We start from the raw sequence: 121,893 nt of genomic DNA, 5'->3' as shown, positions 1-121,893 counted from the left end.
AAATCCGTTAGTATGCTTAATGTTTGCGACATTTTTTCCTGCTTCACGGTGCCGATGTGGCCTTACGTAGTTGCCAAGGCTTCTTTGCTTGATTAATTTTTTTTTGTTATACCGTCGCCCAGTGGAGAAATTGCAACGATGCAAGTAGTACGGGAACCGTCACAGTGAATGTCAGGTTATTTTATCTTCAAAAATAAGAAGAAAGAGGGGAGAAACAAAAACCTAAGCGCTTTGTCTTGTCATTTTAATTATTTAAAGAACAAAAGCCATGAAACCGAATTCACGAATGACTAACTAGTCGAGGTCCTTCTCCAGCCCTGCCATCCTAACTCGGACTCAAAGTTTGACTTTACACGGAAAGGAATTGTACTCTATTTCACGCTTAAGAATCCCTATTTTAAAATCGAATGCTCATCTTAATCACGACATGTAAATTTATTAGGCCTAAAAAAAAAAGAAAGAAAAAAACTGAAAGGCTGTACAGCAGATTTAGGTTGTGCTGTAACCACTAGAGAGCAGCATTGGCCTGTAAACAATTTGGTTCCTCATTTGCTGGAATGCACAGTATATGCCTAAACCATACCTGTACATATACCGAAAGGTAACATAATTAAACAATGACATGTATTTTCTTGATCCCTTTGAGCTTGAAAATGCATTTTTGTTAGTTTCTGTATGTGTAAATATGATTTATTTTGACCACTATACCCTGATATTTTACAAGCCATTTGAGGCCTTACAATAAACCTCAAAGAGACAGCTTAATGTGAGTTTTAGGTTTTCTGTAAATAGTCAAATTTTCACCTCCCTCAAGGACTTTCACTTTTAAATAGAAGTTACTGCTCCCAAGACACAACAATAACACCAGATGATGGCCATCCACGTAAAAAACGGCATTTAGCCTACTTTTCCATAAACAGAAAAAAGAAGAAGTTGATGGCTGGTCAGGGGAGCAGAGGACACATCTGTTTAAAGAACACTGCAGAGAGAAACCCTTGAAGTCAAGTAAAGCTAACTACACCCTAGCACACCATGAAGAAGAACATGACAAAGAAGATAAAAACAAAAGCGAAGTCCTCTCTTATGTAATATAATCTGGCATTTAACAGTAGTTTTATCCTGGTGAGCCTGTGAAGACATGACATATTGTCTCATTGTATTAAGGGAAAACTTGCCGGGCAAGTTGGTTGCATTTTAGCCCTAACACTGTTTATGAAAACGTTGTTGGCTCCTGCTTTGGCCCTCTTTGAATAATGTATCTGTCCCAAGTATAAAGGGAGTTCTACTATGTCCTTACAACATATTCATCATGACTGATCATTCATTAAAATTAGAGGATTATCTGGATTGCCTCTTGACTTCTTTTTCTTTTATTTATTTTCACAGGTCTGTCTGACTTTCAAAGTGTGTTATCTTTCACTTTTGTTACTAAGACGCCACTATCTCATAATGCCATCACACAGCTCACTTACGTTCATCATCATCATTTACTCCCTATTCTTCTATCCTCTGTGAGGAGAAATGGGGGAAAACATTGAATCAAGTTTTAAACGTGGCAGTGTGCAGGACATGAATATTAAAAGCTAATTGCCACAAAGTGTAAGAAACCACCACAGGAAGAAGTACTTTACTTCCTGTGTATCCAACATTATGGGTGCAGTATGGACACGTGTGGCATCCTTCTTTTTATTGGCAAAGAGAAGTTATGAAAGACAGGATGGGTGGTGAGGTTGAAATCTGTTCATCTGTTTCTGGGGAGCTAGCCAAGTTTCCCTTGTGGTCAGGTGACTAAAAGTCTTATTGAAATGTTTTGTTTTCTTTGTGTGTTGTTGACACTAAAAACCAAAGTGGAAAAAATGATATCAGAGATTGTTCTAACGTGCACATTTCTGTGGGGTTTTCTGTACGGCCCGCATTGCTATGTGGCGGTGGATGCACCATGATAACTTGATGGTCCTCGATTGCATTTAGGTCTGAACTAAATAGCAACAGAGAGTACACAGTAGAGTAAATTTGACTCTAAACTGAGTCTATTTGGTCCCAGTCTAAATAGAGTCAAATTTACTCTACAATTTTTTTTCGTGAATCCCGCGGGTCACGAAAAAGTACCACTGATTGTCACATCCATCTAAGTGGGGCGAAATTCATTCTCCGTATTTGACCCATCCTCTGAGGGAGCGGTGAGCAGCAGGGGGACAAGCTCAAGGAATCATTTGGGGATCTAACCCCCCAATTCCAACCCATAATGCTGAGTGTCAAGGAGGGAGACAAATGGGTCCCATTTTTATAGTCTTTGGTAGGACCCAGTCAGGGATTGAACCCATAACCTCCAAATCTCAGGGCAGACTATGCCCATTGAGCTGGTTATGCCCAGTGATCTAAGCACACATTTCAATTTTTAAACTATATTATTTATATATTAATTTATTATATATCGTAATCGCTTATAATGATTCATAAATTAATTTAGAATACAATAACAATTATACAATAAATATATTTCAAAGTGATCTATCTAGACTTCCAATTGTAACCAATTTCATTAGTTGTTTGGCTAACCAATAAAATTGGTATGCCCGTAACCACCCGAAGTGATCAATGTCTGACCAGTCTATTGGTTAATCAAGCAAATATGAGTTTAACCTACTAGATTGGTATTTTTTTTTTATTTTTTATTTAATTAAATTTTTTAGAGAGAGAGCTCAGTATTGTTCATTCGGTAATTTTACCGATTCGACATGTCATCATCATTGCTCTCTCTTTTTTATTTTCTATTATTATTATTATTTTTTAAATGTATTTTTATTGTTTTGTTTTGTATGTGCATGAGTATGTGCATGTGTGCGTGCGTGTGAGTATGTACTCATTAATTCAACTAAAACCTATTAAAAATCCCATACCGTTCACCTAAACCATTTTTTTTTAATCAATCAATTTTTAGAGTGTGGGCTAAAGGGGGTGCTTAACCGATATATACAGTAGGGAGGCTGAAATTGTTATCTACAAATGTATTTTAAAATATCAAATAGAATTCCCGAGGGGCTTAACTGGAGCTACACAGACTTCTGATGGGGCTACAGCACCCCTCATCTCAACCTGTGTTTTGTATGGGAACGTGGGTTCCACAAACCCCGAACACCACACAAGGGTTAACCCAGTGTAGCACCATCCCTGAGGATATGTTGCCTCAAGCAATCACCAACCCACCGCCAAATTATTCATAATAGAGGATGTTGCAAGCAGCAGAATGTTTACACCTCTCATGTCAAAACTCTCTGACATGTGCTTCGTGCGATGTTTCTCTCACCACCTCTCCTGGTGTACTTGCCTTTCTCGTGACATCTCCTGACAGTGACACAGTGCTGCCCAGCACACCTTCTGGCTACCGCGCGTTTGGATGTGTCACACTGAAGGTGTTTCACTACCAGAGCATCTTGTCTTAGTCTCATGACCAGTAGTGGGTCAAAAAGGAGTGATATGCCTCCCCTGCTACATTTCTTTTCCATTTGCACAACAGTGAGTGAAATTGTTTGTTATAGGCCTATGTGCATGTTCCCTTTATTTGAGCAGAATAACTTGAGTGTTAGGTAGAGTAAAGAAAAAGTAAAAAAACACACAAAAAACTACAGTATGTGGAGTGCTATATTTGTGTTCGTTAATTCACAGGATAAAATTTGACGGGCTACTCTTTCGCCTGTGCACCACATCACTCCAGCCATGCTGCATTGGGTAAGCATCATGTGGTCTTAAGCATTCACAACCTTTGGCATGCACCAAACCTTTATTGGCTTGGCTTTTTTAGTTTCTGAGAAAAAGGATATTTGTCTGAGGACCCAAATGCAATAAAAAGTAGTCGTGACGGCCTCCTGCAAGAAAGGGTTTCTTTAAGGTAATCGTATTGAATCAGAAACACTTTTTTGCTCTGCTCCATTCTTTGCTCTGGCAGCCTCACTCTTTTTCCCCTCTGTGCGAGTAATTACAGGGAAGATGAGGGGAAAAAAACATTGGCGAACTTTCGCTTTCTCCTCCTCCTTCCAGCCTGCTCAACTTGTGGAGCTGCTCGCACAAAGAGTAACCCTGCAACAATTTTCATTCACCTTCTGTTAGTCCCTCATCTTGTCACCCACACGATACACTTCCTCGTCTGAAGGGAAAAGGAAGGTGGGGGATACAGTTTCTTGAGGACAATGGAAATTCAATCAGGAAATGGAGAGGTTGTGGCGGGCCCAGCGTCCTCAGGCATCCACTCCCAAAGCCACCATAGGCCACAGGTAGAGACATCAGAAGATCCAGTGCTCAAAGAGGACCTGCAAGCTGCTAAGAGGATTGAAAGGTTTGATATCCCGCTTGATAGCCTGAAGAGGATGTTTGAGAAGTCAACCGTGAGTATAGAAACTCTTTTAAATTCCCTCTACTCCTTGGTTCAATTTCCACATTTTTTTTTCTGCCGTATGCTTTGCATTTTCTGTTGAATATGTCACATAGATGGATGGGTTTCCTGTGAGTTGAAAAGAAATGTGAAAAATGTATGCAGAAGCCACAATTAGTAGGCCAAGCATCTGGTAGACAGATCACTGTTGGGAAATTATACACTTGGAAATTTATTACCTCACCCAGATTTTTTTTCTTTTTATTGCTTATTTGTTATTGTGCAAAAACTACCATACTACTTAATTTCCACTGAAAACACTGCAGCATTTTTCTTACTTGAAACATTACACGAGTCCTTAGTGAATAATGTATGTTATCTTGTGTAGCAAGTGGTGACATACTTAAAAAAAAAAAAAAAGTAGCTAAAACGTTAAAAATATGATTTGGACAACATGTATTATTTGGTTGAACTGAGTGGAGGGGGGGAAAAGTGCACATCTCTCCTGCGCCGTTTTTCCATCTCTGCTGGCAACCTGAGAGGAAAGTCTCACTCACATTTTCCTAATATCTAATGATGACTTTGAGAAGCCCAGACGACCTACTTTTTGACCCATTGCGGTGTTGAAATTTACTGCACCAAGTTTTGGGAGGATGGTGAATGGAAACTTCACCATGATGATCCAAATCCTCTTCCCAATGCCAGAATACAACCCTGTGCCAATGCATTATTGGGAGCGTAGTTATGCAGTGCCAGTCAGTGGCACAGACACACTAGAACAGTGTCACTGGATAGTGCCATTCAACACCCTGTTATTTGAGACAGATGTATGGTCAAGAAGGATTTCAAAATAGCCCAGTAATTGCTAAGTTGGCTGTAGCTGGACTCACATCAAACATATCTAAAAAGAAAGTAAACAAGGATCACTTGAGGTCACATCTGGCAACCGAGGTATAAATATTCCACACAGATGACTGTGGCTAATGATCTGCATCGAAAATAAAAAAAGAGGCACGATTGCATATTTGGAGAAGCTGAAAAAAGCTGATACTTGTTTTAAATGTCTAGAATAACCCTGTTTTTGTTACTTGAACTTTTCTGGCAAAAGAAACCATGATAATGGGAAGTGTGCATGATATTTTTTGGCTACACATGCCAGAATGTAAAATCAAACATTGGAGTTCAAACTTGTTTCAGAGGTTCAACCAAATGTATTGCAAATGCCTGTGCCTCAGCCCACTCTTCATTATTACATTACTTCCAGAAACAGTAGCAAGCTGTTTGTAGTCACTTCTTTTTCTGTTAACATCATTTTTTTAACATGCTCCATATGTTTAAAGTACTTCTCCCTTTTCTATTGCAACTAGTGTACAGCTGTCACATCATTAGCTGCACATACAGCCCACTCACCAGTCACAACATTAGGTACACCACCATCCATTTATTATTATTGCGCTTGTCCTCATTAGGATGCCGCTGGAGCCTTTCACAGCTGACTTTGAGCAAGAGGCCCAGTGCACCCTGAACTGGGCACGAGCCAATCACAGCTTTAGGTGCACTCTTACTAGATTTTGTTTTGGATCTGCCTTCCTATACAAAGTAAACAATGCCTGGTGATAGTGTAGTCACCGCCACCCCCCCACGCCACTGCAAAGTAAAACAACAAAAATAAATATCTTCTGTATGTCTAAAAATAAATAATACCTCTCAGATTAATTTATCAAAACATTGTAAATGGACAAATCTTGATTGTAATTTATTGGTATACTGCATCAAGAGCGCTTAAGACGTCTTTAGATAGATGCTAAATCTGTGTTAAGCTTTGTCGGCACATATGTAGGCAGTTTCTCAGCCAGACACTAAGGCCCCGTCCACACGAAAGCCAGTTTCAATGTATCCTCACAAGTTTCTTACGTTTAAAGGTCCCATAGTATGAAAATGCACTTTAGTGGGGTTTTCTATCAATAATATGCATCCCTGGCCTGTCTATAATCCAACCAGGCCTGAAAAAAGTCAGTCTGAGACTTCTTTAGCTTTCTCCTCAAATGTGTGCTTCAAACGGGCAGATTAAACTTCCGTGACTTAGTGACGTCAACAAGACATGGAAGTGCACTCGACCCCGCCCCCTCGGGTTAGTGGCACCGCCTCTGGTAAAGGTTTGTCACGCCCACTGAAATTCGAGAAGCTGGCTGCTCCTTTCTTTTTCTCTCCCTGCTCGCAAATGCTCCGTGGAGAGGGGAAACATTGATCAGGAAAAAGGGGTTGCTTCCTTCGTCCCAAGTCTTTGAGAAGACCTTTTATTTTTGAAGGACGTGTACCAACATCATTTCTCAAAGGACAGTTTTGTTAGTTAAAGGCTGTTCAGAGCTGGATTAACAACACGTTTAAACATAATGGATTGGTCCCAACAGTGTGACACGACTGCAAACGGGAAAGATGTAATCTTAACATTTTTGATTTAGCCTTCCTTCCTATCCTTTCTAATAAGAGATGTGCTCATTCTACCATATTACTGGTGTATTTTTAGTGGCTAAAGTGGGAGCTACATTTGTCGTGTGGAGGTTGTTTGGTTACAAAAGGTCAGATATGATAAAGCAGACGGTGGTTGAATAATATGAAGCGGTTGCATATTATTTTGTCAAGATACAATCCGTGGTGGCTAATTTGCCGTGACTGGCAACTCGCTACCTAGTTGACATGACTTTGCGATGGTAACCGGCCGCTAAGTGGTCTTGACAAGACTTCTTGCACGCTGCGACCGCGCAGTGGCCTAAATGTGCACATTTGTGTTATTCATAACCGCTTGGAAATGTCTACAAGCATTCACAGCAAATCTGAAACATTCACAGCAAAATAACATTTGCGGGAGATTTGCCGGTTATGGCAAAATAACCATTGCCTAAACAATCACAAACTAACGCTACAACATAGTCTCTGTAGTAACTTTATGCCATTTTTTGTTATGGTAAAACGTTATGCCACTTTTCCCCATATTAAAAAAGTTCTCAAATGTGTAAAAGACATGTCTGTATTTTTCTTTTTTTCTGCTCCCATGTCCAGTCGTTTACGATACGATACGATACGATATATACTTTTATTTTCCCCATGGGGAACTTTTTAATTTTAATTTATTTTTAATTTCCATTTACAACATTAGCACATGGCTACCATGACCCAAATCACTGCCCCTTCGAGAGAGAGAAGGGTACGGCCTAGGCGTGGCCTGGTGCAGCTATTTACATAAAAGTGACACACCCCTAAAACAGGCTGTTTTGAACAGAGCTTCTTTTGGCTGATTTAGGGACAGCAAAAATATGAGATCCAAAGTCAATTTCAACGAATGCATGTCACAGACATGTCTTTTACACATTAGAGAACTGTTTTAGTATGTTGAAAAGTTTAATAATATGAGACCTTTAAGCCGTTCGTCCGCATGATGGCGCGGTTTCAGAGCTCGAAACCGATCACTTTTGAAACCGGGCTCCAAAGTGGAAAGATTTCAAAACGCGCCCCCTACGCGTCCGTCTGGTCACCATATGCATGATACTCGCACGACGCATTGTCGCAGATTGATTACGTATGCGGCAATTCTCACGGAACCATCAGTCTGTCAACAGCAATGGCGAATAGCCATGTCGTAGTCGTGTTGCACAGCCTCCTTAGCTTGCTTATGCTTTTGCAGCAAAATATTTTGCTTTTTTATTCCCACGTTCAGCAAGTGGTGTTGTGCTTGAATCTCCCGCCATTGTCACTTCTCCTGTGTTTGTCTTTTTCGATACAAGCAAAGTCATGTTTGTTCTGTAGATTGCAATAAAGTTAGAAAAAAAAGTGTTTGTCTTTTTCACTGATCCTTCTTCTACGTTTTCCGTTAACTCCCTGTGGTTGCGCTACAGCGCCACTCCAGACTTGGCATATACATTACAGCCGTTAAACGTCCTCAGCGTCTTCTTTTCGACACACGCAAGTCTTGAAATGCTTCTGTGTGTACAAGATTTGTTTGAGGAACAAAGCCGGCTTTGCTTCCATCTGGACAGGGCCTAAAGCTTATAAAATATAACCTTGGCTATAACTCCTTCGTAAGGCAAAATTTAATATTTGATGAAATTTTTTTTCCTCTCCACATTTTTTCATGCTGTGTGCCATTTCAATTATTCAAATGATGCCATGTCATTGGTTGGGCAGATTGACACCCTCCCAAGTGGTCATGGCGCTTAAGTCTCCAATGTGGGTGTACAGTCTGCTTCCATTAAGCCCGAGCGTAAGGTGGTGCACAGATTTATCTGCAGTGCAAAGAGTGTGTTTTCATTGCAGGATTGGGCTTCGGTGGACACGTGTTTGTGTTTACAGCCTGCATCTGACCTTCTGGTCGTCACTGTGAATACAAGGAAGAATGTGCACGTGCAGATTCACATGTACGATATACAGTACAGGCCAAAAGTTTGGACACACCTTCTCATTCAATACATGCTTTATTTTCATGACTATGTACATTGTAGATTCTCACTGAAAGCATCAAAACTACGACGACAACTATGACAACTAACTAACACATTTGGAGTTCTGTACTCATCAAAAAAGGTGAAAATAATAAAATAAATACATAAATAAATAGCCAACATTTTTGCTGATTTTTTTTTGCACATTATTGGCATTCTCTCAATGAGCTTCAAAAAGTAGTCACCTGAAAAGGTTTCTCAACAGTCTTTAAGGAGTTCCCATAGGTAAGAATGTGAAGAGTAAGCAAAAAAAGTAACCAGAGCAAAGGATGACTATTTTGAAGAATCTGTAATATAAACCGTGTTTCCAGTTGTTTCACCTTTTTTTTGTTAAATACATAACTCAACATCAGTTCATACAAAGTTTTGATGCCCTCAGTGAGAATCTCCAAAGTAACCAGTCATGAGAATGAAGTAAATGCATTGAATAAGAAAGGGTGTCCAAACTTATGGCCTGTGCTGTAGGTAATGCCATATCATGCCACGGCCACACATGTACACATGCCACAGCTTGAATGTACTGTATGCAGAGTATAATGTCATCTGATTTAAGTACTGTATGCATACAGTAGAAATCAAATCATGGATTAAAATTTCTTTTTTCCCGCTTTTTTTTGGTCATGTACACACATTCACAGTACTTGAAATTTGACCACTGCATTTGACCCATCGCAGTGAACACACACTGTTGGTGGCACCCACTGGAGCAGGGGGCTGCTTCAGCTCCCAGGGAATATTGGTGCCTTGCTCAAGGACACCACAGCCCTGTATCCAGGGATGGTCACGAACCGTTTCCCAACGTGGCAGGTGACGATCTTAACCGCACTGTCCTGTCCAAAAATTGAGGTGTCGTTCTGCGCTGATGTAATGGCAGGTATTGGCCAGCGGGTGGTAGTGTGGCATTGATAGGCTATGATAACATTGCAACCTTATTAAAGACCTTATTATCTCAGTTATTATCGCCGCTAGGGGTTTAAGTTCATAACTTGTATGAATATATTCATCAGTCTGTCAAATTATCATGATTTACATGAAAAGTCTCTCCATCTGGCCTTACTGGTGTATTTAAAGCAAAAATGTAACGGGGGTGTAAATGTTTTGGGCAGATGTAGTTACACCAGACATCATAAAGGAAGTCGTTACGGGGATTTTTTGTCACTTGATTCCCGTGGTTCTGGCAAGGTAACATGACATCACAAGGAATAAATTTAGAGAGCAGAGCTGGCGGTATGGACTCGCAGTATATTTCACAATTTAGCTACTAACTAGCTAGTCCTAACACCACGGATTTTTAAGAGATATTGAATTTAGTCTTTCATGTTCATGTTTGTCCTCTCTGAGCTGTTGTTGTTTATAAGATGTTTATAAGCCACTAAATGGAGTAGGCCTCTGCATGTAAACAGTTGTTTGGCCAAAACATACACGCTGAGAAAGGAGCCTGGGACATAGCCAATTCCCGAGGGAAGCCAAAAACCCATACACTAGCATCCGTGATCACACTCACTTAAATGTTAAGTAAACCAAAAGCCACAATATGTCTGTGAGAAATGGATCTGCACTCGATGAGGACACTGGCGTCTCCATCAAGTCTATTGAGCTTGTAAAAATGCCATTAACTTTTACCAGGCATCTCTAGCGTCTCGCTTTCACTGATTCAAATCTTTTAATGGAGCTGGCAACAGGGCCCACTGTGTGCTCGTTGCAAATGTGCTGTGTGATGATGACTTGTTTCTGCCCGCCTGGGTTCTGGCAATTGTTGCAGTGAGTTTGCCAAATGTGGCACAGGAGTCATTTTAATAAGTAATTGGCCTTCACTCGGTCAAGCTTGTTTGCGAGGGTGCTCTGTCAGAAATATGTGTCAAGGACAGCTTCAGTCTTTTCAAACTTATGGGACTCTTTTTTTGTAGATGGTGTAACTTGACGTTGGTGCAGGCGCAAACCTTGCTGCATCTTTTTGAGAAATGGGCAGACCATTATGCGCCAAGGTGGCCGTTCCAGTGTAGCGAGCGTGTCCTTTGATATGCACCCACATTGACAACTGTCAATACAAACAGCAATGGGAGAGTCCCTATTTTAAGTTGGTATCAGCTAAAAAAATAAAACATAAAATAAAACAACACAACTTTGTTGCACATTCTGTTCTGTCGACAGTTAAAAACACGCACCACAGCGCAGTATCTATTTAATATTATGCATTCAATATTATCAATATATCAAATATATATTATATATACAAAGAGAAGCTTGTTAGGTTTTAGTCAGGAATGCTAGCAAATTCAGAAACACAATCAGCCTGTGATTGATTCACTGATACAGTACTAAATCCGTGGGAATAAACTTTACATTTAATTACAAGATTGGGATGGGAAATGAGGATCAAAAGTTCATGGAAGCAGAAGGGGGTGGGATTATCCAATAAAAAAAAAAGACCAAAAAAGATCAAAAAGGGTTTTTCTTTTAAAGTATTCATGGGCGGGATTTTTGTCTGTGGGAGTGGGATGGGACGGCCCCCGATGGGAGTGAAAATCCACTCCCGTGTCACCCTCTAGTACGCAGCGCGTACGGCATGGCTGGAGACAGCCAGGATGCACACATACAGGTTAAGGATTGGAGCATAAACATTTAGCGGAGAGAGGGCGAGCGAGAGAGAGCGCATGGCAGTAGGAAACTACACAGTCAAAAACCCCCACCTTTTCTACAGAAACAAACATTTGATAGTATGATTCTCTCTCTCTCTCTCAGGGCCCCGTGACCTCCCGGGATCTTAGTTAGCTTATGCCTTGGGCCGGCCCTGATAGGGGCCCAAGGACCAGAGTTGGGGACACCTGGTCTAAACTATATGTATCCTGTGATTGGCTAGTGACCTGTCTAGAGTGTAAACTCAGTAAACACAAATTGTTAATTTTGCACCCTTTACAAATCCTGTACGTATTTGCTGTCTCGCCATCCATTTGCAGTTTAAGATACAAGGCCTTATCATCTATCGTAGACACGCTTCTTTTGTCACTGTGGAGGCTCCTTGCCGCTGCCTGGCATGAAACATAAAGAGAAGCTGTCTCGTCGAGATTTCCTGTGAAAACATTTGGCTGCTTATTTTATTGGACATTCTGATGAGAAAAACTGTTTGAAAAGCAAAGCTTAGATGCCCATTGAACAAGAGGTTTGACATGACTGAGGAGAGACAACCATGCAAAGACCTAGTATAAGGCCCAGTAAAAGGGGGAAAAAATTATAATAAAAAAATTATAATAAAAATGACTTCTCTTTTTAGATGAGGAGGATAAATCATATACAGTCAATGATGAGTAAAATTGATGTACAGTATTTGTATCTGGCATCTCAAGCGAGGACGTACTTCTGGTTTGGGCACGCTAAACATTGCAGATAGACTCTATAAAAGTTCTGAGTTCTTATATAAAATAAAAGACTTGTTAATCGTGTGACATGTGCAATAGGTCCTTGTGTAATGCACACGTATTAGGCACCGAAGAGCGTTGAATTCCACCGGCCTCAGTCAATAACGTTTAAACTGAGGTACTGTTAAAGCTGACATTTCCTGTTTGGCCCCTGAGTGGCTCTTGCATTCGACCGGAATTTGCCACATTAAATTTAGTCACCACATCTCCTTGGCAGACATCACATCAATCTTATAGCACATATGGCTCAGCCAGGCTCTCCTACAGTATGTACAGTATATCTATTTTTGTCTTCATTTTCAACTCAGTGAAGCCACTTCAAAAATATTTCGAGTTGAGAATGTGGATCCTTGATCACCTGGGTAAGCTCAGCTATGATCGATATATAGACCTAATCACAGGTTTCTCAAAAATTGTTTACAGAGGCTGTAATGCAAGTACTCTTTTAAGTGATCTTAAGAGAGGCTTTTGCCTTACATGGATGGGGTGGCGGGTTGAATAGAGCAAATGGCTTCATCAGTGAAGGATTTTTCTGGAACGACTTTGAACCCCAGATGGACTAACTTCATGTTTATTTTTGGCTTAACAAAAAATGTAAAATTTAATCCAAATGCCATAAAACTCAACCGAACAACAACTGCAGCTGTAGGAAAGTGTTGTATATGACAAAAGAAAATAACTAAATAAACATTATTTTCTAATTATATATATATATCCTGCCGAAAAGTCCACCAGTCGCCACAGATGCTAAAATATTTATATATTTTTTTTAACAAAACAGGTGGAAACTACATTATTGTGCACATTTATAACATGTGCACCTTAAATTTAAAGTAGCACAAAGGAACTTTTCAAACTTAATAAAATATTTTCCATAACTCTTCTGATAAAGCATTGACTTAAAACTAGTTGAATGGTACACTTGCCATGGCCTGAAGGGGTCTGTATCATTTTTACTGGCACTTTGAGGAAGATGGTAGGAACACTGTGAAGACATTTAACATTTTCTATGCATATTTTTACTGTTTATGAATTTACTTATAGTATATAGATGCCATATAACTGTGATAATGTTTGTGTGAAATATATTGGACATATAACTGTAGTGTAATGAATAACACTTTCCACTCCCTTCCAGCTGGTGAGATAGGAATGCACATGGGAGGCATGTTCTCAAGTTGATAACACTGTGGGTCTGAGGGAGTCTAGGTCGCATGGTCGTACCTGTCTAATCATATATTTCCGGCTTTGGACGAGACTGGAGTAAACATGTCAAAGAATCACTTGTCTGTCTATTATAATTGCTAACCCTTTGTCCAGCCTCAGAGGAGGAGTATGCTTTTTTCCTCTATAAAGCGACTGTGTGTTTTTCATATGGACACACTGGAGGCTTAACATCACCTTTGAATGTAAGCATTTACACTTGTGTCTTTTAAGAGCTCTTAAAATAAATTCTTTATAAAGAAGGCTTTTTCATCAGATCTCATCTTTCAATTATTTTTGAACACGCAAAGATTACACTTAATATAGTAATCAAATAATACCTTCAACTGCCACACAAAAAACTACAAATGTGCTGATTGCGTTATGGCATACGTCACTTCCCCATTTCCCCATTCATTACAAAGACGGAAGCCAAGTTGAATGTCGACGCACGATTACTGCTTTGATGGCAGAAGCTGTAAAACAACTTAAAGGTTTTGTCTGCGGAGACACAAAAGAAAAAGGGAAGCTACCCAGATAAAAGGACAGTCAAGGATCAACATTGGCCCGACTTTCGCTCGCTGGCGTGAGCTAAAAAACGAAACAATGCGCTTGTCCTCATGGGAAATGTGGTCTTCCTTCAGGCTTAACATTGCCAATTTCCTCCATATGGCGCCGTCATAATCAACATAAACTGAAAGTTCAATAGTGTTGCTAGTACTTTTTTTTCAGTGAAGCTTTAGGAAGAAGTTGGTGAACATCAAGCAAGCGCCCAGTGTATCAGCCAATGTCAGTTCCTTGGGTGGCTGTATACAGTTTTTGGAGAAGCAGAGCCACATCCCACAGCCACATTGTAAAACGTCATGTATAAATAGTATTGTGTGCTGATGCTCACTGAACATCAAGATAGCATCAAGCATGATGAAAGAGAGTGAAATATAATTTATATTCTGAAAGGATGGAGCCAAAGCACGTATTAAAGCCCAGACTGCTGGATTGGATTGGAGACTCTGGAAAAGAAAGATGATGAATAAAAAAAAGAGAGGAAAATTAACACTGGAATGGACAGATATGAACTGTGTTAGGAACGGAGAATACAAATGAAGCTGACATTTGAGCAATTCATTCACGATGAAAACATTACACGCACACAAACACGCATGCATGTCTCCCCCCCTACTCTATCACACACACACACACACACACACACACACACACACACACGCACACACACACACATGCACGCACGCACAAACACACACACGCACGCACACACGCACGCACGCACGCACGCACGCACGCACGCACACACACACACACACACACACACACACACACACACACACACTATGGAAGTGCCTGTCTTGCAGTATACCAGGAAGTAACAAGAAGGTATTTCCCACTCATTGAGCTGTTGCTGTTAGCACTGGTTGATGGCGTGCTGTGCGTAAATAGGTTATAATTTGAAAAAGCTTTTGAGGCCTTTAAGACTTTTTCACCATGCGCTTGGTTTTTGTGGTGCTCACCACAGTGCAGAGCACAAGGATGACAGCACCTGGTGCAAGCTTTCCCATATTTGGAAGTGTAGAATACGGGACCTTGTTTTTTCGGTCACGACCGATCTTGGCCATAGGTGAAGGTAGGAATATAACTTGACCGGTAAATCGAGAGCTCCGCCTTTTGGCTGAGCTCCTTCTTTACCACAACCGACCTATACAGAGTCCGCATCACAGCAGACGCTGCAGCGATCCATCTGTTGATTTCCCGCTCCATTTTGCCCTCACTCGTGAACACCTTCTCCAAGTCCACAAAACACATGTAGACTGGTTGGGCGAACTCACATGCACTCTTGAGGACCCTGCCGAGGGTGTAGAGCTGGTCCACTGTTCCACGGCCGGGACGAAAACCACACTGCTCCTCCCGAATCCGAGATTCAACTTCCCAATGGACCTTCCTCTCCAGCACCCCTGAATAGACCTTAGCAGGGAGGCTGAGGAGTGTGATCAATCTATAGTTGGAACACACTGTTGAAAGCTGAGAGTTGACCGCCATTTTGAACTTGAGACATGAACTTGGAATTGTCAATTGTACGTCATGTCATAGGTTGACAAAGAGCTTATCAGACCAACCAGACTGTGTGTATGTAATGATTCATGTGATTGGTACCGCCAGGAAACATTGGTGACTGCTTTTTCTTTAAGGTCTATTATTTTAATAGATTTCATGCATTTAAAAACAAAAGTAACAACCTTGTTTTGTTTTGTTTTGAACAAGAGTATTGAGTAAATAGTAAAGATATTTATGTTAAAATGTAACGGAAAAAAGTTGTATAAAAAATTAATACTCAGGAAAGTTCAAAGTACTGGGGGAAAAAAACTACAAAAGTACAGTTACAAATTATTTGTACTTTGTTGCTTTCCATCTCTGCTAAACAGTGTTTAACATTTTTTGATACAATAATGATAATCACACAAAAATAAAAGCAATTAGAAAATTATCTGAAAATTAGATAATGTTAGCAGGAAACAACAATCCTATTTCACTTTAATTAGAGAACAAACAACAAGCATTCTTGATATCCCCAAAGGAATTATCACTCTACCAATTGTCCCAAAAAATTAAATAAAAATAAAAATAAGATAAATCAATATCTCTCAAACTAGAGCTAATTCAAAGAAACAGATGCCACTTTCGGACACACCAGCCCAGAATTACTCAAATCATTAAAATATCTTTGGCACATGAAAAAAAAAAAAAGAGTTGGCCAGTGTAATAAAGTGTGCCAGCAAATAAGAAAGTCTTACTATACACAAGCACAGAGAAAATACTGCCTTTTTAGGGTGATTTTGGGGAGGCGTATTATAGCCTACATGGGTGTGTATCATACAAAAGATTTTACATATTAATTTATCTATTTTTTAAAAATATTTAAATTCATATAATTGTGTCTTTTGTACAAATATATATTTTATGAACAAATGGAAAAAATATATTAGAAGGCTGCCATTAATTTCTTGCAATTTTGGGAGGGAAATGCCATGTAGGGATATATATAAATGGAAATTTTGTTTCATCAAAAGTAGGCCTTCTAGTGGTATCGATGAGTACTCTCATAACATAACATAACATAACATAACATAACATAACATAACATAACATAACATAACATAACATAACATAACATAACATAACATCATAACATCTCATAACATATACTGTACAAATGGTAAATGGTAATTCATTTACAAGTATATAGCGCTTTTCCACCATATAAGGCCCTACCGAACGTTATATTTTGACTACGCATTCACTTACTGATGACACAGCATCAGAAGCACCTGGGGCAGGCAGTATCTTGCTCAAAGATACTTGGACATAGTTACACTGGTCTGGGATTGAACCCACAACCTCACGATTGCAGGACAGCCACAATGCATACAGTACCAGGGTTCACCAATTCTGGTCCTCGAGGTCCAGAGTCCTGCAGGTTTTAGATCAGTCTCAATACTTTTGCTTTACTTTTCAATACGTATGTCTGTACTGTAAAATGTGCTGGTAGTGTTGAGCGGATGCATGTGAATCCAGACTTGACAGAAGAACTCCACAAGGTAGTGCAAAGGGGAAACAGACAAGCATGTCATTGCTTTTACAATGACAACAAAGAGGGGAACTGACATCCCCTGTTGATATTGCTCATGCAGAAGTTGGTATGAAAATTCCCCATCTGGCAGTCGTTTGTCTGCTTTGCCGAAATTAGAAACACAGGCTCTCTTTGTCGAAGCCTTGGCTTCCCATACCACATTAGTCTGCCTTTTTGCTTTTTGCATCTTTCGCTGAGCCTTCAAGTTTGTTCAACTTAGTATTTTCCCTCTATTCACTCAGCCTTTCCCTCGTCTCATCACTCTTACTCAACGTTGTCTTCTCTGTGCCTGTGTTTGTATAGGATTGTCTCGCAATGGCTGTGTTTATCCATAACGAGCGCAGGCAGATTTATGCTGTTGCATGAGAAAAAGTATTGTTTTGTTTGAAAAAGAAAGAAAAAAAACAGCACAAAGTGCTTGCAAAGAGAGAAAGCAGATACCGAACAGTGCAAAAACTCTGAGGGAGGGTAAGAGGGATTGCATGAAAGCCTGGATGACCTTCAAAAAAAAAAGAATGCTCACTATTGCATAATATCAACAGAAGGCATGTGATATTGGAGAGAAGAGGGCAAGTCATTAGCTTTGACGTCAGGGAGTCAGCATTACAGTTTTTCTCCATAGGTTTGGCACATTTCTTGAAACTGAGATGACATTTTCCAAATATCATGGACAAATCCCAAAACTACCTTTCAATTGGTCTCAACTGAATGGCATTTCTCATTGCTTTCATCAAATTGCCAATGTCTTAGAACATGTCTCATTTGCCTCAGTGGATCTGTGCTAATGGTTGTGTACATTTAGCCTACAGTTAGCACAATCTGCCCACATTTAACACATTTTCCAAATGAATAGATCTTGCTGATCGAGTTGGATTAGTTGTTTTTCAGTCTAATGGCTATCCTCTCCAAAACATGTCAGCAGGATTTCAGTGTGTAAGTCATAATATGCAAAATCATCTGTTCAATTGTCAAAATTAGTCCAGCATATCACAGGGGATCAGTGTAGAGGATGGTTCAGACATTCACGCCGTTTTTTTCCTCGCTATATTGCAAGGGAAAATATGATGAAAACCTTTGGCCAAACAGAGAGCAGTGTATGGATGCCCAAGAGAATGAGGATGATGGCCAAGAGGGGGAAGGCTAGTGAAAGTGAAAGTGTTATAGTAGTTGGTTCTTCATTTACGCTGCGAGATAGGATTTTAGTTATTCGTTTTTCATAAATATACAGAATTTGGCTTATACTTTCTTTTGTTGCACTCTAATGTGTAAGTAACTTTGTGTGAATAAAAATTGTTGCAATTTCCTTGACTGTGAGTATGTCAAACCGCAAACTTTGAATACTGCTCTTGTAAAATGCTCCCCCCCCCCCCCAGTTTTATATATAATTGTATTTTGTTAGCTGTTGTGAGAAAACATCTAATGATTTTGACTTGCGGTGCTCACAGAATGCCAAAGGGACGATGCATTTTGGGGGCACTGACTACTTGTATGACATAGAAATTTCATTTTGACACATAGGTGAGCTGTTTTGGGAGAGATATGAGCTTTTGCAGATGATCCAAAGAGTTGTGCAAAAAAAAAAAGCTTGCAGTTTTGAAAACGTCATCTCAGTTTCAAGAAATGTGCCAAACCATGGAGAAAAACTGTAATATGCGTGTGGAATTAATGTTACACAAGAAATCGCCAATCCATTAAGTGTTATGTGCGTCCATCGACTGTTCGATCCTCTGCTCACCTGCCACAACATTAGATACATTTGTACAATCTAATGAGTGCTTATCCAACTGTGTCAGTAGATCTACCTTTGCAAAGAAGAGTTAATATGTTGTTACTATTTAATTGACCCATCCCACTTATTTTGTGTGTCTATATTTCCTGCACTGGGCCAATAAAAGAAATGTAACATGCTGGGAGCAATGTACAGCTTTTGATACTGAAACACACACCTCCGCCAAGGGCATACAATCCAAAATGATCTTACCCTGTATATCCAACTCTATCCACTGCACCTGGTTGCACTATGCCCCAATGCAAATGGACTGTAACTGTGAGGACAGAGTGATAGATGAACAAAGGATCCCACAGCGAACAAGATAGCTAGCACGATAAAAAAAAGAAAAGAAAAATAAGAATGAACACAAGGAGCACAAAATAGAGAGAAGCTGAATGATAAGAAAACAAAAATAATGACAACAATAGGATGTTGTGGAGAAAGACATGAAAAAGTACCTATAATCAAAGTAACCTAAATGAGGAATGCATGCAGAGTAAAAAGCAGAGGCACTTGAAGAAAGGGTTGGGAGAGTAAAATTGTATATTCCGATACCTTCCTGAGTTACTTGTAAAAATAAAAAAATAAAAATGTTAGTCCAATCTACTCCAAGTGCCATAAAAGTAATATAAGTTGATTTTCGATTACTCTATACCAAATAAAGACAAAGAAATTAATTATCAACAAAATATATATGTGTATAATACAGTATATTTGTCTGCCAAGAGCACCTAAATTTCAAATTGGAAGCTACAGAACTGAACTGTGAGACAGATTACAAACCAGAGCTGGGCATTGTCGGTCTGTCAGTGAGCTCCCGTCAGTACTTCAGGTGGGCCCAGTCCGTCTATCTTCGGTTACAGCCAGATGGAGTTGTGAGCGTAATTTCTACATCACACACGCAAGCAGACAAGCAGCCGTCGACGATTTGGACGGACTGGGCTGGTAGCTAGCTAGCTCGATAGCTAGCTAGCTCGATGGATAGATAGCTAGATAGCTAGATAGATAGATAGCTAGATAGATAGATAGATAGATAGATAGATAGATAGATAGATAGATAGATAGATAGATAGATAGATAGACAGATAGATAGATATAAGATAGATAGATAGATAGTGTTGACATTTAACTGTTTCAATTTATATTTTAACTGTTTTGAATTTAGTTATACATGTGTAGAAATAGATATTACTATGTTAACTCAATCACCAAATGTATAAGGATGTGATAAGGATTTCTTTGAACTCTGTCCTCTCTCTTTCTGTAAACAAGGAGTGGGCTAAAAGGTTTCTGTTGACTCATCTGAAGAGGATGTTTAAAATACTATCAGCGTTTCTGGTCATCAGGTCATCCTGTCGTAAAATCTAATAGGGTTCAGAGGGCAAGAGCCTGTCTACATCAAAAACTCCAAAGTCGGGAAGTAACTAAGATATGGACTGTACCTGTTTTATGTCACAACTCTTCTAAGGATTCAAAGGAGGGTGGGGGCAGGTCCCAATGTAAGACCTTTTTGTATAAAGATGCTAAAGATTCACAATCCAACACACACTTGGAGCTTTTCATTCAACTTTCGAGTGAGCTTGATTCTGTGTCTTTTAAAAGCTTTTATAATAAAAACTTGCAAGGAACTTCTTCATCGATCTCATTTATGATTTATTTGAACACGCAATAGATTACAAAATTCATGTAATCTATCAATAGATAGATAGATAGATAGATAGTATTCATTCCGTGATGGAAATTGTATTTGCTAACTTCATAGCAAAGTTCATAAAACCCTTCCACAAGACGCAGTTTTGTTAGAATGAGTGAAATGGGGGGAAGGAAAAATTACGCTTATTAAGGTAACCTATGCACACACATGCACACACACTCACCTCAGAACCGCCAGTCCATTATTATCCCAGATTATGGTACTTTACAGTGTGCAGGCACCCGCTGTCTTCCCCATTAAGTCACAAGGCAACAGCAGTCCAGATGACTTTGACAGCTCTCACTTTCCCTTGCAAATGTCATTTAAAATGAAGTCCTTAAATGAATACGGTCTAAATGGTCACCACTTATTCCATCCCTTTCATGTCACTTTTAAACTGGCTGCCTTTGGTAAGCCCAGCCAAACAAACTGTAACGTGAGCTCCCATGTTACTGATGGCAGTAATGATCGCCCAGTTTGTTCACTATGGACCTCACTCAGTAACAGTGCATTTGTGTGTATTCTGTAAACAAATATAGAAACTTCTCAGATGATACATACGCAAAAATAATGATGGATCAGCTTTCTGAAAAAATGTCAAACACACATCTTTTTACCCAAGGTGCACAAGTATTGAAACTGCAGTAATTTATATTTATACTATTATAGTAAAAATAATAACGTAAATCGTCCATCTGCTAATAAGTTGACTAATGTCCTAAATAACCGTGAAGTAAACTTCTCATCACTTGTGACATTCAAGTGCGTGTACATGCCTATGTACTGTATGAATGAATCCGCCGCTGTCGGTGTGTCCGCACTTATCAGTGAACGAGCAGACTGCGCGTGTATTCCTTGATTGTGCAGCCGGAAAAGGCATGGAACTGCAATTATTTCAATAATTAAAATTTCACCAGGAACTAATTTGAAATTATTTAAAAATGACATCATTAACATGTCATCATTATTGTTCTGTATGTTGTCAAGCTCTGTGTTCAGCAAGCTTTCTAATAATATGAACCTTTTGATGGTCTCTCCCTGCAATTAAATCAAATCCAATAAATTAATTTAATCAACCCCGAGTCCAGCCAGTAACTCAAAGAGGTAAATAGTTTCAAAAACAGTGGGAAAAGGTCTGTTTGTCTTAGACTTTTAACAGTGGGTGATTGTTATTGTAATTTTGAGTGATGTGGGACTGCTGGAATGATAGGTTGGAAAAGGTTTGCCTCGTGCAATGCGGGTTATGTTTTGAGAGCTGACACTTGTACGCTGTGCCAGAAAAGCCATAAGACACTTTATATAGCCAAAGGCAACTGTCCAAAGAACTGTCACAGTGGTTGGTTGTGAGTGGTGTATGCTGCATGTGTTACAGATAAAAGGTACAATATAATTTGAAATGATTTTTCCCAAATTGTGAGTGACTTGTTTTCTTGGCAGCCTCCCTTGAGTCACTTACTGGCCACTAGAACCTGCATCATTAAAAGGCATTAGCTAACATTAGAAATAACATCTCCAAGTTTGCTACATTTTAATGTCAAGTGTCCATCCATCAATTTGCTATAGTGTTGTCTTTATTAAGGTCGCGGGTGAGCTGGGGCCTGGGTACACCCGGACTGGTCACTAGTCGATTGGAGGGCACATAACAATCATTCACTTTCACATTCTCCATTATGAACAATTTAGAATAACTTTTTTTTTTGGAATGTGGGATGATGTCAGAATACATGGAAAAAAAAGTCAGGAAAACATGGGGAGAACATGCAAGCTCCACACTAGTGCAAAATGTATCCGCCATTTTTAAATTAAAGTCTCGGTTTTAGTCCAGTTTCAATCAAGCTTGTTAGTTTTTATCATATTTGGTCAACCTCAACCCGTTTTTATGTAGTCCATTTTTAGCCGACTATAAATCTAGCATTTTTGTCTTTATTTTAGTTTAAGAAAACATAATTTTATTCATCTAGTTTCAGTCAACGTTTTAGTCTAGTTTCTAGTCAGGACAATCAATTTATCCAAGTATTTTTTTTGTCAGCAGATTATGTTGAACATTTCTAAAACTATTTCACATAAAATTTTCTCTCATCTTTTTGATGAAAAACAACTTGTGGCTACTATGGCTCCATGCTTGAGCTAGTAAATTAGCCAGCATTAGTCAGCGGTCGGATTAACATTATTGTTGGAACGTTATAGCCGTTGGATTAATGTTACGTTATAACTATATATATATATATATATATATATATATATATATATATATATATATATATATATATATATTTTAACCTTTCTCCGTGAATCTGCCTCCTGTCTGCTCCATGTGTCTTTGCGTGTTGCACTCACTAGCTGCAGATTTGAACGGGGGGATGGGGTGTCACTGTGTGTCACATGACAGTGTCACAGTGACAGATGAGCAGACAAGATTTTACAAAATAATATAATTTTTGTCTCATTTTTGTTCATGAACTAAAATGTCCATAGCTTTTTAGTCCAGTTTTTATTAAAGTGAATTACATTTCCGTCTTGTCTTCATTAGTCAACAAAAATGTATACTGATTTAGTCCCAGTTATTGTTTATTCATGAGGGTTTTAGTCTAGTCTAGTCTAGTTTTTAGTCCAGTTGTTTTGTTTTTGTTGACGAAATTAACACTACTAACACAAGAAGATCAGAGCCAAGATTATAACCCTAAAATTTGAGAAAATTCAAGCTGCTCTTTGTAACAATTTGCCCCAAAATATCTTTAGACTTTGTATTTGACCATTTATGACTGAAACATCTTCTAATTAGCAGATTAACACTTAAACTCACTGTTTCTCAGCCCCAGTCCTCCAGTACCCCTATCCAGCCGGTTTTCCATGTCTCTCTTAGCCAACACACCCGAAGATCGTTATCAGGCTTCATGCAAGCTTGCTGATTATCTAATCGTTTGAAACACCTGTGTGGCTGTGGGAGACATGGAAAACAGGGGTTTTGGATAGGGGTACTTGAGGACCGAGGTTAAAAACCACTGCTTTAGCACAATGGGTACTCCTGCAAGCCCGTGGCCAATAGTTTTCAGACTGGATTCGGGTTTGAAATTTCCGCCCTCTGTCTGCGGGATGTCATGCATATTGTTTACGTGAAGAAGGGTGTGTGCAGCTTCATTTTTCATCAACAGGTGGCAGTAGCAATTCAAAATGGAATTTTCTGCTGCTAAGGTGTTAATCTACTAATTAGATGTTTCAGTCATAAATGGTCAAATAAAAAAGGCTATTATCAAGGTATTGTTTGCCAAATTGTTACAGCAAGCAGCTTTAAGGCAAAAGCGATAACTCCTATTACTCCATTCCGCCCCAAGGCAATTATTACCATCAGTAATAATATACATTCAATAAAACAATTCCGGGTCAAATTCTGTCCATCCTAAACCATAAATTATTATAGCATATTATACTGACCAGGCAAGACAGAGACATGTGTATGGTTTAGCTATATGACATAGTTTCATTTGTAGATCAAAAGTTATTATGATATTTCCCCATTTGCCATCATGGTAACTTTCTGTATAAAGTGTAAAGTAAATGTGAATTCAAAACCCAGTTGTGGAGTTAATACTGTAGATGTACTGGTGTAGTGAATTAAATTTAAGAGGGATTTAAATTTAGCGGTGCCACTGAATTGAAGGTTGAAGGAACTTTTTAAGTCAATACTTTCAAGTTTCTGTACTCATTTTTACATCCAAATAACTGCAAACAAACACATTCCAGATCGAAATATTCCTAAGCTTTAACTAATTGTCAATTTGGAAAGGATAATATGACACAGAACAAGAGAGAAAAAGAACAAATGAATCACATGAAGGAGAGATAGGTCAACTGCACTCCTCAGAGACCATAAATGCACAAGGGTATGTCATTAAAAAACAAGTAGGAGCAAAGATGAATGGTGGAGAACGAAAATGTTAGTACTTGACACAAGACTAAAACGAGAAGTTTTGCTCTGCGACAGTTGAAAAGTCATCTCTCCCCCTTAATAGGCAGACACCAATGTGAAGATTCTATGAAAGATGGCACCGTGTCATCTCTCCAGGCAATATGATGCGCACATCTCTGTTACCATGGTTTCACTATTGCCCCGTTTCAATGGCCTTGCAGTTGCCGTATGTCACATGAAATGGTCCCAGATGGCCAGAATTTCATTTGCTGAAATTCTTTTAAGCGGATCCAATTTTTTCTCCCCATGAATTGATTCTCCATTGTGAAGGTCTGGCACCGTTGAGATCCACTTCCACAATTTATTCTTTCTTACTGATTATTCCTCCTGTAAATCTGCTGGAGACCGGACAATTTGCCAGAAAACTCCACCCATGTAAAATCTAACTACACATGGGTGGAGTTTTCTTCTTCAGTTATTTTCGTATAGTCAGGAGGGGTTGGGTTGCCCCGTTGTGGGTGTGAACACAGCAGACTAGCTTTGCGACTAATGGAAGTGACTTGTTTCATTCCCTTTAAGATTTTAAAGGCACTTGAAGGCACAAAAGCAGAAGCTGACTCGCAACTTTTCAATGTCCAAACACATGTATACACACTTTCCTTATTCCTTATTACAAAATGAGGCACAGTAGAGTCTGTGCCCTCCATGTGCCCTTTTACACTCCCTACAATGTTTGGGCATACTCCCTGAGGGTTCATTGTTCAAACAACACGGTACACGGTAATGAATATTCTAATTGTGGCCAAGAACCCTACATTTCAAATGGTAGATTCCACTAACAGAGCTTCCTGTCAAGTATCATTTCTAATACACTTGTTGTTCTCAGTGAGTGACATCTGTGATCCCCTTCTGTTGTGAAGTCAAACACACATTTTGTGAAACATGGAACACTGGGGAGCCATTTTAGACCATGTGACAGTGCTCAGTGCAGCTCAGTGAACTTCATTCGAGGTGAGCGTCACTAGAGAAAGCGGTAGAATGACAGTGATGGAAAAGGAAAGATGACGAACTCCCCATGATGGTTGGGTGTGTGCGATACTGTGAGAGAGTATGCAAATGAGGTCATGTGTGTTTTACAGATTTGCAGGTTTGATGACCAATTTTGTTTTCTTTCTGAACAATTTTCAAATTATTGGTTGACACCTCATAATTGCATAATTTTACCTTGGGCACAGTGTGCATTGCGTGACTGTAGTGGCTCCATGCTGACGTCCTGCAAGATGCAATTCAAAGACCGCTACGGGGAAAAACATAATTTGCATAAAATAAACACCCATACATTTGCACTCACACACACACACACACACACACAGACACACGCACACACACACACACACACACACACACACACACACACACACACACACACACACACACACACACGCACGCACGCACGCACGCACGCACACACACACACACACACACACACACACACACGCACTGGATTTGCAAAGGGAAAAAATGTCGTGTAGGCTAACTGCTAAGTTGTGACAAAATGCTTGCAGAAGAAAAACATCCCACCAAGGACGCGTCCTTATTGAAGCTTTTTTTGAACAAGTAGAATTAATTACATACAGCAGAATATAATCTATTCAAGTTCAACCAAGTGCACTTCCAGTCAATGCATACCACGCTCATCCATATTTACTTGTGCAGGATGCGTAGAAAAGACGAGCAGCGCTGTTTCTGTCTGTAATTTTATGTGTGTGTATGCCAGCCAGCTGTTATTGCTAACCTGGATTCAAATCTGAGTTTGTCCTACTTTTTCAGTGTCAAACTGTCATTTATTTGAGCAACATGCACTTCCCCTATGGATCAACTATAACCAGAAATGCTGGTGTACAGTTGCACTCATGTTGGGAAATCATCTGTTTTATCCTTCTATCTGGTTTCAGCAAAGAAATGTACTCTCAATTCCCCAATCTAGAGCATAGGTGTCAAACTCCAGTCCTCGAGGGGCTGCAGTCCTTCAGGTTTCCCTCTTCCAACACAAGCTGATTCCAATCAGCAGGATCGTTATCAGGCTTTTGCAGAGTTTGCTGATGAGCTGATCCTATATCAGCTGTGTTGGAGAAAGGAAACATCCCAAACCTGCAGGAGTCCGGCCCTCGAGAACCGGAGTTTGACACCTATGATCTAGAGTCTTAAATGAAGCTTACATGCATGTTTTTCAATGTGGAGTACCGGTGAAAAGAACAACCTCCACACTGGGAGGCCCGAGCTGAGATTCTAATCCAGCTGTGCAAACTGCGAGGTCACTGTGCTGCACTCGCTCCATCTTGATCGAGTGTATTTTTTTCCCTTCCTTCTCCACTCTCCAGTGTTACTTGTCAGCTCACCCCGTCATCATACGTTCAAACTGTTGCCCTTGGGTCGGTGCTACAGGGGTCATAAAACCCGAACAAACAGACTCAGAGACAGCTTTCCTCCAGAGCTAATAATGCTCTGAATAACAACAAAACATGAACACACTGAAAATAGCACTGCTACTGCATTCCTGTAGCCATCCAATTTTGGTCCTTGAAGTCCTGTCAATCTTGAACTTATTTACATCAATGTGCAATATGTGATGCACTTCAATAATATGTGCAACTACTTGTAATGTAAATCACCTCGTGCAATTCAGCAGTTGCAGTAGGCTATTCACACTTTAAATAAATAAATAAATGCAATATGCACCATACAATTCTGCTCTCAAAACAGCCCGCTCCAATTACTACTCACAACTCAACTCCTTTAACACCCACATCATTTTCTCCACATTTACAAAACTGACCAAACCTAAGGACAACGTTACTTCCACATTTACAGCAGACAAATGCAATAACTTTCTCGCATCTTTTCAGTTTCTTTATTGTTTTATTTTATTACCTTTCCTATGCCCCAAACAGTGGAACGCTCCCACATTTGTTGGATACCTGATGCAAAATGACAAAGGCATTCTATTCTATTCTATTCTATTCTATTCTATTCTATTCTACTGTGTCGCCAGAGAAGGAACAACTCTCCAGAAGTTAGTGAACAGCAGTGTGTTGATTGTGTCTATGTGTGTTTGTTACTGTAGGCAAGTCATTCTCAAATGGCGGCCCTGAGGAAACGTGTTTTTTTCCCTTACTAGAATAAAGTGCAACTTCACACCATCTACAGCTTTCATTGTCAGAGATTGCCCAAGATGTATTAGCTCATCTGCAGAGGTGTACCTGCAGAGATGTACTTTAGTGTTGTTATTGTCAGCCATTTTAAAATTTAGTCTCAGTTTCCGTCCAATTTCAATTGCGCTTGTTAGTTGTTGTTTAAAAATAAAAAAAAATTCAAATTTGGTCAAACTCATTCTGTTTTTATATAGTCAACTTTTAGTTGACAATAAGTCAAGAACTTTAGTTGTTATTTTTAGTTCAAGAAAACATTATTTTATTTATTTAGTTTCAGTCAACTGTAGTTCCTTTTCAAATCTTAGATTATTATTATTATTATTATTACTACCATAGTTGCCCGACCAATATTACGTCTCTCAGATAGCACAAATTGAACTTTAAACACAACTATTTCAACAAGTGGCTAGCATCGCTACATGCAAGCTACTACATAAGTAAATTAGCCAGCATTAGTTTATTGTTTTTGTTACCTTACCACAATGTCTTGTCTTCGTGGTGAAATGTGACGTGCTTTTCAGATTAAAAAAATAAATAAATTCCAGCTACCTTGTGCCCATATTTCTTCCCTTCGATTAAAATCAAGCATGCCATGCCACCTAACCAAATAACAGCGACTGGTACCCCAACAAAAGGATGCTGAAAAATGCAACGCTATAGACAGCATTTTTTTTTTTTTGAGTCAACTCAAGTTATTGATGTGATCATGGGGAATTGTGAGTTGAATTAGCCATCATCCAATTGCTATCGCCTTATCCATGCTGCTTTCGTACTGCATCAGTCTTACCATTCTACATACTGGATCCGTTTGTCCTTTTGTTTTACAAATGACACAAATTCCTTGCTGATATAACTTCACTTTCATGGCATTTTTAATACATTGGTACTTGTAATTGTCTGGACAACAGACAGCTGCTGTCAATGACCCGAGGTGCCACCTTTCCTTTGCTACAGTGAGAGAAAAAAAGCGCAGGTGTTGTGATGTGACAGCTCTCCCCCTTTTGTTCTCTGTAACCAGGAAGTGACAAGCGTCCATGCATCACCATCCAAACGAGTGCCATCCAGATGCATTGCGCTGCCCGATCAACCACGAGATAAGACAACGGCCTTTTGTCTGGATGACAGTTTCTGTGAGTACTTTCACTGAAAATGTAATGTGAACGTGAGATAGTCGGCCCGGTATTCTTCACTGGCTCTTTCAAATAACAAACCCAGCTGTAGAACATAGGAAAAAAGCATCTTGGGAACACTAGATTATTCTTGCCAGATAAGACTGCCTGCCTGAAACAATTTTAATGGGGAAACTTGGCTCTTGGAAGTTAACTGTGTCTTTTAGATGCTATGCCTTCAGACTGTGATAGCAACACTGAAGAAGTTGCCCCTAGTTTGTTTTCAGCTGATTGTGATAGTGGTGTGCACACCTAACTTTCAGTGTGTTTGTGTTGGCCCAGTTAACGCATAGCTCAGTTTCCAGAGTCTGCGCTAAAGTTGAATGCCCTCGAGGTCGTACAATTGGGAATTTCACCAAAGTTCTGGGAAAAATACACCAGAAGTTGCACTAAACAGTTCAAACCACCGCCATGTGGCATCATGCAAGACTTTAGAGAAGCTCACAAGACCTTAGTAGCTCAGCGAGGATCAACAAAGAGGCAGGCACACTTTACAACCATACTGCTCTCATAACCTGTACACAACTTTTGATATAATACATATTATATACTAATGTATAGTCATCACTACAATGCTGATCGTTAATATTGCAGGTTTCTATTCCCAGCCGCATACTTCATCATTATTCTACATACTGTAAAATGTGCAGTATAGTACAGTATTTGATTCCTGTATAATTGATATATAATAATTTCACAGCTACTGCTGGTATTGGTCATATATGGTATGTATATATATATATATATATATATATACATATATATATATATATATATATATATATATATATATACAATTTATTAATATAATTGCCCATTTGCATTTGAATATATTTTATCTACTCTCCTGTACTGTATAGTTGCCTCATAACACTGCTGCTTTCAATTTTGGTCCGTTTTATTACTTGTTGCAAATATTTCCGAAAATTTGCTTTACTAGGAAGACTCATTTTGAAAGCAGTAAGACTCCCGTGGTGATTTATTTTTTATTTATTGTCCTGGTTAACTTATTATCACACTTGACAATAAGAATTTAAAGGGGACATATTATGGAAGTTGATAGCTGCTTATTTCTGCAAATGGGTCTGTAAGCAATGATGCTTATAGGATATAGATGAAACATGGACACAAAATGGACATTTTTGAATATGGAAGCACCTTAATAGTTAAGTGTCATTTCATATTCTGTTTTCGAGAAAGTCTTTGTCACTTAGTCCCACCCAAAAAGAAAATTCGAAATGACTACAATATCTCTGACAATTGCCTTTAGCGCCGTAGAAATGCTGTACTTGGCATCGGTTCAAAAGTGTGCGTACCAACGTTCCCACGCAGTGTATGGGATTTATCAATTTGGATTTGTGCCCGAGGATGTTTTGCTCATGCTTACACACAAAGCTTTGTGGTAGAGAAGTAAAACTACAGATAGAACGAACCAACATGCCAAAATTAAACAAGTGTTTTCCAAAAATAGTTGGCGTCATAGATTAATTGCCCCTGCATTTTAATGAAAGCACCGTGACACAACAAATTCAACTATCATTCAATCGAGGTACAGATCTATGAATTCTGAGGGCTTGAGGAATTAATTCTCGCACGATTCATTAATTTTACTGAATAGCTCTGTGGGTGTGCGTCTCCATTAAGAGGCTGAGGAGGGCTGACTGTGTGTGTACAGTAATGACGTCATGTGCACAGCTTGCAAGACGGGGAATTATAACTTGCATGACCTCTAGTTTATATACCACTAAAGAACTTTTCAACCTTGATAAAATATTTTCATAACTCTTGTGATGAAACATCGATTTAAAACTAGTTGAATGGTACCTTTGCCATGGCTTGAGAAGGTCTGTATCATTTTGAATGACACCAAGCAACTTTGAGGAGGGTGGTAGGAACACTGCCACACAAAAAAAAACTACAAATGTGCTGATTGCTTTATGGCAAGGCATGGTCACTTTCCCCATTCATTAGAAAGACGGAAGTCAATCTGAATGTTGACGCACGATTACTGCTTTTCTGGCAGAAGAACAATACCGCTTTTGTCCATATGGTGTCGCCATAATCAACGTAAACTAAAAGTTTCTTAGGATTGCTTTAATTACAGATAATTCTCTTCTGTGGGCCGTGACACTTTATTTTTTTGATACATTCGTGACACTTTATTTTTTTGATACATTGCGTTAGCTGTCAAACCATTTACCGTTTAAATTCTCACTCATCATTTTTTCCCTTTTTTATTGGTAATATCTGCAATAATGGGGTAGATGCCACGGACTTCCGACTTACGGGTTTTACACATCAGCGCCGTTTCCGTTCCAACACTCACACCCCCACCCCCTCGCCCCCCAACCGCGCACTCCCGCTCATCGGCGGGATGGCGTCTCGGCTATTTAAAATGCTTCGGACACTGAGACAGACACTACACACTCGCAGACTCACACCCGTCGACGGGAACGCGCAACCGAGGGGCACAAAGGCGGAAGCACAAGTACTGGGACGCGGCCCACACGTCGCAAACCGGAAACGGAAACACAGTTGATGGGTGAAAACGCGGAAGTCGGAAGTCCCGCCTCCTCCGTGGCATTGTTCCAAACAGTATTGTTTATTTGTTTCCACTTCCTGACAAATACGTCAATTGCAAATGCTCCTATATATGGTCAATTGGAGGTGTTTCTTTATCAACACTAATTACTTACTGGTGTGGTAGGACAGGTGTCAACACCGTCCGTCCGTCCGTCTTCTTCCGCTTATCCGGGGTCGGGTCGCGGGGGCAGCAGCTTTAGCAGGGAAGCCCAGACTTCCCTCTCCCCAGCCACTTCAGCCAGCTCATCCGACGGGACCCCAAGGCGTTCCCAGGACAGCCGAGAGACATAGTCTCTCCAGCGTGTCCTGGGTCGTCCCCGGGGCATCCTGCCGGTAGGACATGCCCGGAACACCTCCCCAGGGAGGCGTCCAGGAGGCATCCGAACCAGATGCCCGAGCCACCTCAACTGGTTCCTCTCAACGTGGAGGAGCAGCGACTCGACGCTGAGTCCCTCTCGGATTACCGAGCTTCTCACCCTATCTCTAAGGGAGAGCCCGGCTACCCTGCGGAGGAAACTCATTTCGGCCGCTTGTATCCGGGATCTTGTTCTTTCGGTCACGACCCACAGCTCGTGACCATAGGTGAGGGTAGGAACGTAGATCGACCGGTAAATCGAGAGCTTTGCCTTTCGGCTCAGCTCCTTCTTCACCACAACGGACCGATACAGCGTCCGCATCACTGCAGACGCTGCACCGATCCGCCTGTCGATCTCCCGCTCTAACCTACCCTCACTCGTGAACAAGACCCCAAGATACTTGAACTCCTCCACTTGGGGCAGGACCTCCTCCCCGACCCGGAGAGGGCACTCCACCCTTTTCCGACTGAGGACCATGGTCTCGGATTTGGAGGTGCTGATCCTCATCCCAACCGCTTCACACTCGGCTGCGAACCGCTCCAGTGAGAGCTGGAGGTCACGGCTTGAAGAAGCCAACAGCACCACATCATCTGCAAAAAGCAGAGATGCAATGCTGAGGCCACCAAACCGGACCCCCTCAACGCCTCGGCTACGCCTAGAAATTCTGTCCATAAAAGTTATGAACAGAATCGGTTTACAAAGGGCAACCTTGGCGGAGTCCAACCCTCACCGGAAACAAATTCGACTTACTGCCGGCAATGCGGACCAGACTCTGACATCGGTCGTACAGGGACCGAATGGCCCGTATCAGGGGGCTCGGTAACCCATACTCCCGAAGCACCCCCCACAGAACTCGCCGAGGTACACGGTCAAACGCCTTCTCCAAGTCCACAAAGCACATGTGGACTGGTTGGGCGAATTCCCACGCACCCTCGAGGATCCTGCTGAGGGTGTAGAGCTGGTCCACTGTTCCACGGCCGGGACGAAAACCACACTGCTCCTCCTGGATCCGAGATTCGACCTCCCGACGGACCCTCCTCTCCAGCACCCCTGAATAGACCTTACCTGGGAGGCTGAGGAGTGTGATCCCTCTAAAGTTGGAACACACCCTCCGGTCCCCCTTCTTAAAAAGGGGAACCACCACCCCGGTCTGCCAATCCAGAGGCAACGTCCCCGATGTCCACGCGATGCTGCAGAGACGTGTCAACCACGACAGCCCCACAACATCCAGAGCCTTCAGGAACTCCGGGCGGATCTCATCCACCCCCGAGGCCCTGCCACCGAGAAGCTTTCCAACCACCTCGGCGACTTCGACCCCAGAGATAGGGGAGCCCACCTCAGAGTCCCCAGACCCTGCTTCCTCAAAGGAAGGCGTGTTGGTGGAATTGAGGAGGTCTTCGAAGTACTCTCCCCACCGGTTCACGACGTCCCGAGTCGAGGTCAACAGCACTCCGTCTCCACTATACACAGTGTTAACGGTGCACTGCTTTCCTCTCCTGAGACGCCGGATGGTGGACCAGAATTTCCTCGAAGCCGTCCGGAAGTCGTTTTCCATGGCCTCACCGAACTCCTCCCATGCCCGAGTTTTTGCCTCAGCGACACCCAAAGCCGCATTCCGCTTGGCCAGCCGATACCCGTCAGCAGCCTCCGGAGTCCCACAGGCCAAAAAGGCCCGATAGGACTCCTTCTTCAGCTTGACGGCATCCCTTACCGCTGGTGTCCACCAGCAGGTTCGAGGATTGCCGCCACGACAGGCACCAACCACCTTACGGCCACAGCTCCGATCGGCCGCCTCAACAATTGAAGCGCGGAACATGGTCCACTCGGACTCAATGTCCCCCGCCTCCCCCGGGACAATGGAGAAGCTCTGCCGGAGATGGGCGTTGAAACTCTTTCTGACAGGGGATTTTGCCAGACGTTCCCAGCTGACCCTCACAGTACGTTTGGGCCTGCCTGGTCGGACCGGCATCTTACCCCGCCATCGGAGCCAACACACCACCAGGTGGTGATCAGTTGACAGCTCCGCCCCTCTCTTAACCCGAGTGTCCAACACATACGGCCGCAAGTCCGATGACACGACTACAAAGTCGATCATCGAACTACGGCCTAGGGTGTCTTGGTGCCAGGTGCACATATGGACACTCTTGTGCTTGAACATGGTGTTTGTTATGGACAGTCCATGGCGAGCACAGAAGTCCAATAACAAAACACCACTCGGGTTTCGATCGGGGGGGCCATTCCTCCCAATCACGCCCCTCCAGGTCTCACTGTCATTACCCACGTGAGCGTTGAAGTCCCCCAGTAGAACGAGGGAATCTCCAGGGGGTGCGCTCTCCAGCACACCCTCCAAGGACTCCAGAAAGGGTGGGTACTCTGAGCTGCTGTTCGGTGCATAAGCACAAACAACAGTCATGACCCGTCCCCCCACCCGAAGGCGGAGGGAGGCTACCCTCTCATTCACCGGGGTAAACCCCAACGTACAGGCGGCTAGCTGGGGGGCAATGAGTATGCCCACACCTGCTCTGCGCCTCTCACCGTGGGCAACTCCAGAGTGGAAGAGGGTCCAGCCCCTCTCGAGTGGATTGGTACCAGAACCCAAGCCGTGTGTGGAGGTGAGTCCGACTACATCTAGTCGGAACTTCTCAGCCTCGCACACCAGCTCGAGCTCCTTCCCTGTCAGAGAGGTGACATTCCATGTCCCCAGAGCTAGCTTCAGTAGCCGGGGGTCAGACCGCCAAGGCCCCCGCCTTTGGCTGCCACCCAACTCACTGCGCACCCGACCCCTTTGGCCCCTTCCACCGGTGGTGAGCCCATGGGAAGGGGGACCCACGTTGCCTTTTCGGGCTGTGCCCGGCCGGTCCCCATGGGTATAGGCCCGGCCACCAGACGCTCGCCTTCGAGCCCCACCTCCAGGCCTAGCTCCAGAGGGGTCCCCGGTGACCCGCGTCCGGGCAAAGGAAACGAAAATCCAAGGTTTGTGTTCGTCATTGGGGTCGTTTGAGCCATGCTTTGTCTGGTCCCTCACCTAGGACCTGTTTGCCTTGGGTGGCCCTACCAGGGGCATGAAGCCCCGGACAACATAGCTCCCAGGCTCATTGGGACACGCAAACCCCTCCACCACGATAAGGTGATGACTCACGGAGGGGAGGTGTCAACACATTTGATAAATATTTTTTTTTCTACTTACACACATACTCAATTTCATTTGTTTGAATGACTTTAGAGCATGCTCTACGCACGCTTTGCCCCAGGTAAGCAGTGGCTCATTTACGTGATATGGTACCACCCTCTCAAAACAGACCACTTTCATCAAGGGATGAAACAGGGGTTCAAAGTGTGCTTGTCTTGGGGTATTCTATCAAAAAAACGTTTTAATTGTTTTAGCTCTCATTGATTGATATAATCCTTCTCATGACAGTAGATCAGCAGATCCCAGCAAGAACACAAACGCGCACACGTACCCACCTCCATACACACACACAACAAACAAATTGGGAACTTCACTATGCCAATGCACCTTTGCAACCCCGCAAGAAATTTAAAGCTGGAGCTGGCTGATGATCCTCGTTCCTCATGTTTTCCTACCCGCGTAGCGGCTTTTGTCTCCGCTGACAGGTTGTCACCGACAACGTCGTATAATCTTCAGGGTCAAATGACTGTCAGTGGCGGCAAGAGGTGTTTTGGAGGGGCAGGAACAGCGCTGGGGGTCTGTTTCCCGCAAATCTGTCAAGTTTAAATAAAGCATGGTGGCGTAGTATCTATTCTTTCAACAGATGCAAAGCTCCCGTCTATATCCCCCTGCTACTGCTCTTCATAAATCCCGGCTTGTTTACTTGTAACGACATGTGTCACTCACATGCTTCAAAAAATAATTCAGTACAAAACTATGAAAATTAACACAGTAATGATTGATGTATGGCCTGTAAGTATAAACTATGTTGCAACATTAAATAAATTACTTTATTTTCTACCTTGCCCTGCATTTAACTACTGAATAGTGTTAATTATTTATAAGTCATTTGAAAATTTAGTCTCGGTTATAGTCCAGTTTCAATCTTGCTTGTTAGTTTTTATCATTTTTAGTCAAGCTCACCCCGTTTTTATTCATTTCATTAGTTAGTTAGTCGACTATAAGTCTAGCATTTTAGTCTTTATTTTAGTCCAAGAAAACAATTTTATTCATCTAGTTTTAGTCAACAAAAACTGTCAACATTTTAGTCAGCACAATCATTTTACCCCGCATATTTTTTGGTCAGCAGATAATGTTGAACATTTCAGATCTAAAACTATTTCACATAAAATTTCCTCTCACCTTTTAGATGAAAAACAACTTCACATACAATTACTACATACTATGGCTCCATGCTATGAGCTAGTAAATTAGCCAGCATTAGTTAGCGGTCGGATTAATTTATTGTTGGAACGTTGCAGCCATTGGAATAATGTTACATTATAACTATAATCTTTTTTTTTTTTTTTTTTGAAACCTTTCACTGTGAATCCATCTGTCTGTTGCACTTGCTAGCTGCAGGGGGGGGGGGGGGGGGGGGTGTCACTGTGTGTCACGTGACAGTGTCACAGTGACATCTTCAAATGTCCAAAGATGTCCATAGATTTTAGTCCAGTTACCGGTACAGTTATTTATTTATTACGTTATTTTCATCTCGTCTTCATTAGTAATTGAAAATGCATACTAAATAGTCCTAGTTATTGTTTTTAGTCTAGTCTAGTCTAGTTTTAGTCTGGTGAAAAATGTGTGTTGACAAAATTATTTTTGTTTAGTTTTCGTTGACAAAATTAACACTACTACTGAATAATGGTACCTTTACTGTGTTCCAACCAAAAGTTTTTTTTTTTTTTTTTTTAAATGTGTATCAATTTGCGTGTTTGCGCCACAAAGATAACCAGCCAGGATATCTCTCATGTTGTGTTATTATTAATATTACTGTTCAGAGTCTACAGCACTAATAAAAAATAAAAAAGAAAGAAAGAAAAGGGAAAATAAGCACACTAGGGTGCATGGTGTCACAGATCATATTTTTTCATTATCAGTGACATGTGTAAATCGAAATGAATCTCTAACCTAATATACCAGCCCTGTTGTCTAGCTGAGATAGGCTCAAGCTCATTGTGACTCTAGTGAAGATAAGCGGCATAGAAAATGGTTGGTTGGGGGGAAAATGAAATGTCATGTCAAATAAGTCAATTAAAATGCAGCAGCAACTTGATGATAATTTAATTTTAATTTTGAGGTACCATTACTTAATTTCTGAAGTGATTTGCTTGTCACTCAAAAGCACAATCACAAAGGTGTCCTCTCAAAAAATGAAACGAAAACAGCAATTCTTTAGTATTATTATTTTTTTTACTTTGGGTAGCTTTCATTATGTATTCTGTGGGAGAGTGTTTATTTTCCGCTTTAGGAACAGGAAATCCATGTGCAATTTCAGTGGGATTATCAGACGAGCGCAGCCTCTCTTCAAGGCCGATAGCCGCACTTTTCTTTGGTCAATGGGCTGCCAACAACAGCTCGCGGGGTGGGCTCAAGTCAGTAAACACCAGTGATCACGGCTAATAGAGGTAATAGACATGAATAATTCATGTGAAATGGATTCAATCTTGTATTGTGGGAACGATTGCGCCAGAAAGAATGAATGAAAGGCTTTGGGTTGAGGTCAGTGGTTTATGAAAAGATCCTCGCTTATGCTGTAGGGCAATGTTTGTTCACAGGAGGGATAAAAGAAGAACTCTGTTTACATCGGCTGCTTCCAGTGCACTTGGTTGGATGATTCAAAATCAGTCTCTCTCAAGCCCACATTTTATAAAGCAATTGCTGTCTTTCGTTTGAGGAGATGCTTGATGCTGTCTGCTGTCACCAATGTTTGGAAGATGAGGTCATTTCCTCAGTGCAAAACCAAGCCAAATTAGATTCTGTGCAGGCCCCTGCTGCATTATAAGGCGGAATTCTAAGCGATCTTTATTTATTATTATTATTATTATTATTATTGTTTACAGGGATTTAGAGTTGCCAGTGCAGTACCACATACTGCATCATGACAAACAGAAACTGAGATCTGCTGGAAGAGCCGCAAAATTTAATTTGGAGCAAGAAGAAGAGGCAGAGAAGGTCCCCAACTAATCAAAAAAAAGAAGTGTTTTTTCCACAGGCCAAAGAGATGCTCTGATTTGTAATAATAAAAAAAATAAAAATGCAGATACACAAATTATACACAAATGACATTTCATTTTAGTCTTCAACTAACTAAAAGTAACTACAGATACAGTATATCTGATTAATCAAACTTCATTTAGTTAAGCATGATAGGCTCTATTTTGTTGTGACAGTATGCGATAGTATGGCGCAAGGTAAGAGTAACACCAGGTTTTGGAAATTTTGCAGTGGGTGCACATAAATTATTTTTTTTTTTTTTTGCGCCATTGTGGCTGTGACCATAACCGACTTCATCCACCAGGGAGATCACAGATTTGTGAAGTGGGCACTTGGAGTCTGCCTTCCACAACCGATTGTACTGTCCAGGTGTCCCCTCCACCGCCCTTCCATAGCTGTGCCACTGCCAGCGGGATGGCTTTAAAAATATAATATAATAGAGATGATAATAATGACATCCACCAGATATGTCCGTTGAGCTCAGAATCTGTCTGCTTGGGCTCTGACAGAATTCACCCAAATTGCTATAGATTACCTGCGCCAAAATGTAGACATGTCTCCAGCAGCCATTAAGTTTAGTGTATTTTCAGCCACCAAATTGTCAAGTGCGCCAGGCGCATGTCAAAGGAAATGCCCTCAGTACGTCGAGCATGGTGCAGAGAGATGAGCCAAATTCCCAAACAAGGGCATCGAAGCTTATATATACAGTACATCGGCATGAAAACAGGATATACCCGCTTTTACGCTCAAGTGCAGCTTTGCTGTCTACAACAGTGTTGGGAAAGTTCATTTTCTACACTCTTCTTTCTTTAAAATGAACTAGTTCAGTTCATAGTTAATAATTAAAATTTTTTTTTTTTAACTAAGTTGATTGGTCTAGATTTGTACTTTAAATATAGCTTAAAAGGCCAATGAGAAATGAAATTAGTAAGAAAGTAATATAAGAATACTGTAGACTAAAATAAAGAACCGCCTGCGTCAGTGTTGTTGTGAAGAGAGCTACATCTAATTTCCTGTTAGCATTTGAATGGGATCCGCCATCGACTTCAGCATTAGTGCTAACGATGTTTTATAAACAAAGCATGTTTTGTATTTGAATATACAATGTGTGGATTTCTTCTTGTTGTGTGTTACTCTTAGGAACACCAAAATCACATACGCTCCGCACACAACAAATTACACACACAACGAAGTGAGTTACATCGGGCAAGCTAGCGTCGCATTTTGATGACGAATGTGCCTTGCCACCGTGTGTCACCGCTGGGTTGCCAGATAATGGCATTTTCCGCGTAATTAAGGCCCGTTTATGGTGTCTTTACTCTGGTTTTTGAACAAGAGAAAACCTGGCAACCTAGAGAAAAAAATGAACTGGGTTAAAAGCCGTTTATTTACCTCTGAATGAGCTCGTTTACAGAAATGTTCACGAAGCATAAATGCACTACGTTCAGTTCACGCTCGCCCAGAATATGAACTATGAGTTCATGAACTTTTGTTCAGTGAACTCATTCAGGTACAACACTGGTCTACAAATATAGAACCCAAAGTAAAAATTGTGTAGGACAGTTTGTTTTTAAATGCTAACTCAAGACAAGTCATTAGAATAAGTACAAGTATTGGTTCATTAGATTGTGAAAGAGTAACCTCATGCTGCATGCCCCACATCCTGAATTTTTATAGTATTTTCCATATCGACTCTTACTCTGTATGTAAAGTCTGCGTCCACACCACTGCTGTGACATAAGGTAAAGAGCATGCGGAGTACCTTGATACTCGATTCTAAAAAAAGGCCAAGGCGCATGCACCAATCCTCTCATGTAAGTCCATCCTATTTTTTACGAAGGGGGATTCTAAAATAAAATCAGCTGTCACTGCATGCCAGGGCCTCACTGCTGAGGAACACGCTGCTGGAGCTGGCCTCCAAGCTTTTCCGTTGGTCTCTATCAAGGACTCTGCTTCTTTTTCTCATAAGTATTCCTTTCTGGAGTTTCAAGGCCCTTTGCTATTCAGTGGGATTCTATTGACTTCAGTTGTTCAGTGTGTCCTAGGCAGAAGGTAAGCAGTCATTGTGAATTACGGACGTTCAAATAGCGAGCCTTCTTCAAAATAAGAAAACATATTGGAAATGGGAGACAACATTTGTGATTTTGTCAATGGCTGGGGGGTGAGGAGGAAGAAATTGTGATGTTAAGTTGCTGTTCTGTTTAAGTGCCAGAAGGAGCAAACTGTGATATTTCAGTGACTCTGCAAGGAAACACTTTCTGTTTTCACTCAGCTACCATCGCTGGCGACAAGCTCATCGGGAGGTTTCTGCGAGTGTAGCGAATGAGAGACAAAGTGCTTAGCTGAGCACAACGAAGCACTCCAGGGCAATCCATTCTACTCCTAAAGAACTTATTCTGATAGATATGACAACTCAATTATTGCGCCTGTTTCGCTTTCATCTGTGAGCAGAAAATCAGCCTCCGTGGCTGACGCTTCAATTAGTCGAGCTCATTTGGGGCGCAACTGTCAACCAAAGACTTTGTTCAATAGCACAAGATTGGGTCGCTTGCGGGCGTGTGGTGTGTGCAGAGAGCCGAGAGAGAGGTGTGACACCGCTGGGTTTAGCTCGGGCAGTATTCTTGCCTGGCCACGTATCCCTTAATCACTGAAATAACTCGTTTGTCTCTGTCTCACCTCAGCGGGAGTGTGGCAGAGTCAGGGAGGCCACTCACTTTCTGAATCCACAATTCTGAATCTGAAAGTTATCTTTTCTCATCTAAGAAACTAGGCGCGCTGATAGCGACCCGCCAGGCTTCTCATTTTGTCTCGCTCTGTTGGTCATTGTTATTTTTAAGTTTCTTGGATGGGTTGTGACAGTGAAGACAAATTCCTTCCGTTTTACATACATGGCTAATAAAGCTGATTTTAATAAAAGTGGTACATTTAAATTTAACAGTTGTACCTACAATGAAGTTGTCAGCAGTTTTCCTAGTACCAAGAGCACATAAGTTATCAAATGCCCGTAATAATTAGGATAGTAAGGGAGTTATTTTATGTAACATTCACACAGCACAGACCTGTACACACAACTCCCCTTCCCTTACTAAATCTTTCTCTGTGCAAGAGAACATGATGCTGCAGTAACAGGCAGTATATAAAAAGGCCTGGTTTATTTTCTCAGCCTGAGCCTGGCTAGCTCACCTTTGAGCTATGGCAGTTTTGCAGACAACATAGCATTGAAAGAGGCTGTTGTCACTGGCGTCATGCATCAAAAAGCGGGTCTCTGGCTCTGTGACAGCTCCAGACCATGACGTGAACATTCATCTCTGGTGATAAATGAAGCCGTTAACCTTGTGCTTCTGTCACCATGCCGGTTTGAGGTTTCAAGACAGCCTCAGGTGTAGGATATCTGACCTGTATTTATAGGATAGACTCAGTAGAAAACTATTTATTTTCAGATCCCACTGGCTGCCTATTACTCATCACACACTAACATGCCACACGTAACAGAAATCTTAAACTGCTGTCATGAGGACAGCATGTTTTTATCATGTGATGCTTGAACCGTAGTCATTAATACCACTCAAAGTCAAAGTCACACTCTAAATCAGGTGGGGAACATTTTCCCTGTCGGGAGTTATTTCCGTTTTGATCCTCAGGGGCCAGACTAGATTACTGTAATTGTATTCATAATAAAATATTAATATGATGCAATGATGTTCCAGCACACAGCAAACATATTCACCTCTAAGTATGAAGATGAATCAATAAATGCACACCATGACACAATTTCCTATACTGCTTGTCCTTCAAAGGGCTATGAAGAAGCTGGAGTAGGAACAACAAATAACAAGACCGACGCGTAGCATATTCACATCTAGTGTCTTCAGGTAAAAACAAAAAATTAAACACTGCGTTAAATTGATTAAACCATTTGAACACCTTATTCCGACGATATCCACCTTTTGATAAATTGGATTAACGCACACAGACTATTTGACTGGAAAGCAAAATCATCATGCATGTTTATACCGGGTCACTACAAATGCCTGTGACGTGTGGGGAGGTTCATTAATAGTCAGCATTCATTCTCAGGAAAATGTGAAGATGAGACTATATTTCAATTATGGCTTTGATTAAAATGTTTTTTTCTCAAATCTTACAAGATGCTTCAATCAATTCCACAGTGTTGATGTGATAGCAAGAAAGTCAATAATATTTTGTATAAAATCAAAGATATTTATGTTGTATTCTTGCTGATCACGCTCTTTAAAAAAAAAAATTTAAATAGCATTTGGTCTTATTTTTATTTCTACATATAGTACTTTTCTGCACACATTTCTGCCTGCATCAATTAATGTGTGCCTATCGCCACAATTGAAGCACTTAAGGCGCACTGCCACTCTTCCTTTCTGCACCATTTATTAACAGAAAATATGCAAATTCAGCTGTTTTTATGATGAAATCATTGAAATTATTTGACTGAAAAGGAAAATGAAAAATAATTTAATGTAATCATTATTAGTGGAGGCTCTGCCTCCTCTTCCTGCCCTGACCGCACATCCCTGCCACTGTTCCTAACAACCTCTTACATACTTACTTACTTAATTTACTGACTTACTTACATAAATTTAACAAGAAAAAGAAAGCTGTGTAGGGACTGTGATGGGTAAATACATTCATCTTAAAGAACTAACAAAAAAAGGACCATAATGTTTGTATTTTGTTTGTCCATGACAATAAAAAAATAAAATAAAATAAAACAATACATTAAATATACAATAGTTTTTAACTGTAGCTTTCATGATCCTGACGAAAAATATTACTAGTGTGCAGTAACTTGTAGAAAGGTTTGCAAAAACCAAAGTAAAGTTTTGTATCTGTTAAACCAGACTTTATTTAATCAACATTGTTCACGTGTATCAACTCGACCGCATAGACTGTTTATGTCACTGACTGCCACATAACCCGCATATGAGATGTTGTCCATGTAAACACTCAACTTTTACTAATTTGTATTGAGGACCACAGCCAACCAGCAACCTCTTCTTTGTTGAAAAATCAACATACATTTTTTTCCTCGTATGTTACCTAAATAAGATGAAAGAAGCGTCATATCACCTCAAACTCAAAAGATATACAGTACATGTAGCACTGCCCAAAATTGAATTGTATCCAATGCATGTAAACCGGGATTAAACACAAAAATGTAAACAATTGGAGTGACCAAAAACTACATTATATTGGTGAGCCAATTCATTTGTGCATGTACAGGTACTGAGTCAGCCTGACATTGATGTTTTTGGACTGTGGGAGGAAGCTGGATCCATCTATGAATTCTGTTCAGGGTCAGGGTCAGCTGCACTCTGTCAAAAGTCACCCAAATCAGGTGAAATAGTTAACCAGGGTTACTTATTTAACCCCAGCTCATGGGGTTAAGAATTTGACACAGCACATTGGGTGAAGATTTTGATTTTTAACCAGCAAAGGCTACAAACTAGTACTACCCATACTGATGAGTTACCAAAAACTGTTTTACCAGGTTATCAGTATAGCTGTGGTTAAAATTAATTCAAATTTTATTACCAACATTTATGAAGAAGAAGCAACCTTCCCCCGCAAGGTCAACATAGCAAGTGACTCACATGATATGTTGTTGGGCACAGTTTTTAACCTCAATCTACACATTCTCCAAGGGTGGGCCATCCACGCTGACTAGCATTTGAAACACTAATCTCTGTGTCTCCTGTCAACAATGTTTTCCATTGAGCCAATCCAAGCAACCACCAATGAATGAATGAATAAGAAGTCAGGGCAAAAATGTCTGTTCAGAAGTTAAGACTGCTTTCTCTGTTTTAATGTAGACCAACTTATTAAAATAAGTTATAATGTGTTCATGGAACAAACTCTTTTTTTTTTTTAATTTATAGAAAGCCCTTGATTTTAACATGTACCTACCTACTAACGCCATGAATCTTTTTTTCTTTTCTTTTTTTAAAGAGTTTCCAGCTCTTAAACCTATGCTCCTAACTTTTGAGTGACTCTGAAGAGTGTCTCAATTCTACAAAGGAAGTGAACATTCCGTCCTGATGCACTATATATTTCATACGTACAATAATACCTTATTATGCCCATTCAAATTGTGATTTAAAAGAATGATTATAAAAGTAGAGTTGATTGGGGTTGTGGGTTAGGAGCGTATCATGACACGTGTTGACCTCAAACCTTTATTGTTTCCGTAAACACTGTACTGTATATACTGCACTAAGCAGATTTAAATGTTTAGCGAGAAGCTGCACAGCCAAGCACAAATAGAAAGAAATAAAAGCAAGCAAAGAGGATGGCACAGATGGGATCTTTATTGTGCCCCAATATGTTTTTAAAGACGCAGGTGCTGCAACTCTCTACAAAAAGTTCTAATGACTTTTACCATTAGTGCACACACAGTGCATGTGCAGCAAATACTGTATGTGAGCAGCTGATGACAAGAGAACAAGGCGTAGGATTTCAGAATGTCCAGAGGTTACAGCCTGTGCAGATAATGAGAGAAAATCATTTTCATGTAGGTTTTTCTTTCATCCCACCACATTGTTGCCACGAAAGACTGAATGCGTAAAGAGCTAAAAGGTCCAGTGTGGGTGTGTGCTGAGACGCGGTGCTGAGACGCGGTGCAGCGTTCTCTGTTGCTTAATGATGCTTTGTAGTGCAGAAAAGTCAAATACAGAATCAATGGTCTCCTCTAATTGGTAGTCCATGGAGGTGCATTGAGCAAAATAAAAAAACATAATCTAGCATGTGCTTATTGACGGCTTCGTTACAGAGTCTTATCTTGCGTCTAAATATACAGTGTTGATAAGAAAAAATAATGTCAAATAACGGCATTATTGCCCAGCACTGATGACATTTTATTCACATCTGAGGCCATGTCTTCATATTTGTGTGTATGTAGCTGCAGAGCAACAGTCCATCCAGGGGAGTCGGGCTCCAGACGCTGATGACCGTGAGACCAGCGAGTCTGTATCACTGAAAGAGCGTCTGGCCATGTATCAGGCTGCAGTGTCCCACAAAGAAAGCAGCAGCTCCTCCTCTGCAGCGGTAAGTACGGTGAGGTACATGCAGTATTTAGGGGAAGGCATGGTGTACTGGCAGCTGTGCACAAACGGACTAACCCTACTACATACAATGTTGATAGGAAACAAGAATAAAAACTGTGACGTGATTATACATTCCATTCCAATTGAAGCATGGAAACAACAATTCTTCACCAACCAATCAACAGACAGCAGTGTGTCTTACTGCACCCATGCAGAACCCGCTTCACAAAATACTAAACATCTGCAACACTCTAAGTAGAGCAAATAAATGTCCCTAGTCAAGCCTTTATACTACAGAAGCACATGAAGTTTGCGTCTAGATTTAAAAAAAAGAAAAATGAAAAAAGAAAAAAGAAAAAAGCAAGCAATGTGTATTTTGAGCTCCTTGTCATCTTTATGATGTTCATAAACTGTTGGTAGTTCCTCTCCAATGGCCTTTTTCAAATACCTTGAGAAGCAACCTGGATTGAATTACTTACTCTAACAGAATGTAAAATTATAGCTCCCAAAGCAGTGTTCAAGACTATATTTGACTTTATTATATATTGCACTAGGGCTTGACAAAATCCTAATGTGAAATTTGCTCACTGCTCAGGTAAGTCCAAACACGCACTGGTGAAGCAAATCACAGATAGTCACTGTATGGCAAAATTAACACAGGAAATCAGTCATTATTTGAATGTCATTTTGACTGCATCCTGAGTAAGGATTAACACCCTAAAATCAACAGCAAATTAGCCAAGGTCATCATTTATATATATATATATAAATTCATACAATAAAAAAAAAGGCTGAAACAAAGTATACATTATATGTATTGATGTGGACTCAATCAATTAACATTTTGACTGGCCAGCGGCCATTTAATTTGGTACACACAATGACAATGTTTAATTTAATGTGAAAGTAGTGTAGCTGTGCTTGTTTAATAATGCATGTATTTACATTTTGCAGTGTTGTAGGCTTGCATTGCAACATGCTGAGTGACACTTTTGTTATGTTGGTTACCTTATTAAACTGCACTAGAAAGACAACATATTGCATATACTGAAATTATGATATGCAGTTTAACACTACACCACAAATCTTGTATTTAATTTCCTTAAATGGTGCATAGTACATACCCTATGTTGTGGCAAGTACAAACTCCAATTCCAATGAAGTTGGGACTGTGTGTAAAATGTAAATGAAAACAGAATACAATTATCTGCAAATACTACTAATATTCCATTGCTTACACTACAAAGACAAGACATTCAATGTTCAAAATGATGACCAGTAAAATAAGCATTAGCTGCGCTAAATTGCGATACAGCATTATCTTTGCTCTTACAGCCGTCTCTTGGTTACAAGTCTTCACAGGAAGCCTTTTAAGACCTCAAGTTTTACCTCCATTTCGCTTCAGAAAGGGTTTGTTGTTAGTGCCTTTTTAGGCCCTTTAAAATTGCATCAAATACACTTTACAAACATACATCCATCCTTTCTCTGTGCCGAGTTCAAAAATTGTGCCATAATGTCACATAAAAGCAGTATGGGATCCCGGCAAGGACAGCTTCAAGCAGGATGCACTGAATCATTTCCGTGCACTTCACTGTTATAATGGCCAGTGTTGCAGTGCCTCAACCTCCCTGACCTCACTTAATGCTCAGTGTCAGGCCTCTTGTGGCAACACTGACAGCTGAGAGCTCGGGCCCGATCTGCCAGACAAAATCTGCATGGGATTTTCATTTCCTCCCCCACTTTCTTCACTACCTTAAGCGGCTGTCGTTAGCATATCCACACAAATGTGACAAGGTGCCTCCAGAACTCCAGTGTGCCCTGTCGATCATCCAACTAAAATAAACAGTCTATGTTGAGTTTTCTTCCCATATCAAATACTGTACAGCATGATTAGTCGATGTGGGATTACATTGCAACACACTATATGCTCGCCAATATGCAACATTGAATATGTAAACGCAGGCCCGGACTGAGGAGGCGGGATTTTTCCCGTTTGGACGCCGGGGGGGGGGGGCGCTGTTTATTTCGGGCCGCGAGTTTGTTTCAAAAGCAGCAATTAAAGTGCTTTTGGTAGAGAGACCTAGCCAGATAGAGTGACAAATTTAGAGTGGTCTGCATTTTCCTGCGTGGTCGGACTGAATGATGGACCTTTTGGCCGCTATTTTGTGCAGAATGGATCATACGCATTTTTGAAGCAAGCGCCACACTCTCTCTCTCTCTCTCTCCCTCTCTCGCTGGCCGACACTACAGCCAAACAAGACACTCATAAAAAAAAGTCATGTCAGATAGCAAAAAAGACTGAAAAAATGCGATATTAAAGGAGTGGGGCTGACGCGCCAAATGCGCCCCAACTCAAATGTATAATTCATTGCAGAGCCCTAATAGAAGTGCATGTGCCTCATGGAGAAGACAGTCAGCAACACCAACACATAAACAAACAAAATAAGGTGTAAATAATGGTCCAATAGCATATTTGGTTGATAATTTTTTCATTTAGTGTTGTGGTATTTGTATTTGTTGGGAACAGTAGGTTACATTGATGGAGAGAAAAAAAACATTCTGCCCCACTAGAAGGAAGAGATAAATAGTAGGGCTTAACCTGATTTTAGGGATTTAAAAAAAATATGTATAGTAATTACATTGAAAACCAATCTAGAAATTACAAGTTTTTAAATGTGACTGAAACTAGCTTTTGCATTTTGTACCCAATTTTGTAAACCCTGCCCTTGCTAATAGTAATTCAAGCAATATTCCAGCACAAGGAAGTTAAAGTGTGATTGCAGTTCATTATCTGAGCTCTTAAAAATTATCAAATTTGTCTTGTACCTTGCTGAATTAACTCCTTATTTAGGCTTTCTGTTTAGAGAATATGACAGGTGGTTAAATCAATTTCTTTAGCACACTTGACTTCATTTATGTTTTCATAATTGTTCTGATATACTGATTGTGATCTATTAAGTTATTTAATTTTTGATCATATACAACATAGCTATTGACGTTGGTTACTTATTCGAATGTTTATTCTATATTAGATTGATGTATTAATACATATGAAATATACATCTTCATTAAAACACTATAAACTAAAGTGGGACGGTCTGAGCCTTGAAACTCCAGGGCTGAAAATGAGTCTCAGTCCAGCCCTGTGTAAACATGTAGCCAAATAAAAATGTTTCATAACACCAGGCTTTTACTGAGTATCTCCATTGGCCACCAGAGCAGTCCTTCAGTGTACCACTTGAAACCATGCCACCCCCATTCTCTTAGCTATGGGTCAGGACTCATAACAAAGTAAAGAGATGTATGCCCTTTACTTTATTTGAACAAGCCTATACTGTCAGAAATCATGCAGGTGTAAATCTGTTGTCTTAAAATAACAACTGGACAATGAATTATAGTGAGTTCAGTGTATGATGTAATTGTAATACTTCAATGTTACAAGCTGAGAGTAGAACTGCAGCAGTCCTGTTCATTAAGAGAATACTTTATATTTAGACCTGTAAGTCCATTTCAACTTATACTTTAAAATATACAGTGATGGATGTGAAAAGATGAATTTATCTCACATAACAGTCCTGTCTGTTTTTGTTTTCCTGGAAATTAAATGTGCCATAAGTGATTAGTCACTAGTCATTAGACTTTGACATTGACAGTATATCCACATCATATAGAATAAACGTGTGTCTATGTTAAACTATTGCTTTTGCATAATATCAATGTGCTTATGGGTCAGTGATTGATAAGTGTTTTTTTTTTACTGTCTCTTGTAAATTGCATTGACCCCTTCATTTGCATAATGCTCCAACTCATGCACTCACATTATACAATTCAGACACAATAAGAGTATAAGCTGATGTTCTAAAATGTTGCTATTTCGCCAGAGCTATAGACTACACCTAATATTTTATTGGGATAGTACTTCTAATCTACCTTTTGCCACTTCTTTGAAAGTGAATCAGGCTTTTGTGTTTTCAATCCTTGACAAACATATCATTTCAAAGCCTACTACAAAGCACTGGCACGCTTTTAAGTTGGATCGTGAAATACCTTACCTAAAATACCTTTCAGTCTGTGCTGCTGCATGGACAAGAAACATTGAATGTTTAATATAGTAAAAATAAATAAACTAGTTATGAATAGCTGTTGGAATAGCTGCAAGGACAATTCTCAATTCACCCAAATGGTTAACTTGAGTCAGTCTTTTACACAGCAAATGCAAAGTATTTGAACTATACCCTGCCTTTAGGTCCTTTCACAACCAAGCATTACATCTCTAGCTGTACAAAAGAACAACTTTTTTGGAAATATTCTCTCATTTTCATCAACATGTTCCAAAAACATGAGACATGGGTAACAAAAGACTTGGGGTGGGTGGGGTGGGGGTTGGGGGGCTGAAGAAAACAAACACGTTTGGAACATTCTATAAGTAAAAAGCTTTATTGGAAATAGATGAGTGGGCATAAAAGGAACATCCCCAAAAGGCTCAGTTCTTCACAAGCAAGGATGGGGGCAAGGTTCACCACTTTGTGAACAACTGCATGAGCACTTAGTCCAATAGCTTAAAATACACTTCTCAATGTACAGTTGCAAGGAATTTAAGGGATTTCATCATGTACAGTCTGCAATATAATCAAAAGATACAGAAAATCTGGAAACATCTCTGCATGGAAGAGTGCAAATACTAGACTGACCTGCCAGCAGTCCTGACCTGTCTTCCTTTGAAAATGTGTGCTGGATTATGAAGTGCAGAGTGTGACAACAGAAAACCTAAACAGTTGAACAGCTGAAGTACATTGTACATCAAGCAAGAATGAAAAATAATTCCACGTACATAGCTTCAACAATTACTGTCCTCAGTTCCCAAATGCTTATTGAGTGTTGTTAAAAGAAAAGGTGATGTAGCGCAGTGGTAAACATGACCCTGTGCCAGTTATTTCAAACGTGTTGTAGGAATCAAATATAAAATAAGTGATTTTTTCCCCTCAAAAATACCAATCAAATTCTTTACTTTAAACATGAAATATCTTGCCTTTTTAGTGTATTCCACAAAATGTTCTGTATGTTGAGTTAAGTTTGTATTTAAATTTTACACAATATCCCTACTAAATTGGAATTGGGGTTTGTAAATGGCGTGAACGTTTGCATTAGATTTTTCTGATCATTTTATTGATGTATTTTGTTTTCCCAGGTGATGGAGGAGTCTGAGGCCTGTTCACTGCCAGGTGGCCTGGCCAGTGTGAAGAAACAATTTGAAAACCAGAACGTTGCCTCATCATCTTCCCAGTCCAGCAGCACCCAGTTCCATTTTCAGCAGAGAACCGTGCAGGTGAGAACGACAACACAATTGAGTTGTTGTCATTGACATAGTTGTTGAGCCCAAGATTAGGCAGTGTACTCTTTTTGTATTACAGTATTCTGTGTTCATACTGTTGACATTGTTAACATTTTTTGTTTTATTCTACATTTGACCTGTTTTCGATTTCATTATAGATGTGTTGATGAAGGTGTAATTATGTTGACCTAATATAACCTGATGAGTAATGCTTTTAACATTCTTGCTATCTTTTCTACTGTTTTCCCAGACATGAGAAAGTTAATATGTTTCTATGTTTATCTAAGAAGTCTAGTTGCTGTTCGTCAGAAATCCGGTTTTCAAAAGTTCAAGGATGATCTAGTTTACTGGGAAAATGCAAACTCATTCTGTACCTCACGGGATGACAACAGAGGCGTTTCCTCATGTTTTGAATAAAGAGGCTGTGTGGGCAAAAGAGGACACACACATTGGATGACACTGCTTAGGTGGTATGCAATTGTGTGACCAGAGATCTCTGTAATAAATCAACCTTGCAAGGACCCTCTTCACCAGAATCTCATCTTGGAATTATGTGAACACGCAAAAGATTAATACAATTAATGGTAATTCCTTCAATACCGACTTGTTAACTAAGCTACATAGCTATACAGTAGGTGTTTAACGATACACAAAAAAAAAACAATTCTGTAACTTATACAATATATATATATATATATATATTGCTGGAAACATACCTGAGCCAAGCTGCACATTGCTCTTGTTTTAGCCACTCCGGTTTATGGGTTTACAGCTGATTGTAGCTATGACGCACTTGGTGCACATGTAGCCTACTGCACACGTAGTTCCTGGCAGAAAATAAGCACACGCATCTTTAATTCCGAACTTTACCCGTGCATATTCTTGTACTAAACCAAACGTCCTGTACCAAAACGGTTTAATGCAAAGCAGCTGTTTTGTTTGTTGTTGCTTTTGTTGCTATAGTAACTCAGTGCTTTAAAAAAGAAAAGAAAAAAAAGGCAGAGGCAGTAAGTTTTTCGTGATTAAAATAACCTGTAACCAAAAAACCCAGGTGCTTTGCTTGTGTTCCAGTGCACTTTTGCTAGCATTAGCACTCGAGGCATTGTAATCAACAATGATAAATGTTTCTGACAGAAATGTCTACAGCAATTTTTCAAGTCCTTGGAGCTGCTTGGAATAGCAGCAGGTTCATGTTGTTGTCAAGTGGATGAACATTATCCAGGAAGACAAGTGGAAACAATGTTCTGTTGTTAGCCCTTATCCTGGTTAGCAAGCTGGTGCTCTCCTATCAGTCCGTGTTTTTCTGGTCTTGTCTGCTTTCCATATTCGATCTGCTACTGTATTCAGTCAATCACTATTTTGGGAGCTCAACTCTATTTACTAACAAGTGGAATTAGTATTGCACAACTACATCTGGATTTACTATGAGCAGTTATTTCATCTTTCATAATTAATTTGTTTAGGCCTTATTGCATTAGTGAATTCAGGTAATGAAAGTGAAATGGATCTTGGATCATCAATTCTTCACTACTCTGCATACAGCAAATGCCAGAACATGTTACATCTGCTTCTGCTCAATCCTAGCAAAGCAAGGTCAAATCTGGCCCTCCATTCACTCTCCCCATCTGTTCATTGAGACGGAAAGCAGAGTGGATGCACTGTGCGTAAAAGACCTTGCTGAATGCTAAATTTTACATTGAGGTGTGTGTGAGAAATGCCTGGCTCTGTTTCATCGACTGCGTGTGAGTGCTCTCGTGTCTCAGCAGAAAGCACTTCCAGTCAGATTTCCTTCACAGATGTTTTATCCAGGATCTATGCCATGTTTTTAAGCTGGTTGAACATTCAAAAAGATATAATCCTGACATACTCTAAGTGGTTCCAGGGGCAGAGGCTGTCTTTTTCGTGTTAACTGCACTGGGAGACAAGCTCAAATACTCTACCACTTGCTCACACGCCTTTCATTTTGGAATAATTGGCTGATACATTTCTTTACAATTTAAATAGGAAATCACTGGGTGTAATTCAAACTCTGCTGTGCAGCAATAAAAATATGTCCACAGACCATGAAAGGCTCTTATTAAGCTTTATGAAAATGACTCTCCGGCTGTCTCAGCTTTCAGCAATAGAGGTTTATAGGAGTGTACTTATATACTCATCAACCACGTATTGGGTACAATTTAATGACAACCAGTACAAGAACCGCATCAAAATGTACATGCTTGGACGATGACAAGAGTACAGTTGTGTCTGTAGTTTGCAGTGGTGGAGAACTGCATTGCATCACCGAGAAAATAAAACACTGCTCTTTCAGTATGACACAGCTCGTTTTGACTTCACTGGAAACTATAACCATGATAAAAGACAGTTAAACTAATCGGTAAATTAGCTATCATGTCACTGCAAAATCAGAATTTTTGATACATCTCTTTCACTGGATGTCATTTGATTGTACCAAATAAAGTGTTTATTGAGCGAATGTTGAGAGTGCAAGAGGGATTCAGTCAGTGTATTTTTCTCATTTGAAAGGAGGTGTCCCGCTCCTCCGAGGTGACTATGCGAAGCACAGTCAGAGAAGATGTCCCCTCCACAAGCATCTTTCAAAATATGCAAGAGGTATTTGGTGTTGCAAATCACATCCATAAGATCCTGGACTCTCTGCTCCATGATATGTCCTGAATAATACAAATATTCTAAGCAGTTCACATAGCATAGATCAAAACCCTGTGACTGTAAGCATACTAATAATTTGCCTTCTTTTTGCAGATGATCCATGAGGAGAGACTGCACCATAACAATGTGTCTGCAAGTCACGGAAATGACAATGAAACAGGTTAGTTCTCTCTGTCTTCTATATTATAATATGCATTTTTCATGCATATTAATAATACATCTATAAGCCATCCCGACGATTGCCTGTTCAATGCACAGGAACAAAAAATCAAAGAGGCAACGTATGCATGGTAAAATATTAGAAAGAGGAAACTGAGTAATTGCAGCTGCATGGTTCCAGAAAATGAGAAGTACCCGGGTTTTTAATGAAATAATTTATTTCAATTTCCATTCCCCACACTGTGAAGGACTTAATGAGGGAACCATCATCTTGTGTCTAATTCAGTTAAGCTTGCTGGAGGAGAGGACCTACCAAAGGTTTCCACGCAGTCTTTGAAGCAGCAATATGAAAAAAACATCGAGGAAGCCACGCCAGCTAGTGAAATAAAGGTATTAATTGTTCCCCTGATCCATCCAGTCTATCAGAATAGACAGTAGTTTTATTAAATAAAAGTAGAAATGATGCCACATGAAATGATCATAGATGTAACTTCCAATTTGATCAACTGCAAACTGAAAATAGACATGACATTTAATTGTGAAACTGTTGACATTACTGGCCCTTAGAATGATAATGTGACCTTACTTTGACTGTTTTTCTTGCCATGCCCACTTATGAACTGCTTAGGTCGATATGGATTTTAACCAGTTTCAATGGATGCCAGTTAGCCAGTTGCCCAAAGCTTCAACCATGATCAACCAGCAAAGCTCCTCCTCTGTAAAGACCACTGCCTCATCTGCAGTGTCATCAGCAACACATGAAACAAAAGAATACTTTCCTCCTCCTCCTCCCATGAATCTGCTGGAGATAACGCAGGAACCCCTTGAGAGTAGTGCCCAGCCCGACAAGCAAGCACCCCCGTATAAAAGCAATGTTAACAAGGAACAGTACTTTAAACAAAAAAGCATGGCTGAACTAAAGCGCCTCTACAAGCATATTCATCCAGAGGTCCGTAAGAACCTTGAAGAAGACTACCAAAGCAATCTTACTGAGTCAGAACAGACTCAGGAAACGGTGGGGGATGTCCAGCAGACATGCTTCATGTTTGAAAATGAGGACTCAAGTGGGAGTACGAGCCCTGATCGAGAATCTGTGGAGTGGGATGAGATCCTCAGAGGAGAAGTGCAATCCAGGCGCTGGATGTTTGAAAACAAGCCACTGGACACGATAAAAGATGACGCCCCTGATGAGAATGATGTTAAGAATATTGCACAGCAGGAAATCATTGCTGGGAAGGATGTCAGATACACAGCATGGATGTTTGAGACTCAACCCATGGATGCATTGGGGAATGAGACACTTGCTTCTTCTGAGCAGGTACAAAAGGTGACTGATCTTGCAAGAGGTGATGTTCGTACCGCTACTTGGCTCTTTGAGACGCAGCCGCTGGACTATCTGAATAAGATCTACCAAGAAGATGAGCAGGACACTGTTACCACAAAAGACATCACCGGAGGCGATGTGAAAACTGCCAGGTATCTCTTTGAGACGCAGCATCTAGATTCAATGGGCAAAACAGAAACCATTGAGGAGAGCCATTTTTTGAGCCTGAAGTCTGAGCTGGAGGAGGTTAAAGGGGATGTGAAGACAACCACTCGCATGTTTGAGACTCTGCCCATGTGCGTCATCAGGGGGGATTCGGGAGAGATGCTGGAGATCACAACTATTCGTAGGGAGGAGACTGAGAAAGGAGATGTAACGACATCACGCTGGATGTTTGAAACCCAACCCCTTGATACTATCAACAAAGACCTTGCTAATGTAAAGCTTATCTGTGGGATTTCCATGGAGGACAACATTCAAGGGGGGGTTAACAAAGGTAGATGGCTTTTTGAGACAAAGACTCTGGACACCATCAAGGATGAGGAATGGGAGACCACCAAGAATAAAAGGGAAGAGATCATTGGAGCTGATGTAAGGAAACACTGCCTGGTTTTTGAGACCCAGCCTATGGATACCCTGAAAGATAATGCCAATGCTCGATTTTTACCCTCTGAGGAGATAATGGGAGGTGATGTGCAGTCAGCAAAGCATTTGTTTGAAACAGTGCCCATGGAAAATCTCAAGGAACTAATGGACGTGGGGAAACTTAAAAAAATGGAAGCAACTGAAGAAGAGAAGGGCGACGTGAGGCATCAAAAGTGGGTTTTTGAAAGCCAACCTCTGGCCAATATACGAGAAGAGAAGAAAGAAATGATGAGAACTGTGAATATTGAAGCTCTAGATAAAGGTGATGTGGTAAACTGTAAAGAAAGGTTTGAACGTATGGATTTAAGTAAATGTGAAGGGACACAGAAAATTCAAGTCGAGGGCGTCACAAGTGGATCCGTGGAATCCAACCGAGTTCTTTTTGAATCCACGCCTTTGTATGCGATGCAAGACAGTTCTGGCCATTACCATGAGGTGAGGACTGTGAGGCGAGAAGAGATTGTCAAGGGAGACGTGCATAGTTGTCGTTGGATGTTTGAAACACGGCCTATTGATGAGTTTGACGAAAGCCTAAAAAAGTTTCAGATCATAAAAGGTATATCGAAACAAGAGATTGAGTCAGGGGATGTTAAGACAGCCAAATGGCTATTTGAAACGCAGCAGCTTGATGCCATCAAACATGTTGATAGTGAAGAAAGGGAGACTAAAGAAGAGACTGAAATTGAAAGAGGGGATGTTAAGACTTGCAGGTGGCTTTTTGAAACACAACCAATGGATGTCCTTTATGAAAAGGCTGAAGATAGCGAGGCAAATGTTCAGGAGGTGCAGAGAGGTGATGTCAAAACATGCACTTGGCTCTTTGAAACCCAGAGTCTTGACAACATACGTGACCATACAGAGTCTGAGACTATTTTAAAAACCTGCACTGTAAACCAAGAAGACATCCAAGGAAAAGACGTGCGGCTGGCCCGCTTTCTTTTTGAGACAGAAAATCTTGAAAACCTAACTGGCGAGGATAGTGGTTCTTTCAGAAGGGTCACAGAAATCGACATCCAGTCAGGTGACGTTTCCAGGATGAAGTACATTTTTGAGAATCGTTCATCAGACATAGTGAGTTCCACCTCTGAGGAGACAATGCAGTTGTTAAAGATGCAGCAAGCTGAGGACATCCGCAGAGGCAATGTGGTCAATTGCACGTGGATGTTTGAGAACCACCCAATTGATACAATCCACGATGAATCCAAAGAGGACAGAGAAATTCGAACAGTCACCGATGTTCAAGGAGGTGATGTTAACAAAAGCCGGTTCACTTTTGAGACTTTCTCCCTGGATCAAATTAAAGACGAATCCACTGAGTCCGATATTTCAAAACTCACAAGTATCTTTAGAAATGATTTAGAGAAAGGGGATGTCAAAAACTACACCATGATGTTTGAGACCCAACCTCTGTATGCTATCCGTGACAAAGAAGGCCATTACCATGAAGTTACTACAGTTACCAAAGAAGAGATCATGAGAGGAGATGTGGTGGGTGCCCGGTGGCTGTTTGAGACCAAACCCCTAGATTCTATTAGAGACTCAGAGGAAGTGTATGTCATAAAATCTGTTACCGAAGAGGGCATCAACAAAGGAGATGTTAGCTCTGCCAGATGGAGGTTTGAAACACAACCTTTAGATGAAATCACAGAGGAAATAAAAGTGATGTCCAAAACAGTTGCAGACATCCAAGGTGGTGATGTGAGGACAAATAAGCAGCGATTCGAGACAGACGAGATGTCACAAAAATACATCCGAACGGTTAGTGTGAGTGAAATCCAAAAAGGGGATGTCAGATCGGCCACGTGGATGTTTGAAACACATGCGATTGATGAGCTTGGCGGTGAAGGAGCAGAGTATGATGGTATGGAGAAAGTAACAAAGGAGGAAGTGATGAAAGGTGATGTCAAACAGTCTGTGTGGCTATTTGAGAAACAGCCGCTCGACAGCATAAAAAAGACGGATGACACAGAGCTTGTGATTCAAAGGGAAGAAATCCCACAGGGGGATGTAAAGACAACTACATGGCTGTTTGAAACAACACCTTTCCATGAATTCAATGAGAGGACTATGGAAGAAAGAGAAATTGTAGGAAAAAGCATTAAAGAGACACTTGAGGAACTTTACTGTCAGAAAATGGTCAACTCTCAAGGCATCCTTATTGAGGCAGATGAAATTGGCGATGTCCGCATGGCCAAGTACAAACTAATGAACCAGGAGACCCCCGAAATTCAAAGAGAAGAGATCATCCGCGGGGACCTGAGCAACATAATGTTGAACCTCTTGAATCGCAGGGAGACAACTGAGAGAGGGATAACAATAGACATCGAGGAGAGGGGCAATATCAACACCACAGTGGATCAACTGTTCAACCAAGAGAGAGAAAGCAATATTGAGAAAGAGGAAATTATCCATGGGGACATTCAGGAGGCCATAAACAATTTGCTTAGGAATGAGCGTTCTTCCAAACGTGGTATTCTGATTCAAGAGGATGAAAAAGGAGATGTGAGGATGACAATATATTCCTTGTTGAATAAAGGGGAAAGCGCAAGTTTGGAGAAAGAAGATATCATTCAAGGGAATGTCAGCAAAACCCTTCACCGCCTCCTCTCCAACTCGGGGGCAGAGGACCCCAAAAAGATAAGGGTAGGAGAAATAGAAAGGGGTAATGTCAGCTTTTACACAACATGCATTGAGTCTGGTGCCTTGGACTACTTGAAGCAGCTTCAGTCTGAGACAGATGAAACTGTGCAAGCAGTAGAAAAAGAGTGCATTATTGGTGGGGATGTTGAGGAAACCAAAATCTTGCTCAGAAAAAATCAGCAGGAGATAGGTCGCACAGTGGCAAAAGATGATATAGTTCCTGGTGATGTATGCAGCATAGTCCAAGTCTTCATGACAGAGCCCACTGTGACTTACCGAACCCTGGAAAAACAGGACATTGTGAAAGGTGACCTTAGTGCAGCCTTGGATTCATTGAGTCAAGCCATTAACCAGAAAGCGGCGATAGAGAAAGAGGAGGTGGTGAAAGGAGACATACCCACAACTTTAAGATCGCTCGAGAAGGCTCAGCATCAGCTCAAAGAAATGGAAAAGCCAGAAATAATCAGAGGAGATATTAGAGGTGCTCTTGACTCACTTGAGAAGTCTGCAACTACAAAAATGGAAGTTACTGTTGAAGATTTAGTGCCAGGTGATATCAAAGGAACCCTCAAGTCCCTGGAGGAGGCCAAACGTGCGGTCAAGGAAGTTGAAAGAGAGGAGATTGTCAAAGGAGACATCCACAATGCCATGCAAAGTTTACACGAGGCCTCCAGTGAGAAAAAGTCATATCAGCACCAAGTGAGTGAACAAGGGGATGTTAAGGGAACGATTCAGCTCCTCCTTGAGCCAACAACCAGCCCAAGGATGCAGCGCCGGGGGAGCATCGAAGGAGATGTGAAAACATCCATAAAAACACTCTATGAGGGACAGGAAACAACATTATTGGACAAAGAGGAAGTAGTGAAAGGGGATGTTCAAGGGGCGATAAAGTGCCTGATGCAAAGAAAACAGTATTCAAAGCCAAAGCGTATTCACTCAAAAGCAAAGGCTCCGCAGAAAAATCCACTAACTCTAAATCAAGTGACACAGGAGCGCTTCTTTGAAGAAAAGCAGAAGAGCATAACAGGCAGTTCAGACACTGCTGTGAAAAACCTCTCTCAAAGCGTTGAGTCGCAAAAGCACAATGAAAGCAAACTGGTGAAAACACAGGTAATTACCAATGAGGCCTCTGTGACTGTATCCAAAACAGACAATACTGCTGGGGCCTCTCAACAAAAGAATATAAAAGAGGTAAAGCCCAATGTGCTGCCCCCACAGAAAGCACAATCCCCTAAGCCCATTATGATAAACACTAAACAAACATCTAATTATGAGCAAGAAAAAGCTAAAACAGCTGACTTGAATACAATTAAAGGGGTGCACACCTTAGTGCAGTCAAATGTTTCAAACAAACAAATATGTGAAACAAAGAAAGTTCAAAAGATACAGACGACCGACGTGCAGGAAACTGTCTCTCATAAACAAAATGTCACAATAACTGAGCATACAGCTAAAAAGCAAACAGGGAATCAGGCTTTCACACAAAATAAAAGCTTTAGAAACATGAAGAGTGATTCTAATCTTGACATGGTGACACGGGGCATGATCAAAAAAGGGAAGCCGGAAATTCACTTCCCTCCACCTCCCTTATCACCACCTCCTCCCTCGGAGTCTGAGCTTTCTCTCCCTCCACCGCCATCTCCAGTGCTGGAAAGCCCAGCATCCTGCTTGTCCCGAGCTCCCACCGCAACGCAGGAAAGTGACCTTCCACCACCACCACCGCCGCCTCCTGTTGAAAGTGGAAAGTCAGAGCCAGAATTTTTCCCGCCTCCTCCTCCAACCTCTTGTCCTGGACAAGATTTTCTTCCTCCCCCACCCTCACAAGAGGAACTTAATGCAATGCCTCTACCTCCTGCTACAAATCCAGCGAAGCCCATTGGTAAACCTTTGTTTAAAGTGCCTAAACAACCTGAGGCACAAAGGCCTGTACCGGTTAAACCAAAATGGCAAAGAAACGTACAGACTCCATTGCAACGTCCCACTCAGCTTCACCTTGACCAAGAAAAAACAACAACCACATCCCTCACAGAGGTTAAAGTTCAGAAAGGTGCAACAGAAGCAAGCCAGCAGGAAGAACACAAGAATATTCAATCGGACAAAAAAGTAGCAAACCTCCCTTCTGTCAAATTGATGCAAAAATCAAGCCCACAGCCACCCAAAAAAATATTTTCTCCCCCCATGAAGTTGCCAATGCCTCCCGAACCAGCTCCTACACCAAAGCCGAGGCCGTACGCTCACAAATTTAAAACTCCCTTAATGCTTGCAGAGGAAAAATACCGTCAGCACAAAATGGAGAATGAGGAAACAGGGACAAGTACAGTCACAACTCCCACCTCTCCCCCAGTAAATATACAAGCCCCCACCAATGATGACAGTCTTCAGCGTTCCATTTTAAATGGGACTGAAAAAGTAGAGAAGACAGAAGCAGCGAAAGCAAATGTACAAGAAGAAACTTCAGTGCAACATACAGCCTCCAAGAAAATCCCATCTCAGATTCCTCTGAGCAAGCCATTGATCTCTGTGGCAAATAAGAAAGTGCCCCCAGTATGTTCCAATAATTCTTTAGATCACAAGCTAGCTTCTAGTAAGACCTCGTCAGGAAAATCACTCTCCTCAAAAGTCAGCACATTAAATCAACCTGCACCTGTGGTCGAGAGTCAAGCTTTTTCCCAGTCTGAACATGAATCCTCAAATGTACAAGCCCAATCATGTGCTACCATTGTCACCTCTTCAGTTACTGAGCAGCAGCAATTTATTAAGAAGTCCAGGGCTAGTAATATCGCTGTCACACACAGTGGTCTATCTCAAGAAAACATACATGCCCAAAGGCAGGCTGCAGCCAAGGTGAAAACCAAAGATGTGAAAAATGTCAATGAGGTGGTGACAAAAGACGGAAATATTCCACCTTCTCAACCTACAAAAATTCCCAAGGTAACGCCAAGTTTCAAGGTGAAAACCTTTAAGATGCAGACTGACAAAAAAGATGAGCAACACAACACATTGGGACAAACAGAGGCAAAGAAAAGTGAAACGCACTTACAGCAGCGGACAAGTAATGTGTCACAGAGGAGTGAAACAAAATTGACCCAGGAAAGCACCCACGTGACATCGACAGAAGTGAGAGAGACCAAAAATGTGGTGCCCATTAAGGAAGGAAGTTACATGAAGTCTGGGAAACACGTCCCTGTAAATGAAGCTAAAGAAAGCCAGCCACCAGCAGTAACTGTTTTAATGCCCAAGAAGGCTAAGACAACATCTGTGTCCCAGGTTCAGCAGGACATAAGGGCACAGCAGGTCCAAAGACAACAGGAAATGGTCATGACAGAGAGGATGGTCCAGCACAGCTCTCAGAGGCAAGAAGCTGCTCATATGCACCAAAAACAAATAAATAAAGAAGCTGCAGAAATAAGCAACATGCAGACAATTTCGGGAAAGTCAAAAAGTGACATATCTGCTAAAATGACTCGTATGGATCAGGCCCATTCAGAGGAAATGCCAGAATTAGAGAAATGTCACATAACGCAGAAGATGCTCACTCAAATCAAAGAGTTCGAGAGCATACCAAGCAAGATCGACTCCACCACTGTCGGCATGATTATAAGTGATCTCCCTGACTGGCTGCTTGGTTCAGATGAGAGAAAGAATTTAAGCGCAATTGCTCAAAAGTCAAATAAGAAAAAGTTGAAAGATATGGTGGTTTATTTAAAGAATATTATTCAAGTTAAGCACACAAATCTAGAGCAGAAACTGACAGCTGTGGAGATGAAAGGGAAAGAGTTGCCTCCGCCACCGCCCCCAGTTGCTCCAAAACCAGATCAGAAGGTCTTCAGTGGCCTGACTACAAAGTCATCAAAAATCAGCGTCAGTTCATCCAAAACAGAAAAGAAAGGGTCTGAAGAAAAAAAGCCACTGCACGCGAGCAAAGTGCAACATGAGCTGATTGAGACAGCGGATCAGAGAGTCCACTCCCCATTGGCAAGCATCCGCACCCCCTCTCCCACCTTCATTAGCATTGAATCCAGAAGAATAGAGTCACCGCTCAGAGGTACCCCGTCACCACCGCCTTACAAGTCTGTCGGGACGCCTCCGCCTACAGCTCGTAAGCAGTACACTGCCACATCCACCTTCCGGGCCACGCCATCTCCCACCATGAGCCGCTCTGAGAAGCTGATGAAACTGAAAGACGCTACCTCACAGCTTTCTTGCAGCCCCACTCCTCCACCTCCCATGGCGGCACCAGACCTATCTATGGATTGTGGAGCGCAATCATCTCCGCCTCTCAGACAGGCAACTCCCACAATGAGGAATGAGCAGTTATTGGTGAATGTGGCAGAAGTGGGCGATTCCATGATGACAGTGAAAGACAAAAAGTCTTTTTTCGAGGAGGCCCAGAAAGCAGACATAAACAAGCCGTACCTTCGGAAGGATCCGATTGATATTCCTGAACGCCTTGAAGGTGATACTGAGGAGAGTGCTCAGGTTTTGACTGTAGAAATCCTGAAAGAGGATCTTCCAAAAGTAGACATGACAAAGCTGGTAAATAAATTTGAGTCTACAAAAGCAACAGTCTACTCCAGGAAGGAGCCAATTGTGATTACAGAGAGGCTGGGGAGCGACACTGAGGATACAGAGACCGACCCGCACACCCCGCGAACAGAAGAAGTGTCAACATTCAACGTCAAAGCGATAAAGAATGTGTTCGAAAGTGGTGAGCACGGCTCCCAAGCAGCCCGAGACCTGCGAGAACAAATTGAAAAAAGAGAAGCAGACTTTTCACACTCGAAACCAGTGGACCAGTCTGAAACATCCTCGCTAACTGAGCGGTTCTGTAGCATGGATGACTTTGGGAACATGATGAGGAATGAGGTGCATTCTCAGAGCTCTGGCAGCTCTGTGACCCGTGGCAACCCTCCATCCTACGCTGATGTGGTGAGAGGCAGAGTCGTAACCGTTGCTGTGCCCTCCGATGCCTCCAGTGAGGAGCTACTGAGAAACTTCCAGCAGTCTTGGGCTGAGAGCCAAGGAAGCTTCCAGAATGTAGGCTTCAGCGTGGTGGAGCAGAGGAGTTCACAGATTGTCACACGTCAGCAGGAGACTGTCGTGATGGGTAATGCCAACATTGCAGCATGAGGACACTAAACAGGCGTGATGGTGTGTTTTGGCTTGTAACATTTTAATACGTCATGTAAAAAGAAACATTTGATTAACCCTGCTTTATCATTGTTGTTATGTGCATTTTGGTGTTTTCAGCAGTTTCTAGGTAGGTGCCTTGATTCAAGCAGTTTCACACCGAATATTCACAGCTCACATATTTTCCTGTTTGTTCATGCCACTTAGGTGTGATTCTAGCAATGACACTAACATATTGAACTAATATTTCTCACACTTGGTTGTGTGAGATAAAGCAGACTTGAGTGACTTGTCTAATTGGATTGCTCTGACCAACGAATCAAAACAGAAAATGCTGACGTCATTGTGGCCCAGCTCTCACTGGTTTGAATTCGGTACCATCCAATAGTCTGTGGTTTTCCAGATTGCACTTTGAGTAATGCATCCAGGCTTGCGATATGATCTGCATTAAGTCTAATTACTGTATCCACAGTGGCACTGCAAGAATGTTTTAAATACAAATAATTTCAGAAAGGTTCTGCTGGATCCGGTACCAGGTTCGTAAGGTCCAGCTGATCAACAAAAATATGAATGCAACACTTTTGTTTTTGCTCCCATTTTTTATGAGATGAACTCAAAGATCTAAAACTTTTTCCACATACACAATATCACCATTTCTCTCAAATATTGTTCACAAACCAGTCTAAATCTATGATAGTCTTTGTTTTTCTTTTTAAAGAGAAAAAGGTTTCATTTACCTTGACTTTGGAACATTTTTGTCAACAAAGATTAGAAGACAAGCGGATTTTTTTAAAACTAAATCTGTGATAGTGAGCATTTCTCCTTTGCCGAGATAATCCATCCCACTTCACAGGTGTGCCATATCAAGATGCTGATTAGACGCCATGATTAGGGCACAGGTGTGCCTTAGACAGCCCACAATAAAAGGCCACTCTGAAAGGTGCAGATTTGTTGTATTGGGGGTGGTGGGGGTTCTGGGGACACACAAAAAACAGTCAGTATACTGACTGGTTGCACAGATTTTTTATTTAATTTTTTACATGAGGCTGATTGATCCCAAACATTTCTTACAACAATGTGACTCCAGCAGTACTGTCAGTCAAGGATTTATTAGAATTACTATATTTTAGATTTTCAACATAGCTCTTGTATTGCATGTCATTGCCGCTTGAAAATGTTCTTTAAGATGCATGCTGTTGTTACTGTATGTTCATGTAAATCAACATGGCATCTCCTCTGTGTGCAGAAGATTCAAGTTCCAGATTCCGAACTGTGCAGGGTGTGTCGGAAGAGGGTGTACCCCATGGAAGCTCTGATTGCAGACAAGCAAAACTTCCATAAAAGCTGCTTTCGCTGTGACCACTGTAGAGGCAAACTAAGGTGAAGTGACCCGATATTGTAAATATTTTATTGTGCCTATTTCCTGAGAGTTTACCTGCTCTTTGTGCTCCTTCTTTAATAGTCTTGGCAACTACGCATCTCTCCATGGACGAATGTATTGCACGCCACACTACAAGCAACTCTTCAAGTCCAAAGGAAATTATGACGAAGGATTTGGACAGAAACCACTCACAGAACGATGGAATAACAACCAAAAGGTTTCATTTGAAACGACTGCAATCAAATCAGTCTCGCCTGAAAAGAAAGTCAAGAATTCTACACATCCCACTGCTCAGAGCAAATTTATTTATAAGGAATGTGACACAAGCTCAGCCGGAAGTGGACAAGCCAAGTCCACATGTAAGATTTCTGTTGTGTGGCCGCCCCAAACTGATTCTCCCAAGAGGTCCTTCACTATTGAGGAGGAGCTGACGTTGATGAAGCCATCATGGCCCCCGACAGAGGCTGCAGTCCAACAAAAAGAAGTCACTGAGCCATTAAAGCCTGCAGTGAAAATGGACGTCATCCCCCCTGCCGAAGCAGAAAATGCACAGCAGGAGAATGTGCAACTGAGTGCTGATTTAACCTCAAATACGAAAACACAAGAGGAGACTGCAGTCGAGGCCTCAGTTTGTCCTGCCTCTGGCTCTCAGGAAGCGGCAGGTGAGATTGCCAGCCAGGAAGGGAACAACAGTGCCTTAAACTCTTTGCCTCCACTAGACTCTGTTGAGGAGTCTGAAGTGAAGGAGCAAAGTGAAGAGACTGTAGATGGGTTTGTGAAAAGTGTGATGGTAGTGTCGCAAGAAAAGCAGATTGTGGAGGAAGTGACAGTAAGTGGCAGACAGACAGGTTATGCAACAGGTGAAGATGCGGCTACAGGGAGAAATGAAGAGGAGTTACGGGTGACTTTACCAGATGAAGAGACCTTAAATTCAAACATCAACAATAATAACAACAGTATGCTGCTTGACCACCACGTCTTTTTGCAAGGACTGACAGAGGATGAGGAAAAGGAACTTCAGTCCAACCTTTTGGCAGACGCAAGTAGAACTGGAGATATGTTCCAAGCTGACTCCAGTGACGAATCAAACTGGATGCCAACTGAAGTGCTACAATTGGCACAGAGGGATGATGCCTTCGTGCCAGCTGGTGCCAAATGTGCTGAGGCCACACTTTCAGATCCAGAAGTTTTCACACATTTTCCAGAAGAGAAAGCCCAGGGAACGCTTTCTTTCAACAAGGTGGCGGCTGAGCCAAAGATTAGCACGTCCAGTTTCCTGGAGGACATTTTCGCCGGGCTCAATACCAGCGGCTCCACTCTGCTATCCGATTTCCAATTTGACATCTTTGGGAAATCAGAAGGGGAGGGGCCTCCGCTGTCAGCGCTGGACGACCTTTTGGATTTGGGGCGAGAGCAGCGGGAAAGAGCAGAAGATGAGAGGAGAAAAGATGGGAGCGGCTACGACGCCTCTGTGTGGGCCCATGATGACACTCTGACAGCAGAGGAACAGATCAAAAGGAACCGATATTATGATGACGACAGTGACGCTGACTATTAAATAACAACCATTGCGGTGCGAAACCACAATCAGACAACAAACCCCCCCACCCCCCCACCCACCCCTCGCTCCATTATATATGCACGTCCATGGAGAGATGAACTGCTCTCATTTTATTCACCTAGCTTTCTGCAGTTTTAGCAAAGATGAGCTGCACCTGGTGTGCACCCTAACATGAATATTTGCTCTTGTATGTTGCACAAAATTCACATATGCCTTGCTGCAATTGTATTTACAATAATACATTTCACATAAATAGAAATTGATTGCCTCTAAGAATATATTTGGACAGGTTTTTCCTTTTTTTTCCATTTATTGTCTGCATTTTGGGTGAAATAAAGCTTCATGAACTCAACAGTTTATGACTTTTTAATGAGTAAGTGTAGAGAGAAATGAGAGCAGCAGTGGCGCTGGGGTGTTTGATATACCACTCACACACATAACAGGCAAGAAGAGATCTCTTTGGAGAGAGGTATATTGATTTTTACTCATACAGAAAGACTTTGATTTTTTTCATTTGGTACTACCTCTCCCAGTTTAGTTACCGCTTCTTCCTATCCAGAAAATAAGTTATGGTACTGTTATCAGTAGCTGCGTTTCCATTGCACTTTTTTGCAAAAATAAAAGCGATATTGTACTATTTAGATGAAGTACAATTTCGACTTGCCTGTGTTTACATTGAAGAGTGTTTCGCTTCTGAGGCGCAATTCTTGTAATGTCCCATCTCGTGCGATCTCGCAGTTCTGTAGGAGGTGCTCATGATGTTTACGGAAGTTGTTAATATTACTTTAAAAACATCTCAGTCCCCTCATCGGACGGGTTCGGCCATTTGGTGTTAGTGTGTGTGCACACTTATAACTGCTGTTATGGTGCGGATGGATGGATTTCAACGACGATGTGCGCCGTATGTTGCTGGTTTGCTCTTTGCCAGGGGCAACGGCCATTTCTCATGCAACGATATGGGACGTGCCTTGAACGGCGGCACATTGGCTCCATAGCTGAATCGCTTTGCGCTTAAAAAGACTTGTTATCCCCTCCGGAGGCAGCTCCGACACGAAAGTGAGTGGCACTGTACTTCCTACCTTCTTTCCTCCGTGACCGGGCGGGGGTCACATGACTACAGGGAATGCGCAAAAAGTGTTTCCAGTTTTGCAAAAATATTTCCACATGTCTCAAAAACCACCTCATGAGAGCGTAAAAACTTTTTTTGCGATATTGGAGAGTTTTTTTCGAAAATCATGTGTTTCCATTACAAGCTTGCTTTTGCGCAAAAGGCAAGTTGCGCTAAACTGAGGGTAATGGAAACCTAATTACCGTAGCAAAAACAACTGGTTTAACAAAACAGATTCTGTGTGGGTTCTACAGTCTGCTGACAACTCCCTTCTCTATGTAAGGAACCCGATGTTACTGGTTCAATAATTCAGCATGCTTTTCCGACATCACGATTTACTATCTTTTAATATTGTGCCATTTATTCAATCTGGATTGACAATTCATAGTAGAGGTTAATTTCATTTTAAATCCTTTGATTCTTTTGCGTTGCACTTAAAACTGGGAGCTAAATCTCTCCTGTAGTTTCTTCTGTTTTTACCAAAAAAGAATAAGTAGCAAAGTACAGGGGGGCTAAAATACTTAATTGCCTGCTGTATTGGAACACAGGAAATGATCATTTGTTCATCTTTTGTATTCAACTTCTCCCCTTTGGAGGCAGGGGAACACTTGTGGAGTCAGGGGCACAATGCTCGGGGGGCAACCATGCTCAAAATTAAGTACACATCACTTAGATGGGCAGGATTGGGAGGGTTACTTTTAAAATGTATTCCATTACAGTTACAAGTTACCTGCTAAAAAAAAAGTAGTTAGTAGCGTAATCCAAGTAACATGATATTAAAATAATGTAACTTGATTACTTTGGATTACTTTTGGATTACTCCAACACCAAGTATGCTCACGAAGGCAAAATAAAACCACAATATATGTTAATATACATTTGCGAGTGATAGGGACCCGGGCAGCCTACAAATAGCAAAAATCCTTGTATAATGGACATCCATTAAAATCCATGAATAAGATAGGTTGAAGGCCATATGCTGTTTCAAACTGTCACTGAAAGCAACCACACCTCACAGATTTGATAGATGGATGGATGGATGGATAGAGATAGATAGATAGATAGATAGATAGATAGATAGATAGATAGATAGATAGATAGATAGATAGATATTTAGATAGACAGACAGATAGATGGTAACCAAACTCCTTCTAGTTTGGTTACAGTCTGGTCTCCTTGTTCCCAGTAAGTTTAGTTTCCCTGGTATTGACTACTGGGGATGGCAGAAATGGAACATTGAAACGATCAAATAATTTGAAACGATTGAGTCGCAAAAATAATCGATCTTTTGGAACGTTTAAAACATTGCCCCACAGCGACATCTGGTGGCCAAGTGTAAAATATTACAATGAAACAGTAGATCAGTGTTGCCAGCTCTGCAGTAACAAAACTAACTATTGGCTGTCTTTCATCACCTAATTTACACAACTGGCAATCGGGCTATAATTGTAATGGACGCCATAAGAGAGAGAAATAATATCATGGGAAACAAAAACTGAATAACCCCCACTTCGTCAAAAATAAGTATAGAAGTACAAATGAGCTTTTTGTTGCTAATACTTGGTTTGTTTTTAATTTTGCCTCTCAACATGACTTAAATGCTTTGATGAAACCCCCATTGCTCTCACATTTAACCCAAAACTACATTTCAACAGGCTACATTTCAAAGGCTTTTTTTTGCGACAGGGCATTAAGTTTGGATAGATAAGTGTCTCTCTCTCTTTTTAAACTCTTTTTCTCTTTCTCTCTCTCTTTGTCTTTCTCTCTTTTTTCTGTCTCTCTTTCTTTCTTTCTCTCTTTTTTCACTCTTTCTCTTTTTCTCTCTATTTTCCTTTTTCTCTCTCTCTCTCTTTCCTTCTCTCTTTCTTTCTTGTCTTTCTTTCCTTCTCTCTCTCTCACTCTTTCTTTCTCTCTCTCTCTCTCCTAAAAAAATTGTAATCCTGTAATCCCTTGAAAGAATCTCCTTTTTTTTTTATAAATGTACCTGTAATCTGATTTAAAAAAATTCTGTACTGTAATGGAATAGTTATTATTATTATTATTTTTGTATTCTGAATACATACTGTAACAACAGTATATGTATTTCGTTACTCCCCAAGTTTATCGATTGGTTGCTACATGTAATCATGCTACTGATTAGCTGGTTCCACTGCCTCTTCACTGCTCTAAAGTGGCCAAAGAAATTAAATACCCAAACCGTCAAACTGTGTTTAAGGTAAAACACAATGACAGTAATGCATTAGTTGCCATTAAATGCCCAATGGCAATATTCGACACAAAAATCATGCAAGGCACACAATTGAAAGGAAGTGCAAAAGGTTTTGAAACATTTCAAAATATTATTTCAAGAAGTTCAAATCATTGGATTTCAGTATCTCTAATGTGAAAACATTGTGGTTTTCTGAATCTTCCTCCATGTCTAGACTTCCCATACCAGACTAGTGCGTCACATTTAAAGTGATGGAGAAACGCCACTTTGATTGGACACGATAGGAGTCGGCCATGTTGACAACCAAATGGGGCTGACTGCTGTCTAACTGCACCAAGCTGCGTCAGCCTACGAATTTGCCAAAACATTGTCTGACAGTGTGCCAGTCTTGCGCTGGGCATGAAAATAAGGCGCTTTACATGATTTTCTGAACCTTTGCGTCAACAAATTGTCCGAATCTGGACCGTTTTCAAAACCATTCCATTCATGACAACAGTACTTTTTCAAAAATAAAAACTTTTGTGTCAAACACACTTTTCCAAATGATTATGCTCAGCAGTGTTTCAAGACATTTTTATAGGTTGTAAAAAACTGAAAATAGTCATTTGTTGATTTTTAGCAGTAGCAAGTTGTATTTGCTGAAATCAAAAGCTATTTCAATCAAAAACATCTTAACAGGTCAAGTTACATTTTAACAATGGGACCTCTCTCACTTGATAGCGGCTTCGCAATTCTTGCATCGATTAAACTTGAACTGAGTTTCTGGACAGCTTCTGGTTGTAATTCTATCCAGGATGTCAGAATAGAATAGAATGATAAGAATGGATCAGATTTATATAGCGCTTTTTTAGACATTCAAAGAAGCTGCTAGTGTGCCCCTCCGAACACCACAAAACATTCGCACCTTCCATACACCAGTGTGAGTCGCACTGGAGGCAATTTGTGTGAAGTGCCTTGCCCAAGGATACAACGACACATGACTTGGGGAAAGCAGGGATCGAACAGCCAAACTGCTGGTTACCGGACGACCATCTCTACACCCTGAGCCACGGCCGCCATGGATGTTTTTCCTAGTCTCCTGCTGTAGGGCCTCGCCGGTCACCTGAATCAAAAGGAAGTGCTTCAAATTGTGTTACCTAATGTGGAATTTGTTTGTGTATTACCCAACAACAAAATTGTGTCAAGTGCAAATGCTGATTGGCTCGTAGCTCTTGAAAACCACTAGCTGCTGCCACAGTAACAAAAAAAGTTAATGTCAAGACCTGCACATAGGGCATAAAAATGCCCATCATTTTTATAGATACTAACAATAGTGATGGATTCAACATTATCTACTAACGTTTAAGTTACGTCTTAATTTGTCATAAAGTGGCTACTCGAAGAGTTTTACTCAATTTAAATTGATTGCTTGGAAAATTCGTGCAAGGTTTTCGCCTCTTGGAGGCTGATTTGCTCAACATCCAACCTCAAATAAACTACAGAAGCCAAATGGGGAAAAAAAGTCATCGTTGTTCACCAGGATCAAGTATATTTTCTTTGTACAAAGTAAATACGAAGTAGGCCTAATATTTTTCAGCAGTCGTGAAATATAAATTCATGCAGAGAGGATAGTTACATGTCTACACATCAAATTCCAAACAATGTTAACTAGCAATAACTCGTATAACTGCTGTATGGGTTGAGTTTAAGCACTATTTTAGCGTGTCTCCCATCTGAAGTCCAACCTCTACTTTATCAGTGAAGTTGGCTTCAACGATTTTCCTCACTGATTCCCAACTAATTCATTTTCTGGAATATAGTGCACATGTCCATCCTGTGATTGACTGATGATCATCTCTCACCCTAATCACCTAATGTGACCCCAAACAGGAAGTGTCCTGTGGCTCATAGCTGTTGTTTGACAAAACAACAACAACAAAACCCATCAAAAATCATATACATATGTCACACTTCATTGTACCACATTCTGCTTATAGGCTCCATAAAGGCGGAGTGGTTTAAAACATTAATAGACAGTAAAATCATCAATAAAATTTCCAAGTGTTAAGTTTGATAAGTCATTAAAAACACAGTTGGTGGGGAATGGGGGACATGTCTCCAAAACACCCTTTCTGTGCATGTAGAGACGACTTGGCACTGTGTTGAGTGAAGTTGGCGTCGCCAGCTGAAACGGGTACAAGCGGGATAGATCATACATGTGTGATGTTTAAATATTGTCACTTTTTGGGCAGATGCCATCATCAGAAACGTCAATCATTTTCGCTGAAACGGCCTCAACGCTACAGCATCCGCCTCGTTCGGCTCGTCCCTCTCTCTCCCGAGGCCGACGCTGATTGGTTACTCTCGATCCACTAGCGGTGGTCTTATTGGGCGGCTGCTCTCCTCGCGCCGGTTGCAGCCTGCCCTCCAAGAGCGTGCGGCGCGAGCCACTGTACATCAAAACTGGCGACCGATCAGTGTCGACCTGACCAAAGCCCAATTCCTCGACAAGCTGGACAGCAGAGCAGGGGAGCAACGGTATGCAAATCTAAATCGGAATCTAAAATTCTCTCAGTAGCGCTTTGTTTTGCTGTGTGCGTAATGCTGCCATGTGTTTGTGGTTTTTGAAGCACTCATTTTGCGCTGCAGGTGCGCTCATGCCACCGGATTGCTGTCTTTTAAGGAAGTGAGGTTTAATGTATCATTTTGCTGTTTCTAGTGTAAATTAATAGCAACGGGTGAATCTTTACTTTGCATTAGTTAGTGTGTGGCAACTTGCGTGCACAGATGATGCTGTGTTGGACTGTGTCGTTTTTTAGAGCATGCCATCATCCAGTGACAAGAAGCCTCTGCTACTGGTGCCAGCATGTGTGAGAGAATGTGAGCATTGCAGAGATGGACTATACATCCAGATTAGTGCATTGTGTAATACCCAGCGCTTCATAGCCTAATAACAAGAATGCATCTGTCTGCTAATCCATGTTAGTCAAATCCATCACGTGCGTTTTAGTACACACAAAAAAAAGTGCTCAGTTACTCAGCCGATGTCCACAATAATTAGAAATATCACTACACATTCCATTAAAAGTCCACTTTAAAATATTTAATCTGTCATGCAAACGGCAAAGCCACGGGTGGCGCTGTAACCCCCACCTGTAGGGCCATTTTATTTCATTCCAGTCAGAACACTTAAAAAGTAATTTCTTGGTTTGGAGAAGTGTAGACTTATAGTGGAGTTACTATTAAACATGATTATTTTATCATTTATAAACTCAGTGCTCACTGTGGCGCTTTGTTTATCGCATTGACAAACGATGAATACAATGTTTTTCAGTTATCCTGAGGCAGGTTTCACAACCTTGTATGGTAACTTTTTTTCACCCGAGCCACTACAAGAGAAGATGACACAATGCTGAAGTCTATCAGCTCCTCTAAAATCTTGCTGTGTTTTTCATATTTGAGCTTTTATATTTTATGTCAATTGGTGACACTTTTCCACTACACACTTGCTGTACACTTATGATTGCACTTAAACTAACAATGGGCGGAGCGTAGGCCCTCATCTGTTTGTTAACAAGAAAGGAAAAAGAAACTAAACATATTATTTTGCATCTTTGTTGAAGAAAATAATTACACAATATTTACTTCTTCTGAAGAATCAATCATTTTCCCCACCAGCTACTTACATCGGTGCTTATGATTACACATAAAAAAATTAGTGTTGTTCCAATACCGATATCGGTAAAGGCCCCGACTGCATAAAAACAGTGGTATCGGCAAGTACTAACAAGTAACATGCCGATACTATCATTTCCGATGCTAATATACGACTTTGGATGCAGCATCTTGTGTTTTACTTATGCACAACATCGCTGATGTGTGACATGTTCACTGAATGCCAAGCTAGGATATCCTTTTGGCCCTTGAATGCTTTGAACCAATGGCAGGGCAGCTTTTTCATGGTGAGAAAAACAACAACCCAGGTATCGGAACGGTATCGGCATCGGCCGATACTGCAAAACTGGAATCGGTATCGGGGGCCAAAAAACGGTATCTGAACAACACTATAAAAAAGTAGTATTAAAATAATTTTTCCTGAAGAAGTATTATAAACACAAAAGCTACAACAATGGTGTATGTTGCTTGTCCAACATAATTTTTTTTTATTTACAAGCGCAATCTGTTGTAACAGACTATGAATATTGTACAGTATTTACATGGAAAAGCATGTTTTTTTGTCTTCTTTTTTTGTTAAAAGTGCCCTTTTTTAAACAGTTAATTTGTCAGCAGAAGAAAAAGCAAATCAAATGGAAACAAAACAAGGTCTTTCTTTCCTTTCTTTCTTTATTTTTAAACTGTGTGGCACCTCAGGCTTTCACCATGTAGCCAAGAAGCCATACGATTATTCAAGACCACTGTCTCCACTCACTTAATCCTCCTGTACCAATTTGGAAGCATGCACTTGGACAGTTTCTTTGACTAGCATTAAAAGATCAAGACACATCATCTCTTCCAGAGTCATGATGTGCTGTGAGGTCCAAAAATCGGAATGTTCCACACGCTTAGTATTGTAATAATGCCTTGAGAAAGACAAGCCCGTCACAGGAGCTTTCAGCCTGTTTAATTCCACACACCTTCCAAATTGTCTCTTTTGGGCCGATCTGCTGGCACCTGACCAGATAGTGACGCTGTCTAGAATGATGAGGTAGGGTGGGGCTTGTCTCTTTCAATTTCAGAAATATCCCACAGGCTTTCCATTCATCATCTGGGACATGACACACAGTGGTTTAATCTCAATTAGGAAGGTACCTGGCACACATGAAGGACTTCATATGACGGTGATGGGAATTGAGGTTTACAGGAGATGATTGTATTGTTTTCCAAAGAAACAAGCCACTCAGTTTATGACTTACTAACTAAGGGTGCATTAGTTAGTGCAGACCAGAAAAGTCCTTTAATCCGCTTGTTTGGTCCGGACCAAAAGCGGACTTAATTTTTTTCGTTTGGTGCGGTTCATATTCACACTGTGCTTTTTGCAAGTGGACTATATTGCGTAATCACGTCGACTGCGTGACGATCTGTGCTCCCATTGGACAAAAATGACAAGGGCTGAAGGCATAACCAAACCCGGAAATAAAGGAAAACATGAAATTCCGACGTGCTGCATTACTGCTCTGCATATTTGTGACGTTATTAGATGCAAAATATTTGCGAGCATCAAGAGTAGCTCAGTCAGCGGAGGTTCGCGACGCTGTTTCTAATTTTGGAACGCGCCGTCGATTGCGTGCAGTAACCGGAGGAGCAGTTGCGCTCCGCGTGCCCCCCACAACATGCTGACAACACCGTGGCTAAACACAATACGGATGTTTATGAATAAATCTAGCACAATATTCAATACCGGCCAATATCCCCCCCGTGATGCTTGGCTACGGTGGCTTGTTAAGCCCAAAAAGGCGCATATGTCCTGCAATTGGAGCGGATCAGCAGTGGTTTGTATTCAGACTGCGAAGCGAACCGCACTGAGTGCGTTTGGAAGCGGACTGAGACCACCTAAAAAAAGGTTCTCGGTCCGGTTGTTTTGTCCGCACCAGGATTCGTTTGTGTGTAGTCAGAACTGCACAAAAGGTCCGGATCACCATGGGAAACAAACTCTGGTCCGTTTAAAGCGGACCAAACGGTGCAGGTCTGAATACATTTCGCCATTAAATTACACTCTATGGTAAAACAGAGGTTCCATAAAATCCCCTGCGCACTCCTTTAGTTCTTCACTTAATGTGTCAGGTGTTAACTTATTCCACTCTTGCGGGGCTTACATGTGAAGGCATCCTGTCTGTCAAGATTTATTGGACAAACATGACCAAGAAAATATTGAAGTATTTTTATTTGTGATTGGATTGATTCTGCAAAAAGACCTCGGGCACAAACTTAAGTTCTTAATTAATACACAAAACAAAACAATGCATTTCATATAGGAAGTGTATGGAATGAAATTTATTGTTGCAAGGCAGCCCACCCAAGATGCAATAAAATGCTTCTGACATTGATGAATGGTGGCTGTAAAGCGCACGCTAGGATGTAGTATTTCAAACCCGGGGATTGAATTGCAATATACAACGTTGACGCACATTTTTGCTTTTGATGCGCCTTCTCTTGTCAACAATGTTCAAAGGGAGAATCAGTCAGTTTGTTGCTTGTTACACTGGCAGTGTTGGTGCCTTCAGGGAGCTTCACAAATGTCAGCGTTGCTTTTGTGAGACTCCCGGGGAAGCTACGTTTTATGAGAGGCCTTTAGTTTTGTTTCCCCCTTTACATTTTAGTTTGTTATGCTTGTAAATAGACAGTCAAATGTACTAAATTAAATAAAAACAACATAAATAATGCTGAGTTTTAATTATCATTGTCAGAGAGCAATGATTATGTAATGCCACAAGCATCCTGTGGCAGCCCACACTTGTCGGCGAGGGGACTAGAGCCAGCTCGAAGCGTGCTTGCACCTGCTCACGAGATCTAGTCCGCTGCTACGCATCCATTTACTGGTGAGAGAACGAGATTAAGCCAGAAAAGCCTCTGTTGTTGCAGAGCGGGGTGAGGGAATGGCACCGTAGAACTGGGCGATATGACCTTAGAATAACATTTCTGATTTACTTATATTATTTACAAAAATCCAATTTGTGGGTCCAAATGTTGTTGTTTTTTTTACACATTCACTTATTGAAAAAGCAAATTACATTATTCAAAACACACTTTTTTTTCACCTTTGGTGTAATTCTCCTGATACCAAACATGCTTTTAATTATTTTTTTTCTCTATCCAGCTTTTTTTCCCCTTCTGAGCATTAACTTGTGTTAATTTGAGCACAATAAAATGTTAATGTTCTCTTAGCCAGAATTAAACTATCTGGGGGAAAAATGGCTAAAGCAGAAAAGTCTCTTAATGTAGCGACCATATTACTAACTTGACAACACTGAGCTTTTCGTAGACATGTTGTTAGTGTAAGTAATGCAGACGAATGGGAAGCCGCTAAAAAAGCCAAAACGGATTACAAAATAATCTTCTCAACATTTAATTTCAGATCGATCAATACAATTGATAAATAGCCCAACCCAACCCACATGTTTGATGAGGCAGGTGCTTTCTTGATCCGTGGATTATTTTGATGAAAGCGTGCAACAGAAAAGCTTCCAAGAAGGCCTGGCAACACAAAAAAATGCACAGTATGATTCCTGGAGGTTTTTTTTCATCACCCAATTCAAACTGCTTGTGAATGTTGTCTGCAGCGGTTAGTGTTAGCCTGAGGTCATCAATCTTTGAGGTGATATTATATGGAAATGATTAATCAATATTTTGAGAGGGGGCCTTTAATAGGGCAATAAGCCTCCACGGGTTGTAGGTTATAGTGTAGGAGACCCTGGAACCCGAACAACTGACCTCAGGGAGAAGGCAAGGGGGTCAACAAAGAGTCATAGCATGCTTTTCCTTGCTTGACCTTCTTACTGAATAATGAACAGTCAACTACAATCTGCCGTGCATTACAATTCATGCATGAATGCTTTTTACTCTTATTACTGGAAGCGGTTTTTACACCGGTGTCATCTATTATAAGGTCAGGAAGCTTGCACCACTGTGGCTGTAGTGTTTATTTTGTCTTCCTTGGAGGCTATTTTGTATTGATGGGATCTGAACTCGACTTGCACATTGAGCTCAAGTTACGGGTCTAAATTACTCAACCATTTCACAGTAGAGTTATTGGCAAAAATGACAAATGTTGATCTGTTTGCCATAAACAAATCAAATGAAGATAATTTGATGTCATCCACTTCATTAATATTCTCAGCTTTATATGTTGGAACTGCCTTCAACTGCACCAGAGGATATACACCATGGCTACTATGAATATGGTCAATTGTTTCGGTATACTTCGACTACAGTAAAAATAGTAATCAATGTTGAGTTATTTGAAGTTTTGCCTATAATTTTTCCCTCAACTCGAAAAACGGCCAACGACAGCAGGAATGTATTGACAATTCTGAACATCCGGCCGGGCATCTGTGATATTTGCGCAATGCAAATACTTCCTTGACACAGTGACAATTAATTAATGACAAATTGTATTGCTTTTGCCTGTGACTAGCATATAAACCAGGCAGATTGTTATACTGTAGTACTCACATGACATTTCATCACATTTTGACATACAAATAATCCTCACAAATCTAGTTATAGCGATCCCAAATCCAACGCTTTTCAGTGGACGGAAAGGGTCATTTCACCCAGTAAGACTAAGCTAAGATAGGCTAGCATGGCTCCAAGTCATCAAATTTGCCAGCTACATGGTGCTTAGCATTAGCATTTAAAGCTAGTGTTAGCACGACAGGCTAATTGCTAAGCTAATAGTTAAGGAAGCATGAAACAAAAACTTGAACATAAGAATATCACAAGATTTTAGCATGTTAGCATTAGCATGATGGCTAAGCTAATAGCTAGGTTACGATTCAGCTAGCACTTGGACAAACATACTCATTGACATAGAAAAATAAACCTGCTTGTTTTTTTGAGCACATTACAGATGATACAGTATCTAAATTTCACAGTGTCATGTATATCGACCAAAAGTATGTGGGTTATCATTGTGTTCACATTATTGCTAACAATATGGGTACACACAAGGAACACTTTGCATCAAATCTGACTTGTGCAGACGCCCAAGTTGCACATTACATAAGGTACAACCATTCATTCATTTTCCGAACCGCTTATTCCTCACAAGGGTCGCAGGGATGCTGGAGCCTATCCCAGCTGTCTTCGGGCAGTAGCTGGGGTACACTCTGAACTGGTTGCCAGCCAATCGCAGGGCATATACAAACGAAGGAACAAGCATTCACACTCGTAATAACACTTAGGGACAATTTGATTGGGCACGTACACAGCATGTATTCAGAAACAAGCTTCTCCAGAAAAGACTTGAACTGGTGTTAATTCAAGTCTTTATCTCTTATGAAGTTGACTACTCGTGCTGCGATAAACCCCCAGACATATCCCGAATCCTACCCATCAAACCACTATATTGAGTGCACATTGCGGGTGTACCGTCTGTTGTCAGTCCCATAAGTTTATCTCAAGGCAGCCTAACTCGCCTTAACAGCAGCCTCACTTGTTGATTTTACTTGAATGATGTAAAACCCACTCATTTTCATCTCTTACAGTCTGGAGCTTCTGCTTGTATATGTTGAGGTGTTTGGTTTCATAGCATCTATTTAGTATGTTCTTTCATTTCATTCACATTGGCAACGCATACAAAACAAATGGGTCTGCCCTTTACGTTTGTGAAAAGGTATTCTGTCTCCCACCTCTCTTGAAAGCTCGTTTGGCCATTTTTGGGAAGTGGAGGTGAACTTTTACCCGAGGAGACTGGCAGCACGTTTGCTAAAAGGGCTGTGCAGAATTCAGAATTTCAGATTTCAATTCAATTCAATTCAATTAATTATCTGATTAGGCTTTTCATGTTAATAAAAAAACTATTACACTTCACTATTCACCATAATTAAGTATAGTGTACGTAAAGCCTTTATAATATTTGTATGAAATTCAAGTTGTAAACAGGCTTACTGTACAGCTACATTGTTAAATACACTTTCATCTTGCAGCATTTAGGGGCGCCGTGGCTCGGTGGTTGAGTGGTCGTCTCCCATCCGTAAGGTTGTGGGTTTGATCCTTACCACTGGTGACCATGTCGAAGTGTCCTTGAGCAAGACACTGAACTCCGATTTGCAACCAGTGGACCTGGCAGCGCCTTGCATGGCAGTCAACCACTGGTGTATGAGTGTGTGTGATTGTAAAGCGCTTTGGGCAACATATGGTGTAATTAAAGCTCTATATAAAAAGCAGTCCATCTACCATAATGAATTTGTTTGAATTTCATGGAATTTAAATTTTACTTCCTGCAAGTTGAATTTGAATTGCAGTTCTGCTTCGGTTTGACACCTCAATTCAAATGTAAACAATTGTATTATAATAATAAGCGAAGTGCGCATCTCGACTGCACGGTGCATTATGGGTAGTGGCGTGGTGCATTGTGGGTACAGTCATTGAAAATGAATTGGATCCAATGGAATGAGATCTGATTTCTAACATTTCAACCGCTGACTTCGTGGGTTGATTTGCAAGCTTTAAGGTGTACAGTTACGCAAAGACTGTCACCACTCTAATCTCCGTCATTCAAATGACGGTAAATTGGTAGCCTCGCTTTTTTTTTTTTCACGCATGGGCAAGTGTAATGCGCACTTCGCTTATTTAGGGGTTATTCACAATTCAGATTTTTTTCAGTTAAATACCATTTCATGACTCTTTCTCCTCACTGCTTTCTGCATGCAGAGTTGACAGACTGAAATCCAACAAGGCCATGCTGACTTCAGCTACCAGTCTTTGCAACAACATGGCACATGAATAAATTACTGCCCTGCTGCTTGTATGTAATTATTTTTCAGGGCTTTAACTGTATTTGACATGCACGCACGCACACACAGACATATACACACACATACACACACATTTACACAAACCACGACCACGACAGTAATTCTCACCATAGCATGACTACGAGGGTCTACATAGCATGTAATCATACTTGATTCCTATGTTTTTACAATTTCTTATATTTTAGGAAGCAAATTATGAGGGAAGACTAAATAATATGATCTTATTTATGTCCAAAACAGCTGTTGTTGTTGCTGTAGATGACAAATCAGTATGATGTGAATACACTGACGTGACTGTTCTTAATTGCGATTGCGGAAATGTGATAAAATTGTTCTGCATTGTTCGCAGAACACATTGCACAGTCCCGGGGGGTTTATAGCGTGACTCCCTGCTGGGCCTGGGCTTTTATTGTGCAACTAAAATTGTTGATGTTTTGTGAGATGTAATCGTTGAGAGGACACAGGCTCATCTGTTTGGTGTCAAAGCTGCGATTGTTGGTGTAAGAGCACAGATTGTCATGGGCGTCTTTACGCTGAATGCAGATATGCAACGAATGTCAGTATGTGGCCTATCGTTGGCTTCTCACAGCTCCCACGCAGGTTAGCATCGCCAACTCTTGCAACTGTGTTTGTATGTTGGCTGCTGTCACATTCACAGTTCTTGCACAAAGCTCTGAGAAAAGCCTACTGAGCTCCCTACTTGGCTTGCCAAGACTGTGACAAAGGCTCTCTCTTGAATTTGGGCGGACATTTCTTTTGGCAAATTGACACTTTTGTCAAGCAGTTGAGCAGCTTGGTGTTATAGTGGTCAAATATTTCTGAAAATACATTGTAGGGGAAAAAGACATTTATTAGTGTAACGTGAGGGTTTGTTGGTGGTTAATGGAACACACTTTATAAGATGAGAAAGCAGGATGGAGACAGATTTCTTCTGGAACAACGCTGTTTACTCGTCACACACGCAGCTATAGCGGCAACACTTCCTGACAACTTATCAGCTGACTAACACTAACCAATCAGGAGCTAGCAAACTTTAGCTAAATGCAAGTGAATGAGAACAGCAGATTCAACACGTCAATATAACTACTTGTGTTTAAAAAAAATAATACAAACATTTATAAATGTGTAAGTAATAATTCCGGAAACATATATGTATAAATAAATATACATTTTAACATATTAACATAAATCTAATCTTACACTAGTAATTGCAGTTTACAAGCTCCAGTATTTGTCTTCACAGTGTGCAAACCAAATCCTCTCAAGATGCATGTCAACAGTAAGTAAAATCTGCACCTTGCATGCATCCTGCTTGTAAGCCATGGGGTGAATTTTCATTTGCAATCCTAACAGGGTTGGACCCATTAATCAGTCGATTTTAGCACTTTTAACTCTTTGACTGCCAAAAACGTTAAGTCCAATCTTTCATTTGGTAGTATGTGTGTTTCCATAGTCCAAACACAAAATTTTCTGTGGACCTTGAAAGATCAGTCAAAATGCTTAAATCGGCTGGCACCCACGGCATCCCTTTTCTGAAAATGTCTGGCATTCAAAGAGTTAAATTTAGCAAAAAACAGTTTTTTTTTTTAAACATATTAGCAAATGACAAAGATAATGCCATAATTCGAATTGAAACATTTTCAACTTTAGAGCCCTTTTGTTTAAAGGTGCATTTATACACAGTGATTCCTTCCTCAAATAAAACCACAAGGGTGTTGGCAATTAAGCTGGGATGCGCTTCCTCGCATTAGCCGCAGACACACCAAACTGGAGACGAATGTTGTCAGATTTTGATCACAAGATATGGATGATAGACTTTAATATGTGTTCAGTGGTGCTGAACAAGCTTCTGGATGCACGCCAAAACAGAAGCAAGCGATTTATTTCAGCGACATTTCAATCACCGCAGTTTTCACAGCAGTTGATATACATACACTGAGTCATTCACTAAAATCGTGTCGTGTATGTATGTCTTTGTCAATCACAATAGCATCACTATTGCGACAATGCTTAACTTTTTTGTATTGGTTAAAAATATATATATCTGGATGGTATGATACTGCATAAAACCATAAAACCATGAAGATGATACATACCATCTGCACATAAACTATGGAAAGACAGGTTGAAAAGAATTCACGGTCATGTACTGATATATAAAGACAGCCGGGTTCAAGGTAAGCTATGATGAGGAGTCCTGCCTCTCGTCGTGCCGTTTCTGGTTATTGAGTTCAAATAATAAAATACAGATTGCAGTTTTGACCTCCAATCACCAAGCAGAAAGTATTTTCCTGCGCTGTAAAGTGTGAACAATTGGACGTCGTCTCTGTGACTGCGCAGCTGCTTTCAATCAGAATTTGCTCTCAACAAGTAGGCAGCCCTCTCAGGACCCATTTCAGATTTCATGTGTTTGACTTGTTGGCCTAATTATAGCGCACATTATTATGTGCGCACAAACACCATGCAGAGCACCATTAATCCTCGCCTAAGAAGATGTAACACCAGCGATTTCATTCGACAGTGGTTTGATTCTCTTGATGCATGTTTAGGCATTGTTACCCAATGTCAATTTGATATTTGCTCCTCTTCTTTATGTCTCCCAAAGTGACTCAAATTGATTTTCACTGGTGGCAGGTTGCACTATATTACAATTTATGAACCCCGTTTTGTCCCAGGCACTTCTGTTTATTATGGTCGGCTCAAACAGCTGAGCTGTTGATCTTGATCACTACTGCTTCTAGTTGTGTTGCTGAATTTGAGGCTGACACGTCTTTGGGTATCCTGAAAATAAGTGTCTATTATTATTATTATTATGCTACTTTATGCTCTCTTATATTATTTGTGATCAGTTTGCCCCAGGTTTGAGCACTGAGGACTTCTGGAAAAAGGTCATGGTTGGTCATTATTGAGCTTTGACTGCTCCATGGACTTGACTTCCAGCACTTTTCTTCTTTTCTCAGAACCAGTTATTGCAAAAAAGGATTACTTTCGCCAACTCTGACAAGGAGGCTGAAAATAAGAAAACTGTGATTATGATGCATTAAGTGTTATTGGAGAGCACTTGTTCTGATTATTAGTGGGAGATGCATTCAAATTCGTATTCTTGTGAAGAGTCCCCCAAAAAACGACATACTGATTAAAAACGAGTATTTTCCGTAGTAGCACATAAGTGTCAGCAATTTGGATTGACATCAAATTGTGCTCTTTCAGAGGCACCTACCTTATGCCAGGATTTTCCATATGTTCAAAAATACCCAGTTTTACCAAAAGCTGAAAGGAAATCCAGTCACCATCATGGCTTCCTTTTCAGAGTAATCTATGGCCTTACGCTTGCAACAAATCCTGATAGAAACATGTCCTTGGCAGAGATGAAAAACATCACACCTTTGTCTTTTTTATTTTCGTGATCTTTAAGTAATTGTCATGCAGTCTGAGCGGGTTTTTCCACAACAATGACTTGCTTGAATTGTTGTGCCTGTAGCCCTCAATACATAATCACCATGGCACCACCAGCCAAAATTCCTGCTTGTATATAGAACTGTCAGGCACAGTACAATGCAGTATTCCTGTGTGTTGGAGTTCAAGAGACGGAAGGTAAACAGCTTACCCTTTTGCATTTCACAGGTTGGAATGGTTGGCTTATATCTTTTCTCAGAAAGTCACAAATTAAAATCTGCAGGGTCCAACTAAACGACAGCCATGCTTTGGTATACTGGGCATTCTGTATCTGTGTGTCGTCTGTGTCAGGTTAAGGGAAGAACTGGCAGTGAAAAATTCAAATGCATTACTTTCCAATTTTCTGTATTTTTTTCATTAATTGTTCTACCACAGGAGGAGTGTCATTTCACAAGCATTTTTCATTTTCAAGTATTTCAAGTGATTGATGCATGTGCATGGCTGAAAGTCTGTTTTTGCTCAATCATACCAGACGAGTACATCAGAAATTGCAGCAACAAGTTGTCCTCCCCTTGAACACTCAAGATGGCCGTTTGATTGAAGTAAACACTTTGGAGGTTTGATTGGTGTAATCAATTCTCGGAATGTGCTTGCTCTATAACAATAGAATGTTTGTTTTCCTCATTCGTGTAATCCAGATTAGCCATCAGCAAGCATCCTTTTTTTGCAAAAAAGTTTGTGAATATTTTGAGCGTCGATTTTAACCCTGTATGTTGCACTGAATTAGCTGCCAGGAAATAGAGTTATACTTTGCAGCAAACACACGATGGTCTGACAAGGATAAATTACTTGTTTCAAGGTCTCTTGGTAAAAATCTCTTGGTGCTGCAGTTACTTCACGATAGTCTCTTAGTGTATTTCTCTTATGGGAAAAATAATGTCACAGGATTGAGCTAAGGTTGGTTCTGGTGAGATGCGCCTCGTGTCTTCTTCAATATGAAAAATCCATGCATTTTTTAGGACGTGGTTGATCTCAAACTCATCCTATGGATGAGTTTTCATATTTAATCAGCTTTAGGCACTATGGGTTTTACATGCACACCAGTGGCCATTAATATTCAGAATATCTACATGATGGCACACATGCATTTACTGGTTTCATGTTTTTATTTGGCAGTAACCACATACAATACTGCGTAATGGTGTCTTAGGCACCAATAGATTTATTTTATTGCTGTGACTATATACAAACCCCAAATCCAATGACGATGGGAAGTTGTGTAAAATGTAAATGAAAAAAGGAACACACTGATTTGCAAATCCTTTGTTTCAATTAAATACACTACAAAGACAAGATGCTGTATTTAATATATTATAAAAAATAATATTTAATAAACAGTATTCACCCGTTTGTAATTTGATGCCTGTAATACGTTCCAAAAAAGCTGGGGCAGGGGCACGTTAACACTGTGCTACATCACCTTTCTTTTTCACAACTCAATAAGCACTTAGAAACTGAAGGACACTAATGGAAAACGCTTTATAGGTAGCATCCCCCCTGCATTCTTGCGGCATGTACAGCATCAGTTGCTCAGTCAATCAGTTTTGTGCTTTGTAATGTGCCACACAATTTCAATGGGGGACAGGTCTGGACTGCTGGCAGGCCATTCTAGTACTCACACTCTTTTCCTACAAAGCCATGCTGTCAGGAGCACACTGACCATCGGGAATTTTGTGAGTTTCTCGACGGGCCGAACCATTTTCGGATCCTATTTGGCCTAAACTGAACATATGGACACATTTGACTGGGATCAAGCAGAGCGTCTGTGGCTGCACTAGGGAGAGAGCATCAGCGTGGCGCAAGCAGGACGAGCAGGGGTAGAAGGAGGAGGAAGCGGGGCTGGGGGCTGCAGGGGACGCGCGTCTCACTCTCACAAGCAGTGTGTACAGTAGCGCTTATGTTAGCCGAGATTCCAGATTGCGGCTGCTCCTCGTTAGTGCTCTTTTTGTACAAAGTACTATTTTCTTGTTTGTTTATGTACAAATCTGTGAAGATTTGCTATGCCCGCCAGAACTCAAGAGTGGCAAACAGCACCAGATACCCGTTTGAGTGACTTTCAGTACTCGCAGAATAGACCAGATGACAGCAATTATGCATCAGCAATCTTGCGTTGGAGAGATTACAACTCGCTGGAAAAGCGCTATGGTAATGCAAATATGTCTTTGCTTTATAACATTTAACTTGACTCTAGCAGAGTAATGATTATACAGTAAAACATGTCAATGTTTATCATTACAGTAGCGGTGTACATTGGTAGCTGTAAACACTCATGCAAACGTTAAAAGTACATGCATTCTTCTAAATAAATGATGGCATGCATGTATTCCATACTCTTAAGTTGTTTCATTTTAAAAATGTAGGCTATATGTTCTCCATGTTACCTAAAACTGAATCTATGATGTGTTTTGAGCCCACGTGGCAATATCCTTTTCACAATGATGACATTTTTTTTAATGCAGTGCCGCCTGAGGGATTCAAGGTCACAGGTATTCAGTATTGGTTTTCGGACTTGTCGCTTACGTGCAGATATTTCTCCACATTCTCTGGATCTTTTGATGATATTCTGATATTATATTATATTGGACTATTTTCTCACGCAGTTGATCACCAATACCCAGTCATGACATTCCTCTATTTACAATTAACATGGTCACCTATGCAATGTTCCAAACATTCATTGCATTCATCAACCTATCCTAGCTTTTTTGGAATGTGCTGCAGGCATTAAATTCAAAATGAGTCATAGACTAAGGGCTGAGATGAGCCAGTCACAAGAAGGAGTCATGTCATGTCACCTGTGATAAAACTCCTTTTAACTCTGCATTTCCATGTGCCAATTACTGTTGGCCTTTCTCTCAGACGTTTTTCAGGCGTCTTGTCCCAAATTTGAAGAACAATGTCACATAGGATGGGCAGATACAGTACATCTAATTCCCATGCATGGGGCGAATTAAACCAAACAAAGAATTACTATTATGTGCTTTAGTGCTTGTTACAAATTGTAGGAGCAAAAAAAATATTTTTTGCTACAATCTATTTGTCTCTCCCACGAGCTCTTCGAATTCCATCACTTCACTTCATCAAGTGCTATTCCGCTTTTAAATACTTTTAAATACACTTCTAACTGTATTGACACAATTTTGACACAATTTTACAAACACGACAACCAACAATGTTTGCAATCTGCTACAGTGATCACACAATTGTAACTTACACCCGCTATTCGGTATCTTAGTAAATTAGACACTTAAGGTCACATTCTTAGTAGATCAAGCGCAACATGCCCAAGAGTGCACAATCCGTTAGTGTGAACACACAACTTAGCACCCACAATTTGGGGTTTTGGTCAATGAGGCAACTGGCATGCTTCATGTTTCAATCATCACTTAGGTTTTATTTTTATTTATTTATTTTATATATATATTTTTTTAACTATCATAAGAACAGACAGATTTCCATGGTGTGTACAGCAAAAACCATTGGTGGTTGGTTGTCAGGATTGCACAGTTTTTAATTAGCAGGTCAGACTGCCTCGTCTTTCTGATGTGTTTGTTGTGCCCAGCCTGGCCTGAAGATGAAGGTTCAAAGCCAAACATAATTAAACTAGTAAATGACTTTAATTGAAACAAGCTGCAGCATATCCAACCATCCATTCTCTACAGTTTTTTTTAAACATTTTTTTTATTATTATTATTATTATTATTATTATTATTATTATTAATATATTAATATGCTCAAGTCTCTTCGTAAAGTCCATAGTGAGAGTGATTGCTTGATAGTTCAAGACAGAGTCTACTGTATACATACATTATGTTTTACAACAGTACTTTATATAACAATATTTATAATTTTCCATGTAGTCTACCTGGATGAAACGAATAAGCGTACAATCTCCGTTACCAAAATGCATATGGGCAATTTGTCAGTGAATAGTGGAGATTGAGGAAATTGGCTCAAAATGTCCACACACTCTCTTTCATAAAAAAAATAAGAAAAAAAGAGTACTGGTTAAAGATATGGTCCGAAGTTTTTCCGTTGCTGTTTGTAACAACCACATTTAAAACTGAGGCTCGAAGAAGGTGAGCAGGAACATGCGTGAAACCAGTCCACTAATCAGGAGCGGGCGTTCGCACAGCAAAATTTGAAGATGCCACTGATTGTAGTTTGCTTCTGTGGCTTGGCTGGAACGAGAACGTTGAGTCTCTGGCCAGAAATGTCCTGGACAGACCAAAACAAATCCTTCGGACCATGCCTTTAAGTTAAAGTAGATACCTATGAACGTGGCAAAGTACACATCCATAGGTATGTATCTTGGTCAAGCCATTCCTTATGCAGATTTGCAAAGAAAACAGCATGTGTGATGTAGTAAAATGGCTTGATTGATTTAAGCGGATACATTTGTCATTGGCCGGTCAGGCCAGCATCTGTTCCTACATGAGGGCCCGACACAGTCCCGTAGTGGCGCCACCACTTCTGTTTTGCTATATATAAATCCGATGCATTATTATTATTATTATTATTATTATTATCTTTGTAATGGTACCACTTGGAAACTCGCACACTGAATGCCACCTCCTTCAGACAGAGAACCTGAGTGCTCTTGCTAGATAAATAAATAAATAAACAAACAAATACATAGATAAATAAATAAAATACTGGCACTCAAATATGATGATGCAGAAATAATTTTGCCATCTAAAAATCATGGTTCTGTATTGTTACCAGCACTTGGTTCAACATTAGTCTTAATTCACATCCACCTCAAAATAAAAGCAAGGTTGTAAGAATGAAATCATATCTTATTACTGTAGTAGCAATTCATCCTCAACTCGGCAAATACCGTATATGGACATTTTTACGGAAATATCTGCTAAACTGGCAGCCCTGCCTCCCTCCCGCTGCCGCTCTAGCCTCCTTATCATTAGCTGCTGTCCTACATGGCTTATTGCCTTTTCCACTCTCAGCTGTCCACCGGGCTGAAAAGGCCTCCCAGGAAGAGATTAGCTTTCCAATAACTCGCTGAGCATCCACCTTAGCATCTTGCGCTCCCCAGAGTGAATGCTGATGAGAGTGAGCAGGACTCTGTAATAAAAGACTAGCAAGTATTTGGCAACTGTAAAGCAGCTTTAGGGCACATTCACAAGGTAAGTAATCCCTGATGTCCATCATGTATCGCCTTTTTGCGTGAGACAAATAAACTGTCCATACTAGCTGAGGACGACGTGTACATTTTTGTGTGTTTGTAGGTCACTGAGATCTCATTAAGTTGTCTCTTTCCCTTTATTTTAATGCTGTTATTTATTAGTTTAATTTGAGTTGTAAGTGACAGTGATATGTATCTTGGGGCAAAGAAATATTATTGATCCCTCAGTTGTGAAACTCATTTGCCGTCAAAACCACTCCATACATACAGTACAACCATTCAGATAGTAACACAGTTCAACAAATACAGCAAAACACAGGAGACAACACAAAAATCAGGGCAGTAAATTGAAATAATTGAACCATTTACAGTAATGCTGGAAAATCATTTTCATTGAGCTTGTAAGGCAGTTAAAAACACATTGCAAGGCAAAAATAAGGCTGGTTGTCATTTTCATTTGCAAATAAATCAGGGGAATCTGGTTTGATGCCAATAAGAAATGCATTTTTTTTTTTTTTGGACAAGCTTGTTTAATTTTATTCTCACCAACAGTGCAAATGATATGGCCAAGATTCCCTAATAAAGACATCTAAAAGGACATTTGAATTCATAATAAATAAAAAAGTTTGAACAACCATTCCTCTGTAGAGGTTTTCTTGGCTCAAATGGTGTCAGATGTGGTACCATTCTTATCATTCACACATGTGCATAAGCTCCATGCCCAAATGCCTTGAACAAACACATTTTATTTTCCTTAAAATATATACTATATAAAAAAGATACATACATAAATAAATAATCAGATATTAACAGTGAGTTTGATCAACTTTGAGCTGAATGTGGCTTTGTTAAATTGCATTTTTACATTCTCTTGAGCCCTTTCACAGCCAGAGGTCGGGAATGGGCAAAATCGGGACAGAACAGCACAATTATCTTTGTGTGTAACCCGCTTAATCCGTGAACCACGCTGGACAAACCTAATGGATTGTGCACAGAAAATAGTCTAGATTTCTATTTTGTGCAATGTCCTTTTTGTACAAATGTCTTCTCTCACATGCTGTTTTTTTCTTCATTTCCTGAATCCACTTTTGCTTCCAAAACGTTGCAAAGTTCTCCATTGTGGAACGTCTGCTGATTGGTCAAATGCTGCAATGATGCCCTCTGTGATGTAGAGTGCTGTCAATCCATCCAACCATTTTCTGAACTGCTTATCCTCACTAGAGACATGCTGGAGCCTTTCCCAGCTGCCTTTGTAAGTAAATATGAAATATGGTAACTTGCTCAGTAATGGTTGAATATATATTTAACAATGAATAACTGCAGATAGTAGATCTCAGGCAGCAGATACGCAGCATGGAGTGGAAGAGAATTGAGGAAGCTTGTGTAGATATGATTTGATGCCCTACAGCGTGTCTGAGAGGACCGTGATCTGAGCTGTGGCATTCTGCAGCTCCTCCAAAGTGTCCTTCCTTTCCTAAGTCTCTCCTTTGGTCTCTTGAGGTCTCCCTAATTTGTTGGAATTTCGATGTTTCTGGGGTTGGTCAAAGACTCTGGTTGGTAACCCGGTGGGTAGTAGGTAATGTCTGGTCGGTGCTGGATTTCACTTTCCTTTCTTTTCTTTGATCCTTCCTCGGGTCTCCTGACAACCTCACGACTCTAGCTGGATTCTGAAGTATTCGGTTTAGGTGAACAGTATGGGATTTTTAACAGGTTTTAGGTGAACTAATGAATACGCACACATGCGCGCACACACACACACATACTCACCCACATACAAAATAAAAATTAATTTAAAAAAAATATATATATATGTAAAAAAAAGAGAGCAATGATGATGACATGTCAAATCGGTAAAATTACCGAATGAACAATACTGAGCTCGACAGAAAAAAACAACAAAAACAAAAAAACAAAGTGACCTTGGACCTCTTGCCGATCTCACTCATGGATGATCATATCAGAATCGGCAGCATCAATGCCTGATCGGAACCCCGTTGATGTACATTGTTTGACTCAAATATTTAAATGAGACACTTGGGTATCATAACTTTATTATCTTAAACATTTGAGACATTACATTTGTTTCCTATTGAGATTTATGATGAACTGGTTTCTTTCCAGTCACATGCCTATAGCTACTGAGCTCTGACAGAACTGGCCCGGTTCTTTTCTGTGTAAATATAATATTTATGGAGGTAACAACACTTGTCAGCTTGTTATGTTTCACTGCACAGGAAAATGCAAAAAGCATTGTGGCGCCTGTGTCTCTCTTACTGATTAATAGCAACTGGTAGAGAACACGTTGTGGCTTTGATGAAGCAATTTATACATTTCATTTCAACCAAAATAAAACAATAGAAGTTAATCTTATTGTGATGAGTCTCCAGGGATGTAATACCTCAGCCGATGCTCAGCACAGTGTAGCGTCTTACCCAATAATAAATCCACACCCTGAACTGGTTTCCAGCCAATCACAGGGCACACATTGACTAACAACCAGTCACACTCACAATCACACGTAGGGACAATTTTGTTACGGTGTGGTCATGGAGCGGCGTGGTGACTGTCGGCGTGTGAGGTGAAGGACCCAAAATGCAGGGAGGCAGGAGAACCACAGCAGGAGTGCGGGCAAGACTGGCGTGCTTTATTTTACAGAAAACACTAACCAGGGTACTGGTTAATGCTAACTAAACAAGGAACTGAAAAGATACCAAATCAGAGTGACAGACAGAACTCCGGGGGTGACCGTGACAAGCGACAATGATCCCACACCGACTGATCACCACCCGTGAACTAAATACACCCACACTAATTAGGTAACTAGTCACACCTGGGGCCAGGCACAAGTGGCTGAGGGCCCGGATTGGTCAACCCGCGGAAGGGCAGGAACCCACTCAGGACCAATCGGGACCCTCAACCAAAACCAGATCTTCCTAGACATGACAAACTTAGAGTGTTCAATTAACCTACCGTGAAAACCGGAGTACCCATTGAGGCACGGGAGGACATGCAAACTCCACACAGGAAAGCCGGAGCCCAGAATTGAACTCACAACCTCTGAACGAGGCCACCATGCCTTCTACAAAATCATTTAAAGTGAATTGGTTTGCTCCAGGATTACCACCAAACCTTTACTGACATTACATTTCAGAAAAAATTAACATTCTTAACAGTCAAAAAATGTATAGTGACGTTAACAAGTATACAATAACATGAAATCGAACTCATACAAGTATAAAATCCCTCTCATGCTGTGAAGACAGGATCACAGATGCAGTACATAATAGAGGCCCCGTGGTGTTTAATTAGTACTGCTGCTATCAATTAATGTATTTCACGTCACCCATCCATCATCCAAACTGCTTTACCTTATAATGATGATTAAAATCGGATATAGTAATACTAGCGATTATTGGTAATCCGGTAATCCTCATTTTTGAAGGTATTATGTATTTAAAAAACAGATCATGATTGGTGTCACTTAATGATGGGAATGGAAAACAGCTGTTTTTAAGAATCACTTCCCAGTAAATTGATTCCTAAGCAAATAAGTGATGACGTCACCCAAAAGAAGACGCGAAAGTAGCTTTTATTTTTTTCTCTCGATTAGACCGGTTGGTACAGCCATAAACAGCACAAAACTTTGGCATTTTCTCATCTTTTTCCTATGGGCAAATTACTTCCTGCCCCCCCATCTGGGGTTGGGCCGCTTGTTGTGACGTCACATGAAACCCATCTATTGACATCTTTTTAAATTTCTAACAAAACGTTCAGGGAGCTCCCAAGGTTATTCAGTAAGTTAAATGGAAACTTGAGCAAGTAAATACCATAGCTCTCCACAGTTTTCTACAGTATTTTTTTCTCCCCAAATTAAAAATACCTAAAATCTTAAACTTTAACTTTTTTTTTTTAATGTCTAACAAAAACAAATTGGTCAGAAGGTTCCCAAGGTCAGTAACATCTCTTATAAAGTTAACTGCAAATCTAAATAAATAGCTCCCCGAGATTAAAATGGTTTTAGATTTACCGTACATTGACCATCAGATAAAAAAAAAAAAAGGCAGATACCAATATTCGTCAAAATATCGGTCTATTCCTAATTAGAATGCCAGAAGAAAAGCCAGCAATGAATCAACTTTGGCAGGCTGCACCAGCAGATCAAATCTGATCACTTTGTCACAGGTAAAATATTTCCCCCTTGAATATGGCTGCTCTTTGTTCGATTCTTCTATGGTAATTTTTTCATCTTGTTATACAAAAAAATAAATAAAGGACAGCACTTACCAGCATGAAACAAATGTCGTCACTCGTCTTGGGATCCGTACACCGGCGAATATTCGCAGTCCAAATATAGTTAATCATCAGATCCAGGATCTCTTGCTTTAGCAAGTCTATTTCTTACTTTTAATTTAATATATTCATGCACCAAAGCAAGTTATGTCACAATCACAATCGAGGACGTTAAACATTCTTGTGGACAAGCAAGCACCGCCGGTCAGCAAGAGAGTGACAATATAGCGAGTCGGGTGAAAACTGTGAAAAACCTGCATGTGTGTTATAATAATTTCATAAAGTAATGTAAATAATGTAATGTTTTGATATATTCAATCAATATACAGTACATCCCACTGGGCAGTATTTTCGGGTCAGCAAGCCAGTCTCTCTGTTGTAATTAATATGATCCAAATTGCCGATCAAATGCAATTTGTCGGCATACCACACACTACTTGCCTAAGGTGTCCATGTACTGCGCCATCGCTACAGCCTGGCAAAGGCCCCCAAAAAATTCTCCTCCTAAACTGTTCCCGCTTGGGATTGTATTTTTTTTGTTTGTTTTTTGTTTGTTTTTTGTTTTTAGCATAAAGGTGGGAACCCTCTATATTACCCTATATCATTTATATTGTTATTTTGATAATATACTGTATGGGATATTGTGTTAGCTCACTTATATAGCATCCAAGTCATCCTTTTGCCTCACTTTTTAGATGTGACCAATCAACCCACACTTAAACTGTTAGGTTAGTGAAACAGTTGGAGTATGCGTACATTTCTTACGTCTGTCACTTGTGACCATAGTGTGCAACAGTATGCATGTTTAATAGATGCCAGTTGGCACTACGCAAAAGTATGATAATCAAACCTCACTCCCCAAGAGCGTTAAGAGTCGTGCTTTCATGTCTGCATCACCTGCAAATAGTCGTTTACGGCACTGCTACAAGAGCATGGATGCAAACAACATTGTACATTACAGTACATTATTTTGGATAGTGCACATTCCTTGAAGAGTGGCCATACTACAAGATATTTTAAACAGTGCTTTTCCAGTGGATCTGTTTTTTTAAAATTGTATTTTCATTAATATTTTAACCATGAATTGTTTTCTATATAAATTGTGTTTTATATACGTAATTGGAGAAAACATGAGAGAATACAGGCGGTGGAACTTCAATTTAACGGACTAATAGGGGGTGAGACATCATCACTTAAAGCTGATTGTCCATTAAGATGGATTTGTAACTTTTTTTTTTTAAATTGCAATTGAAATGGGTTATATCATGCTTCCTTTTCTTCACAATTTTTTTAAACTAATGGATGCCATTGTAAATGGCTTGACAAAAACAAAAACAAAAAACTATACTCTGTATAGGATGTTGAAAATCAGTATGGGGTAGATGCCACGGACTTCCGGGTTTTACACATCAGCTCTTGCTCATCGGTGGGAGGGTGCCTCGGCTATCTGAAATGCTTCGGACACTGAGACAGACGCAACACACTCGCAGCCTCTGCGGAACAAAGGCGGAAGCGCAAGTACTGGGACGCGGCCCACACGTCGCAAACCGGAAACAAAGTTGATGGGTGAAAACCCGGAAGTCGGAAGTCCCGCCTCCCCCGTGGCATATAGCCCATAACATGTTGATGATGTGTGTACGCGACACAGTAGCAACCGCCATATATATGAAGGTATATTCACTAATGCTAAGCTAATGGCTATGCGCTCTGTTGCCTTTGATGGGAACGTTGACCCTGCCGACCTGGCCTTCACGTAGGCAAGTTTGTTAGCCAGCTAAGTCTGTAGTGTATATCTGCACCAAAAGTTGCACAACCCCGGAAAATGTATGTACTAGTAGTCACTTACAGACTTTGACAACTACAGTAGGCCTAAAATGATAATGACATCAGTGATATCATACAGTAGGCCTATATCATTTGTATTATTTCATTCTATCCTCAATTGAGACTCGATAAGAGAATCAATGTAGAATTGGATTGATAAACATTTCCAATATGGAGTTGGAATCACTAAATTCTTATAAATTCCCATCTAGCACCTGGAGTGGAACCTGTGCACTTTGTGAAGCATACAACCAAATTATTCCTTATTACAGATATAAATAATTGCAGAATAAAAAATGAAATTAAATTGAGGATTGCCTTTCGTATAATCTACCACAGACAAAGATGTCGACCTTAATCAGGACCCCTCAGCATTAGTGATAACCTTCAATTGACAGGATGATGAATACTTGTTATGCAGATGACAATAATCAGTCCCCCCCTGGATTTTGCTGGCTTTTTCAAAATCGCCTTTAAAACGCCTCACTCTGCTGGATCATCTGACAAAAATAATAATAAAAAAATGTGTGTTTAATTTAAGAGGTCTCTTGGTGAGACTATTTTGTGTCTTTCCTCTGCCTCACTCAGTGGCATCATTAGCACATTAATGTATCTCATCTCTGATTACATTACACATTCAACTTGATATTTTAAAGACAGATTCAATTTGTATGCACTGAAATTAATAACAGTAAAATGCTGTTAACAACATTCCATAGTGGCTAGTACAATTCAAGGCAGAAAATAGTAGGGGTGGGAATCTTTGAATGTCTCACGATTCGATTCCGATTTTTGGGTCTGCGATTCGAGTCAGAAGCGATTTTCGATTAAGAATGACTTTTTATTCAAAATGATTTTATTGACAATGATTTTTGCTTCAATCTATAGATGTGCAAGGAATTGTAATAATCTACTCCAGTCCAACTCGCTAATGCTAATTAGTGCGCTACTCGCGGCACTTTTATCACTCAAAAGAACGCCTCCACACTACAAAAAAAACCACAACTTTTATTTGAATAACTTGATCGGGACCTTTTCTTTCTCTCTAATGTGGCTACAACTTAACAGTGTATCAGACTGCGTGGAACCACACTGCCCCTAAGTGGCCAAATCGGGTATAACATGAACGTCCTCCAAATAAAGGCACACACAGACAAAGGCAAGACAGTATAAAATAATTTAAATAAAATGAAACAAATCGATTTGGGGATATTTTAAATCGATTCTGAATCGTACTAAATGAGAATGAATTTTTTGGCACACCCCTAGAAAATAGAGTGTTGTATTGTCACGATAGCAACTTTGATACTAACCCTGATAAAGTAGAATGGAATAATGTCTGACAGCTAAACACCTTGACATTATTGTAATTTGTATTCATTCATTTAATTTATTAAAATTGTCCTTTGAGTGACGTGTGTAACTTAAAAATTATTTTGGCTGACTGTGTATATAAATGGCTGGCACATGCGTTTTCATATTTATTTTTTTTAGACATATAGACTTTGATGCAATGACTTCTGGTCTGTGGTTTTGTTTCAGCCATTTTCACAGTAGCAAAGTATTGGTCAGGAGATGCTTTTCATTTGTGTACCACAGAATTGCACGGTGTGCAAAACACTTTGCGTCTTCTCTTGTGTAGGACATCAAGAAGCTGTCTTGCACGGTCTTTAGCTGGATTTTTTGTTGGGAGATGAGAGACTTGGAAGTCGCACTTGCCTGCTGCTATGAATAGTGGAACTCACAGGAACTCCGATGTTTGGTCCAATTAGCGGAAAAGTTGCAGTGATGGGATGAAATTGCAAGCTCGTGTATTGTTTGTGGGTGTTGGTTGAATTTGTTTGAATTGTTGCGATCGCGACATCGTGAATTCTGGAGGGTGTGAATAATAAACATTGTCGCCTCAGCAGTTATTATTATCAAATAGGTTTGTTAATAATGGTTGATTAGAAAATACAAGCAGTAAAATGCCAAATGAGGTGTGAGACGTTGCCAAGGCATCTGCCCTGTAGTGTTGTTTATGAAGTGGCCAATCAATAGAAGCGAGAGTGGCTACTGTTGCTTTGTTAGTTGTTTGTGTGGCAGTTATGGCTTGTGTCAAGGTCATGCAAGCTTTCTTTACCAAATCATTTACAAAAGTACATTTTCGGACTCATTGCAAACCAATAACCTATAATTAGTATTGATCGCTGACAGTGTAGTGCTTCCCTTTCTTATTCCCTTGCAAGTAATGTGGCTTAAGTTTAAATTTGAGTTTGTTAAAGATCAGTTGAAAGTAGGAATAAGATTGTGGAATAAAATGTCTCCTATAAATATAGAGAACAATTCCATTGTGGCATCAGAAATGAATATGCTTTTTATTGATTTAAATATGCATGAATTGTTATATGAATGAGTTGACGAACAGGATGACGCACTTAGAATCATTCAATCATGTTATAGCTGCTCTCTCATCGCTAATCATTCGATTTTAGAGTAGCACAAATTCAAGCACATGTCGCTTATTTTGCATTAGGGATCATGTTTGAGTTCTGTGTGTGCGCCTATCACACGTTCCCAACATACCTTGTTAGTCATCAGGATCATGAACACAAGCTTAGTTTTCATAAAAGTGATGCATCAACCACCTGGAGGGGTGGTTCGATGCCTGAGTGGCATTCTGACGTGCTGACAGGTTCAGCTTAATTGCTTCTTGCCTCCCATGAAATTTCCTTATAAGCCTTTCGATGAATGTCAATCTGGATTTACCTGCAGCAAGCAAAGTTCTGTGTTGATGCAAATGCAGTTGTGTCTTGTAATACTCATTTTCAAAATCTCCTTTGATGTCTGTCACTCATCTCTTTCTTGTGAGGATTAGCGGCACAGATGGATGGATGGACAGACAGATAGTGGGCGCTCAATTGCCTGTTTACTCCCAAACAGATTGTCTGCACTGTTGGTAACAGCTGTGAAAATGGTGGAGACTGCAGGATTGAAAAGACGGTTTTCCATTTAAGTTGCTCTGAAGCAAATTTTTTGGAGCACTTCGCAACCACAAAATGATATTTAAAGTAAAAAAAAAAATCTAGATTTGTGGGCCTTTCCCCCAGTGCTGAAAAAAAAACCTTAGCGGAAACACTGGAGTAATAAAAAAGCATTCCAAGCATAGTATTGCTGCATGCAAAGAAGAAGGGCACATTTGGGGAACCACGTATAGCAAGTATACACACTCTTGAGTGGCCCCTCGATTAATATTTGAAAATGATAGAAGTGCTAAAGTTGTTCAAGCACTGTTTGCAATTAGATGGCATACTTGGCATAATAGCACTGTCTTCTCCATAACAGAAGGTGATGGCACACCCAAAAGCAGTGACGAAGAGAAGCTGATCAAAGAAATAGTCTTTTAGGAATAGGAAGCAGATTCACCAAATTTAAAGGCGAACCTATGTGCCCAGTGCATGGCCGATCTAAACCCCCCACACAAAAAACACAAACAGCATTTTTTTGGTTCCTTTCACACTTGACAGTTCATTCAAAGTGCACGAGGAGTTGCTCAAATTGGTGTCCTCGTAAAGCATGGATTATTTAACGCCGTTGCTACTTCTGCACACACGCATTGGCGGTTTGGACAACAGCTGTTGTTACGGTTGGCACACTGGCTTTGTTTGCTCCTTCAACAAAGCACAGTGAACTGCCCGTTACTCCACTATATCAGACAGGTGAGGGAGTACAGGGATGATTTTGAATGGCATACAAGACAAACAGTGTATTATATTAAAATTTTGGGTGAGTTGATTTTTGTGGGAAAAAATGCATAAAATTAGTTTTTGCACTTAATCTTGGTTTGCTGTTGAGGAGTATTTTTGCTCTATTTGACTGGCAATCTTTATATATTAGAGCCCACTGCACTGGAAACCCCCAAAAATAAATAAATCACAATATGTGTTTAATTTTTGTTTGCTTGAAAACCTTAGTGGATCTTTCATGCATTGGAGCATGAATATATTAAGATACTGTGATGTAAAAACTCAATTTCAAGATGGGACGTGTGAACAAAACAGAATACAACGATTATGCAAATTATTTTCAACCTACGATATTTAATCTTCAAGCTGATAAATGTGATTGTTTTTATTTTTATTTTATTTTTTTTGCGAATATTGTCATGATTAGTATCAGCTGTGCTGTTTCAGTTGCAGTTGCTGGGGAGACAGCTGGTGGGCGGAGCCCACCACACTCACCTGTAACCCGTTAGCTCATCAGGCCAAGTTAAAAGCCTGAGAGAAACAGCAAGGAGTGTCGGGATATTCCTCTGTGACACTACTCACTTGACCCGACTGGTAAACGCTTATCTGAGAACCAGCTGCTGATCTCCATGACTTACCTTTTTGCTGCCACTGTGCATGCTTTTGTGTTTGTTTGCTATCCGCCTGTGTGCGTGAGTTTGTGTTTCCTTTTGTCCGCCTGTGTGCGTGATTTTGTGTTTTCATTTATTACTATTATTAAATCTAAGTTATCCGCATCCCTGCCCTGGCTCGCCTTCCTCTCTGCATCTGGGTCCTCCTTTCTCAAGCCGTGACAGAATATCCCGACCAGTTATGGACCCCGCAGATCCCAACAGCCTGTGCCAGGCCATGGCCAGCCATGGGCGCTTACTCGGACAGCACGAACTATATTTCCGCGAGCTGAAGGAGGCACTGTCGACGCTGACCGCCCAGATCGGGTCGCTCACCTTGAAGGTGGAGCAGAGGCCGGAATCCACGGCAGCAGAGGACTTACGTGCAGCCGTGGCGTCACCTGTCGTCTCCGCGTTCCAATCAGCTGGCAATGCTGTAGCTCGGGAACCCAATATTCCCCATCCTCCCCGCTACGCTGGCCAAATTGGGGGTTGCGACCAATTCCTTCATCAGTGCAGCCTGGTTCTAGATCAACAGCCGCACACCTTCCCGACTGATGGCGCCAAGGTCGCTTTCGTAATGAGCCTACTTTCCGGCCAGGCGGCGCTATGGGCGATGGCGGTGAGTAAAGCCAATCCCGAACTCCGAGCTTCATTTTCTGCCTTCCTGCAGGAATTTAGGAACGTTTTCAACCACCCCGTAAAAGGGAAGAAGGCGGGCAGCCGCCTGCTGGACCTCCGACAGGCCGACTTGTCCGTGGCAGAGTACTCCATCTCCTTCCGGGTTTTGGCCGCCGAGAGCCATTTCAACGAGGCGGCGCTGTGTGGTATCTTCCGGCGGGGACTCAGCCCGCGAATCAAGGATGAGCTGGCAGCACGGGATGAGACGTCCGGTCTGGAAGAACTCCTCAACCTGGCCATCCGCTTGGACAATAGATTGCGGGAGCGACGGCGGGAGCGGGAGGAGGACCGACGACCAAAGGAGGCAGACACGGCTGCTTCACCGTTTTCGACCACGTCCGCGGGGCGCCTCGCCTCCCGACGCCTCGTGGCGACGCCCTCCGACGGGAGATGGTATCGAGCCAATGCAGCTGGGGGGAGGACGGCTCCCTGCGGCGGAACACAGGAACCGATGGAGAAATCAGGCGTGCCAATATTGTGGTCGGCTCGGACACCAGTCGGCCACGTGTTGGAGGCGGCCGGATAGACGTCGGGACATCGCACCCGTTCCAGCTGCAACCACTCAACCCCAACGCAACAACCAGTGTGAGTACTCTCAGTCTCCAGGAGCATGTGACCCTAACAGTCCATTGGACACTAAAAGACTACAACTGTCGGGAGAAATGACTTGGGGTGGGGTGAATGTAAAAATGACGGCGTTGGTGGACTCGGGGGCGGATGATTGTATTATCGACCCGAAAATTGTCAACATCCTAAAATGTCCGATGATTAGACTCGAGAAAACAAAGGAGATGTATGACCTTAATGGGCGCCTCTTGGGGGTGATTACCCATAGAACAGAGGGTCTACACCTGCGCTTATCAGGAAATCATGTGGAGACTAGACAGTTTTTTATTATGCCCTCCCGGTCAGCCCCAGTGGTCCTGGGTCTGACTTGGCTGGCCAGGCACAACCCAGACATAAACTGGGGCAGGCCTAGGTTAGAGAGGTGGAGCTTGTTTTGTCACTCCCATTGCCTGCGGTCAGCGGTGGACTACCACTGTGGCCCAGCGAAGGCAACTGGGGAATCAATTAACCTGGAAAATGTGCCAGCGGAATATCACGATTTACGGGAGGTATTTAGTAAAGACCGGGCCTTATCTCTCCCTCCACATCGGCCTTATGATTGCGCGATAGAATTGCTTACCGGCGCACCGCTGCCTAGTACACGCCTATACCAAATAGCTAAGCCGGAACTCCAAGCCCTTAAGGAGTATGTCACAACATCGCTGGCTGCCGGTCTTATTCGGCCTTCCAAGTCACCGCTAGGGGCAGGATTTTTCTTTGTGAAAAAAAAGACAAGACCCTTCGCCCCTGCATCGATTTCCGTGGTTTGAACGATATTACAATTAAAAACAAATACCCATTGCCACTGATGGATTCAGCCTTCGCTCCCTTACACTCTGCTACGGTGTTTACTAAATTGGACCTTCGTAGTGCCTACTACCTGGTTAGGATAAGGGAGGGTGACGAATGGAAAACAGCTTTTAAAACACCCATTGGGCACTTTGAGTATTTAGTTATGCCTTTTGGCCTCTCAAACGCCCCCGCAGTATTTCAGTGTTTTATCAATGACGTCTTGCGCGACATGCTTAATCATTTTTGTTTTGTTTATCTGGACGACATTTTGATTTTCTCCAGAGACCTAGCAGAACATCAGCAACACGTTCGGCTGGTTCTGGAGCGGCTGCTGGAAAACCGGCTGTACGTGAAAGCAGAGAAGTGTGCATTTCACACCCGTTCGGTCCAGTTCCTCGGGTATATTGTGGAAAGAGGTCAATTGAGGGCTGACCCGGCCAAGATCCAGGCCGTGGTCGAGTGGCCAACACCCACGTCTAGAAAACACTTGCAGAGATTCCTGGGGTTCGCTAACTTCTATCGTCGGTTCATCCGCGATTATAGCTTGAAAGCGGAACCTCTGACAAGGCTTACATCTACAAAAACTCAGTTTATTTGGACTCAGCAGGCTGAGGCCGCCTTTGTTAAATTGAAGTCATTGTTTTCACGTTCACCGGTCTTGACACACCCTAACGAAACTCTTCCATTTGTCGTCGAGGTTGACGCTTCAGAGACAGGAGTGGGGGCGGTGTTGTCCCAACGATCCCCGGTTGACCAGAGGCTGCATCCCTGCGCTTTCTTCTCTCGTCGGCTCAACCAGGCAGAACGCAATTACGATGTGGGCAACCGTGAGCTGCTGGCCATAATTTTTGCCTTGCAGGAGTGGCGGCACTGGCTGGAGGGCGCGGCGGAACCCTTCCAAATTTTCACGGACCATAAAAACTTGTCATACTTACGGTCCGCTCGGAGACTGAATCCCCGCCAAGCACGCTGGGCCCTGTTCTTGACGCGTTTCAATTACTTCATTACCTACCGACCTGGATCCCGGAATACCAAGCCGGATGCCCTGTCCCGCTTGCACGGTCCGGCCGCCGAGGGGTCTCTACCCGGACCGATTGTGCCGGAGTCCAGAGTATTGGGAGCTCTCCAGTGGGAGGTTGAGCGGAGGGTGGTGGAGGCAGCTGACGGCAGGCAGACCCCGGTAGCGTGCCCTGGCGATAAGTTGTTCGTGCCCACTCACCTCCGGCCAGAGGTGCTGCAGTGGGGGCACGCATCGAGGGTGGCATGTCACCCAGGGGTGGGTCGCACGCTGTCCCTGGTGGCGCAGAGATTTTGGTGGCCCGGGCTGCGCAAGGACGTTGAGGACTATGTCGCATCTTGCGCGGCGTGTGCCCGTAATAAGTCCTCTCGCCTGAAACCATCCGGCCAGCTCCGTCCCCTGCCCATTCCCCACCGTCCTTGGTCGCATGTGGCGTTGGATTTCGTCACCGGGCTACCTCCTTCCAACGGGCAGTCGGTAATCTTGACTGTGGTGGACCGGTTTTCAAAAATGGCCCACTTTATCGCCCTGCCTAAATTGCCCACCTCGCTGCAAACAGCTGATGTCCTGATAAAGGACGTTTTTAGGATTCACGGGATACCAGTGGACCTCGTCTCCGACAGGGGGCCTCAATTCGTGTCCCGGGTGTGGAAGGCCTTCTGCAAGTCCTTGGGGGCTACGGCTAGCCTGTCTTCAGGCCACCATCCCCAATCTAATGGGCAGACGGAGCGGGCCAACCAGGACTTGGAGTCGGCGCTCCGATGCGTATGCCATCAGCACCCTTCCTCGTGGGCGTCCCACCTCCCGTGGGTCGAATACGCCCACAACTCTCTCGTATGTTCTGCCACAGGGTTGTCCCCGTTCCACGCGGCCTGTGGTTATCAGCCCCCCTTGTTTCCTTGCCAGGAGGGCGTGGTGGCCATCCCCTCGGTCCATACTCACCTCCGCCGGGCTCGCAGGGTTTGGCAGGACACCAGGAAGGCCCTGTGCCGCACCTCGGACCGCAACAAGCGGCTCGCGGACAGGCACCGGCTTCCGGCACCATCCTACCGACCGGGTCAGAGAGTTTGGCTCTCCACCCGGGACCTGCAGTTGGCAGGGAGCTCCAAGAAACTGGGGCCTCGGTTTGTCGGCCCGTTTGAGGTCGACTCCGTGATCAACCCGGTGGCAGTTCGGCTCAACCTGCCACCCACGCTCAAGGTACACCCAGTTTTTCACACGTCCTTGCTCAAGCCGGTCTCGGCCAGCCCATTGTGCCCGCCGGCCGCGCCCCCACCACCTCCCCGGGTCGTCAGCGGGCAGCCTATCTACACGGTTAGGGCCATACTGGACTCTCGTAAGCGCGGCAGGGGGATGCAGTATCTGGTCGACTGGGAGGGGTACGGCCCCGAGGACCGCCAGTGGATCCCCCGCTCCTGGATTCTGGACCAGTCACTGGTTCGCGACTTCCATTCGTCACATCCTTCTCTGCCAGGTGGTCCGCCTAGGGGCGTTCGTTGATGGGGGGGTACTGTCATGATTAGTATCAGCTGTGCTGTTTCAGTTGCAGTTGCTGGGGAGACAGCTGGTGGGCGGAGCCCACCACACTCACCTGTAACCCGTTAGCTCATCAGGCCAAGTTAAAAGCCTGAGAGAAACGGCAAGGAGTGTCGGGATATTCCTCTGTGACACTACTCACTTGACCCGACTGGTAAACGCTTATCTGAGAACCAGCTGCTGATCTCCATGACTTACCTTTTTGCTGCCACTGTGCATGCTTTTGTGTTTGTTTGCTATCCGCCTGTGTGCGTGAGTTTGTGTTTCCTTTTGTCCGCCTGTGTGCGTGATTTTGTGTTTTCATTTATTACTATTATTAAATCTAAGTTATCCGCATCCCTGCCCTGGCTCGCCTTCCTCTCTGCATCTGGGTCCTCCTTTCTCAAGCCGTGACAAATATTCCAAAAAAAAAAGCATCAGGGACAACAAAAGACTGAAAGGAGGAATTGATAGGTTACAAGAAACAGGTAGGGGTCATGATTGGGAATAAAAGGAACATCTCCGAAAGGCTCAGTTGTTCACAAGCAAGGATGGGGCAAAGTTCACCGCTCTGTGAACTGTATGAGCAAATAATAGTCCAGCAGTTTAAGAACAATTTTTCTCAACGTACATTTGCAAGGAATTTAGGGATTTTGTCATCTATACGTTATTGTACCTGGAGAGATTTGCGGACATTAGTATCAAGACCAAACAAACAACATTGAATGCCCTTAGTGACCCTCAGGCATTGACTGCATTGACAACCGGGATCATTGTGTAAAAGTTATTGCCATGTGGGATCAGGAAGACTCGCAAAAACCATCGTCAGTTATCAAAGTTCGGTGTTTCATCTACAAATGTAAGTTAAACCTCTACCACGAAAAGTGAAAGCCATATTGACAATTCTGAGCTTCCGTCACCAGTCAAAATGGCGGTGTTGCTCAGTGAAATGTCACTCTCTGAAAACACACATAGTAACATTTTCAGTGAGGATTAAATACAGTTTCTGAGACAACATTTTAAATTCAGTTTCGAGTTTATGTTCATCTTGACTACCAGTAGAGAGGAACAATATTTATTCAAGCAGCACCTGGCAAGCACTGGAGTGACAGAATTCTATATGCTGTACTGTACATCACCTCAATACTTCATGCCGACACCTCCGCCTTCCTCCTCCAAGGCGGAAGAATAAAAACAATGGCAGGTTTTGTTTCTGTGCCTTGGGCTGTGCCATATTTACTGTTTCCACAAAATACAGGCCAGGCCAGCCTGAACAACACATTTCAAAGAAAATCTCTTTCGGCAGAAGGTCTTTTATTTCAAAGAGGTCAAATGCAACTATAATCCAATTGATTCAGACAATTGATCCCACTAAATCCTGTCACATTACATTGAGCCATATGACATTGCCTTAGAGCAAGCAGCACAATGCAGTGCAGTAGCTGCAGCCTTTCACATTCTTAGCATTGATCGCAAACTGTTAGTGTTTTGTCCTGCTAAAGGTCTAATTCTGTTATACATTCATGAATGTATTTGTACTGCTCAGGATTGCATGGAATTTTCAATGTGATGCTAGTATTGTGGGCCGACACGGGGCATGAAAAGAAACAGAGAGCGTTACGCATTGGTGAATGAGTCAGCCCAACACTGAACGCTTGCTTCCCACTCAGTTTCTTATTTTCTCAGCCTGTATCATGCAGGCTTTGCTCCTGCTTTGACTTCACACTTGTTGCTGTGGCAAAACCTGTCCTTACCTTTCTCACTGACTGCCGCTTGATCGCAAAAGCATCTGTTATTTCCCCTACCCCCACCAACACGTCCATGTTTAACATACAGTTAAAGTCAAGAGCAATTCTGAAACACCCATCTTGGACTCAGGTTCCAAGGCACTGTTGATGGTGATGATGACACTGTGAAGGCATCAGCTCTCTTTGCAGTCAAGCTATGCTATATGCTATATTTTGATAGAGTGTGAGAAAGCGTGACACAGGAAGCAGCAAGATTAGAGCAATTATTTCTACTCAACTGATCTGCCACAGAAAAGAATCACGCGCAAGCCTTGACTTTTTGTCAACGGACGCCTCAGATCAAATGACACTCAGATTTTCCTGTATCAATCTGTTGATTGGTTATTTCGCTGACACCGCTATCTTCATCCTGTCAAGTGCCTACAACACATCTTTGGTGGAACACCGAAACAGAAGTGACGTAATAGGATAAACTCTAATTGCTTAATAAATGTGTCCAGGATTTTTGTCCACGCCTTCTATCTTGCTCTGAGATATTCAAAGTCAATTTATCACCAGCCCTTGATTGATCAAGGGCTAAGTCATATAGCTTTGCCCTGGTGTCATGTGTCACAGCCAGAGGTGGGTAGTAACAAGTTACATTTAATGGAGTAACTTATTGAATTTTTTTTTTTTTTTTACTTCTAAGAGTAGTTTTACTACACAATACTTTTTACTTTTACTTCAGTAGATGTAGAAGTAACGCTACTCTTACTCCGCTATATTGGGCTACACTAGAGTTGTTACCCGCTGCCCTGCATTAGATTTTCATGTAAGCGCTCCGTTCACTGATCTGAATACTTAACAAACTGTATGACTGGATAGCCTTTAGGCCAAGACTTTTGAAGTCGCGAGGCTGCCATATTGCTCCTCCCAAGAAACGTTTCTCGGCATACATTTACAGTATCGAAATTGGAGAACATTTGAGACAGTAACATTCATTCATTCAATGAATGAATGAATGAATGAATTAAGACAGTATTTAGTAGAAACAGCATGATTCATGATGTTTTAAATTTGCTAAACAAAAACCGTATAGTTTATTCAGTCGTCTGCTCGCGAGATGAGAGGCGCAAGATGGTAGCCTTGTGACTTCAAGGGCTTGCTATCGGCTATGCAGTCATATATTCAGATCAGTGGCTTTCTTGACTGACTGTGTGGGAGCATTTCCGCGGACACTAGTGATGTGACGTTCACGAATGAATCGAGTCTTTTGAACGACTCTTCAATGTGACGATGGGAACCAAGTCTGTATAAGAGACCTGTTCAACTCCCTATATTAGCGTCAATCAAACAATTAACTTGTAAGTGGTTCGTTAAGCTCTGAAACAAGCAAAAAAGAAGAAAAAAAAGTGGACACTGCTCATCGCGCATGCCTGCTTAGTTATTTTTTATTTTATGATTGGAAGATGCCAGCATTTGCACGTAATTATGTTTTTGTCTATCTGATGACATTGTTAAAATAAATCAGACTTCATGTTTAAGCAGTTATTTGAGTACTTGAGTATTTTTTTCAGTGAATACTTTTTTTTACTTGTATTTGAGTGATTTTTTTGATGACTACTTTTTACTTTTACTTGGGTAATATTATTTTGAAGTAACGCAACAAGATTTTTGTGTTGTTTTGCAGTTATTGATTTCCCAGCTCTCCGAGTACATTTACTGGAGAAGTGAACACTTTGAAATAAATACACCTTCTTCGTATACAGGAATCTTTCTCTCACTGTTGTGAGGTTTCTAGAGGACCTACTGGCCACATTCTTTTTTTCTTAGAAGGTGAGAGTGACAGTTGTTGAGCATTGCTTAGAGAAATGCTTCCCAAATCATGTCCAGGCCCTGCTGCAGCACTCTCTACAAAATATCATATGATTATTAAGTTACTTTATCTAATGTTCTCGATTTTGATCTAAAGGTTTTTAGGTTATTGTGGGACAGTGGAACCAGTAAATCGACAACACAAACTGACAGCCCTCAAAATATCCATGTAGCAAAATTGGAAAGCTTGCTATACACAGAAACTGCTAACATATAATAATCATTTTTCATTAAGCCTAATTCCAAAGTTAAATTAGGGAATGTTGGACACCGCACGCAATACGTGCCTAGAAAAAAATAGTTGAAGTACCGAGAATGAACAAACACTGCACAAATTGTTCAAATCGAAGCAAGGAATAAATGTAGCATCGCAAAGAGGCATTTGTGGCTAGTAAAATTCATGCAATTAGCGTTGGAAGTGACAGAAAACATATAAGCCATGCTGGTCGGAATTACATCAAAAGCAACCATGCCAACGGCGGATTTTGTAGCATACATGTAAACATGATCTATATAAAATCTGTACCATATAAATCTAAATGTACTTGATGCAATCTGTTCATTGAATGACTACTGCCAACTCAGACAGCGGTGGATACACACACAGTACATACAGCACATGCAAAGGTATGTTTACTGTTTTTCCAAAGCTGATTCATTTATTTGTGCACATGCATCGTCTGAGGTTCTAAATTTGATAACAGAATATGCACGCTCAAGTATAAACATTGAATCACCGATCATGTGCATCGGCACGATTTAAACACAAATTTGTGTGTGCGGCATTCTTAGGGAATGAGGCCCATTGCGTCACATGCAAAAGCAACAAAAACATACACGGATCAAAGAAGTAAGCCTAATGGTTGTCTCATAAATGCTAATGTGTTTGAACATGGAGCTGGAACACAATATGTTGATCAATAGCATTCAAGTGTTTTCGCTATCCCTCAATGTTATTTCTGTATGTGCTATTTAAAGCTAAGAGAATACGGCAAACTGTTTTTGTGTTATGTGTGCGTTGTACAGCAAAAGTGGTTCTCCGTATTAAAATAATCCCGGAGGAGAAGTGGGCGGCAAACTTGGTCAAGGGAACTGGCTGGAAATTAACCTCACGTGTTATGTTCAAGCAAATGAAACTCCTTCTTATGCATGGTGAAATTCCCTGTGTATTGAGCTTTTGAAAAGGCTGCAGACCTTTTAATGGAAAAAAAAAGTCTAAAATGTGCACAATTAGGCCTGTTAGAAGTGTTGGTATCACTCAAATAGAAACATTATACACATCTGTGATAGAAACATTAACTTTTATTATTAATTTCACTCCCATTGACGGCTATTGACGTCAAAAATTCATTTGAACTATTTCTATTAGTTTAACATGTTTTCTACTTTTGTTAACAAGAGTATGAAAACCTAGAATTTTTTTTATTGTACATTTAGAACAGATATAAAATGTATGATTAATCGTGAGTTAACTATTGAAGTCCTGCAATTAATTACAATTACAAACTTTAATCACCTGACGCGATTAGATTTTAAGATTATTAAAATATTAGGAGCGTCAGGCGATTACATTTTTGAATCGTAATTAATTGCATGACTTCACGAGTTAACTCACGATTAATCACAAATTTTCTCTCTGTTCTAAATGTACAATAAAACAAATCTAGGTTTTCATACTCATGTTAACAAAAGTGGAAAAAAATGTTAAAACTAATAGAAATAGTTAAAAAGAATATTTGACGTCTATAACCGTCAATGGCAGTGAATGAGTTAATGAAGTTGAAGCAAGCAATTTGTGTTGAACAGAAGCATAGACGATCGTAGGTTGAACCCAACGTTCTTTATGCTCTGAACTGAACGTTCTAAACATTCGCTTGGAACTGCAGTCAAGACAATATTTAAAATATTGCCGCAGGATTTAAAAAAAAAATGGTACACTTACACAATCTGATGGGATCGACTTTCTGCAAATTGATGTTTTACCACAAGCGTTTTTCTTGAACGTCTCCTGCTCTAATCTGCACTTTCTGACCTGTGGCAGCAGTTCATTGGAGGATGTTACACAGCATTCTCTCCTTGCTCGCAACATTAACCGCCAACAGTTTGCCCGTAGCAACGAGGGATCCAATCAAGTCGCACAGCTCGGCAACCCCCATTGTCTCCTCTTAGACTGTGGCACAAGGAAATGAACACCCTCCATAATTGTGATGGTTGCCAACAAGGGGCGTATAATTGTAATGGAGCATGTAATAACGCAAAGGAGCAGAGTGTTTCTCAAGTGGCAGGAGTGGTTGAGCCTGAGCCTTGTGAACATCTGCCTTTGTGACGAAGTGTCCTTGAGCAAGATACTGAATAGGGGTGTGCCCAAAAAATCGATTCTCATAAGAATCGCGATTCTCATTAAGTGTGATTCAGAATCGATTTTAAATGTCCCAAAATCTATTTTATTTAAATTATTTTATACTGTCTTGCCTTTGTCTGTGTGTGCCTTAACTTGGAGCGCTGTTCATGTTGTACCCGTTTTGGTCACTGAGGGGCAGTGTGGGTCAGTGTTCAGTGTGTTAAGTTGTAGCCACATTAGAGAGTAGAAGGAAAAAGTCACAATCAAGTTATTCCAATAAAAGTTGTTTTTTTTTGCAGTGTGGAGCTGTTCTTTTGAGTGATAAAAGTGCCGCGAGTAGCGCGCTAATTAGCATTAGCGAGTCAGACTGGAGTAGATCATTACAATTCCTTACACATCTATAGATTGAAGCAAAAATCATTGTCAATCAAATCATTTTGAGTCAAAAATCGTTCTTTATTGAAAATATATTCTGAATCGAATCGCAGACCCAAAAATCGGAATCGAATCGAATCGTGAGACATTTAATGATTCCCACCCCTAATACTGAACCGCCAGTTTCTGCTGATTCATCAATAGTTGAATGAGGAGATGGTGTTAAAGAGCGTTGAGTACCTTGTAGATAGAAAAGTGGTAATCAAGTGAAAGCCCATATTCATCTTTTTGCCATTTATAATCCAAATAAAATGTAATTATTTCAGTGTAATGTCTGTCATATGTTTACTGTATCCGATGTGATTGTTTGTATTTATTTTAGTAATAATAATGATGATTTTGGGCACTATGATTATGATATGAAATTTCAATACCGTTTACCGCTATTACTGGACATGTGACAGACTATGAAATCATATTCTGCATTCTAATTGGATTAATAATTTCAGTGCTGGCAACTGGCAACCGAAACACTAGTGGAGACAAATATGTGTTAGTCTTTTTGTGTGTGCCCATTTAATGTCTTAACCTCATCAACGCAGCAGTATAATTAGTTGCATCTGATTATGCTACAATTTGTGCCTCTCACTTCACAATTGCAACTATTAGCTGTTCACAGTGAGGAATGAGCCCCGAGTGCAGACTAATTGTACCACTTTAAGTGGAAGGAAAAGCCAGCGCTGATTAAAAGGGGTGCCAAGGGTGGCAGGTGGTGTGCTTTTGTCACTGAGGCTTTGGGTGGCTGTTAGGATGCAAGAAAAAGACACGCTGCAAGATTTCATTTTTGGGAATGAGTGGGCAGAGTAGACAAAGAGACATCAGAACTTTTCCACAAATTACGACGGCACCACAGCAGATTGAGGGATGGATTTTGGCTGACAGTGGCGCAGAGATACCTCAATGGGATCAAAGGTTTACTCGATCATGTTTTGACAGGCTCACAGGTGTGGGAAAGGGTACTTCTGAAAATGAAAAAAAATCAATGACAGTTACAGACAGTTGTAAGAAGAGCGAAGAGAAAGTAGTCCATTTACAAGTGACCCTGCTTCTGTATATTCCTCTTGATCATATGGTGCCTGTGCAGTATTGTTAATGTCATTTCTTTTCCATTCACTCTTAACAAGTTTGTGGCTCTCAGCTCAAAACATTTTACATTCATTATGTAGCATTTTTCGGTCTGTGAGTCGGTGGTAGCGCACCTTTGATGTTTCCTGGTCAACAAGATTCAGGCTCGTAATTGGAATTACGTGAAAGCTTTAAAGCTTTATTAACAAATTATTCATGTACTGATTCACACCTGGAGTTAGTAGTTTCCTTGCATGTGTCATAAGCAGTATGCAATTATTTTTATTATTTTTTTTTTTAAAATTAATAATTACAGTAATTGGCCCAAACTAGAAGTATAATTAGTCATAATGTTCCTGCCCAGAATTAAACATAGGTACCAGTAATCATCCTGCCCCTGGGCAGTAAGACATAAGATACTGAGTGGCATGATGCCGCACATTATAAATAACACTTGGGTGCTGAGGAATGCCTAGAGAGTGTCTCACTCATTAAACATCATCATATGAGCTCGGAGGTCACTGAAGCGGTGCGACCCATTTATTTGTCTTGAGCGCAGCTGCTGGCTCATAGTGCCAAGAGGAGGGAAAACAGGCCATTCCTCAATTGTGCATGTCATCTATTTCAAAATAGTGAATGAATGGCAGGGCTATAGGGTCAGTTTGAAGGGATTGGCAATTGACCCTGGCAATTCGGAAAACTTCAATATTTGAGTGATTTCACAAAACCTAGCCAATCCTGAATAGCTTCTGATGATGGATGAACGCTGTGGTCTCACCCCTAAATTAGGTCCATAACTCTTTTCAACCCAAACTATTGGCCAGATAGTAATGTTTTGCAGTGTAAACACATCGACTGTGACCTTTCCACAAATAGCTGCCATCCTTAGTGGATGTTGTTCCCCAATTTGTCACTGTGTGTCCCAACCAACTTAATACAAATATTCTTTCAAACATGTCCCTTCTTGCTTAGAAAAACAACAGGCAGCAATGAAATTGACCTCAGTTTATAGAAACTATTGTTAATTTGCAGACATTGTGTTGACAAGGGCAAAGAAGAAAAAAACAACAACAGTAGATACTTAACTGCCCGACTTTGAACTCAACCAAAACAGTAGCACTCAGAAAGGCATGTGTGAATTGAAAAGGAATGACTAAGATTATTTTTTATGAGTAAATTGTACTTTTCACTTCTGTGTTCTGCATTTACAGCAATGCCCAGTTAAGTTCCTCATCTGTCTCTTTCCCAGGAGCCAGGACCAATCAACTATCTACCTAATCCAACTTAATAAAGATGAATCTAATTTTAAAGCCAATTTGGGGCGGCACGGTGGTTGACTGGTTAGCACATCCGCCTCCCAGTGCAGAGGACGTGAGATCGAATCCAGGCTTCGGCCTTCCTGCGTGGAGTTTGCATGTTCTCCCCGTGCTTGCGTGGGTTTCCTCCGGGTACTCTGGTTTCCTCCCACATTCCGAAGACATGCATGGCAGGTTAATTGAACACTCCAAATTGTCCATAGGTGTGATTGTGAGTGTGGATAGTTGTTCGTCTCTGTGTGCCCTGTGATTGGCTGGCAACCAGTTCAGGGTGTGCCCTGCCTATTCCCTGAAGCCAGCTGGGATAGGCTCCAGCGCCCCCCGCGACCCTTGTGAGGAAAAGCGGTTAAGAAAATGGATGGATGGATTGAAAACAATTTGGGGTGCATTGCCCTAAACCTGCATTATATCAGATGTGTCTTTTAATTAGTGTAACGTTGATTTAACAGACCATAGCAGCTGCCAGTTAGAGGCAATTTTTGTGTGGCCTAACAACACCCAATAGAATGCAAAAATATAGTTTTGTACTGTTTTCGTGACCAAATAATCTTCAGTACTCTACAATGCAAAGTTTACCCTCACTTACCTTGCTGGTGCTTCAGGAGAGGGGGGGCTAATGGTATACAGCTGGTCACGTTCATATGACGTGATGTTAGTGTGCTTCTTTTCTTACAACTGGCAGGGCTTGACAAGAAACAACTGTATACTCTACCCAAACTAGCATATTTAAGAGATGTGTACACAACAGCCAAATAGTGGCCTAACTTGGAAATATGTGAGCCTGTCTCTGTCAATTAATTTTACGACCAACAGAGGCCAATTGTGGAATTATTTTTGTCAGATTTTTGTCAACTACTGAACATAGAAGGGTTTCGAGTGGACTGTCTGTTAAATCTGGAGTCCGTTGGTCCATTAAATCAAGGTTTCCCTGTATATTGTGATTTGGCTCATTTTAATTTGACTTAAGCTGTGAATGATGCACTATGTTACAAAAATGATGCGTGTTAATAATTCTTTTTTTTTTAAAAGACCTAGAATTACATCCTTCTCATCCTTCTAAATAACAATTTTTTTTGTGTCCACTAGCTTGAGCAGTCCATCAAGTTCACCATGTTTCTTTCAGGCATGCAATTAGTTTCAGCCTCATGATTAGGCATTTTTATATGTCCCAATTTCCCTTTCCTAGTTTTTTCTTATGTTACTACTGGATTTTACCCATGCTAATTTGCAGCAGCTGGTGCACAGTTGCAAACAATCAAGCAACATTTCTAAATTGTGGTGTCCCCCCCCCCTCCTATAGATTAATTTACCTTTGGCCCAATGGCGATGTAATTTCTTATGAAATGAGTTATTTTGTTGACTATTTTTCTAATCTGGAAGTAAGATGCCTGGTTCTCTAAAACCCCGCCTCTCTGTGTGGCTGCCACACCATGTTCATGATGTCGTCCTTGCCGGCTACTACCTGCACCACCCACAATGCAGCAAAATATAGAAGAACATATTGTAGCGTTTAAGAAAGGATCAGGCCAAGCGGCATGCTAGCAACAACTCTTTAATGCCAATTTGGAACAGTTAATGTGGGCTGTAACCACACCGAAACCACAACAACACACTAACTGCGAGTGGTTTACGAAAAGTCTCATGTTGCCTTCACAGCCCCTCCAGACCATGGGAAACCACAGAACCCGCAAACCACACACAAGGACAATGTTGCTGAGCCTCACGCCCTCGAACCAAAGTCAGTGGCAAGCTTAATACAGTATTGATGTACTATTCATCCATGTACATGGTAATGTGCGTAACAAGCTTATTTTTTATACAGCAAAATATGTCTGACATAACATGCTTGACAACGGAGCTAACTTTTATGCTTATGCTAACTTTATATCATCATTTAGTTAGCGGTTTGATATACTTACAGCTATGGCCTCTTCATTGGGTTTGAGTGTGGGGAATTCTCAAGTTTTAAGGTTTAATCTCCTGGTCAATCCACTTTGACAGTGGCCAAGTTTAACCAGGCAGTCCTCTTAGAAATGACGATCACAGACAAACAGCTGCTGGGTGGACTGCCGCCGAGTTAGCCATGTAAGAGTGCCTCTTTCCCGGATACGATTGTCGGGTATCCCGCAGGCTGATTGGGAAAAGTGGGCGTATATTTAGTCTGCATGGGCATATGCTTAGTCTGCAGAGGTGGTTCCTGACTTATCTACGTAGATAGGTGAAGACCGAGACGTTTTCTTTGGGTGGGAAGGGCTTTTGCTTGGAGAGCAGGAATGCTCAGAGATGAGTGAATGGAGGAAAACACCACTTTGGTTGTGTTTTTAGTGAGGAAATGGCATTTTAATATGGATAAAAGCTTCTTCTTTTTTTTAAAAGATGATTTTGCATGATGTATTATAATAGTTAAAACAAAAGCTTGCAAGAGTAATTTCAGTATTTCAACTGCCCTAACCCGAACAAATAAATAAAGACTATAATAATGGGAGTGTCCAGCACAATTTGCTGCAATTTTGCCTGTCGTGAAATGCAAGCTTAACCCCAAAGCAACATTTAATTAATTGCTGTTTAGTAAGAAAAGTGATCCTTGACACTTCTGGAAAACATGTCTGTGACTTGAAGTTGGGTTTTTAAAACCTGGTTCTGTTCCCAATGGATAAAAACTGTAATGATTTGGGGAAGGGGCAACTTCGAGATGCGTTTGCTTTCTTTCCATTGTGCTTATTAGAGATGCCACGGTATTCACAATCACAGCAGTAATTATCGTGGTCTTGTCTCAGTGTAAAATAATGAGCCAATGTACTTAACATTTTGTTTTGATGTGACAATGCTCTCTCTCCACTTCCTTGTTGTAATACTGCATATCCGCACCCGCTTGGCTGCATAACTCATGTGACCACATCACAAGAACTTTAGTGATGATTGGCTGACTGGCCCACATGACCAAAATACTGCATTTGAATGCGGAAGTAATGTGTTCAAAGCTGCGACTGGGTTAATTAAGGGGTGCACATTGATCACCCGATTAAAAAAAGAGAGAAGTTATATAAGTTTCAGGACATTGATCATCAACACTTTGACCAAGCAGCCCCAGGTGTCTCCCGGCTACACCTGGGAGAGGCGGCCCACACGCTGGTCTCCCTGGCCCCAACGCTCCCCAGATGAGTTTTATTTAGAGTTTTCCTGTATTTCTGATTTGAGTTGAATTTTTGGACTTACACGATGGAATCCCTGTCATTAGGCACTATCCAATTTCTAATGTTATGAATTTAAAAATATCAATACGATACAGTCAAAATAGTGAACCGACACTTTTTCAATGGAAAGTTTATCCGTTAAACTATGAGACCTGTCACAATAACAAACTTTCAGGACAAAATATTTTATGATAAATGATAGTATAATTAGTTGTTTTTTTATGGCTTTTTATGCCACTAATATATAATATATGTTAGAGTAAAAATAATTGCTTCCTCTTTTAGCAATTCCCTTTCAATTCTCAAGAAAATTTGCATTGAAATGTACAACAATAAAATATCTTAGATGAAAAATATGAATAAAAATAACTCAGGCTTCAACAAACATTAACGCAACACAACCACATAGTTGGAGTGTCAGAGTAAAATGAGATGTCTTACCTCCTTCTTAATGTCCTTTTTCACCTGATTGCACAAGGCTCGAATGGCTGTTTAGGAAATCCACACCTTTGTTAACCTTGCCTGCAAGATGGATTATCGCGGTATTTGTGAGTTCACAAACTCCAGAGAATACATCTTGCACCACTCCAGGTGATACGTTTGCAGCCAACCTTTTTTAAGTCGGACCAAACAGGAGTTGTTTAGGGCGGGACAAAAACAGAAGAATGGACGCTGCAATTAATTCTGTTCTCTCAGAATTACTCAAGGACACGCCTTGTTGAATTTGAACAGCGAGAGGCACTTGGTGCATTTTTATCTGGTAAAGATGTTTAAAACGAGACTGAAGATGAAACGTTCATCCGTTGCTTTGATTGGTCAAAACAAACGTGCAAGGATGCCGCATCGTCCAATCAGCTCGAAGTATTGTTAAGCAAGTCCCTCCTTACCCGAACGGATCTGTCGAGTTAAGTCCCAGTTTGATAATGTGAAGAACTCCCTCGAGTGAATCACAATTATCAATCTGGCTTGTGCGGTTACCACTTTGCCACCCCAGCTAAAACTATCTAGAGCCACCAGTGATAGAAGTGCATGGTAATGTGATTTGAAGATGTCTTTTTCACAAAAAAACTGCGGGAAAACGCACAGAAACTAAAGTCTATTTGGACGGACTCGACACGCAAGTAAAAGAGATCTTTTTTTAAGCTGTACTCATCAATGAGGCGCTGAAATCATGGAAAGATGGAAGGAGAGCTCCAGCGTCCACACATATATTTAAAAATAAATAAATAAATACATTAAGCCATCGCAGCCTAGGTGGGCGGGGGAAAAAACATATCGGTCTACCTCTAGTTACATCCCAATATGATATTGATCTAGAAGTAAGCCCTATTGTAACTACACTGGAATGGCCATGATAATTCACATTCTGGTAATTAGCATACTGACAAGGGGCCGTTATTTTTTCTCTCCGGTATCTGAGAAATGACTTTAATTGAGAACACAGGCATGCATGATTGCACAACAAGGTAAGTGTCTGAGGTCTGAATTAGCATCCGCGGGCAGAGGAGTTGCAATGTTACTGGAGCGTGTTTGTTATATACCAATGAGTATGTCTGCGCATCTGTCAAATAAGCTAATTTGCCAGGTGACTGCTCATCAGCTGCCTCCTTGGAGCGTCTGTGTGTGGGCTCACTAGTGTGTGCATGCATGCGTCTTTGTGCGGTTGTGTGAGCTGGACGTGCTGCCTCTTCTGAGAACACATTCTAGTGTGTGTGTGAGTAGCTTGTTAAAGGAAGTGTGTGATCACTCTGGATTCGTGCCGACAGCTTGATGTATCTGAGCTCCGATCAGGTGACTGACTCAACGGGGCTGAGACATGCCACTCAAGCTGGAGGGCAGGAAGGTCTTTCCAATTATCCAGAGGGTAGTGCTCTCTGCCTATTAGCAGGGAAGTCACAGGGCTGCGGTCTGACTCAAACTTGTTTCCTCACTCTCTCTCTCTCTCAACATTATCAACTGGCGCTGTTGTGGATGTGGACAAGAGTCCATCTCAACCCCACTACATAGACCAAAGTACTTTATTTGTAACACCATTATACCCATAGAAAGAGAGAGAGAAGGGAAGAAAAATAGAGAGCTCCCTGTGGGAAATATTTGTGAGGTCAAAGGTCGCTGATGTTTGATGAGTGGGCCTTGGTCGACAATCTTTTCTCCAAGTCGTACCAAAAGTGACTGAGGTTAAGGTCTAGCTGCCTCACGATTTGATTGACTTATATTATTGACTACGTTTGCATGCAGGCAATAACCCTTTTAAAACACGAATATTGGCAATATTCGGGTTTTGAAAGGCTATGTAAACACGCGCAATAACCCAAATATGCTCTTATTCGGGTTTCTAAAACCCCGAATAAGCTCCTTGGGTTACCCCTTTTATAACCGGAATACTGGTTCATATAAACGCAATCGTAATACCTCGAATCAACGGGGCATTGCTTTTCGTTGTGCGCATGATCACACTTTCTTCTTCTTCTTTTTTTCCTCTTCTTCGCTTATTTGCATTCGCAAGGAGTCTTGGTCTTTGTAGTAACAACTTGTATGCGCAGCGCCGTCCTACACGGGCCTCGCTTAAATACATTGATTTCTCCGCGGAGTTTTCACGTTATATTGTGCCTCTGTGGGGAAAATGCCACAGTTTGTGACATGTTAACTATTCATGTGAGACAGACGCGACATCACTCGTAATGCTTAAACAATGTTTATCTCCAGCTTGCAGTGTTCAACAATACACGTCCGTGTAGGAACATTAGATGACATACACATAGTTCCACTTTATCTTAACGAAGTAAGTCCGTGCTTAGGACCACACTTCTGGAGCGAGTAGAAAACCGACTACTTTATTTAGCATGGTGACTGTGAGTGACATGTATATGATGTATTTTATTGACCGTTTAAAGTTAGAAGCGGAAATGACGTCTATTTCTGCCATGATGGTGTCCGTCCTTCACCCCCTTACATCGGGTTATTCCAAACGGCATGTATACGGGGGTAACTTTGTCAACTTGCGCATGTAAATGTGTTATTCCGATTGTTCCACAAACCCGAATTCTGACCTTAACCCAAATATTGCCTGCATGTAAACGTAGTCATTGATGCATCTTGAATCGTATAGAGGTTTCTACATCTTTTTTCCTTACTTACTAGCTCTACTTTCAAATTGAAATATGTTCCAGATTTCTTTTACATGATCTTTGTTTTTTTAAACAGATTTGGAGAGATGTATGATTTGGGACTCAACATTTGGCAACAGCTGTTATTCATTCTAGCAAAAAGCGAGTGTTGTTTCAATTTTAATATTTAAAAGGGCTGTCACAAACAAATTGTTTAGAATAAATTATATTGATTATTCATTGATTACTCAGATAAATGTCTCCCATTAAATATTCCCTAACTAACTCTCTGACGTGATGAGTCACGATCACAGTGAGGATGTGATTGAACTTTATCATGATGCATCTAAGTAGCAATGGTTCCCTCCCCTACAAAATAGTACTAGTGGGAGAAATAATGGATTTTCCAGCTACGTTGCAATTTCATTCGATTACTATTCATTCTATTCAATTACTGATTATAGATTTTCCCATCAAAATTCACACATTACTCACTTCAATAACAACGTGATGGCACACTCAGTTTCACTTCAACAGCAATGAAATGCATGCTAAGCAAAGTTCAGTAATTGAAAATATTCTGTGCTGAATATTTAAATTTGACTCCATTGTTCAGTCTGTCATCTCTGGTCTGAATTAGTACCAAAAAAATGAGTTAAAATATGGCCTCCGTGCCTGCGTTGGAAGCATCGAGTGAGAAACTCAATTTGATATGAGCGAATTAAATGTGACCTTTTCAAGTCTTAAGTGAGTCTTCAATTATAAGTTCTCATCAAAGTGCATTCATACCTCCTTCATCTGTTTGTGCCGTAGGTAACAGTGCCTGCATACTGATGATGATTTACAGCTGGCAACACACAAAAACATCCCTTTGTCCATACATTAAGAATAGTCATATATTCCTTGAAGGTTTTGTACTGCCTGCATATATACAGTATGTCACACTTTTGACTGTTGCGTGTGATGTGATTGTCCCAATTTTACTCCATGTAATGTTAGCCCTACCAATGGCATTCATTATATCAAGGCTTTAACATTTACAATTGCCACCTTTAGTGTTCATTAAATACATACTTTTCCTTCAGGTAGGGCTGCCATAGTTTATTTTTAGCAAGGGTGAAGATTCATAATTACTGTACAATGAAGTTTGGCGGATCTCAGCCAATGCACAGAGGTTACAAAGAAAGAAAAAAAACTCTTTGCGTTCATAACTTTATTTTTTAAAAGGTGAGTATCATTGGAAAGCTTACAACATACAGCTTAATAATGATATCAATCATTTTTTATTTAGTCCAAACTTAAATTAAAGAATGCTGTACTTAAAACATGCATAGAAAAAAAAATATTAGGAGGAGATCAAAAAACAAACACTGCACAAATTGTTAAAATAGATACTACTAATAGACTAAGAATGCGCTACGTCCACTGACAGCGCCCAAAATTGCTCCACCTGTGCACCCGCAGTTTTCTCCCTGTTAACGTCCTAGTCACAAAGGATAATGCTCTGATGATATACCAGAGCAATCACAGTTTGACAGCTCAGAGCAAATTTGTGCCTGATTTTCTACACATGGAAATAGATTTGCACCAAGAACACGGCAGTATACTAACAGCTGCGGCAAATATGAACTTGTCAGAAAGCGAGGTTGTGTCACGGCTTGAGAAGGGAGGACCCAGATGCAGTGGAGGTAGGAGAGGAGGTAGGAGTGCAGGTAGGAGAGCCACGGTAGGGATGCGGATAACTTAGGTTTAATTGACCAACAAACGTAAACACAAAATCGCACACACAGGCGGACAAAAGTAAACACAAACTCACGCTCTTAGGCGGATAACAAACAAAATCAAAATCACGCACAGTGGCGGCAAAAAGGTAAGTCATGGGCAGCAGGAGAAATTCTTGTAGGCGCGAATCCAGTCGGGTTAGGAGAGCGGCGTCTCGGAGTAATCATCCAACACTACTTGCTGTGTTCGTCAGGCTTTTATCCAGGCCTGATTGAATGATGGGCAGCAGGTGTGTATGGTGGGCTCCGCCCACCAGCTGTTTCTCCAGTGCTTGAAAAGGAAACAGAGCAGCTGACCCAAATCATGACAGGTTGGACCAATGAGGTGCAAAAGCGTTTTTCCTCATTTAGCGCCATTAAGCTGTAGTGAGCAGAGAGGACGATGACGTCATTCGTCCATTCATTTAATGTACATGAAATACAATTTCATCCATAATCAACCCAGGTTACACACGTCATGTGTTGTAAACCAACATCACAAAATGCCGCCACCCCGTGGTGAAATGTTCTCTATTTGTACCGTGCGTGTGGTGGGATACTGGATCGATACGAAAACTATGAAGCCGTGGATTAATGTGAGTGGCTCGAGGCAAGAACCACCTCCATGTATATTCCCTGCATTCTTGGTTTATGTGTAGTTTTAATTGGAACAGTTCTTGAACTGTGACTGATGTCGTTTCATGATATCACAAGAGCGTAAGAACGGACAGGAACGCAAATTGAGAAATGGCTTTTTTGCTTTTTTGTTTTCTTCTATGCGAATATCAATGAAATGTTTTGATGAGATTGTAAACTTTGCAGAGGAATTTTGAACACTGCTCTGCTATCTGCTATTCCTCAACTCTTTCTCTCTGATAGGCTGACATGTCTTTTTTTTTTCTTCCATGCAGGGATTGGGAGTGGGCACTCTTATTGTGTTGGAAGAAAGCCAGCTGTGTCAGGTACGATATGCTACACTAACTCCAGCTTCCTGTCAAATTGCTGCTCAGTCGGGGATGAAGCCAATTCCTGGGTTTAAATGGCCCTTCATCCTAGGCAGTGCTCTCCCTATTGAGAGAAATTTGAAAGAAAAAATGTTGCTTATGAGGTGCTCAGCTAAAATCGTGTTGTTTAATGAAGCAAAGGCTTTCTTGCTTTTATTGCAAACACATTTCAGTCTGGAGTATTTGTGGGATAATTACGGGAATGCTGAAGAAACACCAATGCTGTTCATGTTCTTGAAATGTTCATATTGTAAGATTTCTGTGTTGTATTAATCAGTATTAGGGCTGGGTTAGTGATTTAATTGATAAATACATTTTTTGGAGTCAAATAGATTTTTTGTTTTTAACTCATTCACTGCCATTGACGGCTATAGATGTAAGAAAATCATTTTAACTATTTCTATTAGTTATTTGTTAACAAGAGTATGAAAACCTACTAAAAAAAATATTGTACATTTAGAACAGATATAACATTTGTAATTAATCGTGAGGCAACTATTGAAGTCATGCGATTAATTACAATTAAAACATTTAATCGTCTGACACCCCTAATTTTTAATAATCTTTTCTTCTTCTTTTTTAAATTAGGGGCGTCAGGCGATTATTATTTTTTTATCGTAATTAATCACATGACTTCACTAGTTAACTCCATATTAATCAAAAATTTTATATTTTCTAAATGTACAATGTTTTTTT

At 41.0% G+C, this 121,893-nt stretch overlaps 1 protein-coding gene across 1 annotated transcript; it reads left to right on the top strand.

Moving 5' to 3' along the window:
• The first annotated feature begins 4,187 nt into the window (after positions 1-4,187).
• xirp2a (xin actin binding repeat containing 2a) lies at positions 4,188-64,550 on the top strand. The gene is made up of 10 exons (XM_077550640.1): positions 4,188-4,382; positions 28,726-28,837; positions 44,916-45,061; positions 50,249-50,386; positions 52,919-53,005; positions 53,156-53,222; positions 53,508-53,611; positions 53,850-62,937; positions 64,207-64,340; positions 64,423-64,550. Exons 1-9 carry the CDS (start codon positions 4,188-4,190, stop codon positions 64,299-64,301), a joined length of 10,032 nt encoding a protein of 3,343 aa, XP_077406766.1. The 3' UTR covers positions 64,302-64,340; positions 64,423-64,550.
• Positions 64,551-121,893: the final 57,343 nt, after the last annotated feature.

Source organism: Vanacampus margaritifer, chromosome 1 (assembly GCF_051991255.1).
Source record: "Vanacampus margaritifer isolate UIUO_Vmar chromosome 1, RoL_Vmar_1.0, whole genome shotgun sequence".
Lineage (NCBI taxonomy): Eukaryota > Metazoa > Chordata > Actinopteri > Syngnathiformes > Syngnathidae > Vanacampus > Vanacampus margaritifer.
This window is presented reverse-complemented; position numbering and strand designations above follow the sequence as displayed.

Excerpts from the sequence above, each read along its gene's own strand:
- xirp2a (XM_077550640.1), top strand. The coding sequence starts at position 4,188 with ATGGAAATTCAATCAGGAAATGGAGAGGTTGTGGCGGGCCCAGCGTCC. Across the intron at positions 28,838-44,915 it reads TTGTCTGGATGACAGTTTCT|CTGCAGAGCAACAGTCCATC; the intron begins GTGAGTACTTTC and ends GTGTGTATGTAG. Across the intron at positions 53,612-53,849 it reads CGCCAGCTAGTGAAATAAAG|GTCGATATGGATTTTAACCA; the intron begins GTATTAATTGTT and ends TGAACTGCTTAG.